General features: G+C 38.2%; 11 protein-coding genes, 4 long non-coding RNA genes and 1 pseudogene across 29 annotated transcripts in view; 9 read left to right on the top strand and 7 right to left on the bottom strand.

The window, feature by feature from the left end:
• LOC103437256 (ethylene-responsive transcription factor WIN1) overlaps positions 1 to 460 on the top strand; it is a 1622-nt gene extending 1162 nt beyond the window's left edge. The window contains exon 2 of the mRNA XM_008375730.3: positions 1 to 460. This exon is cut by the window's left edge and continues 437 nt beyond it. Coding sequence (XP_008373952.1) covers positions 1 to 95 — 95 coding nt within the window. The 3' untranslated portion in view covers positions 96 to 460.
• A 6848-nt stretch (positions 461 to 7308) lies between these two features.
• LOC103437257 (uncharacterized) lies at positions 7309 to 10141 on the top strand. The gene is made up of 5 exons (XM_070817125.1): positions 7309 to 7785; positions 8373 to 8486; positions 8828 to 8907; positions 9514 to 9638; positions 9875 to 10141. The coding sequence occupies exons 1-5, from the start codon at positions 7733 to 7735 to the stop codon at positions 9944 to 9946; spliced, it is 444 nt and encodes a 147-aa protein (XP_070673226.1). The 5' UTR covers positions 7309 to 7732; the 3' UTR covers positions 9947 to 10141.
• Positions 10142 to 14634: 4493 nt separating this feature from the next.
• LOC103437306 (uncharacterized) lies at positions 14635 to 15690 on the top strand. Its single transcript, XR_011578016.1, has 3 exons — positions 14635 to 14765; positions 14959 to 15063; positions 15331 to 15690. It is a non-coding gene; the product is annotated as an uncharacterized lncRNA (long non-coding RNA).
• A 3209-nt stretch (positions 15691 to 18899) lies between these two features.
• On the top strand, positions 18900 to 20089 carry LOC103437258 (embryo-specific protein ATS3B-like). The gene is made up of 3 exons (XM_008375732.4): positions 18900 to 19264; positions 19359 to 19466; positions 19625 to 20089. Exons 1-3 carry the CDS (start codon positions 19130 to 19132, stop codon positions 19895 to 19897), a joined length of 516 nt encoding a protein of 171 aa, XP_008373954.1. The 5' UTR covers positions 18900 to 19129; the 3' UTR covers positions 19898 to 20089.
• Positions 20090 to 21781: 1692 nt separating this feature from the next.
• LOC103437259 (DEAD-box ATP-dependent RNA helicase 15-like) lies at positions 21782 to 28333 on the top strand. Of its 2 annotated transcripts, none has more exons than XM_029098142.2 (12): positions 21782 to 22070; positions 22185 to 22301; positions 23027 to 23127; positions 24013 to 24185; positions 24367 to 24598; positions 24707 to 24825; positions 25172 to 25228; positions 25319 to 25503; positions 27318 to 27462; positions 27580 to 27663; positions 27789 to 27852; positions 28088 to 28333. In XM_029098142.2, the coding sequence occupies exons 2-12, from the start codon at positions 22186 to 22188 to the stop codon at positions 28096 to 28098; spliced, it is 1287 nt and encodes a 428-aa protein (XP_028953975.1). In that variant the 5' UTR covers positions 21782 to 22070; position 22185; the 3' UTR covers positions 28099 to 28333. The 2 variants fall into 2 exon arrangements, with proteins under 2 accessions (XP_028953975.1, XP_028953976.1); XM_029098143.2 differs by having other exon boundaries at positions 21798 to 22070; positions 23883 to 24185.
• Positions 28334 to 28724: 391 nt separating this feature from the next.
• LOC114822949 (probable polygalacturonase At1g80170) lies at positions 28725 to 45921 on the top strand. Of its 5 annotated transcripts, none has more exons than XM_029098147.2 (10): positions 28725 to 30037; positions 32511 to 32651; positions 32750 to 32887; positions 33279 to 33443; positions 41323 to 41346; positions 41474 to 41681; positions 41883 to 41964; positions 44961 to 45009; positions 45119 to 45238; positions 45559 to 45921. In XM_029098147.2, the coding sequence occupies exons 2-10, from the start codon at positions 32622 to 32624 to the stop codon at positions 45784 to 45786; spliced, it is 1044 nt and encodes a 347-aa protein (XP_028953980.2). In that variant the 5' UTR covers positions 28725 to 30037; positions 32511 to 32621; the 3' UTR covers positions 45787 to 45921. The 5 variants fall into 5 exon arrangements, with proteins under 5 accessions (XP_028953980.2, XP_028953979.2, XP_070673225.1 ...); XM_029098146.2 differs by having other exon boundaries at positions 28725 to 30170; XM_070817124.1 differs by having other exon boundaries at positions 28725 to 32398.
• Positions 45922 to 56367: 10446 nt separating this feature from the next.
• On the top strand, positions 56368 to 58777 carry LOC103409582 (RHOMBOID-like protein 5). Its single transcript, XM_008348397.4, has 5 exons — positions 56368 to 56863; positions 57459 to 57619; positions 57720 to 57901; positions 58014 to 58270; positions 58403 to 58777. Exons 1-5 carry the CDS (start codon positions 56595 to 56597, stop codon positions 58479 to 58481), a joined length of 948 nt encoding a protein of 315 aa, XP_008346619.1. The 5' UTR covers positions 56368 to 56594; the 3' UTR covers positions 58482 to 58777.
• A 5392-nt stretch (positions 58778 to 64169) lies between these two features.
• Positions 64170 to 80746, bottom strand: LOC103437254 (DCC family protein At1g52590, chloroplastic). 2 transcript variants are annotated; one of them, XM_070817122.1, is made up of 6 exons: positions 80350 to 80687; positions 79719 to 79776; positions 79404 to 79511; positions 79104 to 79196; positions 78867 to 78978; positions 64170 to 64338 (listed from the first exon to the last, which is right to left on the bottom strand). In XM_070817122.1, the coding sequence occupies exons 1-5, from the start codon at positions 80549 to 80551 to the stop codon at positions 78897 to 78899; spliced, it is 543 nt and encodes a 180-aa protein (XP_070673223.1). In that variant the 5' UTR covers positions 80552 to 80687; the 3' UTR covers positions 64170 to 64338; positions 78867 to 78896. The 2 variants fall into 2 exon arrangements, with proteins under 2 accessions (XP_070673223.1, XP_008373949.1); XM_008375727.4 differs by lacking the exon at positions 64170 to 64338 and having other exon boundaries at positions 78778 to 78978; positions 80350 to 80746.
• LOC103437255 (RHOMBOID-like protein 5) lies at positions 75884 to 78777 on the top strand. 5 transcript variants are annotated; one of them, XR_003771094.2, is made up of 6 exons: positions 75884 to 76298; positions 76915 to 77078; positions 77165 to 77340; positions 77459 to 77715; positions 77826 to 77940; positions 78487 to 78777. XR_003771094.2 is itself a non-coding variant. In XM_008375728.4 (5 exons), exons 1-5 carry the CDS (start codon positions 76015 to 76017, stop codon positions 77881 to 77883), a joined length of 939 nt encoding a protein of 312 aa, XP_008373950.1. In that variant the 5' UTR covers positions 75884 to 76014; the 3' UTR covers positions 77884 to 78206. The 5 variants fall into 5 exon arrangements, 1 of the variants encoding a protein (XP_008373950.1); XR_003771096.2 differs by having other exon boundaries at positions 78516 to 78718; XR_003771095.2 differs by having other exon boundaries at positions 78507 to 78718.
• Positions 80747 to 83946: 3200 nt separating the features above from the next.
• On the top strand, positions 83947 to 88004 carry LOC103437304 (B3 domain-containing protein LOC_Os12g40080-like). The gene is made up of 9 exons (XM_029098134.2): positions 83947 to 84141; positions 84664 to 85105; positions 85297 to 85493; positions 85573 to 85855; positions 85950 to 86314; positions 86463 to 86736; positions 86830 to 87194; positions 87323 to 87596; positions 87705 to 88004. The coding sequence occupies exons 1-9, from the start codon at positions 84034 to 84036 to the stop codon at positions 87746 to 87748; spliced, it is 2352 nt and encodes a 783-aa protein (XP_028953967.1). The 5' UTR covers positions 83947 to 84033; the 3' UTR covers positions 87749 to 88004.
• On the bottom strand, positions 85115 to 85982 carry LOC114822945 (uncharacterized). Its single transcript, XR_003771093.2, has 2 exons — positions 85842 to 85982; positions 85115 to 85663 (listed from the first exon to the last, which is right to left on the bottom strand). It is a non-coding gene; the product is annotated as an uncharacterized lncRNA (long non-coding RNA).
• A 283-nt stretch (positions 88005 to 88287) lies between the features above and the next one.
• Positions 88288 to 91835, bottom strand: LOC103437253 (uncharacterized). The gene is made up of 5 exons (XR_003771092.2): positions 91662 to 91835; positions 91339 to 91464; positions 91142 to 91211; positions 90946 to 91017; positions 88288 to 88448 (listed from the first exon to the last, which is right to left on the bottom strand). It is a non-coding gene; the product is annotated as an uncharacterized lncRNA (long non-coding RNA).
• Positions 91836 to 109879: 18044 nt separating this feature from the next.
• LOC103437303 (topless-related protein 1-like) lies at positions 109880 to 112539 on the bottom strand (annotated as a pseudogene).
• An 83-nt stretch (positions 112540 to 112622) lies between these two features.
• On the bottom strand, positions 112623 to 112986 carry LOC139193661 (uncharacterized). The gene is made up of 2 exons (XR_011578015.1): positions 112851 to 112986; positions 112623 to 112690 (listed from the first exon to the last, which is right to left on the bottom strand). It is a non-coding gene; the product is annotated as an uncharacterized lncRNA (long non-coding RNA).
• Positions 112987 to 114019: 1033 nt separating this feature from the next.
• On the bottom strand, positions 114020 to 132033 carry LOC103420254 (disease resistance protein RPV1-like). 5 transcript variants are annotated; one of them, XM_070817110.1, is made up of 11 exons: positions 131442 to 132033; positions 130188 to 131280; positions 129739 to 130026; positions 125506 to 129647; positions 125263 to 125362; positions 125016 to 125115; positions 116057 to 116136; positions 115806 to 115961; positions 115037 to 115624; positions 114748 to 114927; positions 114020 to 114462 (listed from the first exon to the last, which is right to left on the bottom strand). In XM_070817110.1, exons 1-4 carry the CDS (start codon positions 131927 to 131929, stop codon positions 127305 to 127307), a joined length of 4212 nt encoding a protein of 1403 aa, XP_070673211.1. In that variant the 5' UTR covers positions 131930 to 132033; the 3' UTR covers positions 114020 to 114462; positions 114748 to 114927; positions 115037 to 115624; positions 115806 to 115961; positions 116057 to 116136; positions 125016 to 125115; positions 125263 to 125362; positions 125506 to 127304. The 5 variants fall into 5 exon arrangements, with proteins under 5 accessions (XP_070673211.1, XP_070673212.1, XP_070673213.1 ...); XM_070817111.1 differs by having other exon boundaries at positions 115806 to 115927; XM_070817112.1 differs by having other exon boundaries at positions 116057 to 116093.
• On the bottom strand, positions 126223 to 127236 carry LOC139193429 (disease resistance protein RPV1-like). The gene has a single exon (XM_070816447.1). It carries the CDS (start codon positions 127234 to 127236, stop codon positions 126223 to 126225), a length of 1014 nt encoding a protein of 337 aa, XP_070672548.1.
• Positions 132034 to 141712: the final 9679 nt, after the last annotated feature.

Raw genomic sequence — 141712 nt, 5'->3', positions numbered from 1 at the left:
GTGGGCAGGAAGGTGGGGATGTTGATAATAGGATGATGGATGAGGAGGAAAGGGTTGCATTGCAGATGATAGAGGAACTTCTGAATAGAAATTGACTAAATTTGCTACTTAAGTTGGTATAATCCCTATCAATCATCACATGGAGGTTGATCAACTCACCAAAGTGTGCGAGGGATGACCATGTGCTTAGTCTTGTCAATGGGATTGTCTCTTCGTGTGACTGTGAGTCTGTGACCTCATAAGGAGGAGAAAATATATTACGTATACGTCTCCATCTATCTCCATATATTTGTAATCCCCTATAAAATGTGTCACTCTAGAAACTCTTTGGTTGGTATACGAAATAAGGAACACACGTGAGAGGAAATACTAGTCACAATATATTTGTTAAAATTAGGGCTTGCGATGAGATATGTGTAATAACCAAAATTGATTGATTGATTGTGGTTTTCACTTTTAAGTTCTCCCTCTCGCTGTTCAGCAAAAAATTGAATAATTAACTTGTTCTTGTATAATCCTAAAAATATATAAGTGGCACTGATGAACGGGATTGGCAGCAAGATAAGTGGCACTGAGATTGTCACAATGAAGTAAAACTGGAAAAGATAAGCTAACATCAAGCTCTCGAAGAAGAAAACAAAGCCATGTAGTTTCAGCACAAGCATGAGTAAGAGATCCGTATTCAGATTCGGCACTGGAGTAGGCGACTGTTGACTGCTTTTTGGAGTACCAGGAGATGAGATTAGTGCAAGATTAACAAGGTAGCCAATGGTAGAGCGGCGAGTCTCCAGACAACCCGCCCAATCAGAATCATAGTAAGCAGACAATGTAACGAAGAAAACTGAGGTGCCAGAGTTAAGCCGACATCCAAAGTACCTTTGACATATCGGAGAATGTGATTGGCATCAATACGTGGGTGGTGCAAGGAGCGCTCATAAATTGAGCAACAGTGTTGATAACAAAGGAAATATCCAAACGAGTGAGAGTGAGATACTGTAAGGAGCCAACCAACTCACAATATGTAGTGGGATATGCTAGTAATGAGCCATCAGAAGCAGTAAGACACCTTTCAAGCAAAGAAGAGTAGAGGCAGGCTTGCAAGAGAGCATGCCAAATTTCTGTAAGCGATTATGTGCATACTTGAGCTGATGGATGTGCTTACCATGTAGAAATATGACTCCCATGTATTGATGTGTGTAAATATTACATTCTCTATAGAGGGTTATACAAATTCCTATTTAGGTAGGAATCCTACGCTAATTACATTGGAAAATTACATTCCTATAATACATGCAATAATTACGGAGCAGCCTCTCCATAATGAGCGGTAAGGCTAGCCGACATTCACCTCTCCCAGACCCTGCGTAAAGCGGGAGCTTTGTGCACTGGGTACGACCTTTTTTTTTAACATAATGTTTTGCTATAGAGGGCTAATGTAGTTCATCGTATTGTTTTGGACAATCAGATTATTGATGTGAATGTGGTTGCTAATCGGATAGCGATATATGGAGTAAGATTTTCTCCCCTCTAAATTTCGCTCCTCTCCCCTCCCTATTTGAATGGTCACGATTAAGTTACGTCAACATTTTATAATATTGACTTCTTTATAAAAAGAGAAATACAGAAGAAAGTGAAAGGGGATGGAAGGGGAGAGGAGGGGAAGAGAGAAGATGGAATTTGAAGGAAAGAAAATCCTACACCGCAATATATAGCCTCAAGGTTCTAAAAAACGCTAGTTGCTTGTCGGGCAGTGAGCTGGCGCCTAGCGCTTAGGCAGCTAGGTGAGATCTAGGCGGACATCTAGGCAGCCTAAACAAATTTAGGTAATTTTTTTGTATATCTTGTAAATAAGTGCATATTGACACATAAAAAATTATACTTGTATGAAATTCATGAATAAGATAATAAAAGAATAGTGATATTGGTTATATATATATATATATATGTATATATAAAGTGAGAAAGTGAAAAATGTGAAGTTTCAAAAGATCAAGAAATTCTTCTCCCTGTTTTAGGGTTTTAAAATAGAATAATAAAGATAAAATAGTAATTTAAGACATTTTAAAAGAAGAGATATAGTATTTGATTTTTTTTAAACATTTTTTAAAATGGGAAGAGATAAAATCCCACCTTATGTCTGACCCTACATCTCCAACCCCTCCTTCACATCACCAGAGAAGTCTCAATCCAACATAATGATGTAATAGTAGAGAAAAGATTAAAGAAATCAATTATATTATTTAATGATTAATGGTAAGGCATAGTGGTGAACGAACTGTAAATACAGTAAAGTGGGTCTCTTTCTCGCACATCTCCGTCCTCTCTCGCGCATCTTCTTCTTCTTCAATCTGGGTTGTTTTCCATTTTCTCTTCCTCATCACTCACATATACTTCTTATATTTTTCTCTGTAAGTTCCCTTCTTCGTCGAGTCTAGTATCCAAAGAGTTGATTTGCATATCCGAGTCTGCCTAAGACGAGAGGGCATGGAACAGAAGACCAGAGATGCAAAGGCGCTGGCGATGGAAGAAGACCAGTATCAATCCGTCTAGACATGCCGCCTAGCACCGCAAACTGCCTAGAGCACCTAGCGAGCGCCTAGTCGGCCGCCTAGCTCCTCACCGATTTTGTGAACAATTTGCTCTAAATCGTATTGGACAACCATCGCTCAACACCTATACTGTTTTTTAGAACACTGTATAGCAGCCAGGGATTCGAATCTTTCTTTTTGGATGGATGTTGGACTTCCATGGTTGATGGACTCTGTCCATAATGAGTCTGTACCCTTTTTAGAACACTGTATAGCCCAATGCCAGGGATTCGAATCTTTCTTTTTGGATGGATGTTGGACTTCCATGGTTGATGGACTCTGTCCATAATGAGCCTGTAATCAATGAGTAATGAGTCCTAAGGAATTGCACTTGCTACTCTTAGCCCAAAAAACAAAAAAAAAGATTACAAATATAGAAAAAGTATTGACAAAAAAGATAGAAAAGGTCACTTGGCACGTGCGTGGATCCATAATGAACGGCTAGTAATATACAAAATTACTCCCACTTTTTAGTTTATTATCGCGCACTCTCCAATCATTTACAAATGAGTGCATGATAAAAAATCAAGTGTGGATAATATTTCTCTTTCATCAAGTGGTTGCTTGAATTTTCTGTTGCCCCACCCAATTATTAAGAGATGCAATGACCTAATTCATAAGAACCCGTCCGGCCATGTCTCGCCGCCTTTATTTTCTTTAGTTTCAAGGCTTCGTCCACCTTATTTCAAAGTTCCAAGTCCATATGTGTATTTCTATTCATTTATATGTGGAATACTAATATGATTTTAACATGGTATCAGGACATATAATTTTACTTCGACATATTACATTGATTAATCCTCCCAAAACTGATGCTTTTGTCATATTTCTAAAGGCTCCTGTAAGTCTTGCACGTAGATTCTCGTAAAAAATTCAAGTAATTAATGAAGACTTAATCGTGTTGGCACTCAATGAGGATATATATCTTGGGAGCTTTCAGCATTTCAGTGGAATTTTCTGGTTTTTGGAGCATCAAATCCCATGTGCTGGTGATCTACTAGGCTCTATAGGCATAGCCATTTGCATGTTTAACAGGAACATAAAATCATGAACCAATTAAGCTAGGAACAGCTAATCCCTGGCCAGCTGGGTTGTTTTGTGCGTCGATCTTTCATCTGTACAGTGACACACAATTAAATATAGCTTTAGGATTACAGTGTGGAAGGCGTTTGAGTTTGTTAAAAGTTTAGGTATTTTGTTTCTGTAATAAGAAGTTGGCCTTTGTTGTGTTTTAGTTTGCCCTTTAGCAAAGGGTAAGTCTATTAAAAAGAGTTCCTTACGATATGTAAAATTGGATCATTCCATTTTTCAAAGTTCTAGCCACAAAATTTAAATGAACTGCAAGCTATAAATGGCGAAAGGCCTAACCATATAGCTCCATATATATCCACATCCACAAAGTTCTTGCTTAGAGATAAGACCAGGCCTCCATTTGGATGGACAAATTTGAAAGAAAAAAAGGTCTTGATGACAAAGTTAAATTTTGTATATACAGCAGCCACTTAATACTATGGTCTAGTAGTATTCTTCTTTACTGGTAAGTGAGAGGTCTTAGATTCGATTATCGCCAAAGGCGAATTTGAATCATATTATTGCTAACTCATTGTGAGGCTTAGTTCACTTCCCCAAACCAGTGTAAATAATATCGTTTGCTTAAAAAAAAATTGTATGTACAGTAAACCCTCCCTACGTATAGTAATAACGTTGGGACTAAACGAATTTTACTTAATAGAGGTGCAGTTACAATTTTATTTATTTTTGACTTATTTATTATTCTTAATTAAAGGTCTATAGATACAAGGTACTACATTAATAGTGAATATGAATATGTCAATTACCAAGACACTAGGAAAAACGAAACACCTAGTCTCAAATATTAGTGCATGTATGTAGTGATTAGAACAGTGTTCTAAAAATCAGCCTAGATGGCCTCTAGGCTCTAGGCAGTGGAGGACCGATGTAATTTAGGCCGAAATATGGAGAAACATCAGGCAAGGGCTAGCTAGGCGGCCGCCTAGGCAAGTTAGGTGGGCTAGGTGGTGGCTAGGCGGGCTAGGCGGGCTAGGCGGAGGCTAGGCAGTTCCATTATTTTTAATTTTTTATTATTAAGTGAAGGGGTTATTTTGACTAACCTATTTAATTAGTGAATTTTCAATTTTGGTTTTTGATTTTTCTTATTTTTTGCTGCATTTGTTAGTGAGGATGGCAATATGACTTAAGTTTTAAATTTTAATTTTCCTAAATTCTCAATACAAGTATACTTTTATTTTTAGAGTGTAAGTAGGCACTTATTATGTGTTATATAATAAATTTAATTAAATCTGCCTAGTCCGCCTAGCCGCTTAGGCGCTAGGCCCCAGCTCGCTGCCCAACTAGCACCTAATTTTTTTAGAACCTTGGATTAGAAAGATATGTAAAAGAGTTTTGTTAAAGGTCATATTGACAATTATTATCAGGCAAGTTTTTTATGATGCAACTAAAAAAAAATAACTTATTACAATGTAAAGTACATTCTTATATATAATTGGCCCAAGTTGGGATCAAAACTTTTTATGAATGCATGGAGGTTATTCTTATATAAAGTATCACTATAGAGAGGTTTTACTACATCAATACCTAGTGTTCTAAAAATCTCCACCAAGGCCCCTTTGAGGCACTAGGCATTTCCACCGCCACGATTAATCTCTAAGTGTTTAAAAAAATAAGAAAGGTCGCCTAAACTTGCCTAGGCGCCTGCCTAAGTGCTCTTTTAGCCTGCCTAGGTTGCGACTCTCACATAGACAAAAAATCCCCGCATAGGCACTAAGTGGTGGCCATTGCCATGATTAATCTCTAGGCGTATAAAAAATTAGAAGTGACGCCTAGACCTACCTAGGTGCTCGCCTAACCTGCTAAGGTCGCAACTCTCACATAAACAGAAAATAGATAACTTTCATTTTGCATTTTATTTTTTCAATCAATTGGATACTTGGATAAACACTCATTATATGTTTGTTTCTAATGTTTTCATATGTTTTAGTTCTTTATAATTTATATGTCATTCTATTTTGTAATTATGTATCTTAATACAATATAAGTAGATATTTATTTATCTGTTATATAATAAATTTAATTAAATTTTTAAAAAAAAAAAAACCACCTAGGCCTCGCCTAGATGCACCTGCGCGCCGCTCGACTAGAGCATAGCATCTTTTGGAACCTTCTGAACACTAGATACATTGGATTGAACGTATATATGAAATGGCTATTGATTGATCCCTTTTTTCATCATTTTCTTATTATTCAAATCTTGTGATTATATATTAGTATATCTATTAGATTCTAAATGGAGAATCCCTTGATTCGAATGACCCTATAATGAAGGACGTTAATTAATATATGAGGAGTAGTCTAACTCTTTACAAGCATATACAAATTTTATTATCTTCCTGATGTGAGATTCATATTCTCAATATCTAGATGTCGATTAGTACATGATTATACTCTCCAACTGCTCATCAAACTTTGACAACACAAAATCCCAAAGACCTATGAAAAACTTTGTTGCACTCTAAACAAAGAGTAGAGGTTAAATGCATGAGAAATGTGAAGTGTAGTATATATTATATATGGATCGAAATACATATTTTCGTAATACGGGGAATATGATGATGATACCATATTGTAGATTAATCAATATTGAAATTACCCATTTTGACTACGTAGCGTTGGTATAACTTATGAGCTCCAACACGTCGATCTGAAACTCGACATGGATCAACTAGAACCCTACCAGTTGGCCTCGAACTCAGCCCTAATAGAAGCTCAAATTACAAAGTTACATAATATCGAATATAAGACCTTTTTCGAAACCATTTTTAGGTGCAGTTGCAGCATGAATTATTTGCGCAGGATCCTTCACTGTTGCACATGTAGTTATATTTAATCAAATTTCCCATTATTGTTGTGCGGCCTATCATGACGGTTGTGCAGGCTTCGTATTGTACAATAATCTCACGTTTAATTAAAACAATAATGTTGGTGTTCTTGCGCAACAACAGTGGAAATTTAACCAATTGATGGAGTGTACTGCTAGGGCTAGGGATGGATACAAAACGAATAATTACCAAGGAAAATAATACACCTTCCATATAGAGATTAGAGCTAGAAGATGGTGAAACCATCAATCTTCTACGACAAATCTTCTCTAACAAAACCTTTACTGCTCAAATCAACAATAGGCCTTTGATTCTATTTTTTGTAAGATCAAATGCCTACTATACATACACGTTCAATCTGTTAACCTTGTAGATGAAGTTCTATAACATTCCTGATAGTAAAGGATTCGAGAGCTTTGACAGAGAACGAAGAGAGAGAAGTAAAAATTGTATCAAATGTATTTCTTCTTATTTTCTTAATGTGTAAGCAACTGTACTTGAGTATTTATACAACAAACACAACAGACTAAACTAACAACTACTCTTAATCCTTTGACACTTGTCATCATCTAACCCATTTACTTAATATCTCTAACACAATCCACTCGTCTCTTTTGTTATAATCCAAGTCGAACACTGACAAGGAATCCTTGTCCAACAATAAAGTACAAAATTAGGATAAAAACTGTGTTTCAATCCTATATCTTCGTTGCACTAATTTGACTCAAAATAGTTGATTATTACATTCATTTTCATGCTCATATTCTAACATATGAATAATGCTTGCACCCCCGTGCATCTGTACTTTGACCCGTGTGAATACTCTCTCTCTCACTCTCTCTCTCTCTCTCTCTCTCTACAACAACCAAATGTAAGCCAACAAAATCAGAGAAACAATCCCATCTAGGCCCACAACATCATAATCAACCCATAAAATCATAGAAATCTGTAGAAATAGACCCATGTAAGCCCACAAAATCATACAAATCAACCCATAAAATCACAGAAATCTGCTCTGACCCAAATGGAGTCAGCCCAGATAATCAAACAAAAAGCCCAAAAGCAACCGTACCAACTCCCACCGCAGCCTGAGGAGACCACAAGCAGTGAAAATTCCAATTTCGTATAGAAAAATTGACATTTTATGTAACCAAGTTCATCGCATCAGTAATTGTTGGTGTTCCTCCCCGATCCTACATTTTTACAACTCAACTCAGCGAGCGAGCTATGATACTGGCAGTGTTGTTCGCCAACTCGGAAGGCAACATCCTAGTTGAACGGTAAGCGCAGATCTCCACCGTCCATTCATAGATCCCCATGATTTTGAATTGCTTTGCGTTTTTGGCTTAGAATTGTTGATTATGTTATACCATTTTGTGGGTTTGGTTAATCTAGCTTGGAAATATTATGGATTTGATCTGAATTGTGGTTTTGGGTTTTTCATTTCTGTGTAATATGTTGTTTTCTTTGTATGTATGCTGGGTTAAACCGGGTGGACTTTGATTTGCTAGGATGGTTGCTTATTTGTATTATATGGGTTTACGGGGAAACGCCGAATTTTAAATGGTACCCTTCTAGTTTCTATCTTACAAGATCTTGTCAGATCAAGATGTGAACAGGGTAGGCAACAATATACAACAAATCATGTTTTGTGTGTAGACATGGTATAGAGACCATGTAGCATTTACTATTGAAACCTCATCATTGTGCGTCGCTGTATAGTGTGTATGCAATTGCAATCTATATGGCATATATCGAAAAGGACTGATGGTAGAGCAGTTTTGAGTTGATTGCTTTGATGTCTTTTTGTACTTTGGTTTGCTGTCTTCGTGAAGCATTGACTCATTGGTTTTACGTCTTATTGAAGTTTCAATGGAGTTCCTGCTGAGGAAAGGCTGCATTGGCGATCTTTCCTGGTCAAACTTGGGGCAGATAATCTTAGGGGCGTGAAGAATGAAGAGCTCCTTGTTGCTTGCCACAAGTATGTATAATAGTTTCTATTGTTGTTGTGCGGATATAATGCATAATCTCTATGTTTAGATTGCCTTAGTATTAGATGACTAGTGTAATGGCATATTGTGTAATCAGAACTGAGCTGGAACCTGATTTTTGCCCCAGTGAGAATATAATGCTGGAATGTGATGAAAGTTGTAAAATTTATAAGCTAGAGATTGAAATTTGGTTTGTGAAGGGATTCCCTTTTTGGCATTAAGTCTTCTGCAAAGAACTCCATTGTCATCAGTATTTATATTAATAATAGAAACGTGACTCAGAATCTGGTACCATTTGACATGATATGACATGTGTTGATGTGTTTATCAGGTCAGTTTACATTGTTTACACTGTGCTTGGGGATGTCAGCATCTATGTCGTGGGCAAAGATGAGTATGATGAACTAGCCTGTAAGTATTCGGTGCTCCATTCAATAATATGATGCTGGTTTGTAAAAATGACAGGATGAAATTAATCAATCAAAAATCCAAAGTTGTACTTCACTGTTGTTGAGATTAAAGTTCTGGACCAGTTGTTTTTCACACCCCTTTAATACCTTTTCATCGGTAGTTTAGTTAGTTGCAAATATGGGCTTTTCCATTTTAGATGAGTAACTTTTACATGCTTTCCAAAGTAGTTTCATGTCATCAACCATGCACAAGGCTCTCACCTGTTACAGTGGGCCAGTTCACTATTAGGGAGGGTTGATGACTTTGCTTAGAAGAAACAAGCAAAAAAAGAGTGCTATATATTTCCCCAAAGATGTTTTAGTAGGACCGAATCTGATGTACAGCTTGGTGCAATTGGCGAAAGGTAGCAATTGTTTTATTTGTTTTTCGGTGGAAATTTGATGCCATCACCTTTTGTCAAAAAACGCAAAATGATAACTTTTTTAGACTGATGTGGTGCTTGCTGTAGTTTCACCATATTGTATCAATTGCTTTTAAATGGGAGATATGATGTACTTGATTTTATTACTGGTATTGCTTTGTTAACCCTGGATGGTTTCTTGCTAGTGTCGGAGGTGATCTTTGTTATAACATCAGCTGTGAAGGATGTATGCGGAAAGCCGCCAACTGAGCGCCTTTTCCTGGATAAGTACGGAAGAATTTGCTTGTGTCTGGATGAAATTGTTTGGAAGGTGAGCTGCTGGACATCCTTTAAAATAATTAGAGCGACAGATTCTCATTATAATAACATCAGAATCAAACCTTACATTTCCTTTTATTATTCGGGTTGATAGGAAGACTTGCTTTCATCCCTCGTTTCATCTCACATTTACTGGACTCCATATTGCACAACAGTTCTATGTTGCTGCCCAACCTTTTACTTCATAAACTTTATCTTCTTTGACATATGTTTTCCTGTACTTTGAAGGGATTGCTGGAAAATACAGAAAAGGATAGAATCAAGAGATTGATAAGGTTAAAGCCTCCAACTGATTTCTGAATCAAGCTTCCTACTGAATGTTGAACCGAAGGCAACGTTGAATTCATCCCCGGTGTATTTTCAGGCTTTGTGATAGACATTATGTTTTCAAACCTCGCTTGGATAAGATAATATGAGAATAGGTAATATTTTTCTACTCCATGAGAATATATTTTCTATACTCTATAAGATTATTCTTGAAAATACCTTGTAATATTTATACTGTCTTCCCAAAACAATGTGTAGTGAGTGTGTCGCCGTGGTAAATTTTTTGCCGGAGAAGACACGGTGGTTCATTAGGACGATTTGCGATATAAGTATGTCCTCCACTGAACTCCATGTAGCCCCGAGCTATGAATGGATTAGGGATCATTAGATAGCTAGAATAAAAAATAACAGAGAAAACTACTGCGTTAAGAGGTCACTGGTCTCCAATGTTTAAAATCAGATTGGTGCCAAGCATAAAATTCAAATTTTACTATACAAATGTTAATAATAAGAGTTTTTACTATCTACAATTTTATAATCGCAAAGGTTAAAATAAATAATAAAAAAAAGAACTCCCGGACATGAGTGTTGTCAAGTTGACTAGGGCATTGGGTTCTCTCTTTGCAATTAAATTTAAATCCGTTTATGTATAGTTTAAGCGAACGAGGAGTTGGTAAAGATTGTTCAAGGCTTAGGTTTGAGTCTCGATGCCGATAATCTCTCTTGGTGGTAGATTTGTAAAAAAAAAAAAAAAAAAAAAAAAAAAAAAAAAAAAAAAAAAGGGTTAAGACCCTTTCTATAATTCCTCAAAAAGACTTGTGATGTAGGCTCTGACCTTAGAATGAGGTAGCTTTCCCTCCTTCAATACTTTTTTTTTTTACCAAAACAATAAAAAAAAAAGAAATTTAAGTCCCTGAGAAAGTCATACATTGATCACAAAGGAGGCAAATTGTATAGAACAAAAGTGCTTACTAATCGAAAATCATTAAACTCATTATTTAAATGACGTCACTTAAAATTTTTGGAAAGCCTTTAAATCTTCATACTCCCACAGTTACTATGTTCTGAAAGAAATGCAACTTCGCAGAATTATCTTGCAAAATTGGAGTATTTTGGCCCTGTAGAGAATTTTGAAATTTTGATACAATGATTCTAGCCTCTTAGGTCCCATTGGGGGTTTTTTTTTCCACCAAAAAGTACTACTTCAAAGTTAAGCAATAAAAAAATGTTTGGTAAAAACAAAACATCCCGCTTAGTTTTAAAACAACGACCTCCAGACAGCAGCTTTTAAAAGCAACAATCAAAAAAGACAAATTTGAGTTTGTACATGCACCAGCTTGCTAGTATTAGAAGACAACAAGAATCTTATAGAGTTGCTATATGCAAGTGGAAAAACTAGTTATATACAGTGAGTTAGTAGGTGCATAATTGTTTGACCATGACAACTTGAGGAACCAAGAGGACGGCAATGAAAGGAGAAGGCTTGTGGAGCAAGTGTAGGTGCGGAGAGGCATGATGCCAATCAGAGTCTCTTCAGAGCCAGTGTCCAAGAACACGATGGTGTTCTTAATTGCTGCTTCCATTGCTTCTAGCTGGTAACTGCAAACAATGATAAAATATAACAGCTTGACAAACCCAACCCTTCATATTGAATTCAAAATTGTTTATATTTTAGCAACCAAATAATCAAGAAGATAACTGGGGAGTGAAAGCAGCAACCACAATCTGCTTATGAAGTGAATGAAATTGTAATTTGTAATTTTTGGTTTTGTCAGCAACCAGACAATGAAATTATGTGAAAGGAGGAATGGCTCTATCTAACCAAATAACATACATTTAAATTTGCCAAAAAAAAAAAAAAAAAAAAAAAAACATACATTTAAAAAGAGTAAAAGAAGGAAAAACAAGACAAGACCTTCTGGCAAATGGGAGAGGATCAAAGTCATCAGCTTCTCCACTATTGGCATCACCACCATACTCTTACAATTATTGATTCCATACCATCACCATCACCGGCTCCACAATTACCACCACTACTATTACCACCAGCATCAGCATTGTCACCACTATCGTCGCCATTGCCTATGATTGCAACCACCAACATTATCCCACTACCACTATCACAACCACTGTCTTTGCCATCGCCAACAACAAAGCAATTGCCACCATCACCGTTGTGACCACTGTTACCTCTACACCCCAACCACGACACCCTATTATTGGTACCACCACAACACCCTTCCCCCCCTGTTGGCACTGCCATCACTGCCACTACCCTGCCACCGCTGTTGTTGTCACCACGCCCACTACTATGTTTATTTTTGTCATACAATCACTTTTACATTGAAAATTTTCAAACGCTTTTAGGCTTTTTATACTCACAACACTTTTGAAAATACAGTTTATCAAACGCTCAACTCTTTTATTTTACAACTAGTTATTCTTAAAGCGCAACATAAGCGGGTTTAGAAGAAAAAAACATCAATCCCAAAAACTGACCCTTAGTTCTATTCTCTAATTTGCTTTGCGTCAAAAAGCCTCCAAAAAAATACATCTTAATCATTTATCGTACATTATGTAGTCATAATTCATTTGAATTTTATTATTTAAAATTAAACACAAATGGTAATTAAAGAAAACTAACCACATGATGTACAATAAATAGTTAGAATGTGAGGATCCCTAAGATCACCACAAAGATGATCCCTAGGATCCCCACAAAGAGGATCTGGAGAGGATCCTCATCCTCCAAGGGGGTACTAAAGGTTAAAGTAAAAGCGTACAAATACGAATACAAAACATACCTTTTAAGCGTGATGGGTTACTAAAATGTATTCTGAAATTGACTGAATTTGTGGTGGTTTTCATACTTAGTAATTGTTGACAACATGAAAAAAAGAGATAATGGTACACCTAATCTCATAATAAAATACCACAATTATAGAGACCGATATATTTTTCTTTGCCTGATCTCTTCCTAATTAAGAAAAAGTAATTTTCACATATCACGTATTTCCTCCTACGCACATTTATTTATTTTTCGCTTTCATATTAAAGCAGTTAAAAGAAAAGTAATGAAAAGGATGTGAGAAAATCATTTTCCCAAATTAATTTATGTTCGTCATGGTATGCAATGCATCTCTATACATATAACATCCCACATATTTGTCTTCAGTTGTCCCTTTTTCTCCTACTCAAAAACTATAGTCTATTGAAAGGTTGTTATGGCAATAGCAATGAAGGCTCGGGTGACTTTAGCATTCCTCCATTTGGCTTTCGTCCAAGCAACTTGAACCAGTCCACAGCTACAACACCAACCCCATCCCCAACCTCTCACTTCCTTGAAGTTTCAACAACACCCAGGTCCGTCTGTTAAGAGTGTTCACCTGTGTACGTTCAAAGTTCGATTTTCTCCCTCCTCCATATCACTTGTGTCAAAAATAAGCTTGCATTGCATTCATTATTTGTTGATCGTAAAGTTCTATGTTTGTTAAATTGCAATTGTACATATGAAAATACTAGACAGATAAAAATTGCTTTGGTTTATACATAATTGTATGCTATATCTTACGCAAGAACATTGATAAGTATGGCTCTTGTAGAATGTAAATTTGTACGTTATGTAAATAAAGACTGTACTTCACCTCCATATGTACTCGAGATCAGATCGGAATTAAAAATTTGGTGATGCTAACGGCCATAATTAAGGTACTTATAATTACTTCCCTTCAAATAGTAGTCGTGTTAAAGACTATGAATCTGAATTACTCATTAAATAAAAGTATTTTTGTTTACTATTTTGGATATGTTGCCTAGATTGATACTTGGACGTATTACAAAAAAAAGGGTGCTTTGGCAATGTAACATACTAAATTGTATGAGCGTATATTATCTTAGAGTTTATTTATCACTTGTGCGCAATATTTACTCATAACTCTTGATAATCATCAAGTGTTTGCTAGACTAGACGATCCATGGTTGCCTGTGAGATTCAGGCGTTGCTCTAAAGATAGATTTCCGATTATCGGGCCATGCACGTCCGGGACATGCATGGTATGTGCATCTTTATAGGGTTGGACAATGGGGGGAAAGAACAGGGCGTGGCAAGATAGTATTAAAGATTAAAGTGAAAGATGCAAATATGTGCATGACAACATTGGTTAGACTGAATGTGCTCTTCTATGCATTCGAGTTGGAATCCCCCTTTCGTAATTAAAAAAAAAAACAATCATAATACCATGGTTTAAGAAAATAAAAAATAGATTATTGTTATTTTTTACAAATGCTAGATATAATCTTTTCTAAACCCAACTAAATATAAGAAGAAAGATAGTTTGAACTTGGAACACGATGAGTTAAAAGAGGAAGGTCCTATCTCATCAAGACAATCCATCACTTTCCAAAACAATAGATAAAAACAAAGAATATAAAAATATAGACCTCTTAAAAATGGACGGTTTCTAAAATAAATTCTAGAAATGACTGTTTGCAGGGCTTTTTTCATACCTAGTAATAGAATTTCTTGACAACATGACAAAGAGATAATGGTGTACACACTTAACCTAATGTCATAATCAAATATCACAACCATAGAGATAAAGTTTCTGACTGTAATCCACCCTTAGTTAAGCAAGTGATAAAGACTTGCACACGAACGACCGACTATAGCATTCTTATACCCTATATAATGATATCTCCCCTCTCTCTTATTCAGACTATTTTTTTTACTGAAATTAAGTTGAAGGTTATGTCAATAACAATGAAGGCAGCAGTGACTTTAGTGCTTATCTTCACCTTCATGCAAGCCACTTCAACCATTAATGCACAACCCCAACTCCTCCCATCCACTCGGGTATGAGAAAATTCCTCGGTAAATAGTTAATCAACAAAGTTCTGTAAATTACTAATGAATATATGAAAATAAATAGAGAAAATATTACTTATTTAAATTAATACATATGTTCTTTTTCTAAAAATTGTGTGTAATAATTTTTTACTATATATCCTAATGTATTAATAAAATTAATAGATATGGGTTTTTCCAGAATGTAGGTAACTGTTCTTACGTGGTGAAGATAAAGACTAGCTGTACTTCGGCCCATTACACACTAAATCAGATCAATATCACGTTTGGTGATACTTTGAATAAGGTACTTCTCTCCCAAATTACATTATACAGATACAAACTCATATACAATACAGATAGTCTAGCTCTATGTCGGAAATAATATATTGCGTGACAGGCTTATACATGTTTGTAAATTTACATAGCGCGAACCTAAAAATGTCATCTAGATTGATGTCTGCCAACATAATCATCTGCAGTGTCACATAAGTGCAATATTTACAACTTACATAATTGTATTTTCATCAGCAACTGATGATATTTGTTAACATTATTTCCTAATGATGATCAGGTGTATTCGGGTAGAATTGATGATCCACAAAAAGGCAGATTCCGACGGTGTCGTATGGATACATTTGGTCATATTTTCGGGCCATGCACGTACCCTTGTTGTATGTTAGTCTACAGGACGGGATACGATGGGTGGAAAGTAGATACAGCGACAATTTTCGTTGATGCTAAATCTGTCACATTTTTTTTCAACTCGATGTATATCCCACAAGGTGTTTGGTATGGGCTTAATAATTGTATTGGTGCTCATGCGGCATCATCCCCTGAAAACACACAGAAAAGGATATAGGAGCTTGTCTTCTTGTTCTGACCACAACTCTCTGGTTTCTAATAAATAAAAGTGGTACTAGTGCTTTAGTATTCCATTTTTCGTCGATTCTGCACGTTATGTTGATGGTATATATACAGAATAAATCAATAAAAATGGGTTTTGTTTACTTCGAAAGTTGGTTCCAGTTAAGCAGTAATTTCTCTCATTCTAAAGCCCTTATAACTATTTGCATGAGTTTATTTAGATTCTTAGGTATGGTGGTTAGAAAGCTTTAGATAAAGTTTAGTTCCAAAGAGTCTTTAAGAAAAACAGCATGTTGTTTTCCCCAGTCGTGGCATAGTTCTAGCTAGCAACGGCGACAGAGCTTATACGGCGGCGCCATAAGCAACGGAGGTGGGAGCGGCAGCTAGCTGAAGATAAGGTGCAGAAGGAAATGTCGACGAAAGTGAATACTGATGTAATACAACAAAGTCAGTAGTTCATGCCTCTATCTATAGCAAATGAACATGATTTTGTCAATGAAGGAGAGGTGTTTTGAGCTATAAGTCTCCAAAAACACTTAATATATAGTAGAGCTGCGAAGATATCTGTGAGAAATGAGAATTGGGATTAGTCTATGATAAAATTCCACACCGGACATATTGGTCCTTTTATTCTCCACCCAACCACTATATAAGGAGGGTTTTGGAGAAGGAAGATATACATAGAAAATTGAGAAAAAAAAATCTATAGAGAGGATAGAAAGGATAATACTTAGTTACTCACTCATATACTCATTTTTTTATCAGGTTCAATAAAAAGATATCACGTGTCACTTGTTTTTAAAGTCCAAGAAAAATTAAATAGCATGTCTATTATTTTTTAAAGGCTTAAATGTTAAAAAGGTCCTTGTCTTTTAACCTTTTAGTCAATTAATCCCTGTATTTTGATTTTAGCCGATTTAGCCTTTGTGTTTTACACCGTTAGCCAATGCAATCCATTCCGTCAAAAATAAGATTTTTGTCAAAAATAAATAAAAGTTCAAATATGAAACAATCCAAAAATCATCACACCCATGAGGGTACGGGGGAAGGGAGATCAGGGAAGTGGTGCAGATTGATGCTATGAAGATGGCACGGATGGGGGAGGGTGATCGACATCGTCTTGGGAGTTGTTGGGTGAAGAACTACGAGAGGGAGTGTGGGTGGTTTCTATGATAAGTAACGGTGATTGGGGTGTTGCCTTGGGTGTGTTCGACGGTGGTGGTACTGGGGGTTTCAAATTCTCCTTTTACTTTTGAATTCTTTTTATTTTCTTATCTTTTATTCTTATTTGTTAATCAATCCGAAACATATTTATAAAAAATTCAACAATAACTAGATGGAAAGTACTAAATTAAATAAGTGAGTGAAACACGAAGACTAAATCGGTTAAATTGAAAATACATGGACCAAGTCAACTGAAGAGGTATAACATGGGAACAATTTTGACATTTAAGGTACTTACTAGATGCATATAAGGTACATATAAGATACTTACTAGTGAGTGCCTAAGTATTATCTGTTAAAGGAGCTCTACACTTTGGAGTCAAATGAGTTTTTGTTAGGTGCCATGTGTCAAATTCTTATACGTGGGTAATTTTATGGTACTAATTTTTGGTACGGAAGATTTGAAAGTTGGCTAGATAACCATTTCAATTTAAGTAATGCTAGAGACACCAACTTTGTCCAACAAATGATATAGCACATTCTATGTTGTACAAATTTTTATTACAATTATTAATCAAATTTCAATTTGATTAAAGCACAAATTTAATTGGTGCTACATCATTTTCCGATTTTCTGTATTTTTTTTTCTTTTTATTTTGGGTAGCCCATGTTTTAGTTAAAGTAACAATGATACAGAAAGGGTCCGAAGAATATTCTACATTAAGGAATACGGAATGAAGAATTCGAACTTCGGATTAGACAAGAAACACACTCTAATCAACTTGGATTACACCTTGATTTGCAAAGACAAAAAAAAGAACTTACTATTAGCTATGACCTTGTACTCTTCACCAAATCTCACTTTAGTCCTACATTCTATATTGACTTAGTTTATCACATGCATTATTTCTCTATGTCCTACTTTTCCTCTACACTTTATATTATCTCATTTTTACACATGCACTCCCCCTCAATGTCTCACTTTACTTTAATTCTTCAAATAGGTAAAAGAGTCGTTAATTGCTAATGTGGCATTATCGATTTAGTCTTTTCAATTATGTTAGCTAAACTCAAACCAGTGTTTGATTTCTCTAGAGTAAAAAAAAATATAAAGAAGAGGAGAGCGATAAAGGTAGAGATTCTCATGACAGAACTCTAAGATCTTTGCAAAAAAGTTTCCGAATGCATTGAAATTGATTTGCGAATCTTGAAATTCAATCTTTTCTTTTGATATTTTTCCCTTAATATGAAGAAATCAAACCTTGATTTAAGTTTAACCTACCTCACATTATCCATGAGTTCCACTAACATGCCATTTCACATGCACACAACTAACGTAATTGATAAGACTAAATCTTTCATGCCACATCAACACAATTAACGGTTTCTTAACTAATTGACGGAATATTATAAGGTGGAATACTAAAAAAGATTGTAGATGTTAAAGTAAAACAATATTAAGTATAGAGATAAAATGGAATTTGTTAATCCCCAAAAAAAAAAGGGCATTTGTTAAATAGTACAGGTGTGATAGCTAAGAAAAAAGAAAAAAATCAACTGTACCAGTGTACTGTGAAGTATATTCCTGCCCGATGCTTATTGCTTAAGGTCATGCCACGCTATATTGGCTGTGAGAGAGATACAAGTGGAGAAAGGACCCAAAAGGAGGACAAGAAGCGCGGATAGACACATGGTAGCAGGTAGCCTGGGATTCAGAGGGGACATTAATTGTCGTTTCTTTCTTTGGATCTGTACTCATTAATTCGAGGATGGGGGAAGGCCTTCCTTCTAATCATCAAATTAAAGAATCTGTGTCGTTGAAATTTGATCAAACGGTTAAAGTTATTATAATTTTTAAAGTGAGTCCATATTTGTAGCCGTTAAATTAAATTTTAACCGCACGAATTCCTGATTTGGTGGATTAAGAGGAAAGGATCCGGAGAGGATCTCTTTCCCACTAAATTTACTTCGATTTAAAAAAAAAATTAACAATTAGTTTTACTACAACAGTTCACTTTTTCGGATGTCAAAAAGAATTACAATGGTATTTTAGCTTTTCTATGCCACCAAGAATTACATTGGTATTTTAACTTCATCGTGTAATTTATCAACATTATGAATAAAACTAAAAATTTGTTCGAAAATTACAAACCTAAAATTCGTTCCAATCATCATGTCACCCAGGTGAATTTACTGCGATTTTCATCTAGGGCAAGTGCAACTAATGATTTGTTGGCAACATGACAAGGAGATTAATGCTCAAGGGTGAAAGAGAGAGGGAACTCTAGTATATAGATCTTATTGCCTGATGAGACAGACAGAATTGAAAAGTAAAAACAAGAATGATGAAGGCTGTGAGTGTTCTTGTTCATTTGGGCTTCCTTTTCCTCTTCCTCTTCACCTTCGCACAAGGCAGCAGCAGATCAATCATTCCACAGCCCCAACCTCTCACATCTTTCAATATCAACAAAACCCAGGTAATTAACATCAATTCTTCTCGATTAATACACAGATTATATTATTTACTTCATAATCTTAAACTACAAATTAATTTATATGTCACTCTTGCAGAACGCAGGGAGCTGTTCTTACACTGTATCAATACAGACCAGCTGTTCTTCGCCCCGCTATACACGAGATCAGATCAGTATTGCCTTTGGTGATGCTTATGGCAATCAGGTAATACTAGTCTTAATCTATACCACTTTTTGGATTTACCGTCCGGATTAACAGTCTGACAACGTACAGATGACTTTGACGAGAAAAGTACTGCAATTACAACTAATAAAACTAATAAGTAAATATTATATTCGATTTTTTGTTTCTTGGATGATCAGGTGTACGCTCCTAGAATCGACGATCCGTATTCGAGGACATTCGAGAGCTGCTCGACGGATACGTTTAAGATTTCGGGGCCATGTACATACCAGATCTGTTATGTGTATCTGTACCGGAGCGGATACGATGGGTGGAAAACAGAGGCAGTGACAATCTATGGCCATTACACCAAGGCTGTTACGTTTTACTACAACTCTTTTATTCCAAACGGTGTTTGGTATGGATTTAATCAGTGTAACGGTGCTGCAGCATCCTCCACTTGGAGCATGTAGCTGGGAATGTAGAGGAGATTAGCAGTGCAGGATTCCTGGTTAATTTCAGGTCATTTAGGGCTCTGCTATGTAATGTGTATTGATGCTTTAGCATTATGTGTTTGTTGGTTTTTTGGTTGTGGTGAGGGTTGTTGATTGATGGTATGAAGAACATGGAATTTTAGAAATAAAAGTTGATTTTAGTAGAGCAAAGACACTTTTTACGGAATAGGATCCTCTCCGAATCCTCTTTGTGGGGGGATCTGGAGGATTAATTAATCGTGTCCATTCATTGTACATCGTATGGTTATAAATTATTTTAAAATTGAAATAAATAGTCTGTAATGAAAATTGACCGCATGATGTACGATGAACGGACATGATTGATTGATTCTGCAGATTTCTACAAAGAGGATCCTTGTCCACTTTTTACTTTTGTTTTTAATTTGAGCAGAACAATTGTGGTTTGCTACACACTTATTAGAGGTGGGTGTATCTTGTTAATCTGAGGGCTCAGGGCGTGTGCTTTAATGTGACCTCAGCATTGAGATGGTGATGAATCTCTTGCCTCCTCTACTTAGTTCTCTATACAATTAATTACTTTAATGCATTGCTAAGTTACAATCCTATGCTGGACTCGTCGACACTTTTGATTAAAGTGAATTTACTATTTCTTTGGTTCATTTTAATTACCAACACAAATTAACTTTGGCTGTGTTTGGATAAGGAACTTCCACCAATAGAATTAGGATAAATTGGTTAGAAACCAAATAAATACATTACAACAAGGCAAGAGAATAAAAAATGGACTCATTTTAAGTAGTCATTTTAAACTCCTTCACGAAATCATTGTTGCACAATTCTAAGTAGTTTATTTTAAATGCTTTAGTACTCGCAAATCCAACATCCAAGAACAGTACATAGGAAGAAATAGAAATGCACGACAAGATCATTATAAATGTACCAATGTAAAAGAGATTTGTAAATAATTTATTCTAACTAGTCGTTTGCAAATTGTCAAAGCTGACTTCTCATCAAAATATTGTCCGCTTTAGCCAGTTTTGTTTCTTGGGCTTCCATACCCAAAACGTGTCTTGCTAAGAGAGATGGATGTGCACATATAAAGCGCAACACCTTTCCTCACCTAAGCGATGCACATTACAGAATCTCTCTCATGCCCCTTTATAATGCTCGTGTGATTCATTCTAATTTTTGTAGTTGGAATCAAATTTGTGCACAACAGCAGACGGATGTGATATCTCGTTGAAATCACCAAATGAGCACCGACCATGGGGGGAATGGGGTTGATTGGAGGGTAGCAAATATGTTTTAAACTGCCTACGTAACTTTGGAGAGTAGAATCAAATTACATGTAATTCTTCGAAAAAAGTGGTGTGATGAGAGTTACATCATGAGGCATCCTTAACGAATAAGTATATGTCGGGGCGTGGGAGAGATGAGCCTCCATGGATATGTCTTCGCATAAACGACGACGTGTAAAAGAGGGAGATGAGACTAGATGGTGTTGGTAATTTCAATGCTTAGTTTATGTGGAAGAGGGTACTAATGCAAAAAACTTTACTTAACAGGTTAAAACAAATAACCCATGTTAGCACTCTCTTCTACATAACGATTGTCAATGTTTATGTGAGACTAAGTAAGGTTTGTTTAGTAGTTGAAACTCACCAGATTAACATTTTTTTAAAAACAAATTGAAACAGGTTCTTGTGGGTAGATTTGTTAAGAACTCGATATTAACCTATTGATTTGATAATGACTCAATTAGTTAATGTATTAATTGGAAATTGTTATTTTTTATGTTATGATTGGATAATAACTCGATTAGTTAATGCATTAATCGGAAATTATTATTTTTTGTATTATTTCGTATCGTATTAACGAGTTTCAAAAAATCTGCAGGTCTAGGTGAGTCCAACGCAACCGGGAGGGTGATTTCGTCCACTCACCATCCCCCACACTCCTATATCTTCTGCACTCCATTCGAAACCCTAAGTCCTCTCTTCCCTCTCTCCGAACCCAAACCCTAGATCTAGAGTACCCCTTCCCTCCATTCATCTCCCCCAAACTTTTTTTCAATTTTTGTACTTTTTTTTTTCAAATTTTCACAGAGGTCTCGGCACCTGCAGATTATCACTCCGTATCTCTCTCTCTCTTGCTCAGTGGAAGCTCAAAGGTATGCAATTTAGAAAACCTTATCTGAGCTGTTGAATGAGTTCTTGAAGTTTCTGATTCGCAATTCCTGGTGAAATTGTATTGGCTGAAAGTCTAATTTTGGGTGGGTGTATAGAATGGGTGAAGTCAGAGACAACGATGGGTACGAAGAGGAGCTCGTCGACTACGAAGAGGAGGACCAAAACGCCCCCAACTCCGTCTCTGCCAAGCCTTCTGGCGATACCGTCAAAAAGTTAGTGTCTTCAGTTTATTTTATTTATTGTAAATCTGTATTTATTAATTTTTGATATAAAATTCACCTGAAATTACTATCACTAATCAATTGGGTCCTTGCTTATGTATGTATATAGATAAACGTTGTATTTTTTTAAATTTTGATTTTAGTAACACTTGTTTTTTTTTTTTCCGGTCGGTTTGTTCTTAGATTATTGGTATTGTTTGCACATTTGATTGGTGAAACTGAGGAAAAAAAGTATATAAAGTATGGGTTCCTTCGGTTCATTAAATTCTTCACAAAAAAATTTGATAGCATTTTTACTTGGGGTCTTGTGCTGGTTTGCCTCATGCGTTTTCTATGATTTAATCAACTGAATAAGGTTGACATTGTGAATGAGGTTGAGATTTAGCAGCCCAAGTATAGTTATCTAATAATTGCGTGTCCGAATAAAAGAAATTAGACCGGAAAGTTAACCTTCCTCTAGGCATTACTGTGGTTAGTGTGGGAAAAACATGATACTGTAGTGATTTATGGAAATTGCAGTTTCTTAATTTCTCAGTGGAGGGTAATGCTTCTATGCGTCTATCTCTTTGTTATGGCTTGATAAATGACAACAAAAGTTTGTTAAGATGTGCTGTATGTCTAGCTAATCTGTAATTCATATTTGTGATGATTTAATGTTATTTTGGTTTTAGTCCCCAAAATCTATTCGTTCTAACCTATTATATAATATGGTTCAGGGGATATGTTGGCATCCATAGTTCGGGATTCAGAGACTTCCTGTTGAAGCCGGAGCTTCTTCGAGCAATTGTGGATTCTGGATTCGAACATCCTTCGGAAGGCAAAGTTCTACTCTTTGTTTTCATTTTATGTCATTGGTTATTCTTGAAATAAATTTCAAGAGGCATTAGGCTTTTGATCTTTTGGTTGCGAAAAGATTGTTACATAATTATATATGGTTACGTCTCATTTTGTATTCCTGGTTACAAAGTAAATGACTGAGTTCATGGCATACAACTTGAGTGTGCACTATAGACTCCGAATTACTTTTAACTTCTTGTTAGTTTAGCTGGTCTGGGAATCGCTTTTAACTTCTTGGGAGTTTAGTTGGTCTGGTATGAGATGGCGTCAATATATCAGTTCTTTGGATGAGTTTCTGTTAAGTTTGAAATTTCAATAAAGCTGTTGATGTCAAGTATCTAATTGTTAACCATCTTAAATATTCGAATGCCTTATGTTTTTTCCTCCATTGTTTTTATATGTTAGATTAGATGTGCCATAGGAATTGCTAATTTAAAACATGCAACAATGCGTAGGGCTATCCACAAATCCATTTTTACTTCTTACATACCCCTCTCGATTTTCAGCCGTTGGATTGAATGAATTGAAGATTAATGGCCAAAAATTAACAAGGGTGTGTGAGAGGTAAAAATGATTGTGTGAATATCAATATCCTTTGCAATTAGAGATGTGAACACTCCCTCATCACCTTATTTTTGTTACATGGAATGTGAGAATGGAAAGATTGTTGTACTTGTTTAAGCATCTTCCATGTTTAACTGTTTCTGAATTTTTTGTTTTCTTTTTTCTGTCCAGGTAATCACTAATTCCATATTCATGATTTCGGCAAGAAAACTGGTTTGGTAAACCTTTCCATTAAATGGATCTGGAAGGTCATTTATACTTACTGAGGTTTCGTCCGGTACGATTTTGTTTGCTTCATCAGTTCAACATGAGTGCATCCCTCAAGCTATTTTAGGAATGGATGTTATTTGTCAAGCAAAATCTGGGATGGGAAAAACTGCCGTCTTTGTTCTGTCAACCCTTCAGCAAATAGATCCAGTAGCTGGTCAGGTTGCTGCTCTTATTCTTTGCCACACGAGAGAATTGGCTTACCAGGTATGTTCTGTGAATTTAAGTATAGAGAAATCTATTTTTGAACTATTACAATGCTGATCTCTGTGTCAGTGTGTGATGCATATATATATGTGTGTTGGATATGAAGCAAGAAATGTTTCCGTCGTACATTTCTATGTTCAGTTTCTGTTTCATGAACTAACCTCTGTGTTTCTCGGTACAGATTTGTCATGAATTTGAGAGGTTTAGTACTTATTTGCCGGACCTGAAGGTTGCAGTTTTCTATGGAGGTGTTAGTATCAAGGTTCACAAAGATTTGCTAAAAAATGAATGTCCTCACATTGTCGTTGGTACACCTGGGAGAGTATTAGCTTTGGCAAGAGACAAAGAGCTTGGACTGAAGAATGTCAGACACTTTATTCTTGATGAATGCGATAAGATGCTTGAGTCACTTGGTAAGTGTTTTGCGGCTAATTGTTAATGGACATTTCCTACAATTTCACTGTGGAAAAACTTGTTTTTGTTTTGTTTGATTTATTTCTCCATTTGTTCTATCTTTTCAGACATGAGGAGAGATGTGCAGGAGATATTTAAGTTGACTCCTCATGACAAGCAAGTGATGATGTTTTCAGCAACACTAAGCAAGGAAATACGCCCTGTTTGCAAGAAGTTTATGCAAGATGTAATGTTCACTTTAATCCTTGACATGAATTTAGAAATAATCACCTTATTGTGAGTGTATATTGTTGGTATAATATTAATTACTGGTCTTACTCCTAATTTATTAGAATTTTGCTCAACCGGTCTGCCTTGGACAGTGAATCTGATCCCAAGGTTTTGGAGCAATCATATAACAGTCTACCTGTGTCAGGCAGCATACGGAGATTTTTTCTTCGTCTTAGAGTATAATTATAATAATAGAATGTTATGGATACTGCTTCTTGGTCTTATTGTTCACATTTGCTTATTATGGACATTGGAGGCCATTGTGTTTGAATTCAACTTGTGATCATATTTGTTTGTTGCAGCCCATGGAAATTTATGTGGATGATGAGGCCAAATTGACTCTTCATGGTCTCGTACAGGTAAGTCTAACATGTGAATCTGATTGATGATTTCTTGTGTTGTTGGTTAAGTGTTTCTTGCTTGCTCACCCTTTTGCTCTCTTGCTGCAGCACTACATCAAATTGAGTGAGCCTGAGAAAAACCGCAAGTTGACTGACCTCCTTGATGCATTGGATTTCAACCAAGTTGTTATTTTTGTAAAGAGTGTAAGCAGGGCAGCTGAGCTGAACAAGTTACTTGCTGACTGTAACTTCCCCTCCATCTGCATTCACTCTGGAATGCCTCAGGAAGAAAGGTATGCCTTCCATCCCTTTTGGATGACATCGAATGTGTGAGTGTCAAGCCTTCGTCCATATATTATTTTCTCACACCCCATTTTACCTCTCACACACCCTTTTAATTGTTCAATGGTTTTTGAGGGTGTGAGAGGTAACATGGGGTGTGTGAAAATCACCACCCTATATATAATTACATAAAAAACTATTAAGCAAATAATAGGGTGTGCGTGAAATAAACTTGGGGGTGTGAAAATCACCACTTTTATTGAAAACATATGCTAACAGTTGCTACCATTCATAGTAAGGGTTTAGTAATGTACTTGGTTGTGTTATTCTACTATCCAAATGTTGCACAATTTTTTTACGCTAAAAGAGTGAAATTCTTTTTTTTGTTTTTTTTTGTTTAAAGTTAAATTAGTATACTTTTGGCTTATTAGAGTATTGTGAAATTGGTGCGTTGATTTGATTTCTTATGTACTACATTGTAAACTGTCAGACTTCTGTCCTAATAGATGCAATTTTTTGGTTCTTTAATTCTTGATTGAGAAAGGGTAGTGCTATTCACACACCTCTTTTTACCTCCCACAGACCCTTGTCAATTGATGTCCACTGATCTTCTTCAATTCATTCGATCAGAAGGTCGGAAATTGAGAGGGGTGTGTGAGAAGTAAAAATGAGTGGATAGCACCACCCTTGAGAAATTGTAGGTCCCTGTAGTTCACTATAGCCTCAAGCAGGCTTATGCGAGTCCGTGCCCCAGCTTATAATTTCGTATGCCTGTGCTCTTTTTTGGGATATATTGTTGGTTTACCGTGTGAATGCATTATGATCTGCAAGTACAGATGTGTTAATTACTTTTTAATCATTTTTATTATAACTATTCACTGTTGCTCCAGCTGGCTATAAAGCTTAGATACGGTGGAAGTAATTTTTTGAGAGTAACGTCATAATTAACATGTTTGTAAATTATGTTTCATATCCTTTAAGTTAAAAAGAAGTCAAGTTTTCCCTCCATCTGAAGTTTATAGTTAAAAAGAAGTCACTTATGCTTCTCTTTTTCTGCTGGTTACCTACAACTACCCATGAATGGATCACTCAAGATGTCCCTCAAGTAGAATCAATTCTATAGATATTACAATGATCATAGTCCTTCCAAATAATACCCTCATCTGACCTAATTCAGTGACTAATCTACCTACTTCCTTAGTTGGGACTCTCCTGTCGATTAGCATCCATTAACTATGGTTCCTGTTCCTGTGATTATCCACTAGATCTCTCCTTGCTACGTTTGGCTCTAGAGGATGATGTGTAAATCATAAAGCGAAGCATTTAGAGGAAGTAATTGCATTGTTTTAGCATAATTATATTCGGGATTTCTGATTTCCTATTCATCATTTCTTATTTCTCCAGTATTTGTTGCATATGGCATGATTAGCACGCCCAATAATGTCACTGATTCTGGTCTGGTTTTAGAAATTGAAAATGAACAAAAAAGGGCCTTTGTTTCTTTTTTCTTTTCCTTATGAATAATAGGGGACCATTTACATGGTTTAAAAAATGTTTATGAATCTTATGTCAGTAATTGTATGGTTTGGTTGGTTTGACTTTACTATCATTTCCACGTGATTGGAGGATGTTTTGTTGTTGCTTAGTTGGTTCTGAATTGTTTTTTTTTTTGTTTTTGCTTGTTGTCTTTTGTTTATCTTGTTTGTGCATTAGACATTTAGATGAAGTTGTAAATTCAGTTTGGAGTGCAGATGGCTAAAAAGGAGTGCCAAAATTGTTGTGTGGGATTTAGCCTCATCTAATTTGCATGGTTTTCCGATTGCAGGCTAAAACGTTACAAGAATTTCAAGGAGGGGCTTTCAAGAATTCTTGTGGCAACAGATTTAGTAGGAAGGGGAATTGACATTGAGCGTGTTAACATTGTTATCAATTATGACATGCCTGATTCTGCTGATACCTACTTGCACAGGGTATTGTTTCATTTGCATATCCGTGTTAACAGTTTTGTTGTTTGCCTATGTTTGTCGGGGGCGTACACACTGTCCCTAAACTCTGGCTGTGGCTGATGGGTTTTCCTTCCTTCACAGGTTGGCAGAGCTGGTAGGTTTGGTACCAAGGGGCTAGCAATTACATTTGTATCTTCTGCATCTGATTCAGAAGTTCTTAATCAGGTAAGTTGTGTGCTTACGTATGTACTATATGTATATAATACATAACCATATAAACATAATTCAATACTGGCCGAATTTCTTATGCTTCTGCTATTCCTTCTCTTAATCGAAATCGATCGGTTCAGGTCCAGTCAAGGTTTGAGGTGGACATAAAGGAGCTTCCCGAGCAAATTGATACTTCTACTTACAGTAAGATATCCTTTTTTCATAAATTGTACATGATCTAGTATAAGCATTAACACAGTAACGATGAATGAAGTACCGTCAATAGTGAATGTGACACGCATGAATCGAGATACTTGTTTTTTTTTTTCTGTTCAGGAAAAGATAAAAGAAAAATCTGGAATCATGATGAAATCTTGTGGCACTCTTGCCTTGTAATTTCTGATACAGATATACTCACAAATTGTTCTGGTTTATGCAGTGCAAGTGTAATCATTTTCCGAAGGGAACCCTGCAAAATTCAGGCGACGGTGGACTCTGGATCTGGTTGCCTTGTTCCGGTTCAGTTAGTAGCACATTTGTTTTGAATGTAGACTATTTTGTTATAAGGGAAGCGGATTTAGGATGCTTTTGTTATAGGAAGCAGAGGATCTGTACGGTTGAGATTTAGCTGAATTGTTTATGATAATGTGATGGTAGTTTTAACTTAAGATTTCTTTTCACTAAAGTTTATGCTCATTTAATTTCCTGTATTTATTTACTTGATGGATGAAATGATTTTGGTATCTTTTCCTCGCATCTTTTTGACATCAACAATGCTTATTTATCAAAACATTCATGGTTTTATAGCCCATCTTCTCGGGTTTTTAATAGTTTATGGCCAAAATTTCATCCTTAATTTAGACAAAAAGCCAAAACTTATAGACTATAATACCCTCAATTTAGACGGCAATTACTCATAAAGCCAAAAGGGTTTTAGATAGGCCGTGAGGGAGGAGAATGGCTAACAATCGAGTTGTAGGCGCAATAGAACCGTCGGGCCAAATTCTCGTATACTTTGGAAATTGGACTCAGATGACAAAATTGTTAAAACAAAAATACATATTTAAGCATAATATAAACCAATAGATTAATGGAAAACCGATTGCTTTCCAATTTCCGCGCCATTCATGGTGTATTGAGAACATTGTGATAAACCACGGCAAGTATTTAAGTGAAAATGTGGTAGAATTTCAAGTCAAGTTTGATTCTTATTTTTGGGTTCGAGGCACGAAGTTGACAAAAATACGGATCATTCTCCGGTTAAAAGCTTTGAGAGGATGTTTTCCATTTGACTACGGCCAGGAGTGTTAGATACCTCAGGTTTTGGCAAAAAAGAGAACATTGTAGAACTGTATGCCGAAAGAGCATCATTCAACTTCAAAGTCAAGAGTCTCAAGACTAGGAATATATGGGAGTGTCACATAATTTTTATGAACTTTTGTTCATAAGTAGTAAAATTCACTATTCATAATTGAGTTAAGTAAATATTCCTGGCATCAGTATTATGTTGTTCATAGTTACAATTGCTTTGTCAATAGTTATGACTTCATAGTTACAATTGCTTTGTCAATAGTTATGACTTACACTTATCTTAATGAACATTGATATGTATTACCATATGTTGTTCATAGTTAGAAAACTTGAGAAGAACTATTTGAGTTGTGCGATGCTTTGTCCGATTTTTTGAGCTTAGAAAAATCTGAGAGTTAATTAGTAATGTTCACGTTTAATTTAGTTTTTAATATTATTTGTTTAGTTTGTCTTGATTAGCAGCCCTTCCACTCCCTGGAATAAAATGATCCTTGCTTGCTTTTACTATTATCACATTAATTGCAGGGATTAATTTGAGTGTTAGTTTCTACCACATCAAATTTTGGCGACATTGCCACGGATTAGTAAATTTGCTAATCCCTATGTGTTTCCTTTTGTTTTTCTTTTGATATTTGATTTCGTTTTAACTTTCTTTGATTTCAGGTACTAGAGAAGCAAGACATTGTAGTTGCCAATCTATCAAAACTTGAAGCTAAAATGGCTTCTCTTAAGTCGCATATTTTTGAAGGGCGAAAGATGCAAAGGGTGGTTACATTTGGCGTGTGCTCTATGCAAGGATATCAAACTAATCAACATTCTCGCTTAATTGAGAATGGATGGTGGGGAAGTGTCAATGTCATGGGTTATCAAGAACGCAAGAAGAATGATTCCAAAAAAAGAAGTCGTAAGAGATTGTTTAGAATTCATCAATAAGGATGTTCTTGAGATAACTATCGCCGTAGAATTGGAGTTGAATACACGGGGCAAGCTACAACTCTCAAACCAAATCTAGGCGAGAGCAAAAACTCTGCAAGTTTTGAAATCTTGGTTGCCCTTAAGTTTTTGCCGAAGCACACAGGTAACCCCAGCTCCCCCAATTTCAATTCCCTTTTCTACTAACAAGTTGTTACTTTCAGTGATTTAGACATCAACTTTTGAGCTTAAGCCATTACTGAATCTCTTAAAGTATCACATTCCATTCGGTGATTCAGGTATAAAGGGGCAGAGAAGAGAGTATATAGTTGTATTTTCTTTCAATTTTCTTCGCATAAAAAATGGAGAGATCATATCTTCGTAAATGATTGATTTGTGATATGGAATAAAGTTTGTGCTCTTGGTTGAATTAGTGTCGCCGCATTAGTATGCGATTGTGTAATGATTCAAAAACTGTTATAGACTATATGCTGCCAGATGCTATCGAAATAAAACTGCTATGAAAAGCTAGCATTCGAAAAATGCTACGGACAGTTTATTATAGTATTATAGAATTGCTATAGTAAAGTTTCCATACTTCAGGGAGTCCTAATTTAGTTAGGAGTGTGATTGTGTAAATCCTATTGGGATTCTAAAGTTTCTTTTAGACAGTGTCTTATTTCAGTTGTATTACTTAAAACAGTTGTATTACTTAAAAGGTAAGGTTTCTCACTTAACAAATAAAGACACAATAGAGTGAAATAATTGTCACATCCCGGCCCGGGTTCACCGCATTCCGGGCCCGTTCCATCACCGTAGTACGATATTGTCCGCTTTGGGCTTACCATTCCCTCACGGTTTTGTTTTTGGGAACTCACGAGCAACTTCCCAGTGGGTCACCCATCCTGGGAGTGCTCTGGCCACCTTCTCGCTTAACTTCGGAGTTCCGACGAAACCCGAAGCTAGTGAGCTCCCAAAAGACCTCGTGCTAGGTAGAGATGAGAATATACATTTAAGGATCATTTCCCTGGACGATGTGGGATGTTACAATCCACCTCCTTTAGGGGCCCGACGTCCTCGTCGGCACACCACGGCCAGGGTTAGGCTCTGATATGTTACAATAATACACACATCAAAATTTACCAATTCCTCTCTTCTCTCTTTGCTTCCGCACCTCTCTCTCCCTCTATATAATTCTTTAATTAAATAGGCTTGCAACAATGAAAAGTTTATTATAGCATTTTAAAATTACTATAGTAATTTTCATAGCATTTTTGAAATGCTATCAAGGGTGGTTATAGCATTTGTAAAATGTTATAGATGATATTTTATAGCATTGAATAAATGCTATAAAAAACATTTCATAGCAATTGAAAAATTCTATAGAATTGTAGCATGACCTAACATAGCATTGGATATGCTATAGAACACTTACTATAGCATTTTTGGTTTGCTACAGAAAGTGGTTTGTGGTGTAGTGTATGCTCATATGCGTTCATCGTGTACTTGTTAGAGTTAACCTTGTCACTTGGAGAAGTAAGAAATAAAAAGTGGTAGCTAGATCGAGTGTGGATACCAAACCTCGTATTGTATCACATATTGTTTGTGAATTGCTTTAGTTGAAGAACTTGAGAAATCTTGGGTTCAGACCCAAGAAAGCTATCAGTTTGCATTGTGACAAAAATTAATGCAAGAACTGAGATCGCTCAAAATTTGATACAAAATATGTTGAGATTGATCGGCTCTTTATTAAAGAGAAGTTAGATAACGGAGTGAAGATCTGTTAGTTCATTTTTTTACTCTAGAGTAGTGTGTTCAAACTTGTTTGACAAGTTGAATATGCGAGACCTCTGTACACCAACATGAGAGAGAGTGTTATAAGACAACTTGGTATTTTAGGAAAATATCATTAGATTTCCTCTTGTATCTTCGTTTACAAGTATAGCACACTTGTCCAGTCACCAATATAATTATCCGTGTTGGAGAAGAATAATAGGTCAGAAAATTTCAAAATATTTTGATGAACTCATGCACACGGACATAATTTCACAGAAAAGGGGTGCCGTTGACATATATAATTTAAGAAGAAAACAAGGATATAATAAACTCACTGGAGAACTATTGCCATCCATTTTTTTGCTAACAGTTTCACTCGGGGGCTTCTGTCTGTTTGCAAAGAAATCGTATATACTTAACAATTTCCAATTCATTTCAAATTTAGTGCCAAATCTAAATTCTTTCTTTTAAATAGTGCAATCATGGGCCTCATTTTTGTCTCTAGTCGATAATTTATCACAAAGTGATGATAATTATCCAATCATTGGTATCATATATATAAATCTGGTAACCTAAGACATATAGAAGATAATTATATGTCGTTTAATTTCCATATGAAACCTACGAAATATCATGTTCAATATAAGCCGTGTTCTTGCACTATATATTGCTCAAATTTGTGTTTCACATTACAAGGTCCCATTCCATTCCTTTCATTAGTTGCTTCTTTTGCATTTTCCAGCATACAATGGTAAGAAGTTTCAATGCTTCGTGATAAATTTTACACTTACTTTAATTTCTTCGTGGAACAACTGGAAAATAACTTAACGTATTCTGTGATATGTAACCAACCCTGCATGCAGGATAATTATGCAGCTGCTTTTTGTATTATCACTACCGTTGTTTCGATAACTATCAATTGCATCGGTGCTGATGTGATTCCTGGCGTATATGACGTTCTAAATTATGGGGCTATGGGAGATGGGACTACAGACGATACACTGGTGATGTTTTTATTTATATTGTTTTTTTATGTTTTCTATATTTGGTTCTTCAAATCTCTTGAAATTTGATTTAATTCTCTCTCTCAAACATAGCGCAGGCGTTTATCAAGGCATGGATTGACACATGCAACTCAACCGCAACCGTTCCTACAATGTTGATTCCAGCGGGAAAGATATATTTCGTTTATCCCATGAACTTTACAGGCCCTTGCAGGTCTATTGCCACCTATGCCACGGTAAGAACTAAGAAGACACAAATTAAGAAAAGCTTTTTGGTCCAAATATGAACAGTATTAAGACGATGGCCTGTATCCAGGTCCGAAGTTCAAGCTGGCTTACTTGTTGAAATGATTCTTATGTCTAAAAGTACCCAATCGGTTTATTTTTATTAACAACGGTTGTCTATAAAATTTGAATTCAGGACCTCCTCAAACTTTCAGTATTGTGTTTTCAATAATACATACATTAACACAACAATAAAGGACCCTTTTTTATTCTAAACTATCTGAACGGAGAGAGTGGAAAATGGCTACTACTATTTTTTAGTGTATATTGTTCTACTATTGTAATATGTCTTTTGTTTTTAATAAATGACTTTGTTGTTCCACTTTCTTTCCATATATATAGCTATCTGTGGTGATTGTAGCACCAAATACTCCCGATGGATGGAAAGGAGCTGACCTGCTGGCGTTTAGGGGTGTAAATGGCCTTACTTTGAATGGCTCGGGACTCATTGATGGACGTGGTAAAAGCTGGTGGGATGTCTCATGCAGACATCATCCAGAATTTAAGGTAATCGATTATGACACTAATTATTTGTATTAAAATGTGTGGTTGATAAGATATATTGTAGAGGGTAAAACAGAAACTAGAAACTAGTCCTCCAACCTACTCAACCTGTATCTCGCTATTTATGGGTAACAATTTCCATACTCTGTTTATCCTTTTTCATTGCAGTTTTATACCTTCTTTGTATCTGCCATGGAGTGGTTATTCAAAGCTAGTTTATGCATATGCTTACTTGATGCAGCATGAAGCAATGAAAGGGTTACCAGCGTAATCCCTTGTAGAACAAAGTTACTGGAGTCCACCAGTTGATAGAAATCCCAAAGGATAATTTGATTAATTGATTGAAAGATGTCTAAATGATTACAAAGCCATGGCTTAAATAAGCCTTTTACAACCTTTTGGGAAACTCAAAAGACTTAGGGAATTAAAATGAAAATAACTGACATATAATAAAACCCTTGAAACCCCAAAAGACTCAATTTATTAGTAGGCTGCTGTTTTGATGACTTTCTGCAAAAGATGGCTCGAGCCACTTTTGTGGGAGAATTGAACACCTCTTCTACGACCGCACCAGAAATGAAAGTAGCGTTCATTCAACAAAAAAAGTTCAAAACATCAACTTTCGAGATATGACCGTAGCAAATAATCTATTAACACGTGAATTACCAATTCTCCAATCACTTTTCTTTATTGCTCGCCGCTTCTTTCTTTTAGTTTTATTGCACGTGAAATAATCGGATTTCTGTCCTACATCATTACTTCGATCAAATATATTGTATTCGGCTTTAAGTATGTATATTTCTTTGAGTTGGATGTTTTAATTATAAAATATGAAAGGGCTATGGATAATACCCTAGTTTAACAATCCAATTCCATTTCCTTTTCCAAACTACTTATTACTTTTTTTTTTTTTTTTTTTTTTTTTTGGAGAACCTCGGCGGTACGAGGGAAATTTATTGATAAGAAAAAAGAAGATACACCTAGACAGGGGGGGACATAAACCTAACCCCTCATAGAACAAGAGAAAAGAAATACAAAAAAGGGGGGGACATGCACCTTACCCCTTTTGAGAAAGGAAATACAAAAGAGGGGGGGGATATAGACCGTACCCCTCTTGGAAAAGAAAATACAAGGAAAAGACTGGGCGGACATAAGCCCAAACCCCTCTATAAACCTAAAAGGTAATAACCTGCAAGACAAGCTGCAAAACAAAAGGGAATCCAAAAAGGTTAGGAAAAGAAAGGAGAACACACATCAAGAAGAGGAGACAAACCTGTAGGTTGGCATGCCCAAGAAATCTGAGTGCATAGGAGGAAGGATCTCTATAGGGGGAGTGGAATGCCAAACAAGAGAAGATGATAGAAGCCCTAAATTGGCTAATTTGTCAGCAACAACATTCCCTACTCGAAAAATATAAGAGCAACGAAAAACCATGTTCTGCAAATGGAGAGTACAATTGTTCCAGCATGTCTGGAGAGACCAAGGGGGAGAGAAAGATCCAGAAGCAAAACATGATATTACACTAGAAGAGTCACTTTCAAGCCATAAATTTTGCCAGCCCCGCGCGTGGGCCAATTCGATAGCAAGGATGACAGCATGGAGCTCCGCATAGAAAGAAGTACGATGGCCCAAGCTTAGGGAGAAACCACCAAGAAAATAACCTGCAGAGTCACGAAAAACCCCGCCACATGCCGCAGGACCCGGATTACCTTTAGCAAGGCCATCAGTATTCACTTTAACCCAAGAAAAAGGAGGGGGGAGCCAAAGAACAGGGACAATAGAAGGAGCTTTATAGGAGTTAGGCGATATTCCAAGAGAAACTAAAAGTTGCCTATCCAAAATGCCTCGTACATGGCCAGGGGTGAGAACTCCAACCTGCCTAATCCAGGCCGAGGTGGAGCGGCAGAGACGAGAGAGGGAGGGAGGTTTGCCTTCAAACTTCACTTTATTACGCATCTTCCAAATAGCCATTAGTAAGAAAAACCCTGAAGCTATCCAGACATTGCGAAGATGTGGAGAAAACCGCTTTGACAGAAAAACAAGCCATAGATCAGAGATGGAGCCCGTAGGTGGTATAATAGTGCCAAATTGGGTAGCTAGCCAACGCCAAGCACATTGTGCAAATTCACAGCTAGAAAATAAGTGGTCAATAGATTCAGAATTCTTGTGACATAGTTGGCATATTGGAGCCAGCGGGATGCCTCGGCGCTGAAGTTGATCCTCCGTTGGGAGCTTGTTGAATAGAATCTTCCAAACTAAAATAGAGTAACGAGGTGGGATGAAAGGACGCCAGATAATGGAAGCCCAACTCTTAACAGGAAACCGATGACGAACAATTTCATAGCCATCGGAGAACGAAAAAACACCAGAAGTAGAGACTTCCCAAATTAAAACGTCCTTATCCTCATCAATTGGAAGAGGCATTTCTAAAATCTCTTTAGTTAGGTCTGGGAAAGTAGAAGAAAAAATAGAAGGAATAACCCATTTTCCCATACGAATAATATTTGAGACCTTAGTACGAGATAAAGAAGGAGCAATCTCTGTTGCACCAACGACGTCCACAATAGGATTATCCAGCCATTTATCAACCCAAAGGGAAGTAGTAGAACCATTTCCAATCACCCAACGACAATTCTGAAACAAGATATGAAGAATGGATTTAATACCAGGCCATATAGAGGATCGCTTATAACTACAAGAATATAGGCGACCATGTAGCTTGAAACGTTCCCGAAGATAAATACTCCAAGGGGAATCAGTAGTAATAATAAGCCATCCAAGCTTTAAGAGAGCAGTAGTGTTAAGAGAGCCAAGATCACGCAACCCCAAACCACTTTCATTCTTTGGAGCACATATCTGACGCCAAGAAACGGTAACAGACTTCTTGGAGGTTACGTCACCAGACCATATAAAATTGCGAGCACATCTTGAAAAAGGCCTTAGCAAGGAAGAAGGCCACTTATAAACAGAGAAGCTATGCAAGAGCATACTTTGAAAAACTGATTGAGTGAGTTGAACTCTTCCTGCCATAGATAAAAGCTTCCCCTTCCAACCAGTTAACTTAGCTTTAGCTTTATCTGCCAAGGCTTGAAGATAACTCCTTTTAGGCTTGCCACAGAAGATTGGAACTCCTAAGTAGACAAAAGGTGCTTTGCCTTCTTTGAAACCCAAGTAACTCTCAACCACAGCTTTGCGATGCCTTGAGGTAGAGCCCAAGTAGAAAGTACTTTTTGCCTTATTGATAAATTGACCAGAGGCTCTACTATATCTATCGAAGAAACCTTGCAAATTACGCAGAGTGACACCATCACTTCTACAGAAAATGAATAAGTCATCTGCATAGAGAACGTGAGAAGGAGAGATACAACCTCTTGGAGCAAAAGTTGGCTTAGTAAGCCCATCAAGTTGAAGACAACTCAGGCCCCTTGATAACGCCTCCTCAGCTAGACAGAAAAGTAACGGAGAGAAAGGATCCCCTTGGCGCACTCCTCGGGAACAAGAGAAAAAACCATGCGGGGAACCATTGATTAGGATGGACAATTTAGCAGATCTTAAGATGGTAGAAACCCAGTCTATAAAACAAGTGGAGAACCCAAAGTTAGTAAGCACCCGCAAAAGAAATGACCAATCTAAAGTATCAAAAGCCTTAGCTATATCAACTTTGACTCCCATATTGCCACCACGAGTTTTTTTGTCAAGCACATTGAAACATTCTGAAACAAGGCCAATACAATCTGTGATACGACGGCCAGGTATAAAAGCAGCTTGATGCGGAGAAATAATGCGTTGAACAACATGAGAAAGACGAATTGCCAAAATTTTGGGAATAATCTTAAAGAGAAAGTTTGCCAAAGCAATAGGTCTAAAATGAGTCATGGAAATAGCGTCTTCCACCTTCGGAATCAAAACTAAGAAATTACTATTGGCATTGGGGTATAACCAATTTGATTGAAAGAATTGCTTCACAAATTGAATAACGTCAAAGCTGACAATATCCCAACAATGGTGATAGAAAAAACCTGGAAAACCATCTGGCCCTGGCGCACTGGAAGCACTTAAGGAGAAAGCTGCCTCCTTAATTTCCTCATCAGTAGGTAAGGCAGATAAGAGATCATTTTCAGAGTCTGTGACCATCGGCTGGATGACTTCACAAACCTCATCAATACCTGAAGGGGTGAAAGAAGAGCCGAACAAAGTCTGATAGAAATTAACAATATGGTTTTCAATTGCCAGCGGGTCAGTAAGAAGATTGTTTCCATCAAGAATACAACTGATATGAGAGCTGGATGATTTAATACGAGCATAGGCATGAAAGAAAGAAGAATTTCTATCCCCTTTAGTTAACCACTTAACACGAGCTCTATCTTTCCAAAATGCCTCCTGCATTTGGAGAGACTCCATTACTGTAGTCTTGGCGACAATCTCCTCCTCGAAAAGATCATTATTTATACCCTCAGTTGAAATTCTTTGTTGAATCATAGAAAGATTATGCCGAGCATTAGCCACTCTATTATGGACGTCACCAAAGACCGAAAAATTCCATTGGCGCAAGCAGGTTTTTAGAGCTTTCAATTTTTGCAGAATGATAAACATAGGACAACCATAGACAACGGTATTTCTCCAGCAATGAGTTACAGTTTCTCGAAAAGATGGATGTTGAACCCACATTGATTGAAAACGGAAAGGACGATGACTATTGCTCAAAACTCTAGAACCAGAGAAGATAAGGGGGTTGTGATCTGAGACTACCTTGGCAATGCTATGCAGTTAGAGTGGGGCCAAGAATCAAACCAGCTAATATCACACAAAGAGCGATCTAACCTTCTTTCAGTGCGACCACGTGACCTCCAGCCATTAGACCATGTAAAGGCTGCCCCAGATGTGTTCAAGTGGGTAAAGTTACAAGTGTCAGACATATTACTAAACTGAGCGCATGAAGCTTGGGACGGTCTGCCTCCTCCCATCTGCTCGTGGGCGCCCAGGATAGCATTGAAATCACCAATAGCCATCCATGGAACTTGTGTTTGTGGGCGCAGAGAGATAAAATCAGCCCACAAGTCTCTTCTTTTGATAGGTGAAGTGCTTGCATAAACAAATGTGAACTGGCTTGGGATATGGTCAAAAGTACAGCGAACCGTAACCTGTTGATCCGAGATAGAGATAACTAAAGGGTCTGCACAAGCTGAAGATGTTAGTAACCAAAGGTTGGGAGCAAGAGTTCCTCTAGAATTAAAAGTAAGAGCAGATAGATTTAAAGAATCCCAATAAGCAGCTGAAATAGAATTAAAAGTCACCATAGGCTCTGCAATGCAAACCAAATCCGGGTGATGCAACCGACAGATGTTAGAGAGCTCCGTCCGAGAGTCATCGTTACCAATGCCACGGATATTCCAGAAGAGAACCTTCATTTATAACGAGCTGGTATTCCTCGGACCCTACTTGGATATGGTTTATCAGAGGGTTGATTAAGATTGGCAAGCTGCTTTTGTTTTTTCCGTTGACTATTAGATAACACAGGAGTAAAACCATCCATATCACAGCCTTCTATGTGATTGACAATATCGATGACATCCTTAGCTAATGTCGCAACATGTTCAAAACCAGGGGGAATGCTATGGTTGTCATGAGGATCCTGCATGCCAAAATTATTTGGGACATCTGTGTTGCCCAGCTGCTGACTATTATGAGCTACCGTCTCGACCTGCTCAAAGCCAGGAGGAGTGCTAGAGTCGTCACAGAGATCATGTGGGCCAAGATTGTTTGGGACAATGGTGTTGCCCAAATGCTGACCATAAGAAAGACCATTCAGAGGATGTGATCCATCTGGAGACAGCGATCCGGTCATAGAATTGCTAATATGCGAAATCCCAGGGGATTGAATACTAATATGCGTATCAGCGGTGTCAGTTTCTGGTATGACATTACCAGAAACAGCTGGCGTTATTCCAAGAGGAGACTGAAGAATGGGCTCAGCATTACCATCATCCGCTGCCTTAATACCTGGAGGCAACAATTGATCAACCTGTTGAAGAGGTTCAGGTTCAGAAGCATGTGACCCACAAAAGACATTAACCGGTATTGTTGTATCTTTTATGGGACGATATTCCATGTGCAGTTGGCTGCGAGAGTGATCTCCGGTTTTGTTGTCCCCCATGTTACCACCCTTTCGCGTCCGGCTACGAGAACGACCTCTCGACATCTGTTTAAGTTGTCTGCAGCTATTAGCCAAGTGCCCTATCAAACCACAGTGACTACATTTGGGCGGTAAATTTTCATAAACCACCTCAACCGGGAAGCCATGACTTTCTCTTTCAACCATAAGAGATGTAGGTAAATCATCTGCAAGATTGACATCAACTAATATGTGTGCATAATAACCATATTGCCTTTCCCTTGTAGCTGAATCTAGTTGCAAGGGAGTGCCGACCCCTCTCGCAATTTCCATCAAGTGTCTAGGATGCCAATATTCCTGACTCAAACCAAAAATTTTGATCCATACCTGAGCATGAGTTTGAGGGAGAACATCACCTGGTTTAAAATCTGGCGTCCATTTTGATAACCTGAATAAACCAGTAGCAAGAGTACACGTACCGCCACCCTATGCCCGTCGCATATCATCTTCCTTATTGAAATGGATATCAAAATAACCTTTACCTATAGGAACCAGGTTCCATGGTGCAGTAGGGCGCCATGCATCTTCTAAGCAAGATTTTAGAGCACCGGTCTTCATTGGCGTAGAACCCTTTTTTAGGAGCAAACGCCCAAGGAGGTTATTTTGAAACAACTTCAACTGTTCTTGGTATAGATCCTCGCTAATTTTGACATATGTTTTGTCCCCACGCACAACCGGAGTTGGAAGTTGGCTGAGATGGACGTCTTCAATTGGGATGGAAACGACAAAAGCAAAAGTCCTTGCCTTCAGAATTGGTTGAACGGGGGGCATATTAGTTGTCGGCATAACCGTCTCTGCAAGAAAACCCCATGGACAGACGATATTTGTGCCCATGATAATTCAGTTTAGAGTTGTCAACACCATAAAGTAAGGTTGAACGCCGAATAACCTTGGGCGGTTGAACGCAGAATAACCTTGGGCACCCTGAAAAAAAAAAAAAAAAAAAAAAAAAAAAAAAAAAAAAAAAAAACGCAGATTCTCTGGAGCAATTCGTCGAGCAGGTACAAGGCACCACAGCCAAGCAACCAGAGGCAGATCAAGCTTCCGGCAGGAGGAGGTGCTAGTACCGAAGAGAGCTTTCAGATTGACTGGGGCAATTCGTCGAACAGGTACAAGGCATCCATTAGCAGAGAAACAATCTTGGAAGTTTGGAACAAGGGATGGTTGCTGTCGATGGTTCAAGTGTTGGTCATCGTCGGTTGCGGGTGCAGGTTCAGAATTGCAACGATGATGATGCGGATTCAGGGATTCCTTTTGTTGACGGAATTCCAGGAAATGATGCGGTTAGGCAATTTATGCACAGCGGCCAGAGCAGAAAATGTTGATCTTGTAGCAATCACTCAAAGTTCTCGGCCGAATCTCACATATGACCAAGTCTTGTTGGTTGTTCAGTCTTTTGATTATTGGTGATGGTTGATCATTTAGATAGATTGCAACGGCCGACACCTTGCTGTATCGGCGGGCTTCTTTTCCAAACTACTTATGTATTATGTATTATGCTAATTTAATTGAGAATAGATAAAGTTTATATCACACTACTTCAGTAAACTTGCTACATTTATGTCTGTATTATTTACGCATTTGTTTCTTTCAAATAAGTTAGATGTATTTGGAATAAATTTCTTATATAGAAAGTTAACTTAGGGTTCGTTCAAATTTTTGAGTTTCTATCCTTATCTTTGCAACTGACCCGGTTTCCTTTTTCAACAGGGATGTATAGGCCGCGCACCTACAGTAAGTGCTCCTTTGTAATTTCATTTCAAAGTTTGTAATTATATACGTATCATTGAAGAAAAATTAGAAACGTATACATGCGTGTTATGCTTATGAAGTTCCATTCCATATATGCGCTGCATTGCAGGCACTTATGTTTCAAGGCTGTAAAGAAGTTTATATGGACCACTTCAACGTTGTAAATACTCCACAAACTCATATACTAGTATGGGGATCTGAGGGAGTTTATTTCTCATTCATCAAAACAGATTCACCTGGAACCAGCCCCAACACTGATGGCATTCACATTCAAGACTCCCAACATGTGGAAATCCATGGTGCAGAACTAAAATCCGGTAGACTTTTCATATCTAGAATTTTCGAGTATTTTGGCACTGTTGTTTATTTCGGACTGATCTAAATCAAAAGAGAATTAAGAGGTAAAACATAAATAAGGCTGTGTAGAAATAAAAAAAGAACGTGGGGAAATAATATACCTTTTCTATGTTAACGAAACTCAATTAATTTACCTATGCTATGTTAATGTTGATCAATAGGCGACGATTGTGTATCCATTGGAGACTACTGTTCACACATTTATATAACTGACGAATCATGCGGACCTGGCCATGGCATAAGGTTGGTCATTTATTTCCTTAACTTATTTTTTTTCATATCCGTGGAGCCAAAAATAATCACAAGGCGACACGTGGATTTTTAGATAAAAAATGACAAAAATATCCTTGAGGTACAACGGGATTCTTACGCGCGAGTAGCGGGCAATCATCCTTCAACTAAATAAAAAGTGCCCAAAATAGGTAACAATTCAAAACCTATCTCATCAAATCCCTTCTACAAGGTAACTCCCAAAACCAATTTCATTCCATATATCTTTTACCTCATTTTCCCTTTTTTAGCTAATCAATTAGCTATTTATTTTATTCATTCCATAACCTCCCAAAAATATTCATTTTATTATGTTAATTAGCCAATTAATATATTTATTCCTAATTAATATATTAATTGTTAATTAAATCACCAAATAACACCCAAAAAACATCCCAAAGGCCGGCCACCTTTTCTCCAAAGGGGACCGGCCATACTCTATATAAGCTACCCCATTTTCTCCAAAAAGGGACGTCCACACTCTTGCAAAACTCCAAAAACTCTCTAAATACTTTTTCTCTCTAAATTCTAACTTTGGCATCGGAGGTTCTTCGGCCAATGTCCCCCATTCATCGTGGGCATGTGAGATTCTTGGCCTTGACCTTAAGGTTTTAATTGTTCTGTAGGTGTAATTTTGTCCAAGAAGAAGAAGGCGGAAATTTGCATCCACAATATCATTACGATACTTTTCTAAATCCAAATGTAGAAAGAAAAATTATGTTCGAAACAAACTAGTAAGGTAGAATAGTATTAAACAAAACTTAGTAAACTAATCTGTTGAAGCCGAAAATGTTAATGTGTTATCTCGGTGGTGTTTCATTGGCAATATATAGCATTGTGAGATTAGGCCATCTCCAACCGAAGGCTAGCCAGATGGCTCGTTTTAGCCCTCTGGCCTTCCAAGATATTAATATTTTAATGAACAGTACATGATCATATTTCTTACCATCTCCAATTGAGGGCCAAAGGGCCATAGGGCTCGTTTTAGCCCTGTCACAACAAACCGTCTCCAACCGAGGTTCAAAGGGTCATAGGGCCAAACATAATTTATTATTTAAATTTAAAAACTACAACAACTTATATTTAAAAACTAAAACTTAAATTTAAAAACTACAAATTAAATTTAAAAACTACAAATTAAATTTAATATCCATAATCAACATCATATTCATCATCCACCATTGTAGGAGTATAGTCAGAGGTAAACAACTGCCGCCGGGTCATAATATCTTTTTTTTTCCTATCAAAATAGGCCTTACTCATTGGAGTGTAATTCGAAGTGCTCATTTTCATATTCTTATCATCCATCTCTTCTTGTATTTGTTTGGCCCGTTCTTCATGCCTACGGTTCCTTTCTTCCGCGGCAATGGCATTTTGTTCCGCTTGCAATGAGGCCGCCACTTCCTGTTGAGCGGCGTAATCATCATTTGCCTTGCCTTTTTCCTTCAACCTTCGGGCCTTATTTCATCCCATAGCCCTAGGTACGGAACCTTCACCCGAAGACAAATTTTCTACACTTCTTTGTTGAATGGTAGGAGATCCATCTTCATCCATATCTACAGCTAAGGATGCAGTTCCGAACACCGGCGTAGGAGCTCTATGTTGAGGTGGATCTTCAAATAACACCCACCCTTTACAAATTTCCCAACAACCATGAAACTGAAAGAGTTTCAAGCTGCCCTCCATATACAATTCCTCCACTTGGCGTACCTAGAAAATATAATTACAAAAATTAAAGGAAATTAATTTATGAAATTAAATGTAATATAATTAAATATATTTACAAAAATTAAAGGAAAGTAATTCATGAAATTAAATGTAATATAATTAAATGTTTAAAATAAATTGTGAAAACACTTACTTCGTCGTAGTAACTAGCTCCGCTTTCATGTCTACTTGCGGCTGCTAAAAGTGCTTAATGCCATTTGTTCAAACTTGGCTGAAGATGTTTCTTCCATCTTGAAGAACAACTCTCGTGGTTTCGGGTATTCGGTGGAATGGTGCCTTCGTAGAACTCTAAGTATTTTTTGGACACACGAGTCCAAACACCATCACTTGTGTTTAAGAACTCACCCTCACACTATCTTTCGACACCCATCTATAAGCCCTGCAAAGAGCTTCATCTTCTTTTCGGGTCCAAGCCCTACCTTTCATTGCAGATGAGGCCATTTGAAAGTTATTTAAAAAATTGAAGGAAATATTTTTGGAAGAGTTAAGAAAATATGAGAATTGAAATGGTGTAGGAATGGTGAAAAATTTGTGAGGAATAGTGAATGAATGGTTTAGGTATTTATAGAAAAAAATTTGGCCCAAAAAACAAAATAAAAAATAAAAAACCAACGATAATTGACGTCAGCTAGCCGTTGGGGATTCAAAATTCCAACCCACCCCGGGGCTGGCTGGCTGGCTCGTTTGGGCCGGCTAGTTGGCCTTTTGGCCATCTCCAACCGAAGGTTGGCTAGAGGACTCGTTTTAGTCTTGTCACAAAAAACCGTCTCCAACCGAATGCCAAATGGCTATAATATGGAATGTGAATAATTGAAATAAAATGAGGTAAAATAATATGGAATGGTGAAAAAATATGTGAGAAATGATGTAGGAAAAAATTAGAAATTAAAAAAAAAAGTAAAAAAAAGGCTGCTGGGCATAAAAACAAAAAGTGGGTTGGTACAAAAAAAAAACAAAACCTAAGCCATAAACCCTAAAGTGGGCTGGGCATATGGAAAGGAACAGAAAAAAAAAAGAAATTGGGCTAGCCAGCGGGCTGGCTGAAAATGACCAACCGGTTGGCCCTTTGGTCATTTTTTGTCCAATGAGGCCCACAAGCCCTTTGGCCTGGCCCTCAGTTGGAGATGGTTTTCGAACTATTTTCGGCCATCTGACCCTCTGGCCCTCTGGACCCTTCGGTTGAAGATGACCTTAGAAAACAACGGAAATGAGGCACGGGTTGAGAACATCTCTGTGCACAGGGCTCGGTTCTATGGGACAGAGAATGGGGCGCGCATCAAGACTTGGGAGGTAATTTCGTCCGCAATACAAAAACACTTTGACTTTTTACTTCAGAAATAATACATTCGGGGACAAATTTTGTTATTATATTACTTTTTGCTATTCATATATATAACAGACTGCCAAAGGATTGGTCCGCGGAGTTTCATTCGTCAATTTAACTTTCAAGGAAGTCGGGAATCCAATTACCATCGACCAACATTATTTCTGTCACAAGCGAGAGGGTTGCCATGAACTGGTAAGAATAAAATTTTGACAAATTTAGAGTCGTTTGATTATCATTTCATTTTTAGTTTTCAATTTTAGTGTTAGAGATAAGAAGACAGTATAGGATACAAGAAAAATGAAGGCTGTTAAAGGGTGGTGGGAGGGAGGGGAAGAATAAAAAAGATTGAATGAAAACAAAATCTTTATATACCACTGATTTCTACGATGTCAATCTTCTCTGTCCTTAATACAAAAATGACTATAAACTATAAACGAAATGGCAATCAAACGGAACTTTAATCTAACATAGTAATTGTTGTGTAATTAATACTGTATATTGTCTGGTTGCAGAGCACTGCGGTTCAAATAAGCGACGTGAGCTACAGTGGGGCAGTTGCGACATCCATTTCGGAAGTAGCTATTAATTTGAATTGTAGCACACCAGTCCCATGTACTGGAATCACCTTAGAAAACATTCAGTTGGCCTCGGCAGATCCAGACATGAAAATAACATCAAGCTGCCACAGTGTGCATGGAGTAATTAAGGGAATTGTAGAACCACCAGTTTCATGTCTCTAGCTAGCTTGGGGTTAACTTCTACAAATTAAACCATGCTTAAGTAGTCATTTTGTAATCTCTCTTCTTTTTCTATGGATAAGTTCTGTTTCAAGCTTTTGCATCAAGTGTCGAAATCTATATCACTTCCATTTTGCATCTCTGTGTGTTAATTTTAGACTCTGGTTTAATTGGAACATACATGGTCTATGAAATTGACAACCCTCCTTAAATTACGATGTTTTTCACTAAGCATTTAACTTAAAAATAGTTAACAGTTTGACCAAAAAAAAAAAATCTGACCAGATGAGCGTAGTTTAACAACGTTGTTATTGTCTATTTTTAAAACATCGCGCGGAACCAAATTGTTATATCACCTAAACATTAGGGCTCAAGTGTAATTGACTTATGAAGAAGAAATATGAGAAAAAAGAGAGAGGTTTTCTGTAGTTCAACTATGTAATTCACTCTTACAAATGATACCTCAATAGGAAAGTGATTTTTATGTCTTTTTTTTAGTCTCTTACACATCCCTATTTGTTTTTAGCTATCAAATTGGATAAATCAAACAGAATTAAGGGATATGATTAAACAAGAGTGTGAGAGAAGTCAAAAACAGAGCAATGACTTAGAGACTAAGGTTTGGTTTGGTATTGCTGTGCTTTGAAAAAAAATCGCTCTGCTGTGTTATGAGAATAAACAACTATGAAATAAAGCAGCAGAATGTTTGGTAAACTTTTATGTAAAAGTACTTTTGAAAAAAAAAACAGTATTATAGTGTTTAGTAAACTTTTATGTAAAACAGATGTGAAAAAAAACCGGTTTTTCAAAGCTGGGTTTTGCAACTTTATGTTTTTGGCTTTTTTTTTCTCTCAAAACTGTGAAAAAAAAACTGAAGTTGAATGTTTTACCAAACACAAAAAAAGCTCCCAACCCACTTTTTTCAGAATCACATCAGTACCAAACCAGGTCTAAGTCATGCACTTAACTACCAACAGACTATTACGTCAGATAGTGATACGTATCACTTGGTAATATATTCTAAACTATTTTATTTGTTACATGTAATTATCTTTATGTTAACACTTGAAGTTAAACTGCTCACTTCCCAACAAATAGTTCTGACAAATATACGATGAGCTCACACCCGTTTTCCACCCCTTATGGTGTTAAAAATATACACACCACACAATCTAATTAATTTTAGTAAAAATTTGACTTTAGTCCCTAAACTTAATTTTTTCCACATAAAATTTGACAAAAGATTTTTATTTGAATAATGACACATAAGACCCTGATGTTCAGTTCACACAAAAATCTAGCGTTTTAACCATTACCGAATGGGTGATGAAGTTATGATATGCATGAAATCATAACTAAAATTATCAACTACTAAAATCTATAAAAAAAAAAAATTGACAAAACTTTCCCTAAAATAGGGATAAGCTCGAATCAAAACACTTGCAGGTAATCACATTTATTTCAACACATCTCTGAATGACCACACTTAATGGGTCTCTGACCCTTTATTACATGCATGAGAATGAGTTCAAAGCATAATTACCCAAATGCAAGTTCCATGAATATGTTAAGTAAATACCATACTCAGTGGAACATGTCAGAGTTGCTCAGAGTATCTCGACGTCCGATGTTATCATTGATATGGCTATTAAAATCCTGGGAGGGAGTTTTTTTTTGGGAACTTTAACGAAAAGCACCCGGTACTGTTCACTTTAACGAAAAACCACATTTTTACACTAAAAAGTCAATCCTGGTACTATTCACTTTACCCTTTATTTTGTCCTTATCATTAAAACTCAAAGTTTTCAAGCCCTTTTCATTAGTTTTCTTTTTTTTGGGGGGGGGGGTGAGGATGGGGGAACATAAACATATGAGTGGATGAAAAATAAAGTTTTCTAAAATAATTTTATTTTATGAATATATTACTGACTCTCTATTTTGAAATCACATATAATACAACATATGATATCTGAAAAAACTAAGCATGCCATCAAGAATAATCCAATCATCAATAATCACATCATTTTGTTTGTAAAATTTAGTTAAAAAATTTGGTCTTCCCAGCAATAACCTCTACATATAAATATAATTATAGGGTAGGGTTAAAACCAATGCTACTTCTGCAATTTGCATTTTTTAATTGGTGCATTCTTGAATAATTTCGGATTTTCTAAGTAAGTGAACTGTCAACAATATGAACTTCATACTACTATATGTTGCAGTCGACATCGGCAGTTAAAGTAATTAAGTGACGTTTACTTCAGTTCAGTTCATGGCACAACAAGCACATATGAGGCAATCCAATTAAAAAGCAGCCAAATCTTTGCTTGCATCAACATTGTGCTTACTGATATAAATATAGTTTCGGCATCTCTTAATAACTCTCATCCTGGCGCTAACTGTTTCAATGCACATGGAAGCTCTGGTCCAACAGTTCCCCTTATCAATTATTTTTTACCGAACTGATCTGATAATGGCGGTTTTAATAGAACCAATCGGATCTATAGACGCGGGTTAACCGATACCGGCTTCTTGTTGGTTCTGTTAACCATATCAGATGGAAGCCATTAACATAGAACACAAGAAGAAAGAAAGCTTAAGAGAGAAGAAAAGAGACGAGAGAAGACTTTAGAGAAAGAAAGAGATATTATTTTCTTTATTACTTTTTCTCCTTACAATCTTCTTACAGAATAATAGCTATATACTATCATGATCTTGTTATAGCTAGAATATCCCAATCGTATCCTTCAATCTAGCCACTGTATTAATGACAGATGGCACAATCTAAATGATTCAGTTATATACTCTTACATCCCCCCTCAAGCTCAGGTTGGGATGACCCAAGCATGAGGTTGGAGCAATGAGTAGTAAACAATGGTGAACTAAGACCTTTAGTGAGTATATCAGCAAACTGTTCTGAGGAGGAAACAAACTGCACAAGGAGTTTCTTGTTGGCCACTCTTTCGCGGACAAAATGAACATCCACTTCAATGTGTTTTGTCCGTTGATGTTGCACAGGATTAAAGGATAGTGCAATGGCAGACATATTATCACAAAACAAAACAGGAGTATACTCGAGTTTGATTTTCAAAAAAGTAAGAAGTTGCTGCACCCAATCTAACTCGGCAGCAGTGGATGACAACGCCCTGTACTCTGCCTCAGTTGACGACCTAGACACAGTCTGTTGCTTCTTAGAAGACCAAGAAATAGGATTATTTCCAAGAAATACCACTAAGCCAGTAGTTGACCGTCGATCATTAGGGTCTCCTGCCCAGTCAGCATCACTAAAAGCCTTTAGGATCAACTCTCCACTACTGTAACTAATGCCATGATTTAGAGAACCTTTAAGATATCGTAATATTCTTTTAACAGCAGTGAAGTGAGAGATCATTGGAACCTGCATAAACTGACTAACTTGATGAACCGAAAAGGCAATGTCAGGCCTGGTAAATACAAGATACTGCAAGGCCCCAACGATACTCCTGTATAGTGCTGGATTGTTAAAAGGTTGTCCATCATCCTTAAGAAGCCTATTGTAAGGCAAACAAGGAGTGGCTGCAGGTTTGGAATCCAACATTTCTGTTTTCTTCAACAAGTCCTGAATGTACTTCTCTTGAGATAAAAATAAACCAGAGGCAGTTCTAGTGATCTGAATACCCAAGAAAAAGTGTAAAGGACCAAGATCCTTAAGCTCAAATTCTGTAGTTAACTGGGCAATAACTTGTTGAATTGTTGCAGCTGCACTTCCAGTGATGATTATATCATCAACATACAACAAAAGTATCACAATTTCAGCACCAACACACTTGACAAACAGTGAAGAGTCAGAATAAGTATTGTTGAAACCCAATTGAGGTAAAAACTGAGTAAATCTATCATTCCAAGCCCGTGGAGCTTGTTTTAAACCATAAAGAGACTTGTGTAATTTGCACACTAAGTAAGGATATCTGGAATCTTCAAACCCGGGAGGTTGTGACATGTATACCTCTTCATTTAAAATGCCATGAAGAAATGCATTTTTAACATCAAGTTGTCTTAATGACCAATTAAATTGTGCAGCAAGAGCAAGAACCAATCGTACAGTAGTAGGCTTTACCACAGGACTAAAAGTTTCCCCATAATCCAATCCTTGTTCCTGGCTAAACCCCTTCGCTACCAATCGAGCCTTATGTCTGGCAATACTCCCATCAGCATTCCTTTTTATTTTAAACACCCATTTACACCCAACTAAATTCTTATTAGGTGGCAGATCAACCAAACTCCATGTATTCTGTGAATACAAAGCTTCAATCTCCTCTTGCATTGCACTATACCAAACTGGAACTTTTAAAGCTGACTTATAAGTGGCTGGTTCAATTGTTGTTAAATCAACCTCAACTGCACTGTGAACAGATGCTAAGAAAACTCTCTTCTTTATGATCCCATTTTTAGACCGTGTTTGCATAGGGTGTAAATTCATTGGGGGAATATCATGAACCACTTGCAAGGTCTCTGAGCTATATTCAGGTACCACAGAAGAATCTTGAGCAACAATGGATTGAGAAGCAGGTGAGTTTGTGGATTGTGGTATTGGGTGAGGTGAAGATTGTATAGTAGGCTGAGAAGGGTGAGTATTAGATGATTGGGTTGATGGACAGGTTGTTGATGGGGTAACCAGGATATTTTCAAGATTAGGAAGCACAGAAGAATAGCTAACAGTAGTTTGAGATGGTTGTGGCACAGAAATCTTAGGTTTGAAAACCATTGTGGCATATGGAAAATCTATTTCGTTAAAAATAACATGCCTGGATATATAGATTTTCGCATGACTAGGATCATAACATATGTACCCCTTATAGGTCAAGGCATATCCCAAAAATATACACTTAGTAGACTTAGGTTGGAACTTGTTGCTGTTATAAGGTTTTAACAATGGGAAACAAGAACAACCAAAGACTCGAAGATGATGAATATATGGGATTACAGAATATAATTGTTCAAATGGAGAGTTATTATGAATAACGGAAGATGGCATTCTGTTAATTAAGTAAACTGCTGTTTGACAAGCAAAAGTCCAGAATGTAGAAGGCAAATTTGCATTTTGTAACATAGTGAGAGCGGTTTGAACAATATGTTTATGCTTTCTCTTAGCCAACCCGTTTTGTTCAGGGGTATAGGGACAAGATTTATGATGAAGAATGCCGTGTTGAGCAAGAAATGATTGAACAGATTTACTAATATATTCTCCCCCCCATCACTTTGCAAGATCTTAATTTTGGCTGAAAATTGAGTAAAAACATACTGATAGAAGGAAATGAAAATGGAGACAAAATCTGATTTATTTATCAAAGTAAACAGCCAACAAAATCTAGTACATTCGTCAACAAATATGACATAGTACTTGAATCCATCCACAGAGACACAAGGTGCAGGCCCCCATAGGTCACTATGTACAACTTCAAAAGGTATTACAGATTTGGAAGTAGCTGGATAGAAAGGAAGTTTACTAAATTTGCCTTCTAGACAACTTTGACAAACTATAGAAGACACATCCTTATTAACAGCAACATTAGATTTCCTAAGTGTAAGAGAAACAATAGGATTTGAGGGATGACCTAGTCTGCAGTGCCACAAGTTTGAGGTGACAGTATGTCCAAGACAGGCAACAGCTTGATTTGCTTGTTTTTGAGGTATATGAGGTCTGGTAGTAAAGGAAGAAATGGGATACAATCCATTGTTGCAGAGTCCCTTAAACAAGATTCTCCCTGTGGCTTTGTCCTGAATCCAAAAACAGTAAGCATAAAAAATTAGCCAACAGTTGTTGTCAAGACAAATGCGATGAACAGACAACAAATTATGAGATAGCTTTGGAACATAAAGAACTGAATTCAGTTTTATAGGCTGTAGAGAAGTCCTTAAAAGAGAATCTCCAATATGAGAAACTTGCAAACCTTCACCAGCTGCTGTTTGAACTGTATCATTTTGAGAATATGGTGAAGCAATGGACAAATTACTCAATTCATTCGTCATGTGATTGGTTGCACCAGAATCAGTTAGCCAGACTTGAGAAGGGACTTGATTAGGCATTGCAGTAGACATAGTGGGCATAGCATAGGAAGAAGATGCATTCATGGAAGGAACCATGTTCACTGAGTTCATAGTGGACATGGGAGGCATATGAGAAGAACCCATATTCAACATGGGAGGCATAGCACTCATATACTGAGGTTGCATTGAACCAGGAAAAACAGTATTCATAGCAGTCATTTGTGATGGAGAATTCCTTCCTTTGTTTCTGTAAAAACATGTCTTGGCCGTGTGATTACTTCTGTCACAAATTTGACAATTCTCCGAAGAATCATCACTTCTATACACACACGTGGCAGCAGAATGGCCGTGTAGAGAACATATTTGACAGATGACATTTGAAAAGGAAGTACCATTGTTAACATGAGAAGGACTACCAAGTATACCAGGAGCAAAATCATGAACTATAGGTTTAGAATGATAGAACTTTTGTCCCTGATTCGAACCAAATTTATGGCCTTGATTATATGTAGCCTTGCCTTTACCCTTAAATTTTGACTTGTTGCCACCATTATAAAACGAAGATTGGCCAGAGTTCCCATGAAAACCATTAGAATTGTGAAACCCATTGGAGAAAGATCCTTGATATGAAGATGATGAAGCACCAGAATGAGAAGCTTGATTCTTTACCATCATTGCAGTAGGAAAGGAAACACATGAATTGTTTTCAATAGTAGCTTCTTCCGCAAGTAACTGGGCACGAAATTCCTTCAACGAAATCACATTTTCTTGGCCACGAATAACACATCTAAAAGTATTGTATTCTGCAGGTAGACCATTTAATGCCAATATGACAATATCTTCATCGACAAATATAACACCAGCAGCAGCAAGGTAGTCTCTTGTTTCTTTGATGCGTTGAAGATATTGGGAGACAGAATCAGCCCCTTTCTTGATTGTTTGAAGATCAGACTTTAACTGGAAAATAGAGGTCTTGCTTACTGTAGAAAACTGTTCTTGAAGACGAACCCATAGATCTCTAGCACTACTACTCCCAATTGCACAAGAAATGGCCATAGGAGACAAGGTAGCAATGATAAGTTGCATGAGAGCCCTATCATGCATCTTCCAAACCTTATACAAATCTGATTCAATTCTTGCACCAGACCCAGAAGCAGTAACTTCTGAATCAATAGAAAATTGAGATGGACACGGATTTGTTCCATCAACAAAATCCATAATTCCATAGCCTTCAAGCATTAACTTCATTTGGAAATGCCATTGAAGGTAGTTGGAGTCATCCAATTTAACCGAAACTGAAGTTGAAACAGAGGACATCAACCCAGTAATTGGAGACTGCAAGATTTGCAGTTGAGTTGCAGTAACCATAGTGATAATTCTCTCAGAAGAATAAAACCAAACAGTTGGTGGGCAAAGATTTTCAGAGTAAAAATCAAAGAAAAGGGCAAGAACTAGAACCCAGAAATCAGAGAAGTGATTCACAAAGATGAAAAGAATGGAGCGGAAGCATAAGAAACCAGAATCGAAGAAGCTTACGATCGAAGCTTAGAGGGCGAGTGATACCATGTTAACCATATCAGATGGAAGCCATTAACATAGAACACAAGAAGAAAGAAAGCTTAAGAGAGAAGAAAAGAGACGAGAGAAGACTTTAGAGAAAGAAAGAGATATTATTTTCTTTATTACTTTTTCTCCTTACAATCTTCTTACAGAATAATAGCTATATACTATCTTGATCTTGTTATAGCTAGAATATCCCAATCGTATCCTTCAATCTAGCCACTGTATTAATGACAGATGGCACAATCTAAATGATTCAGTTATATACTCTTACAGGTTCTTCTTTAATCTTACCGTGATCCATCTTACTTGCAGATATCCGATATTTCTTTAATTATTGTATATATAGTTTTTTATCAGTCTTTACTTTCAATTTTTGTTTGTAGTTTTCTTAGTTTCATGTCATGTTACAAGTATCACATTCACATTTATTAGAGCGAAGTTCATGGCGCAATAATATGACAATTAAATTTTTTGGGCTAAAAATTCTAAGTTTTAACCCAGAAATAGTTTTTCTGCTCCAACCATTTTGAGCTAAATTTTTACCCCCCATATTATTAAAGAATGAATTTAGGCAATTTTTTTTAAATAACATTTAAAAAAAATTAAGTGGACTATCATAAATTAATTTTATGAACATTTTAACCTAAAAATATTTAAATTCCGATAAAAATTGAAAAATCATTAAACCAACACATGAAACTTATGAAACACTATGGAAAAATATGAAATACATGATAGAGATGTATAAACACAAGACACATGAGCAAACACATGGTTTAGAAAGAAAAATTGGAAGAAATGTAGGAGAAAGGTGAGTTTTGTGTGGATGTATATATATAGGTATTTATAGAGTTTTTGGGTGAATTTTGAGTTAAATAATTTTTTTATAATTATTTTAATTGTTGAATTTAAATTTGGGCTATTAGATCTTTTTTTTACCGTTAGATTTGATCATATTGGATCTCAATCGTTGGATCCAATAAATTTATAAATATAAAACAAAAATATTAAGTAGATTAAATGTGGACCATTGGATAACCAACAACCCGTTTGAATGTGAGCTGTTGATCAACCAAAAGAGCCAATGGACTCAATTTTATTGGCAAACAAGTGGGAGACACACCCATGTGGGTGGGGCCGCAAAGGGCTGCACTTAGCAACTTTGAAGTTGGCTAAAGAGCGTGTCTCAAGTGGTGTGGTTGAATTTGGGCGCTTGTTGTCCAATTTCATCTATTCTACTCTCACATGTGGGCTCCACCACTAATCTTGCCTAAATCTTGGCTGGAATCTGGCTTTTTTTTTTTTTTTTTTTTTTAAAGTTTTAAGACTTAATCTCGTTTTCGAACAAGTGTTGGAATGAAATTGGGGAGAGGGGGGGGAATAGAAGGGAAAATTTAGAACTTACTCCAATGGTTGAAGTTGGTCTTATGAAGCTCACTCTGTATTTCTTTTTATTTTAATGAATTTCATTTTATCTTATATAATACTACACAATTACTTATTTCAACGATCCAAAGAGTCTATATTTTAATTCATTATGTATAAATCATCTTAGCAAATAATCAGGCAAATCCAAAATCATTAAGATGTCCAATTTAAGTGAAGAAAATAAAAGAATACAATGTTTTAAAAAAACACTTAAATGACCAACATTTAATCCAACGATTATGTAGCTTCTTATTTGGGTATTTTTCTGTAGTTATCTAATGTGGAATGATCATATACGGTGTCCCTCAAATAAGGGGATATGATCCTTCAAGTAAAGCTCACTCACTATATGTAGTCTCCGTATCTCCAGGAAACACCATAAACTCTTAACTGTTTCAATGCCTACGGAAACGCGTGCAGGGTTCAGCAGTTCCCCTGTGGATTGTATGTTTCCAAAATTGGCTAGAATTTTCAACACAGTTGATTTCTATAATTAACAGTACTGCATTGACTCTTATCCTTTTCTTTATAGCTTGAAATCCAATTACAACAAATTATCGGTGTCAATTGCTACCTTTAGATTCGCAGCTAATACCTAATTAAGGCACTGACTGCCCTTCAAAGGATTATTTGTCATTGAACAAAATATTTGAAACTTTTATTGGGGATAAAAAATACGGGACTGACTACAATATTTATATATATTTAACACAATCATTATTTGACGGTTTTATATAATTTATGTGTATAATACCGTCATTATTTCACCTTCGAGATGGTAATTGTATTAAATATATGTAAGTATATTGTAGCCAAATCCCATAAGTATTCATGGGATTTCACCTTTTCTTTTCAACAATTTTGAGACTTAAAAGTCAAACTTTGTTCAAATAAGTAGAGAGTAAGTATCATTAAACATAAATTTGATAAACGTATGTTTTTTTCATAAGAATATAGGGCTTGTTTGGATGTGCTTTTAAAATGACTGAAAGCGCTTTTAGTGAAAATATTTTTGGAACAAATCCTTATCCTGGAAAAGCACTTAAAGTTCTTCCTAGAAAAAGCACATAACTGGTGCTTCTTGCAGAAAACACTTTAAGTGCTTTTGGAATAAATTTTTTTTCTCTAAAAGTGTTTTCAGTCATTTTAAAAGAATATTCAAATGAACCCATAATTATTTGAACAATTCATTGTCGTAATCATTATATTTTTGCAAACACTTAGTCAAATTGGAGATTTTTGTTAGTGATTAATATGTGTTAAGTGGACAATTTATGATGAAGATGTTAATTATTGTTATCAAAACCAATAATTTATAATTGAAAATACGGTAATCAAACCCAAATGGACAAGGATGTGTACTCATATCATACGGTGGATGAAAGTATTGTCCTGACATAATCCCTTCACCCTATGAAAGTATTATCCTGACATATATCCCTTAACCCTAGAAAAGTTTATTTATTTAATTTTAATTTTTTTTCTACTTGTGTTCTCATGAATGAAAAAAGGACCATTAAGCATTATCCACACATCTATTAGCGGGAAAGCACACCTAATTTAACTACCAACACGCCTAATAACTACCAACACGCCTAAGACTCGTTCCTTACCACCCAAAAACCTAGCTATATCTCTCTCTTCTCCCTCAACCCCCACAACCGTGGTGCACATTTGCATCTGACACCCAAGCCAACACTGCCGGTGCAGTGTGTACCTTTTCCGCCCCGGCACGGTAGCACACATATACAGAATTTCATAGCACATCTTTGAAAACAAAAAAAGAAACAAAAATGTATCCACCTCCGCCGCCATACTATGGCGCTCCACCTCCAGCAGCCTTCTACGCGCCACCACCAATGATGGCACCACCAAGGCGGTACTCTCCATGGCTGGTGCCGCTTATATTCTTGGTGAATCTCGGGATTTTCATATGGATAATGTATGAGAACAACTGCCCCTCTAGAATGTCAAAAGATCAGTGTATGGGAGGGCATTTTTTGGATAGATTCTCATTCCAACCTTGGCGCGATAACCGCATGATTGGTCCTACCCCTGAAACGTAAGCTCTCTCGATCATATATATTTGTCTTTTATTTTTTTTATTTATCTGTCTCTAATTACGGGATTACAAAAATTGTTTGATCAATGCTTTTCTCAATTGAGATTTCTGAGGCTTGTCAATCCAATTTATTTAAGTTTAATGATCCAGGAATTGAAGTTTTTATAGCTAAAAGTGACATGGAAGGAAAAGTACAGCATAATGTAGGGTTAATTTTACCTTGTATTATCGTAAATAAAGATTAGGTGGTAGTGAGAGGTTTAATTTTGATCAATCTCTGCTTAGGTCAGATTAATCTGTTGTATTCTGTACTTTTAGAATTCGAAACAAAAGAAAAATTTCGACATTGTAGATTGAACTTTTGGCATTCTGTTTAGCAGTTGCTCCTTGGAACCAACTTCAGCATAACTTTCTGGGGTAACAAAGAATGGAAAAGTAATACCGGCTAATAAGCTTCCTCCAATTACTTCGAAGGGAAATGATTTATGCACACCCTTTTTTTAGCCATTGGATTGAACAGAGTATAAGGGAATAAAGGGTGTGCACAGAACAATTCCCTACATCTAAAACCTAATCTAATTGCTAATATTTGCAGTCTCCAAAGACTAGGAGGCCTTGATAATAAACTAGTGCTGAATGGTGAAGCATGGCGCCTGTTCTCCGCAATGTGGCTACATGCTGGGCTGATTCATCTGTTCGTCAACATGCTCAGTCTTGATTTCGTAGGGCTCCGGCTTGAGCAGGATTTTGGATTTCGTAAGAACTTTGGGTTAAAGATTTACGTTGAGCACTTTAGTTTTTACATGATCAATATTGAATGGCAGCTAACTGTTGTTTAACCGTTCGGATTTGGCAGACAGATTCGGATTCGTGTATGTGCTAGCTGGGTTAGGGGGAAGTTTAGGGTCTTGCCTTAATATTATCAAACAACAAAGGACAAGCAAGACTATATCAGTTGGCGCATCTGGGGCAATTTTTGGATTGTTGGGAGCCTCACTTTCTGAGCTGATCACAAACTGGACAGTCTATGACGATAAGGTAAATCTTATTTTCTCTTCTCCTTGTATCCAAGACTACGTCGTTTAGGTTTAACGCTGCGTTAAATAATCCATGAGGGGTACATCTAACATCTAACTATCCTCCTATTCAGTGCTCGACAATCATGATACTCATCCTCAATGCTGCCCTGAACTTGCTCATTGGATTTCTACTTCATATGGACAATTCAGCTCATGTAGGAGGACTCGTCGCTGGATTTTTTCTTGGTTTTGTGTTTTTTGTTAAGCCTCAGTTGGGATATGTAAGCAGCAAATACATGCCAACACACACTCAAGTCAAGCGTACAGCAAGGCACAACTTCTGTCAATATTTTCTGGGGGTCGTTGGTTTGGTCGTGTCCATTATTCTGTAAGTGGTTAATTTCTTTTTTTCTTTCGACAATTGATTCAAGGATGCAAAAAAAAAAAAAAAAAAAAAAAAAAAAAAAAAAAAAAAAAATCGATTATCTAACAAATTTATGTTTATTTTCTAAATTTGCAGATTTGCAACTGCCTTCGGTAAGCTATTTAACATAAAGGAGATTAAACAGCATCTGCCTGATAGTGTAAACAAATATTGAGCCTGTGTAAGCTTTGCGTAATTAATGGACAAACAATACTTTCATGACGGTTCAACCGCATGTTCTTCAAGAAATGAAAGTATAAAACCATAAACTGTACTTGCGTACATACGCAAAACGTATGTATTAAACACATGCATACGTATCATTGATGTGTATATATACCTGCCAATGTTCAGATGTAAGTGTGTATGACGGAGATGATTGTCGGGATTTAAGAGTGATGAGTATTTTGTGTACTGTGATCAGATAAGTATTTCAGGTTTATTAGTAATCGAAACAATTTTTTGTCCTTAGTCTCTCACTTTCAGAAAATTTTCTGCATCTTTCGGAATAAACAACTTCGGGAAGTTTCATTACTCTGATGTCAATCTCAAAGGCTACAAAATCAAAATTCATCATGCACTTACAAATAAGCGTACCCTTAAGTAGGAGAAGATTGACGCACACTCTTTGGCGAATCTCAGGGTGTTCATATTTATCGAGTATGTACAACCAAGAAATCTGTAACAGTTATAACATGGCCTTTTATGTAATCTCGGACAAACCTGCAACCATTCTGATGAAGAAGATCACAAAACAGTATGCCTCGTTCATATATTTAAAAAAAATATGGGCAAGTCTGGTCGTTTGATAACTATTTTATTTTTAGTTTTAGTTTTCATTTTTTTGCAATTTGAAATCTTGTTTGGTATCGCTTTCAGTTTTTATTTTGCATGTTTCCAAAAAATGAAAACTCAACCAATAACTGAAAGCTACGTTCTTGAGTTTTCAAAATTTGGGCATTGAGTTTTCACTTTTTAGTTTTCAAAAGTAGCTACGAAACAAGATTTTGGTTTTCAATAAAATGGTAAAAACTGAAAACCAAAAAATAAATACAGAAAATTAGAAATGAAATAGTTATCAAACGGTCTCTGTAATTAATGATTGGCGAAGGGACTTACAAAGGTACAAACTGCAGATAAATTGCTAGGTGTGGGGTTATGTCTTCCGAACTTCCAAAAAAATATAGTAATTGTTTATACCATATTTAGGGCCTCCGTATTTAGATCTCGTACAAATACTCGGGAGACTTAAATGTAATTATGTGATAAAGGATAGGGCAAATATGTAATAAGTGAGGATCCCTTATTCTATAAAAAGACTCCTCACCCTCACAATTAGAGGAGGCCAATTCCTAGGCCTGAGATCCTCACACTCTCTCCCTCACAATCCTTTCATAAATACAATAATCAGTGTGGACGTACCCCAAACATTGGGGTGAACCACGATACATCTTATGTTACTTACATTTCTTTCAGATTCACGGTCAGATTTACGTTGTTCCAAGACCCTCCGGTTTTGTGCATCAACATTTGGCGCCGTCTGTGGGAACCGATACGAAAAATCATGTCGGTTCTCTTTCATTTTTTCATTTTTTCATCTCATCACCGTGAATCTGCAAAAACTCAGCAACCCTGTCCTCCAAATCAATCTGCAACACTCTTTCAACTCCCCCACCCAATAACAACAACAGAAAAAGTTGAAAATCGAAAAGATTGTGATTTCTCTTTCTTTATTTCTTTTTCTCTCTCTCTCTCTCTCTCTCTCTAACATTTTGTAGGAATCAAAAGCAGATTCTGATTAAGCTCTGAGCTGTACAACAGCCATAGCCACGCGCCCTTCAAAGATCTGTTACCTTCCATTGATACACACCAAGCGCGGTAGTGGGTAGATCTCGGTGACGACGTCGTTTGGATAGAGTCCAGCAAAAGTATAACAGTCTCTTCTCCTTCATCCATAGCGAGTTGAAGGAGTGTGAGAATGGCAAGTCGAAAGGAAGACGAGAAAAATGAACGAATTATTCGTGGCCTTCTTAAACTCCTTAAGAATCACAAATGCATCAACTGCAACAATCTGAGAGAGGGAGTGAGGGGAAATCCTAGATGCTGGAATGTTGAGATTGAAGAAGGTTCAACAAATAGCTCCACAGCTCCAGTAGCGCTTCTCTCAGACGATCTTTTGGGCCGCGGAATCTTCAACGTCGACGGTGATGCGTGGCGGTTCCAGCGTAAGATGGCGAGTTTGGAGCTAAGCAGCATCTCCGTCAGCTAAACCCGACTCCACCTTCCTATGCGTCAACTGCGACTCCAAGATCCAAGCATTTGGCTCTGCGAGATCTGTGAGCAAGCTCCAGCTCACGTCACCTGCAAGGCCGATGACGCCAAACAGCTACAGAACAGAACAGCTGCAAGGCTCACGTCACGTCAGAAGCAGAACAGCTGCAACACTGGTTCCAGGAAATAGATCCGTATCTGGATCTGGACTACGGGCATGTGGATCCGAGACTTGAAGAAGCTCAGAAGCAGAATAGCTGCGGCGCTCAAATGGAACCGACACAACTTTCTTCTTCTACTTCCATGACTGGTTCAGCTTTTGGAATAATGGTTTTTTTTTTCTAAGTGCTTTTGTGGGTCTTGCAGTGCTGGGTTTGGTCAGCTCAGCAAAATTTAATGAGCTTTTCCAGCCAACCTGGGCTTTCGATCATTTCACCTACGAGAGAGAATCAATGCACATCTCTCTACACTTAGCGGTCTGGTGCCCTCATGTGCACCATATGTTTTGGAGAGCCAACCACCTTGCCGGAGAGTGTTGCTTGTAGAAGGAGTCTGGCAAGAGGTGGTCCACTGCTCAGTTTCTAACCCACTTGTTCGTCTGTAAAGATACCGTGAGGATGTGAAGACTATGTGATTGCAATCTGCAATCTACAAAGTAAAAGCAAAAGTAAAACAGAAAAGGAAAAGAGAAAAGAAGACAAGGGGCAAAATTGTAAGGTTCTTATTATTACGATTCCTTTTGTCTATCAGGTGAAGAGACAGAGAGAGTGCGACGGAAAGCAGAAAGCAAAAGCAAGGAATAAACATCCCACCAAAATGGTGTGATTTACTTTTCTTGTTTTTGTATGATGTGATTTATTTTTTGTATCTTTCGGAGATATCTGTACAAACCCCATCAGAGGGTAATAAAAAAAAAACGGCAAAGCCCAAAATAAATGGGTTGGAATGTTGTGTGGAGGGCGAAGGCCCATAGGCCTAAAATAGCACCAACCAGGTGATCAAAAGTACGCCCAGTACTTCAAAATTATTTGGTAACTTGCCACTATTACTACCAACTAGGTGATCAAAAGTACGCCCATTACTCCAAAATTATTTGGCAACCTACCGCTATTATCACCAACCAGGTGATCAAAAGTACGCCTAGTACTCCACAATTATTCGGCAAGCTGCCGCTATTATCACCAACCAGGTGATCAAAAGTACGCCCAATACTCCAAAATTATTCGGCAACCTGCCGCTATTACCACCAACCAGGTGATCAAAAGTACGTCCACTACTCCCAAATTATACATGAGCATTACTCAATCATACATAAACATTTATGAGCATCACTCATGTCAACATCCATGAGCATCACTCATATCAATCAACATAAACATTCATGAGCATCATTCATGTCAATCAGCTTCAAAAGCTTCATTTACAAAAGCTTTAGCTTCAAAAGCTTCATTTACAAAGCTCTAGCTTCAAAAGCTTCATTTACAGAGCTCCAGCTTCAAAGCTTCACTTGCAAAGCTTTACCTACAAAGCTTCAGTGCAAGGTATACAAATACTGCCTCCGAACAACCGCCACTTCGGCCCATACATGAATTCAATTTGAAGTCTCCAGCCAACAAATTTTATTAACCGAAGACTTGGGGGACTACATTATGTACCATATATTGGGCCTTAACTGGGCCTCATGAAAAATACTTGGGGGACTCTAGCCCATCACTTATGTATTGAGGAGCGAGCCTTTATTCTATAAAAGGGACTCCCTCACCATCATTAGAGAGCATCAACTCTAGCCCATTATTCATGTATTGAGGTGCGAGCCCTTATTCTATAAAAGAGACTCCCTCACCATCATTAGAGAGCATCAACTCTAGCCCATCATTCATGTATTGAGGAGTGAGCCCTTATTCTATAAAAGGGACTCCCTTACCTTCAACGCCACAAGCCGAGCCAACCAAGGCAACATAAGCCACGAGCCGAGCAGCCTCGCAGCATGTGCTACTTCTAGTTTAGCATCATTTCAGATTGAGCACCGCCTCATATTGAACATCAGTTCAAGACAACATCTAGTTACTTCGGCCCACACATGGACTGAATTTCAAGTCTCCAGCCAAAAGACTTTCTTGACTGAAGACTTGGGGGACTACTGTTTATACCATATTTAGGGCCTCCGTATTTAGATCTCGTACAAATACTCAGGGGACTTAAACGTAATTATGTGATAAAGGAAGGGGCAAATATGTAATAAGTGAGGAGCCCTTATTCTATAAAAGGACTTCTCACCCTCACAATTAGAGGAGGCCAATTCCTAGGCCTGAGATCCTCACACTCTCTCCCTCACAATCCTCTCAGAAATACAATAATCAGTGTGGACGTAGTCCAAACATTGGGGTGAACCACAATACATCTTATGTTATTTACATTTCTTGCAGATTCACGGTTGGATTTACGTTGTTCCAAGACCCTCTGGTTTTGTGCTTCAACAATAATTATAAGCTCAATGAATTCCCTTAAACCCTTTATAATACGCATTCTCCAAATTCCATCATTCTTTTCTAACTAAAAGCAAGGGAGACAAAGGGAGGTTATTGCTTGGCCTTGCTAATCCAACTTCTAAACAACCCGTTGACACGCTTCTTAGCTCAGTATACTGAAACTGGGAAAAATCACAAAATGATCGACCATGACGTCTATTTTGTCATATTCCGGCCCGGGCCCCTACCACACCCGAACTCGATTCCACCGTAGCACGATATTGTCTGCTTTGGGCCCCGACCACGCCCTCACAGTTTTGTTTTTGGGAACTCACACGAGAACTTCCCAGTGGGTTACCCATCATGGGATTGCTCTTGTGCGAACTCGCTTAACTTCGGAGTTTCGATGGAACCCAAAGCCAATGAGCTCCCAAAAAGCCTCGTGCTAGGTAGAGGTGAGAATATACATATAAGGCTTACATGATCCACTCTCCTAGGTGATGTGGGATGTAACAATCCACCCCCTTAGGGGCCCGAAGTCCTCGTCGACACACATCTGGCCGAGTGAGCTCCCAAAAGGTCTCGTGCTAGGTAGAGATGAAAATATACATATAAGGCTTACAAGAATCACTCCCCTGGGCGATGTGGGATGTAACATATTTTGAGATAAAACTTTACGTGTTAGGTGAAATATTATGTGAGTGAGACAGTGACACTACTACAAAAAGCACTTTTCGTGGCGAAATAAGTTTGTTGTGCAAAGTACAATTCGTCACACAAAATCTTTTGCGACGAAATTTTGGTCGTGCATGATTCGTAGCAGAAAGCTCGTGAAGATAGGGTTTGTGCGATGAAATATTTCGTCGCACAAAGATTTTTGTTTTTTAATTTTTTAATTAAAATTAAATTAATTTAATATTTTGCGTGATAAAATATTTTCTCGCGCAAGGTGTTTGACTTTTTGTTTTATTATTTCTCTTATATTAATTGTTCGTGTGATGAAATATTTGATAGCGCAAGATTTTTCGAATTTTTACTTTTTGAATTTAATTTAATTGTATGATTTTATTTTTTAATTATTTTAATTTAAATTGACATATTCAAAATAAAATTACATATGAAAATAGTGATCAAATTATCCAATATATATATAATATATTCAAAATGTACACATAAATTAACAAAGTACAATAATAAAATCATAATACAAGTCTATTGTGGTAGTAGTGGCGGGGGATATGGCTCGATAGCGTCATAATCCTCAACTTTAGCCATCAAAGTCTCCATGATTCCCTACAAGAAAAACAAACATGGTCAAATAACAAAAAAATAACATAAAATAATACCAAAAAATTGGCATAATCTCCCCGAATATTGGTATACCCCAAATCCGACCCTAAACTCCATCCCTTACCCTATACTTGACCCCAAACCCGCACCAAACTCAAAATTAACTCCAAAAATAAATATTAATGAAAAAAAAATTAAAATTTGGGGAGAATATACCTTTTGGCAAGATTGAGAGTGAGTGAGAGGATGAGAGGGAGGAGTGAGTGTGAGAGAATTAGAGGAAATAATGAGAGAGAGAGAGAGAGAGAGAGAGAGAGAGAGAGAGAAATGAGAGAGTGAGAGATAGTGAAGAGAGAAAGAAGAGAGATTAAGTGAGAGGAGTGAGTGTGAGAGAGAAGGTCGGATTTGGGGAGAGGGAAAAAGAGGGGAGAGGTAAGAGAATAGAGAAAAACATTGAGAAAATTGTGGAGGAGTTATTTTGGTTTTAAAAACTGTATCACTTTGCACGACGAAATATTGGAGTCTTAAAAAATTTAGGGTAAAAGACTGTTTACTACCCTCATGTTTTGTGGTTTTCAACATTTAGTCCATCAAGTTTTTTTCGTCTCAGATTCATACCAAAAGTGTAAATTTTGGGACAGTCTCATACATCTGTTAGTCAAACTGTTAAATCTGCCGTTAATTATGACGTGGCGCCATGACTGGGCGCCACGTGTCATCCACGTTTTTTTTTTGTTTTCTTCTTTCTTCTTTCTTTTTCTTCCTTCTTCTGCAACTTTTTTTTTCTTCCTCTTTCTCCTTCTTCCTTCCTTCTTCTTCCTTCTCCTTCTTCTCCTTCTTCCTTCTTTTTCCTTCTCCTTCTCCTTCTTCTTCCTCCGAATCTGGGGAAGTTTTTTTTTTTTCCTTCTTTCTTCTTCTTCCTCATTCTTCCTTTTTCTTCTTCTTCTTCTTCCTCCTCCGACTGCAACTTTTTTTTTTCTTCTTCCTTTCCCTTCTTCTCCTTCTTCTTCTTCTTCTTCTTCTTCTTCATCCAAATCTAAGGAAGATGAAGGTTTTTTTTTTCTTCCTCCTTCTTCTCCTTCTTCCTTCCTCCTTCTTCCTTCCCATTCTTCTTCTTCTTCCTTCTTCTTCCTCCGAATATGGGGAAGATGAAAGTTTTTTTGTTTTTTTTTTCTTTTTCTTTCTTCTTTCTTCTTCTTCCTCCTCCTTCCTCATTCTTCTTCTTCCTTCTTCTTCTTCTTCTTCCTCTGACTGCAACTTTTTTTTTTCTTCCTTCTTCTTCCTCCTTCTTCTTCTCCTTCTTCCTTCCTCCTTCTTCCTTCCCCTTCTTCTCCTTCTTCCTTCATCTTCATCTTCATCTTCATCTTCCTCAAAAAAAAAAAAAAAACCTTCATCTTCCCCAGATTCGAGGAAGAAGAAGAAGAAGAAGGAAGAAGGAGAAGAAGGGGAAGGAAGAAGGAAAATGAGGAAGAAAAAAAAAGTTGCAGTCGGAGGAAGAAGAAGAAGAAGAAGAAAGAAGAAGGAGGAAAAAGGAGGAAGAAGAAGAAAGAAGAAAAAAAAAACAAAACTTCCCCGGATTCGGAGGAAGAAGAAAAAGGAAGAAGGAGAAAAAGGGGAAGGAAGAAGGAGGAAGGAAGAAGGAGGAGGAAGAAAAAAAAATTGCAGAAGAAGGAAGAAGAAGAAAGAAGAAAAGAAAAGAAAAAAAAAACGTGGATGACACGTGGCGCCCAGTCATGGCGCCACGTCACAATTACCGGCAGATTTAATAGTTTGAGTAATAGATGTATGAGACTGTCCTAAAATTTACACTTTAGGTATGTATCTGAGACAATAAAAACTTGATGTACTAAATGTTGAAAACCACAAAACATGAGGGTAGTAAATAGTCTTTTACCCAAAAATTTAAATAAAAATTTCCCCGCATCCCATTTTTGGCGCCCGCCCAAATTTTTAGAGTTTTGCGCAACAAAGTTTTGTGCAACGAAGGATTGGTTGTGCAAAGTCTTAAAAAAAATTCCCGCATCCCATTTTTGACTCCCGCCCAAATTTAAAGGTTTTGTGCGACGAACCACTACTTCGTCGAGCAAAATTTATAAAAATAATTTTTATAAATAATAAAAAAAGAAAATAATTTTATTTTACAATTTAAAATATGAATAAGGTTTAGGTGACCAAATGGGTATTCGTCGCACAAACAGAATAATAAAAATAAAGAAATAATTTAGTTTAACAATATAAAATATAAAAATAAGTACATAAGGTTTAGGCGACAAAATATTGATATTCGTCGCACAAAGTTTTTAAAAAATAATAAAAACTTATGAAAATAACTATACTTTAAAATTTATAGTATAAAAGTAAATAAAAAACGAAAAGAAATTGGTTTAGGTGATGAAATAAAAAACGAAAAGAAATTGGTTTAGGTGATGAAATATTTGGATTACGTCGTGCAAAGATTTTAAAAAATAATTTTTTTTTTTTTTTGTAAAGACTTATGTGTTTTGTCACGCAAGACTTTGCGCAGCGAAGTTTAAAATTTCGTCGTGCAATGAGTGTTTCATCGCGCAAGGGACTTTTTTCACTAGTGTGAATAGCTAAGCAAAATTGACGAAAATGCATTGACTAACAATTAAGGCACAAAGCCAGTAATAACTATGTAACTCTAAGCTCATATGTTGAGAAAAAACCAACATTGATGAGATAAGGGACCTTACATGTGCTTATAAGTAGTTGAACTACTCTCATTCCGCCAATTGGTTTTATTGCGGAACTCCAACTTTCTTCATAGTATCAAACTTAACGGAACCTACAACCACATCTGTTTCCATGTCTGCTTGTAGTAGAGCATGCCTATTTGCTTAACTGATCCGCATCTACTTGTTGGCAAACTTATGTTGCGTACTGCCATGAGTTTGACAATGGTGCTAGAAAACATTAATATTTAGGTTTATTTTCCTGTTTATTAGGGATTAGGTTAGTGTATTAAAATGTTTATTATAAAGTAGGATCAGGGATTAGGTTAGTATATTATAAAGTAGGATGCTTTGTTATTTAACAGAGAACAACTTAGTCACAATGTAATCCTCAGTTTATAGCCATCTTGACTCATGTTTATTTGATTTCAATTAATAAAATAGTACTGTAGTTTTGTATTCGTTTGTTCATTGTGCATTCTGATATTGAACTTGGTATCATAGCAGGTTATCTCAGATGTGAAGCCCAACGGCCACACATACTCTACGTCACCCGAGTTGTGTTGTCTACATGTTAGACTTGAAAATTTGTTACACGTGTGGAGACGTATTGAGAATGAATCCCACATTAATGAGAGGAAAGACATTGCATGTGCTTATAAGTAGTTGGGCTACTCCTTAATTAATTTTATGATAGAATATCTACATTCTTCGTCATAGAAGCTAACCAAATCCAAACACATTTTCGATCCCTATCATTTACTAACAACTCGAGCTTTGCGGTTTGGGAACATGAAAGTTTGTGGCAGAACCTTACATAGAAGCAACAACAACAACAACAACAACAACAACAAAGCCTTTTCCCACTAAGTGAGGTCGGCTATATGAATCCTAGAACGCCATTGCGCTCGGTTTTGTGTCATGTCCTCCGTTAGATCCAAGTACTCTAAGTCTTTTCTTAGGGTATTTTCCAAAGTTTTCCTAAGTCTTCCTCTACCCCTTCGGCCCTGAACCTCTATCCCGTAGTCACATCTTCGAACCGGAGCGTTAGTAGGCCTTCTTTGCACATGTCCAAACTCATTTTGTGTACGTGTTGATGCTTCACCGCCCAACATTCTGTGCCATACAGTATCACCGACCTTATTGCCCCTACGACAGTCACACAACACGCCAGATGCACTCTTCCACTTCATCCATCCAGCTTGTATTCTATGGTTGAGATCTCCATTTAATTCTCCGTTCTTTTGCAAGATAGATCCTAGGTAGCAAAAACGGTCGCTCTTTGGTATTTCCTGATCTCCGATCCTCACCCCTAACTCATTTTGGCCTCAATTTGCACTGAACTTGCACTCCATATATTTTGTCTTTGATCGGCTTAGGCGAAGACCTTTAGATTCCAACACTTCTCTCCAAAGGTTAAGCTTCGCATTTACCCCTCTTGAGTTTCATCGATCAACACTATATCGTTTGCGAAAAGCATACACCAAGGAATATTATCTTGAATATGTCCTGTTAACTCATCCATTACCAACGCAAAAAGGTAAGGACTTAAGGATTGTTGATGCACAAAATCAATGAGGACTTTGGTACAATAGAAAATATTAAGTTTGTGATCTTCGCTAGATTGCTCTGGTCATTAGTGTGGATAAGTATGTAAATGGATAGAGACAGGAAAGCAAACACAAGATGTACGTGGTTCACCCAGATTGGCTACGTCCACCGAGTAGAGGAGTTCTCATTAATTGTGAAGGGTTTACACAAGTACATAGGTTCAAGCTCTTCTTTAGTGAGTACAAGTGAATGATTTAGTACAAATGACATAGGTTCAAGCTCTCGTCTTCACTTGCCTTATCTGTCTCATAGGTAGATGTGGCATCTTCTTTGGAAGTACTCTTCCTCTATCCAGGGGTGGTATCTTTAACTGGTGGAGATGCACAAGGTAATGTATCAATTTCACTTGAAGCTTACTTGTAGTTTCAGGCTTGGTCAAGCGCGATACAAACCATGTAGTAGGAGTCCCCCAAGTCGCCGAGCTAGGGGATCTGCTGAAAGAGGCGACAGACAAGGTAAGCAATCAGAGCTCCCAGCAATCAGTCCCAGATCAGAAGTTTGATTTCGAGTTCCGGCTGATTGTTCTCATTCTCCCTATCTTGCAGGCAGCATGAAGGATAAAGAGAAGAAAATGAGAGTAGATGATATGAGATACTTTTGCTTTTGAAGAAGTAACTTTCCACAGGCTTATTCTTGAACTGGGCTGGAGGATTTTCTGGTTCCCTCCAGAGTATAAGGCTGACTGAAGAATTTGAGGGTTAAAACAAGTCCATCAAATCTAGAATACGTTCGACCCTGCTGATATGTGATACTTTTGCTGTTGACAAAGTAGTGGATGTATCGGCACGTGTTCTTTTACGCTTGTCTCTACATGCTTCCTTGTATCATTCTCACTTTCCCTATCTGTTCCTCAGGCAGATGTGGTATCTTCTCTAGAAGCATAAGATGTTGAAGATGAGTACTCGAGAGCAATGCCAGGTAAGTAATCAGGTAAGGGGTTACAGGCAGTCAGTTCCTGATTAGAAGCTTGATTGCAAGTGCTGACTGATTGCTCTCTTTCTCTTTGTCTTGCAGGTAAGAACAAGGCCAAAGGAAAAGACAGGGAAAAAGCATGATATGAGATACTCTTGCTTTTAACCCTGATGATATGAGATATTCTTGCTCTGGTGTAGCTTGTTTGCAGGTGGATTATCGGGGGGAAAGAAAGCTGAGTATTTCGAGAGGCTTCGTTGGGAGTGCCCTTTTAGATATGAGGAAGGGTTGAGCATTTTTGCAGGTCTGCCTGTCCATTGAGGATGGAGGTCGACATATATAGGAGTTTCCCTAACAACAACTAGTAATGCTATTCATTTACCCTGCTTGGTCATAGCACGGTAATGGGAGCTGCCAGCTTCACGTGTGTCAGATCACTTTGAAAAAGTGGTCTGTGGTATCTGGAAAGCTGATGTTGCGTGTGAAGATTACAGACAAGCTTTATCCAATGAGATCTGACTCTCGAAGTTGAGAAAGCGGTGCCTCTTCGGTTTTCGAACAAGCAATCCTATCGGGGATCTGGCTCTCAAGATTCGGAGAACGGTACCTCTTCGATTTTTTAGAGAGCAATCCTGCTGGGAGTCTGGCTCTCGAGATTCGGAGAGCAGTGTCTCTTCGATTTTTGAGAAAGTAATCATGTTGGGAGTCTGGCTCTCGAGATTCGGAGGACGGTGCCTCTTCGATTTTGGAGCAAGCAATCTTGTTGGAAGTGTTTTCTCGAATGTGAGTAAAGGTTGGGCATGTTTGCTAGTCTACCTTGCCATGGAGCACAAAGGTTGACACATAGGGACTTTCCAATTATCCAACAGTGGTGTTGTTCCTTTACTCTTGTGGGTAATAATATAGTAGCTAGACCTTCAAAATTTATGTGTCAAAACTTTGTTAGTGCTGTTTCTTTATTATTCTTTTGCCATTCTTTGTCATAACGATGTAGTGGGAGCTGCAAGTTTCACGTGTCTAAACTTTGTTAGAGATCTTTGGCAAAGTTATATGTGGTACCCATGAGCTGATGGTGCGTGTGGAAAGTGGATGATTAAACAGTAAGATTCATGTGCTTTCTACTTCACCAGAAATCTTCAACAGAATGCCCGTAATTTCAGCAAAGCTGAGTGTGCATATGACAGGTGCTGACAAGGCTGAGAAAAGCAAGTGCCTCTTCGATTTCTGATATCGGCCCTCGTGGTCTCTGAGCAACCTAGCTTTTGAGAAAGCAAGTGCCTCTTCGATTTCTGAGATCGGCCTTCGTGGTCTTTGAGCAGCCCAACTTTTGAGAAAGTAAACGCCTCTTCGATTTCTAAGATCGGCCCTCGTGGTCTCTGAGCAGCCCAGCTTTTGAGAAAGCAAATGCCTCTTCGATTTCTGGGCAGACGCCTCTTCGATTTCTTAAGCTCCGTCGAGTGCAAATTTTTATAGAGGCTGGCATTAAATTCCAAAGCACACTTGAATCTTCACCAGTAAAAGTTCCATTCTTGCACTTATAAGATCTTGATTTGTCCAACATTTTCTCTCTTCAACACCTCTGAAAATGTCTAGCCCCTCCGACTGTCGTTTTGACTTGAACCTTGTTGAAGAGGTAGCCACGCCTTTTCCAGACAACATATGGCGCCCATCTTTCTTATCCCCTACTGGTCCTCTTACCGTTAAGGATTCCGTGATGAAGAATGATATGACTGCTGCGGTGGTGGCGAGGAACCTTCTCACTCCCAAAGATAACAGACTACTTTCCAAACGGTCTGATGAGTTGGCTGTTAAGGATTATCTGGCTCTAAGTGTTCAATGTGCAGATTCTGTGTCTAATATGGCCCAACGCCTATTTGCTCGAACCCGCCAAGTTGAATCATTGGCGGCTGAAGTGATGAGTCTCAAACAGAAGATTAGAGGGCTCAAGCATGAGAATAAACAGTTGCACCGGCTCACACATGACTATGCTACAAACATGAGGAGGAAGCTTGACCAGATGAAGGAATCTGATGGTCAGGTTTTACTTGATCATCAGCGGTTTGTGGGTTTGTTCCAAAGGCATTTATTGTCTTCGTCTTCTGGGGCTGTACCGCGTAATGAAGCTCCAAATGATCAACCTCTGATGTCTCCTCCTTCTAGGGTTCTGTCCAGTACTGAGGCTCCAAATGATCCCCCTCCGGTGCCTTCTCTTTCTGGGGCTCTACCGACTGCTGAGACTTCTCCGAAGCAACCTTTGTGAAGGCTCCCTCTTGTTTGTTTATTTTGACTCATGTATATGTACATATTTGTAACTTATCAGAGATATCAATAAATAAGCTTTGCTTCATTTCAACGTATTGTGTTAAATACACCAAAGCCTTCTTCACTGAGTGAGGTCGGCTATATGAATCTTAGAACGCCATTGTGCTCGGTCCTGTGTCATGTCCTCCGTTAGATCCAAATACTCTTAAGTATTTTCTTAGAGTCTCTTCCAAAGTTTTCCTAGGTCTTCCTCTACCCCTTCGGCCCTGAACCTCTGTCCCGTAGTCGCATCTTCTAACCGGAGCGTCAGTAGGCTTTCTTTGCACATGTCCAAACCACCGTAATCGATTTTCTCTCAATTTTCCTACAATTTCGGCTACTCCTACTTTACCTCAGATATCCTCATTCCTAATCTTATCATTTCTCGTGTGCCCACACATCCAACGAAGCATCCTCATCTCCGCTACACCCATTTTGTGTATGTGTTGATGCTTCACCGTCCAACATTCTGTGCCATACAGCATCGCCGGCTTTATTGCCATCCTATAAAATTTTCCCTTAAGCTTCAGTGGCATACGGCGGTCACACAACACGCCGGATGCACTCTTCCACTTCATCCATCCAACTTGTATTCTATGGTTGAGATCTCCATCTAATTCTCCGTTCTTTTGCAAGATAGATCCTAAGTAGCGAAAACGATCGCTCTTTGGTATTTCCTGATCTCCGATCCTCACCCCTAACTCATTTTGGCCTCTATTTGCATTGAACTTGCACTCCATAAATTCTGTCTTTGATTGGCTTAGGCGAAGACCTTTAGATTCCAACACTTCTCTCCAAAGGTTAAGCTTTACATTTACCCCTTCCTGATTTTCATCTATCAACACTATATCGTCTGCGAAAAGCATACACCAAGGAATATCATCTTGAATATGTCCTGTTAACTCATCCATTACCAACGCAAAAAGGTAAGGACTTAAGGATGAGCCTTGATGTAATCCTACAGTTATGGGGAAGCTTTCGGTTTGTCCTTCATGAGTTCTTACGGCAGTCTTTGCTCCTTCATACATATCCTTTATAGCTTGGATATATGTTACTCGTACTCCTTTCTTCTCTAAAATCCTCCAAAGAATGTCTTTTGGGACCCTATCATACGCTTTTTCCAAATCTATAAAGGCCATGTGTAAATCCTTTTTCCCATCTCTATATCTTTCCATCAATCTTCGTAAGAGATAGATTGCCTCCATGGTTGAACGCCCTGGCATGAACCCGAATTGGTTGTCCGAAACCCGTGTCTCTTGCCTCAATCTATGCTCAATGACTCTCTCCTAGAGCTTCATTGTATGACTCATTAGCTTAATACCCCTATAGTTCATGCAATTTTGTACGTCACCCTTATTCTTGTAGATAGGCACCAAAGTGTTCTTTTGCCACTCATTTGGCATTTTCTTCGTTTTCAAAATCCTATTGAAAAGGTTAGTGAGCCATGCTATACCTGTCTCTCCCAAGATTTTCCACACTTCGATCGGTATATCGTCTGGGCCCACTGCTTTTCTATGCTTCATCTTCTTCAAAGCTACAGCCACTTCTTCCTTCCTGATTTGACGATAAAAGGAGTAGTTTCTACTCTTCTGAGTTACTCAACTCCCCTAAAGAAGTACTCCTTTCATGTCCTTCATTGAAAAGATTATGAAAATAACCTCTCCATTTGTCTTTGATTGTATTCTCTGTAGCAAAAACCTTTCCATCCTCATCCTTGATGCACCTCACTTGGTTTAGGTCACTTCTCTTCTTTTCCCTTACTCTAGCTAGTTTATAGATATCCAACTCTCCTTCTTTGGTATCTAGTCGCTTATACATGTCGTCATAAGCCGTTAACTTAGCTTATCTCACAGCTTTCTTCGCCTCTTGCTTCGCTCTTCTATACCTTTCACCATTTTCATCGGTCATGTCCTTGTATAAGGCTTTACAACATTCTTTCTTAGCCTTCACCTTTGTTTGTACCTCCTCATTCCACCACCAAGATTCCTTTTGGTGTGGAGCAGAGCCCTTGGACTCTCCTAATACCTCTTTTGCTACTTTTCGGATACAACTAGCCATGGAATCCCACCTTTGGCTAACTTCCCCCTCTCTATCCCACCCATACTAGGTGATTACTTTCTCTTTGAAAATGACTTGTTTTTCTCCTTTTAAATTCCACCATCTAGTCCTTGGGCACTTCCAAGTCTTGTTCTTTTTTCTCACTCTTTTGATATGTACATCAATCACCAACAAGCGATGTTGATTAGCCAAGCTCTCTCCATGTATAACTTTGCAATCCTTACAAGTTATACGATCCCCTTTCCTCATTAGAAGAAAATCTATTTGTGTTTTTGACGACCCACTCTTGTAGGTGATCACATGTTCTTCTCTCTTCTTAAAGAAGGTGTTGGCTAAGAAGAGATCATATGCCATTGCAAAATCCAAGATAGCTTCCCCATCCTCGTTTCTCTCCCCAAAACCATGGCCACCATGAAAACCTCCATAGTTGCCTGTCTCCCTACCCACGTGTCCATTTAAATCTCCTCTATAAATAACTTCTCCGTTTGGGCAATTCCTTGCACCAAGTCTCCAAGGTCTTCCCAAAATTTCTCCTTCGAACTTGTATCCAACCCTACTTGAGGTGCGTACGCACTAATCACATTGATGAGTTCTTGTCCTATTACAATCTTGATTGCCATGATTCTATCTCCTACCCTCTTGACATCTACAACATCTTGTGTCAAGGTCTTGTCCACAATGATGCCAACACAGTTTCTCATTCTATTTGTGCCCGAATACCAAAGTTTAAACCCTGAGTTTTCTAGATCCTTTGCCTTAAGACCAACCCACTTAGTTTCTTGTAGGCACATAATATTTATCCTTCTCCTCACCATAACTTCCACTACTTCCATAGATTTTCCCCGTTAAGGTTCCTATATTCCACATTCCTAAACGCATTCTACTCTCTTGAGCTCTACCCTTCTGTCCTAGCTTCTTCACCCTCCCCCGTCCAATAGGATCAAAGTACTTCTTTTGTGTGTCCTGTGTAAAGTTGATAGGAGCATATGCTCCCAAACAACTTTGAGTGGAGTCGTTCGAAAAGAAGTTTCTATGCCCCCCTTGCTCATTTAACACTGCATCCGGGTGTCGATGGAGATACAACGACCCTTGCTCACTTATCACTATGCTCGGGCCACACAGCGCGCCACTTACGGGTGAAGCCCTAGTTTTAGCGTGATTTCGTTCTAGATTCATTTTCATAAGGATTCGAAAAAAATAGAGAAAGATATGGAAATGGAGGTGAAGCCTAAACTTCACCTCATATCGGAGAAACTCTTTTAAGTTTAGGCTAAATCGACATATATCGTGGATATTTCTTACATATATGTTAAATATCGAAGAAACTCGTATATTTCGTCAAAACCAATGTTTGACAGTAGCTAAAGTTTCATTTTAATATTTCATCATTTCAATTAAAAGCAACCAATATCGATATTGATATTCGATTATGCATCAATATTTCCACAAATTTGCGTTCAACATTTCCACTAATACCGATATTTTAAACACTGTGTAGAAGCAATGGCTGATTAGCTGAGTCCTGTAACAAATACAAAACTACTACAGGCTGGTGTTTCTACCACAGTTTCTAAATGTAACAAGGGAATCTGCAATGGGATAACTTATTTCTGTTGAGCCCCCAAAGTACTCATAGCCCCTAATGTTATTGCCTAATTATATCCCTACGTGTCTTGATCGTTACTAATATGTCCTAATTCCAACTCGAACTATGTTTATTTTCTTAATTAGCAAACTAAACTAAAGCAACTTTCAACATTGAATTGGTTATTAAGTTGAACCTTTTATACAGTACCAATCTTATTTATTTTTGGCAAAAAATGAATTTTTATTTTTCTGTCTGTTTGTTTTTTTGTTAAAGAATAGAGGTCATAACATAGCAGGGCCATAAAGTAATTTCCAGATATCTATAATCAAGGAGAGTACCAAACTTAACTACCAACCTAGCCAAACTCGTTCCTTGCCACCCAGTGCCAATATCTCTCATTTTAGTCCTCCCTGTAACTTGGTGGTGCACATTAGCATCTGCCAAAAGCGCCGGTGCAGTGTGCGCCTCTACCTCTTCCTCTTCCTCTTCCTCTACCACCCCCCGTGGCCGGAAAAAATGGGGGAGAGACCGCCATCCTCCGAAGACATGGAGAAGGGGCGCGAAAAGAGACAAAAGTCTCGGCATTCCATGCCCCCGCCCCATTTGTGCCCCCCTCCTCCTAAGCCATGGGTGCCGTGGCTCATGCCAATCGTGTTTGTCGTCAATGTTGCCATGTTCGTGTACACGATGTACGTCAATGACTGTCCAACTACAGGGGAAAAGTGTCTTTTTCCTTTCTTTAAGAGGTTCTCTTTCCAACCCTTCAGAGAAAACCCTCTTCTTGGTCCTGCCGCACTTACGTAAGAATCTCCTCCTACCTCTCCCAATGATTTCTACTTTTTGTCTCTTATTTTTTATTTGTTTTCTTGCATAAAACTAATTCAACTCCTGCGTCTAATCTTCTGCAATTGAGATAGTTTTGGATTACAGAAACAAGAACTAATTACAGAATTCGATTAAGACTAAAACATGATTAATTTGAACAAAGAAGATACCTTCAATACTATGTTTTGTTCTGTATAGCATATACTTGCTCTTACCTCTTGCTTAAGCACCAATTGATATTCGGATTCTTATGTCTTGCTTAAGTACCCTAATCTATCGAGCGCCATAGCCAACATAAGATTCCAGGGTAGTCGCATTCTCCCGTCCTCTAGGTCTTAGCAACAATGTCCCTTCCTATGAATCTACGCTACCCCAAAATGCTCTAGGTCTTAGCAACAATGTCCCTTCCTATGAATCTATGCTACCCCAAAATGCAGGAGGCAGTGTCTTTCGGACCCCAAAGTCAAACAAGGAAATGTGTCCGATTGCTGTGCCAACTTGGAAATCATTCTTAACTGAACTAGGCATACGTTAAGCTATAACTTCTTGAACGGTCATGTTAAAACCTAATCTAATTGCTAATGTTTGCAGTCTAAAGAAACTAGGAGCCCTTGAACTGCAATTAGTGGTGGAAGGGGGCGAAGGATGGCGCCTCTTGTCTTGCATGTGGCTTCATGCTGGAGTCGTTCACTTGCTCTTCAATATGCTGAGCCTTCTATTCATAGGAATAAGGCTTGAGCAGGAATTCGGATTTAGTAAGAACTTAAGATTCAGGAGATGTCAACTCGGTTTTTACATGATTAATGCATGCTAACTATTCTTAACTGTTTTGATTTGGCAGTCAGAATAGGGTTCCTGTATCTGCTTGCTGGAATAGGAGGAAGTTTAGGATCGACTCTACATCGCATGAGAACCGCAAGCCCAACTATCTCAGTTGGTGCATCTGGAGCACTTTTTGGATTGCTGGGAGCCATGCTTTCCGAGCTTCTAATAAACTGGACAATCTACGTGAATAAGGTAACCTTTCTTTTCTTTTAAAGAACCCCAGCTATGCCGGCATCTAAAATACAACAGCTTTTAATGCTGAGGCTCAAATCGATGAGGGATACGTCTAAGATCTAACTTTGCTATTCAGTGCACAGCGCTCCTGATACTCATGGTTGTCATTGCCGTGAATATGGCTGTTGGGTTTATACCTAAAGTGGACAGTTCAGCTCATATAGGAGGATTCCTTGCAGGATTTTTCCTTGGCTTTGTTATTCTAGTTCGTCCACAGTATGGTTATATAAGCAGCAGGCACCTTCCATCAACCTACGAGGGAAGACGTAAATCTAGGCACAAGTTCTATCAGTATGTGCTAGGGATCACTGCTTTTGTTTTCTTAGTTCTTGGGTAAGTTAGTAATTTGATTCTTTCCTTTCAGAAATTTACTATTAAATACAAATCAAAATCAAGCAACCTCCAGTCCCTGATTAACATTTCACCTTTCTCATCCATTGCAGATACACATACGGCTTTGGTAAGCTATACGGTCCTCCGGCACTGAAAAATCTACCTTAAGTTCTAGAAATCAAACGAATAATCTAGAGAGCTCAACTGCCTACTCAAGAATTGCAGGTATAACACCACCTCCTCTACACGACGGAAAAACAAGGCACACCATAAACTATACTTCCGTATATCAGAAAAAAGAGAGACATGCATATCTAAAGTGCATCTAATTAACTTGCTGACATTCGGATGTATATTTGTGAATGTTCAGATGTAAATGTATGTATGTATATGTACGAAATGAATATATCTCACAAACCAGACTAGAAGCTACTACATTTCGAACATGGTTTGACATGTTATAAGAAAAACGCTAAATAATCGCTTTATAAGTTCATGAGGCTCAAACATTACAAATATATATATACACACACACACACATACATACTTTCTTATCAATAACAAATTATGACACTTTTGTTGGTAAGTCTTTGCTAGAAATTGTTTTTGTCTGTGAATGAGCATAGTGAGTTTTAAGCTAAATTTCAAGATGGTAACACAGGGCTGTCAGAATGACTTAATACGTATACGGTATCCCCACAAACATATATGATCATATACTCAAAACACACTTGCGGGTGTTCATGGTAGTGCACTTGACCTCAAAAACAGGATTAACAAAGTGATTTTAGCACATACAGAAGAGGAACGGAATATAAGCAAGGACAGCAGGGAGTCTTCTAGGATAAGGAGATGGAGATGAAGGCAATGCTATGTTATATTTTAATCGAGGTAGCAATGTAGATGAGTTCTGTAATTTCTGTTTCAGAATTTTTCTACATTTTGATTAATCAACCCAAGGACTGTTGAAGGAAGGCAGCTTAGCCTCCAATTCACATGCAAACTGTACTTCTAGACGTCGTGTTAATATGAAGCTATATAGTAAGAAACTTTTAAAACAAATTAGATAAATTTTCATTCTATTAAAATGGAAGTCAAACTTACATTACAAAATCAAAATTCATCATATCCGTACTTTACAATATACATACCTTCAGTAGGAAACTTAAGTATTCAAATGCCTATATCTCACACGTGTCTGAGCGACCAAAGATTGTGTAACGGTTGTTTGCTACATTGTCGTATAGAAAATCCCTTACAAAACTGCATTCATCCGGAAGAAGAAAAAAAAATTATCAATTATGGACATAGTGTATTACCATGGCATCGTCCATCAGTTTGAATCTTGACAGGCAAAAATTATAAAGAACAAAGAGGGGATGACTTACAGAGGTATAAACTGTGCAAAAAACGCTAGCTGGGGGAAGGGCAAGTCTATATATTCCATTATCTTCACAACAGCTTCTGACTTGATAAATGATCTGAAATTCTCAAATTCACCATGTCAGTTATCAATGTTACTCGTATAAATTATCGGTTAGTATTGTCAAACTGAGAGACCATAACACTAACGAGAACGTCATTAATATGAGAAAAGTTCATGTAAACGAGAAAAATGTTATCATTCATCAAAACCTTGATAATTGTTAAAAACCGCTCCAGATTAGCAATGAGGTCATTGTATATACCTATCCTTTTCAACAAGAACAACACTTGAAATATCATCAGGAGCTCTTCCGGACCTTCTGAGCAGTTTCTTCCCTGCTTCACTCTGGAGAGCTTCAAACCTTATGCTCCTGTCAGAAGTGGATTAAACAATAACAACACGAGTAGAAGATTGAAGATAAACCTCATAAGATACCAAATAATTTGCACTCTTCAAACTTAAGGATTATATATATGAAGAAAAGAGATCATTGTTTTCCCTACTAAATATAATCTTGTTGCCTTAACGATGATCATAATAGAGTCTACAAACAATCAAAGGAAGAGGAGAATCGAACCTATTTCGATCATTATCCCGCACGAACTTTACACCTCCATTACACAAGTTACAAACACCTGTAAAAAAATCAACGATCATGAGTTTTCATTGTATCTGTAACACAACTGCAGAATTCGCCTGGTGCTCACGTTCTGCACCAACGAATCCAACTAAACTCTAAAACATAGTAGTTTAGAACATAACCATATTAAGAATTACAGAAATACGTAACATATTATGATGTTCTAGCCTCATTCACTATCTTCCATGGAGTAAAACTACAAGATGGACAAAAATATATTTGTATTTTCCTTTGCAACTTATTCTAAACGTGACTTATTATACAGACGTGACGTAGGTTAGACCAGTTAGTCTGTGTAGTGTCCCCACTCTGTTGCACCCAAGTTTGAATTCCGCTCCCCGCAAATTAGAATGGCTTACAATAAATCTTTATCAAGAAAAGAAAAAAGTTGACCTATCACATATCAAATATGTAACCTAGAAAGCCAGTCTCAATTAGCTAATCCCATATTGCACAACACAAACAAGATGGATTCTTAAACAAATACACAAGCCATAAAGTACTGTTTCTACACCAAGCGCAAAGTAGCATGACGAGTACGGTAAGTGCTAAAATGAATCGTTATTACCGTCGAACAACATGATGGGCCTCGTGTCATTTTCAAAGAAGCCTGAAGTTGCTTCCACCCAGTCCACTCTGTCGCCTTTGGCTGGGGTCCTTGGGGACACTGTAGCAAAGGTAACAAAGCTCGGTCTAACGTGCGCCGGCCGCGACGAGTGGCCTACTCGTAGTCGTACGCACCAACCACCGCCGGGAAACAGAAGCGCCATGAATGACAAACTGTTAGTTTAGCCTTCGTATCCGGGTGACTATTTAGTGAAAGCTAAAATTACCTTGACCTTTAAGTTCATGGGAATTACACGAGATGCCCTTTCGGCTAGTCTGGGATGTGGGCTGGGGTGGGCTGGGGATGTGAGAATGGCTTCTTTGTGAATATGGGCAGGCAAAGTTTTCAGAGGGGCAAAGTTTACGTGGCTTCGCATGTCAGGTGCAACGTGGAAGTTCAAATGCCATTGAGCCTTTCGTCATTTTCCTCATTTTTTTAAAAATAGTAATTGTCCTTTTGGAAATCAATCCGTCTGTGAAAAGCAAAAAGGGCAAGGCAGTATTCAAAATTTTATTTTTTATTTTTTATTACTTTTTTTTATGCTTTGATGAATTTGTTTTATGAGACCATGTTGGGCTAAAAGTCAAATATTTTAATCCGAAAAATTTAGCTTTTAATCCAGAAACAGCTTTTTTGCTCCAACCTTTTTAGCCTAAAATTTTAGCCTAAGATTATTAAAAAATGAACTTAGACTATTTTTTTTGTTAAATTAAATTTTAAAAAAATAAATAAATATGTAGACTATCGTAAATTAATTTTATGAACATTTTAATCTAAAAAATTTTAAATTCCAATAAATATTGAAAATTTTAAATTCAAATTTCTGGGCTAAATTTCTGGAGGAATCTGGCATTGGTTTAGCATTTAACATTTAGCATTTAGCCCAAATTTTCCCCTTGGGTTGGAGTGGGTTTGAGGGGAAATTTTGGGGGGTAATTTGGCTTTTAGCCCACCATTGAAAATAAAATGATTGTTTGATTTCTATAATATATTTCAAATACAAGAAATGAAGATAATGGTTGGGTACTTATAGAAAAAAAAATTTGGGTATTTTTTTTTTGTTTTTTTGTTTTAGTTTTTGGGTTTATTTTTTGAATTTGCTTACCTTTAGAATAATCTTTAACCGTTCAAAATCAAAATTATTTATATTGGATGCCCCAAATTGCGCCACTTGGTAGCTGCATAAAGTTTTGCAACTTTTTTTTACTGTTGGAAATCTAACGGCACAAGTTGGAGGAAAAATAAGTCATTTGACTCTGGGTTGTGCACGCGGGTGGGCCCCACTCTATCGTCTCCTGTAGTTAAAAAAGCACAAGCCCTTGGTCCAAATGCCCTCCATTTTTTACACCAGTGGACCACCTTTTTGCAGCCAAAGGCAATTCAACCCAATTGCCTTGTCACTTGGGCAAACAGTGGACTTGCTCTTAAGAGGGCAAGGGCTAAGCAAGGGTAAGGGCATGTAAATTGCCTTTTGAAAAGTGATTACCTTTGTGTAAGTCCACCCGTTGAGCTAAAAGTAAGGACAAGGACGATTCATACTTACAAATGTATTTTTTTTTAATTTTAAAGCATAATTAAGTTATTTAATAACTAGCGAAAGCGTTAGATTTTTGATATGGTAGTGAAGAAGATGGTTGGGTGTCTTTAGAAAAATATATAATATTTTTGTATTTTTAAATATATTTATTTATGAATTTTCATTAATTTCTATAATTTTTTAAAACCTTTATTCAAAATTTTAAATTATTAAATAAAATTTTGAACAAGATTAATTTTAGTTATTGAATCTTGAGACCGTTTCAAATCCAACTGCTCATAAATGCCACGTGTATAGCTGTTGGGGAGCTGAGTTGCTTTGATAGCTTGGGGGCCATGACAGTAGCAACAATCAGCCCACTATCTCTCATCACGCGTCAAACACACAAAAAAAAAAATGTGGCTGACACCATGTTGACGTCAACCTTGACCACTAGCACAAGGCCGAGCTCAAGCTACTCGGGCTTTTGGACAGGCATGTGTTGGCCCACCAATTGCCCTTCACCAAACGGACTGTTGGAAGTGATTTTTTGGAGGACAAGGGCAAGGCAAGTGCAAGGGCACTAAGGGCTGGTTTGGTATTGCTGTGCTTTGAAAAAAAGCTGCTGTGAGAATAAGCGGCTGTGCTGTTAGAATAAGCGGCTGTGAAATAAAGCCAGTAAAGTGTTTGGTAAACTTTTTTGTGAAAGTGCTTTTGAAAAAAAAAGCAGGATGATAGTGTGTCTTTTCATTAAAGGAGCACTGTAGCTCCGTGTGCTTTGAAAAAAATGGCTTTTTTTCAAAGCAGCAAATAGCAGCTTCAGCTTTTCCTTTGATTTTCAGCTTATTCTCACAGCAGCTTCCAAAATAAGCCCCTTTTTTTTCAGTTTACCAAACACAAAAATGACCATCAGCTTTTTTTCACAGTGGCTTTTTTTAAAATCACCTCAATCCCAAACGGGGCCTAAAACTGCTTACAAATTTTGTAACTATAAGATCGTGAAAAAAATACAATAGGCAAGTGTGTATAGCCGCACTCTTTCTAAAAGGTTGCCACTATTGGCACTCTAGCCTATCATATTCTGCACTACTTTCTATTGATATATGCATTGCCTTTTATGGAGCCACGCCGTTTTCTCATTCATGTCTCCATGTTCTCTTGTTCATTTTGTAAAGCAACCAATTCCAGCCTTTCCAGTTATTCATCAAATTCAGAATTAACAATACTCCAAAAATGCTCATATGTTGAATTAGAAGATGAGTCTGAAAAAATTTGGGGCATGTTCACAAAATAACGAAGGATACCTATTGAAGAACGAATCACTGTATTTTACAAAGCAGCAATGTTGCTTATATTAAAACAAATTTGCTGATTAAAAAAAGAAGAAATAGGTAGTGTTTTAGATGAACTCTACCGTTCAACAATCAACTGCTTAAATTGAAACAAATTTGTTGATTAAAAAAGAAGAAATAGGTAGTGTTTTAAACCAACTCTACCGTTCAACAATCAAATAATAAATGACATTAAAATATTAATAAAAGACATTTAATAATTAGTAAAAAAAAATTGAAGTTTGACAGCAAGTCTCTTTGCTGCCATTTCATGTCATGCCACATAAGATTTGGCATTTTGATTGGAAACAATTAGTGGTTATCTTTTTTTACTGTTATAACTTAGAAAAAACTTAAGCTCGGTATGAAATTATTGAATTAGGACGCCCGGTAGTGGTAATCATGTTCCCAATTAATATTTCTCATTAATAATGGGGGATTTGGGTATGGTAAGACATTATTGTACTAGGACGCCTAAGTAATCCTGTTCCCAATTAATATTTCTCATTAATATGAGGGATTTGGATTTGGTAGTTAGAGTCAGAGTATACATGTACAGACACATTAATGCATTCATGTACCACTGCACTACAATGACTTCAAGAACAAGCATTAAGTTGTGAACTGAATTAATAACGATTGAGTTGGTGGACTGAGCATTTAATTCTTCAAGCACTTAATTAGTTTGCCAGTCTACCTTCTTCTTGCTAGTCCATAAACTGGAGCTCGGCTGAGTGATCTGCTGACAACTTTAAAGCTTTGAAGCAGATCTTCAAGCTTTTGACGAACTTCAAAAAAATGGCTTCTTTTCACCGGAAAATTCATGACTTCTCTTCAAAAACACATCTTAAAGCTCCCCATTTCCTAGTAGTTATTCCGAAGTCTATTTGTACACAGACCAAACTTGTGAGTACCTCTCTCCCTCCCTCCCTCTCTCTCTCTCTCTCTCTCTCTCTCTCTCTCTCTCTCTCTCTCTTTAATGTCCGTGCTTGATTTTGGAGATTAGTTTGAAACAAAAAACGAAATGATTATCAAACATTCCTTACTCTTTTTAGTTCTCAAAATTTAGCTTTTAAGTTGTTAGTTTTTGGTTTTCTGAAAGCTGAAAATGAAATGGTTATCAAACGGCACCAAAGTATTTAAGGAAAACTAACGAAAAATCTAAGAAAACTTCCCTTTTAAAGAAAAGTCATTTTTAAAGGTATAATGAATAGTACAGGAAATGTATAAATGTGGTTTTTCGTTAAAAATGAACAGTACCGGAAGTGTTTTGTTAAAACTCTCAATTATTTAACCCCTCTCACAATGAAGAGTCTGACTTAATAGGATTTGATGCAGTTAATGTACCCATATATTTCATAGCCACAAAAATCAGATAATTGTTTTCACTATACGAACAGTTTGGTGACAAGTTTCTGTGTTGTGCAGAGGATTCCAAACAAATTTTTTAGGAAATATGGAGATGATCTTTCGAATCCAGTATTTCTTAAGCTTCCAACTGGTTCAGAGTGGAAAATAGAACTCAGAATATGGGAGGGTGAGGTCTGGTTCGGCGAGGGTTGGCCAAAGTTCTCGAAGTTTTGCTCTCTAGACTGCTGTCATTCGTTAGTTTTCGGATATGAAGGGAATTCAACATTCCGCGTTAGTGTATTTGACAAGGATTTCACAGAGATCAACTATCCATTGACAATGCCCGAGATGGAAGAAACCGATGAAGATGATGATTCCGACAATAGTTCTTGGGATGATGATGACGACTCTGATTGTGTTGAAGTCTTGGACAACATCATGTCCCGCTCAAGAAAAACAAGGGACAAATATCCATTGTCATGTCCTCAGCCTCGTAAGAAGCACAGAACAAGTTCAACAGGTAAAACCAGAAACCAAAAAAATACTCTGATTACATTACGAAATGATGTTTAAGAAGTCAATAAAAATCAGAAATAAAAATTGAAACATTAATACGCAACATATGTTTAGCTTCCGATTTTTTACCTTATTGTGCTTTCTGCCATTCTGTTCTAACTTTTAATATCCTACTGTGTTCTTTGACATGCAAAGCTGAGTTTGCATCCAAAAGACACGGTGAAGGCACGTCCAGCACTCCAAAACGAGCTCAAACAGTTCTTGGGAGGATGCATGCGTCGAATGCAAGAGGAAAAGCTGCTGTAGCTCTTCGGAGAGCTACAGCTTTCAAATCTGACAACCCTTCTTTCATAGTTCCCATGAAGCGCACTTATATCAATGGATATTCTGTGGTAAGTTCTCTATAGACAACCATCATGGACCGTCAAATTTGTTTGCTTATCGTCTTTTCCTTCATTTGATTATTTTCAGTGGCTGCCTTCAAAATTGTGTATCCACATGAGACGTCTCGGTAAGCATCCTGGTGCCATTACCCTTCGGGTTTTGGATGGGGGAACTTGGTCTGTTGAAATGAAATGTGAAAAGGCAACCAGACCAAAACTCAGACTGCAGTATGGCTGGACTGAATTTGTAAGAGGCAATAATTTGGAAGTTGGTGATGTGTGTGTACTTGTGTTGATAGATGACACTAAACTTGAGTTTGAAGTTGTCATTTTTCGCGCCACAGAAACTGCACATACATTCTCACCACCAGGTACGTTGTCTTTTAATTTCTGAACTGATTAATTGATGGAAGTGCCATAGAGATTAACAATCCATCACGTTCATCTTTTGTGATGTGCTCGCAGATGTTGACGGGGAACAAACAATGTCCCAAATGGAAGAAACTGATGAAGATGATGATTCCATTGAAATCTTGGACGATTTTCCAACATGCCCGAAAACAAAGAAGAAATCACCAATAGCACCACAGCCTCACAAGAAAAACAGAACATGTTCAGTTAGCACAGCAGAAAACCGCATAAAGAAATTTGGTGGCTCGTCTTTGACTAAAAAAATAATGAACCGAAGAACTCTTCAAGTTCTTAGGAAGATGAACCCAGTTACGGCACATGGTACAAATAGAGCCCTTCAGAGAGCAAAGGCTTTCAAATCTGAATACCCTTCTTGCACAGTTGTTATGAGTCCCTCGTATATCCATGCACATTATGTGGTAAGCTTTTTATAGAGAGACATAATGTACAAGTTCTGCTAATTTTATGTCTACATATATGTGTGTGTTAGTTTTCAAACTGAAAATTAAGCTCAAACAAATTACAACGCAAATCCTCTCCAAATTACCTGATTCTCTTTCTTTTCAGTATTTGGGAGCCAAGTTTACCAAGGAACACTTTCTTAAGTGGAATTATCATCAAGTAATCCTTCGTGTTTCGGATGGAAGAACTTGGCCTGTCAAATTAAGCAAACGTCAGAAAAACATGGTCCGACTCCAGAATGGTTGGATTACATTTGTGCAAGACAATCATTTGGAAATTGGTGATGTGTGTGTATTTGCGTTGATTAACAACATCAAAGGTTTAATGGATGTTGTTATTTTCCGCACTACAGAAGCTGCACGTTGGAACCTGTCACAAGGTAAGTTGTCTATTAATTTCTGAACTGATTAGTTGATGGAATTGCCGTAGAGATTAACTACCTGTCACCTTAATCTTTTGCGGGTGCTTGCAGACGTTGATGGTGAAAAAACAATGTCCGAAACTGAAGAAACTGATGAAGATGATGGTTGTGTTGAAATCTTGGACGATTCTCCACCATGCCTGAAAACAAAGAAAAAATCACCAATTGCAACACAGCCTCACAAGAAAAACAGAGCAGGTTCCATTAGCACTTCAGAAAACCACATGAAGAAGTTTGGTGGCTCGTCTTGTACTAAAGAATTAGTAAAACGAAGACCTAATCAGGTTCCTAGGATGATGAATCCACTTACAGAAAGCGGAACAAATAGAGCTCTTCAGAGAGCAAGGGCTTTCAAATCTGAATACCCTTGTTGCATGGTTGTTATGCGTCCCTCGTATATCCAGGCAAATACTTTGGTAAGCTTTCTAGAGAGACAGATCATGTACAACTTCTGCTAGTATGAAATGAAAACTATTAAGCTAAAGAAAATTACGTTCTAAATACTCCAAAAATTTAGTCTTACCTGCTTCTCTTTCTATTTCAGAATTTGGAAGCTAAGTTTGCCCGGGAACATCTTCTAAACAGGACTCATGATAATGTGATTCTTCGTGTTTCGGGTGGAAGAACTTGGCCTGTCAAATTACACCAATATAGCAAAACTGTACTGAAATTCCAGAGTGGCTGGATGACATTTGTGCAAGACAATGGTCTGGAAATCGGTGATGTGTGTGTTTTCATGTTGATCAATAATACCGAACATTTAATTGATGTAGTCATTTTCCGCGGTAGAGAAACTGCTGATTGCACCTTTTCACCAGGTGAGCAAGTTTTCTGTTGGTTGTGAGTTTCTTTCTGCTCCATCAGGTCTGTCATCTGCATAACTTATACGCGTGTTATTCTTCTCTGTTTTTCTGTCTTTGTTTTAGGGAAAGCAATCAATTTCCAAGGATCAGTTCAAGTCGAAAAATAAGAAAGTAGCCGGATGGATGTAGTTGTTGAAGCTGAGTATTTCACCACGAATACTACCAAACATGAATCTGAATATTGAAGGCAGATGAAAAAAGGCCTGCAAATTTAATGATGCCCATGTCCTCCACTTGTTATTTTGATCACCCTCATAAAGGGCATCATCCTAAGAACCTCTTTTGTTGTTATGAATTTCAACTTCATCTTGAACCCTACATTTTGGATGTCATAGTTATGAGATATGTTGTCTTTGTGCTTAACCTTAACTTAGGTGGAACGGTTCATTGTCACCCTGGACTTGCGAGCCACTTATACAAGGCAATGTAACGAGTCTTGCACATGACCTTGAGTGACCACAGGCATCATGGTGGCAGTAAACTTGTTTCATGATAGTCTCTATCCAACAATCAATATTCCGTACACTAATTTTTATCTTGTCTTACTTGAGTGTGTACCATTCTGGTTAGTTATTACTTGTTCGTAGTAAGGAAATACTACATTCTTCTGCATAATGGATTACTCTTAGGTACCGTCCATGAAAAAGAAAGAACCTCTAACAGAATGACATAACAGGAGAGACTTGAAATGCTTTTTTTCCCCTCAAAGTGATCGAACTCAGTAGCATACATTGAAAAACATCTCAAGTTCAAATGATGGGTCGGTAAATGGGAAATATGCATCAACCCAGCGCATCTCCACATCACCTGAAAATATCAATACAATCAACTTAATAGCCACTGTGTCTATGATAGACAACTGTGTCTATGATAAACAACCAAAAAACAACTAAAAAACAACTGTGTCTATGATAAACAACCAAAAAACAACAACTAAGGGAACAATTGAAGGATGTTCGAAGCAAATAATACTCAACATACTTCATAGCTACTTTTTGGATACTGAAGCACTCAAATGGCAATACCCAAATCGCAGGTATGTCTGATACTGAGCACGACGGTTCAAGATAGTGGTCACAGTTATTTTATCAAACAAGTGGCGTGCTAGGAAGCCGTAGTGCGGACTTCAAGTGAGTGACTTTAATATATGTAATATGGTGATTACCCATGAAATCCTCATGTTAGTATATTTTGTGGATATGACATGAATTTATAAATGTGTTTTTCTACTAAATATTATTGCTTTCATAGTTTTCCATCGATCTATATTTTCATGAAATGTGATTTGACCTGCATATTTGAAATGTTTATGAACTTGAGGGTTAGTAGAGGACTGATAACCCCATTGACATGGGGAATCGTTGCATTGAAAGTGTCATGTCTTATTTCATTGAGCCGTTTGAAACTGTTTCCTTGGATTATGCTCGGTTCCGTTGAGTGGTCCAGAATCAGGTTTAGCTAGAGTTCCGTTGAGTGGTCTAGTTCCCTGCTCTGTATTGATTCTGCTGAGTGGTTTGAGATCCATCCATATGTTTTCGTTTGGATTCTGTTGAGTGGTTTAGAATCCCTTGTACTTCACGATTCTGCTGAGTGGTCCGGAATCGTATCCTGTTCGGATTCCGTTGAGTGATCAGTAATCCCTTCTACTTCACGATTCTGTTGAGTGGCTCGGAATTGTATCCGTTTGGTTCCGTTGATTGATCTAGAACCCAATGTACTTTGGATTTCGTTGAGTAGCCCAAAATCGCTTCTCTTGGCTTCGTTGGTTTTTGAAATGATTCTAGAACGTGAAAAATTAGGAGATGTAGTCTTCAGCAGAACTGTGTCGCTCTAGCAATAGTTTTCATTGTATTTATGAATCAGAAATTCGAGGACCTTTGATTTAGAAAGGCCAATGAATGTTTGCGTGACTTCTTCAGAATTTTCAGTGATTTGATTATGATTTATAAAGTATGCTTTTATGATTGATGTGTATAAGTTGTGGTCGATAAAAATATTTTATGATTACCAAATAAGTCGGATTATTGTCCCTCACACGAACTTCTCAACTTATTTGAGTTTTTACTTTACCCGGTGCACCATTCCCATGGTGTAGGGGCAATTGTGCAGGTGACAAAGCTTAGTTGATGCGAGGAGTTCTTGGGTTAGGAGTCAGAGTTCAAAGTTTGGAGTGCTCCCTATTTCTTATCTTGTATTTCCTTTGAACTTTCTTGTTGGAACCTGAGTTATTGCAAATGTTGTTAATTTTAGTCTCAGTATTTCAATTATTTTCCTTGCACCTCCTACAGTAGACCGTATGTCTAGATCGGTGCATGACAGCAAATGACTTGTAAGTCCTTAAGCCAATTTCACCATGCATTAATGTATGAAAGTCGATCGCACGAGAGCAACCATTCATAGCGGCACTCTTCTAGGTAACCTATACTAACTCAGTATATGGAGCAAGATCTACCCATTTGACCTTAGATTAAATGAACTATTAATAGAACAATGGTTAGTCGAACAAATTGAATACATTTGGTTAACATTCTGACTTTAAGCTAAGCACTATATTGCTAAAAAAATAGAAGTGCCTATATTGTTGTGAATGTAAGAAAAAACCGTTTGCACTATCCATTGCTTATTTTGCTAAATGAGATTCCTAGAATCTATTTATTTCAAGTAAGTAAAAATCAGAACTGGGAGATGGAGATATAAGATATTGAAAAGTGATTAAATTGTCATCTTAACAATCAATTTAACCTATATACATCTACATGTATCAAATTCGTTCTTAGATAAAAATGAAGTTGCTGATGAGATAATCAATTCCTTGTCAGTCATCACTTCTACTTTTTATGGCAAGTATTACTTAAACTTCTCATGCATACCAACTTTCAATAGACTCAACAACACATGGAGGTAAGGCCCGATCCAGTAATCTGGAGAGAAGAGGATCCCTGAATCCTTAAAACTCACATGCATCTTTTGGCAAGATAAGATGAGTCAAATTGCCAAAGCACAAAACAAAAAAAATAATGTATTGGGACGATCATGTCGATGAGCGTTGTACTGCTATAATGATGACAATTGTTTGTCAAATGCAAGTCAACTTTTTACCATTTTATCAGAAAATCTTGATATCAAAGAAAAGTAAGCTTCTATGGAATAACAATCGTTTAAAATCAATGATGATATTCAGTACAGAAAAACTTCAGTAAATAATTGAATGTAAAACAATAGACAAAATCATTTTAACATAATAGAGATGTAACCTGTAGACATGTTGCTGCCTAATAACACAATATTAGATTCGATTGAATACCATTTTCTCGGGATCTAGAGCTGGGTGATGATTCCCTCCTCGTTTTGCATCTTGTTGATTGAGATTGTAACCCTGGAAACCAAAATCAAAAAAACATAGAAAAATATATTAGAACTTACACGAATCGGTAAGGATTTTGAAGATTCGGAATGTAATGAAGAGAGGAAGACATGATGAAACAGATATGAGAATTTACCGCGCTGCCCCAATAGCTGTAGCTGCTCCATTTGTACCTGCTGTTGCTTCCCTGCCTTAATTTTCTGTGCCTTCTCATTCCAGGAAAACATGACGAAAACGTGTTCAGAAAAAAAAAATGCACAAACAACAAATTTCTTTTTTCCTGAAAAGATATTTCTAAAATAACAAAATCCAAATACAACACAATGAAGGAACCTCAATGTAAGCTGCAGCAGCCTCCGAAAGCTTCTCAGTTGCCCTTGCAATGAAAGTGTCTCAACGACAGACGATTTAAAGAGGAATTCTGCAACGACAGACCATTCAAATCTAAGGTTTACTTTCCTGAAAATTATTCAAAACATATACTGTAAAATATTCGCAACAAAATCTTTAAAAAAAAAAAAAAAAACACATAACATACTATCAAATCATGTCATCTCGGTGAACGAAATATATGAAATGAAAAAAATGTATATTCTCATATCACGAAAACAGTCTTTCATCATCAAACATTTTTTTTTCTAAAAAAAAAAACACACCTTATATATATTTAGATCTTTCTACAATCACATCAATTCCAGGTTTTGCAACCAAAGCTATTATGATTCTACAACCAAAGCTACAGAGCATCCGTTTAGGACTTCATAAATCCACACCCAGTCAATGTCATTCCATTATATTGCACAGCCTTTTAAAACTTCGCCTTTGTCCATGTTCGTATTCTCATTCACCGCATAGTTGTTATACATGTATACTTATAATCTATACATTACACACACACACACACAAAAAGATATTATTTATTACATCCTAAATTTTCTTTACTTTCATTTTTGTTATGTTCCTTTCGTTGTGTAAACTTATACTAATTCTTTATAATTTTTAGCAAGATTCTAAAAGACGCAAGGTGCTAGTCGGCCGGCAGGCTAGGGCCTAGCGCCTAGGCGGTTGAGCGGGACCTAGGTGGGGGCCTGAGTAGATTAGGTGGATTTTAAAAAAAAGGCTAAATAGCCAAAATGGTCCCTAAGATTTGCATAACTCATTACTGTGGTCCCTAACATTTCAAATCAACAAATGTGGTCCCTGAGATTGTCCACCATCCATCATTTTGGTCCTTCCTTTAAAAACTTCGTTAAATGTCCTGGAGCTCTTGGCCGGAAGTTTGGGCAATTTTCAAAGTTTCGTAACTCAATCGTTTCTTAACCAAATTCGACCCATAATAAATCAAAATGAAGATAGGAAAGTGTAGAATAAGATTATATCTATTTTCAAGCCCAATTGTTGCCAGACATGGCCGAAAAATAGCCTCAAAGTTGACTGGTCCTAGGGAAACCTGGAAAACTCGCTAGAAACTGGGTAAACTTTAAATCAAGTGATTCAAAAACTAAAATCATAATTCTCAATGACATGAAGAGAATGGTACCTTTTTAGATGGCTAAATCACCATGGTTTGTCCGGAAAACGGCTCGAAAGTGGCTGTCTTATAGACCAAGACATCCACTTTCGAGCCATTTTACGGCCAAACCATGGCGAGTTAGCAGTCAAAAAAGGTACCATTCTCTTCTTCTTGTCGAGAAGTATGATTTTAGTTTTTGAATCACTTGATTTTGTTGAGTATTGAAGAAGTTATGAACGTTTAAAATTTACCCAGTTTCCAACGAGTTTTCCAGTTTTCCCTAAAACCAGTCAACTTTGAGAATATTTTTCGGCCATCTCTGGCAACCATTGGGCTTCCAAATAGGTATAATCTTATTCTACACTTTCCTATCTTCATTTTGATATATTATGGGTCAAATTTAGTTAAGAAACGATTGAGTTACGAAGCTTTGAAAATTGCTCAAACTTCCAGTCAAGAGTTCCGGGACACTTAACGGAGTTTTTAAGAGAATGACCAAAATGATGGATGATGGGCAATCTCAAGGACCACTTTTATTGATTTGAAATGTTAGGGACCAAAGTGATGATTTATGCAAATCTCAGGGACCATTTTGGCTATTTAGCCAAAAAAAATAAAAAAATACCTAATTTTACTGGGAGACATAAATTGAAAAATAAAATGAACTATAAATTATATGGTATTAAAACATAGGGAGTTTTAACAAAACACTCTCGGTATTATTCACTTTTAATGAAAAACCACATTTTTACCTTTCTGTGGTACTATTCACTACACCTTTATTTGTTATTTTTCATTAAAACTAAAGTTTTTTTAGATTTTTCGTTAGTTTTCCTTAAAACATATTGAGAACATGGGAATAAATATATAATGAATGTTCGTTAGAGTTTTCAACAAGTCTATTACATTTTATTGAAAAAATAAAATGCAAAATGAAAGTTATCGATTTTTTGTATAAGTGAGAGTTGCAACCGAGGCAGGCTAGGTCGACGTTGGTTAGGCAGGACAGATGCCTAAACAGGTTTAAACGTCATTTCTTAATTTTCAAACGTCTAAAAATTGATTAGAGTAATGACCAGTCGTCTAGTGCCGCCGATTTTTAGAACAATGATTTTTAGTCACTTTCACTGCACAACAACAACAACAACAACAACAAAGCCTTTTCCCACTAAGTGGGGTCGGCTATATGAATCCTAGAACGCCATTGCGCTCGGTTTTGTGTCATGTCCTCCGTTAGATCCAAGTACTGTCTTTTCTTAGAGTCTCTTCCAAAGTTTTCCTAGGTCTTCCTCTACCCCTTCGGCCCTGAACCTCTGTCCCGTAGTCACATCTTCGAACCGGAGCGTCATTCGGCCTTCTTTGCACATGTCCAAATCACCGGAGCCGATTTTCTCTCATCTTTCCTACAATTTCGGCTACTCCTACTTTACCTCGGATATCCTCATTCCCAATCTTATCCTTTCTCGTGTGCCCACACATCCCACGAAGCATCCTCATCTCCGCTACACCCATTTTGTGTACGTGTTGATGCTTCACCGCCCAACATTCTGTGTCATACAACATCGCTGGCCTTATTGCCGTCCTATAAAATTTTCCCTTGAGCTTCAGTGGCCTACGAGGTTGAGATCTCCATCTAATTCTCCGTTCTCTTGCTAGATAGATCCTAGGTAGTGAAAACGGTCGCTTTTTGTGATCTTCGCTAGATTGCTCCGGTCATTAGCATGGATAAATATATAAATGGATAGAGACAGGAAAGCAAACACAAGATGTACGTGGTTCACCCAGATTGGCTACGTCCACGGAATAGAAGAGTTCTCATTAATTGTGAAGGGTTTACACAAGTACATAGGTTCAAGCTCTCCTTTAGTGAGTACAAGTGAATGATTTAGTACAAATGACATTAGGAAATATTGTGGGAGAATGATCTCGTAATCACGAAACTTCTAAGTATCGGAGTGTGGTGTCGTCTTGACTTGCCTTATCTGTCTCATAGGTAGATGTGGCATCTTCTCTGGAAGTACTCTTCCTCCATCCAGGGGTGGTATCTTTAACTGGTGGAGATGCACAAGGTAATGTATCAATTTCACTTGAAGCTTACTTGTAGTTTCAGGCTTGGTCAAGCGCGATACAAACCATGTAGTAGGAGTCCCCCAAGTCGCCGAGCTAGGGGGTCTGCTGAAAGAGGTGACAGACAAGGTAAGCAATCAGAGCTCTAACTGATTGTTCACCTTCTCCCCATCTTGCAGCAGCATGAAGGATAAAGAGAAGAAAAATGAGAAGAGATGATATGAGATACTTTTGCTTTTGAAGAAGTAACTTTCCACAGGCTTATTCTTGAACTGAGCTGGAGGGTTTTCTGGTTTCCTCCAGAGTATAAGGCCGACTGAAGAATTTGAGGGTCAAAACAAGTCCATCAAATCTAGAGTACGTTCCACCCTGCTGATATGGGATACTTTTGCTTTTGACAGCGTAATGGATGTATCGGCACGTGTGCTGGTACGCTTGTCTCCACATGCTTCCTTGTATCCTTCGCACTTGCCCTATCTGTTCCTCAAGCAGATGCGGAATCTTCCCTGGAAATATAAGATGTTGAAGATGAGTACTCGAGAGCAATGCCAGGTAAGTAATCAGGTAAGGGGTTCCAGGCAGTCAGTTCCTGGCTGGAAGCTTGATTCCAAGTGCTGACTGATTGCTCTCTTTCTCCTTGTCTTGCAGGTAAAAACAAGGCCAAAGGAAAAGACAGGGAAAAAGCATGATATGGGATACTCTTGCTTTTAACCCTGATGATATGAGATATTCTTGCTCTAGTATAGCTTGTTTGCAGAGGTATTATCGGGGGGAAGGAAAGCTGAATATTTCGAAAGGCTTCGTTGGGAGTGCCCTCTCAGATATGATGAAGGGTTGAGCATTTTTGCAGGTCTGCCTGTCTGTTGGGGATGGAGGTCGACATATATAGGAGTCTCCCTAAGAAGTAGTAATGTTATTCCTTTACCCTGCTTGGTCATAGCACGGTAGTGGGAGCTGCCAGTTTCACATGTTTTAACTCTGTCAGAGCACTTTGAAAAAGTGGTCTGTGGTATCTGGCTCTCGAGATTCGGAGAACGATGCCTCTTCGATTTTTGAGAAAGCAATCATGCTGGGGGTCTGGCTCTCGAGATTCGGAGAGCAGTGTCTCTTCGATTTTTGAGAAAGTAATCATGTTGGGAGTTTGGCTCTCGAGATTCGGAGGGCGGTGCCTCTTCGATTTTGGAGCAAGCAATCTGATGGGAGTGTTGTCTCGAATGTGAGTAAAGGTTGGGCATGTTTGCTAGTCTACCTTGCCACGAAGCACAAAGGTTGACACACAGGGACTTTCCAATTATCCAGCAATGGTACTGTTCCTTTACCCTCTCTTCGATTTTGAGAAAGTAGTCATGTTGGGAGTCTGGCTCTCGAGATTCGGAGGACGGTGTCTCTTCGATTTTGGAGCAAGCAATCTTGTTGGGAGTGTTTTCTCGAATGTGAGTAAAGGTTGGGCATGTTTGCTAGTCTACCTTGCCACGAAGCACATAGGTTGACAAACAGGGACTTTCCAATTATCCAGCAGTGGTACTGTTCCTTTACCCTTGTGGGTAATAATATGGTAGCTAGACCTTCAAAATTTATGTGTCTAAACTTTGTTAGTGCTGTTTCTTTGCTATTCTTTTACCTTTCTTGGTCAGAGCGATGTAGTGGGAGTTGCAAGCTTCACGTGCTCAACTTTGGCAGAGAACTTTGGCAAAATTATCTGTGGTACCCATGAGCTATTGTTGCGTGTGGGAAGTGGGTGATTGAACAGTAAGATTCATGTGCTTTCTACTTCACCAGAAGTCTTCGACAGAATGCCCATAATTTCTGCAAAGCTGAGTGTGCGTGTAACAGGTGCTGACAAGGCTAGAAAAGTAGGTGCCTCTTCGATTTCTGAGATCGGCCCTCGTGGTCTCTAAGCAGCCCAGCTTTTGAGAAAGCGAGCGCCTCTTCGATTGATTCGGAGAACGATGCCTCATCGATTTTTGAGAAAGCAATCATGCTGGGGGTCTGGCTCTCGAAGATTCGGGGAGCAGTGTCTCTTCGATTTTTGAGAAAGTAATCATGTTGGGAGTCTGGCTCTCGAGATTCGGAGGGCGGTGCCTCTTCGATTTTGGAGCAAGCAATCTTGTTAGGAGTATTTTCTCGAATGTGAGTAAAGGTTGGGCATGTTTGCTAGTCTACCTTGCCACGAAGCAACAGGGACTTTCCAATTATCCAGCAATGGTACTGTTCCTTTACCCTCTCTTCGATTTTTAAGAAAGTAGTCATGTTGGGAGTCTGGCTCTCGAGATTCGGAGGACGGTGCCTCTTCGATTTTGGAGCAAGCAATCTTATTGGGAGTGTTTTCTCGAATGTGAGTAAAGGTTGGGCATGTTTGCTAGTCTACCTTGCCACGAAGCACAGAGGTTGACACACAGGGACTTTCCAATTATCCAGCAGTGGTACTATTCCTTTACCCTTGTGGGTAATAATATGGTAGCTAGACCTTCAAAATTTATGGGTATAAACTTTGTTAGTGCTGTTTCTTTGCTATTCTTTTACCCTTCTTGGTCAGAGCGATGTAGTGGGAGCTGCAAGCTTCACGTGCTCAACTTTGGCAGAGAACTTTGGCAAAGTTATCTGTGGTACCCATGAGCTATTGTTGCGTGTGGGAAGTGGGTGATTGAACAGTAAGATTCATGTGTTTTCTACTTCCCCAGAAGTCTTCGACAGACTGCCCATAATTTCCGCAAAGCTGAGTGTGCGTGTGACAGGTGCTGACAAGGCTGGAAAAGTAGGTGCCTCTTCGATTTCTGAGATCGGCCCTCGTGGTCTCTGGGGAGCCCAGCTTTTGAGAAAGCGAGCGCCTCTTCGATTTCTGAGATCAGCCTTCGAGGTCTTTGAGCAGCCCAACTTTTGAGAAAGCAAACGCCTTTTCGATTTCTGAGATCAACCCTCGTGATCTCTAAGCAGCCCAGCTTTTGAGAAAGCAAACGCCTCTTCGATTTCTGAGCAGGCGCCTCTTCGATTTCTGAAGCTCCGTCGAGTGCAGATTTTTATAGGGGCTGGCATTAAGTTCCAAAGCACACTTGAATCTCCACCAGTAGAAGCTTCATTCTTGCACTTCTAAGATCTTGATTTGTCCGACCTCTTCTCTCTTCAACACCTTTGAAAATGTCTGGCCCCTCCGACCGTCGTTTTGACTTGAACCTTGTTGAAGAGGCAGCCCCGCCTTCTCCAGACAACATATGGCGCCCATCCTTCGTCTCCCTTACTGGTCCTCTTACCGTTGGGGATTCCGTGATGAAGAATGATATGACCGCTGCGGTGGTGGCCAGGAACCTTCTCACTCCCAAAGATAACAGACTACTTTCCAAACGGTCTGATGAGTTAGCTGTTAAGGATTCGCTGGCTCTCAGTGTTCAGTGTGCAGGTTCTGTGTCTAATATGGCCCAACGCCTATTTGCTCGAACCCGCCAAGTTGAATCATTGGCGGCTGAAGTGATGAGTCTCAAACAGGAGATTAGAGGGCTCAAGCATGAGAATAAACAGTTGCACCGGCTCGCACATGACTATGCTACAAACATGAAGAGGAAGCTTGACCAGATGAAGGAAACTGATGGTCAGGTTTTACTTGATCATCAGAGATTTGTGGGTTTGTTCCAAAGGCATTTATTGCCTTCGTCTTCTGGGGCTGTACCGCGTAATGAAGCTCCAAATGATCAACCTCTGATGCCTCCTCCTTCTAGGGTTCTGTCCAGTACTGAGGCTCCAAATGATCCCCCTCCGGTGCCTTCTCTTTCTGGGGCTCTACCGACTACTGAGACTTCTCCTAAGCAACCTTTGTGAAGGCTCCCTCTTGTGTGTTTATTTTGACTCATGTATATGTACATATTTGTAGCTTATCGGGGATATCAATAAATAAGCTTTCCTTCATTTCAACGTATTGTGTTAAATACACCAAAGCCTTCTTCGCTAAGTTCTTTGAATTTTCTTTTGTTGAAGCTTGTATGTTGAAGCTTTCTGAGTGGAGCATGTAGGTTGGGGTAGTGTTCCCTTAATTTCCCGAGTGAGGAAAACTTCTCGGTTGGAGACTTGGAAAATCCAAGTCACTGAGTGGGATCGGCTATATGAATCTTAGAACGCCATTGTGCTCGATCCTGTGTCATGTCCTTCGTTAGATCCAAGTACTCTAAGTCTTTTCTTAGAGTCTCTTCCAAAGTTTTCCTAGGTCTTCCTCTACCCCTTCGGCTCTGAACCTCTGTCCCATAGTCGCATCTTCTAATCGGAGCGTCAGTAGGCCTTCTTTGCACATGTCCAAACCACCGTAACCGATTTTCTCTCATCTTTCCTTCAATTTCGGCTACTCCTACTTTACCCCGGATATCCTCATTCCTAATCTTATCCTTTCTCGTGTGCCCACACATCCAACGAAGCATCCTCATCTCCACTACACCCATTTTGTGTACGTGTTGATGTTTCACCGCCCAACATTCTGTGCCATACAGCATCGCCGGCCTTATTGCCGTCCTATAAAATTTTCCCTTGAGCTTCAGTGGCATACGGCGGTCACATAACATGCCGGATGCACTCTTCCACTTCATCCATCCAGCTTGTATTCTATGGTTGAGATCTCCATCTAATTCTCCGTTTTTTTGCAAGATAGATCCTAGGTAACGAAAACGGTCGCTCTTTGGTATTTCTTGATCTCCGATCCTCACCCCTAACTCGTTTTGGCCTCCATTTGCACTGAACTTGCACTCCATATATTCTGTCTTTGATCGGCTTAGGCGAAGACCTTTAGATTCCAACACTTCTCTCCAAAGGTTAAGCTTTGCATTTACCCCTTCCTGAGTTTCATCTATCAACACTATATCGTCTGCGAATAGCATACACCAAGGAATATCATCTTGAATATGTCCTGTTAACTCATCCATTACCAACGCAAAAAGGTAAGGACTTAAGGATGAGCCTTGATGTAATCCTACAGTTATGGGAAAGCTTTCGGTTTGTCCTTCATGAGTTCTTACGGCAGTCTTTGCTCCTTCATACATATCCTTTATAGCTTGGATATATGCTACTCGTACTCTTTTCTTCTCTAAAATCCTCCAAAGAATGTCTCTTGGGACCCTATCATACGCTTTTTCCAAATCTATAAAGACCATGTGTAAATCCTTTTTCCCATCTCTATATCTTTCCATCAATCTTCGTAAGAGATAGATTGCCTCCATGGTTGAGCGCCCTGGCATGAACCCGAATTGGTTGTCCGAAACCCGTGTCTCTTGCCTCAATCTATGCTCAATGACTCTCTCCCAGAGCTTCATTGTATGACTCATTAGCTTAATACCCCTATAGTTCATGCAATTTTGTACGTCGCCCTTATTCTTGTAGATAGGCACCAAAGTGCTCGTTCGCCACTCATTTGGCATCTTCTTCGTTTTCAAAATCCTATTGAAAAGGTCAGTGAGCCATGTTATACCTGTCTCTCCCAAAAGTTTCCACACTTCGATTGGTATATCGTCTGGGCCTATTGCTTTTTTATGCTTCATCTTCTTCAAAGCTACAACCACTTCTTCCTTCCGGATTCGACGATAAAAAGAGTAGTTTCTACACTCTTCTGAGTTACTCAACTCCCCTAAAGAAGCACTCATTTCATGTCCTGCATTGAAGAGATTATGAAAATAACCTCTCCATCTGTCTTTAACCGCGTTCTCTGTAGCAAGAACCTTTCCATCCTCATCCTTGATGCACCTCACTTGGTTTAGGTCCCTTGTCTTCTTTTCCCTTGCTCTAGATAGTTTATAGATATCCAACTCTCCTTCTTTGGTATCTAGTCGTTTATATATATCGTTGTAAGCCGCTAACTTAGCTTCTCTGACAGCTTTCTTCGCCTCTTGCTTCGCTTTTCTATACCTTTCACCATTTTCATCGGTCCTCTCCTTGTATAAGGCTTTACAACATTCCTTCTTAGCCGTCACCTTTGTTTGTACCTCCTCATTCCACCACCAAGATTCCTTTTGGTGTGGGGCAAAGCCCTTGGACTCTCCTAATACCTCTTTTGCTACTTTTCGGATACAACTAGCCATGGAATCCCACATTTGGCTAGCTTCCCCCTCTCTATCCCACACACATTGGGTGATTACCTTCTCTTTGAAAATGGCTTGTTTTTCTTCTTTTAGATTCCACCATCTAGTCCTTGGGCACTTCCAAGTCTTGTTCTTTTGTCTTACTCTTTTGATATGTACATCCATCACCAACAAGCGATGTTGATTAGCCACGCTCTCTCCTGGTATAACTTTGCAATCCTTACAGGTTATACGATCCCCTTTCCTCATTAGAAGAAAATCTATTTGTGTTTTTGACGACCCACTCTTGTAGGTGATCACATGTTCTTCTCTCTTCTTAAAGAAGGTGTTGGCTAAGAAGAGATCATATGCCATTGCAAAATCCAAGATAGCTTCCCCATCCTCGTTTCTCTCCCCAAAACCATGGCCACCATGAAAACCTCCATAGTTGCCTGTCTCCCTGCCCACGTGTCCATTTAAATCTCCTCCTATAAATAACTTCTCCGTCTGAGCAATTCCTTGCACCAAGTCTCCAAGATCTTCCCAAAATTTCTCCTTCGAACTCGTATCCAACCCTACTTGAGGTGCGTACGCACTAATCACATTGATAAGTTCTTGTCCTATTACAATCTTGATTGCCATGATTCTATCTCCTACCCTCTTGACATCTACAACATCTTGTACCAAGGTCTTGTCCACGATGATGCCAACACCGTTTCTCGTTCTATGTGTGCCCGAATACCAAAGTTTAAACCCTGAGTTTTCTAGATCCTTTGCCTTACTACCAACCCACTTAGTTTCTTGTAGGCACATAATATTTATCCTTCTCCTCACCATAACTTCCACTACTTCCATAGATTTTCCCGTTAAGGTTCCTATATTCCACGTTCCTAAACGCATTTTGCTCTCTTGAACTCTACCCTTCTGTCCTAGCTTCTTCACCCTCCCCCGTCTAATAGGATCAAAGTACTTCTTTTGTGTGTCCCGGGTAAAGTTGATAGGAGCATATGCTCCCAAACAACTTTGAGTGGAGTCGTTCGAAAAGAAGTTTCTATGGCCCCCTTGCTCATTTAACACTGCATCCGGGTGCCGATGGAGATACAGCGACCCTTGCTCACTTATCACTGTGCTTGGGTCACACAGCGCGCCACTTACGGGTGACGCCCTAGCTTTAGCGCGATTTTGTTCTGGATTCATTTTCATAAGGATTCGACGTGATCATGGAGTGCCGGCTGTCGACTACCTGACGCCCTCCCCCTCCTCCTTTACCCGGGCTTGGGACCGGCCATGTAAGACATAGGCGGAGTTATAGAATCTAAACTTACTAACATAGGGTTATAGAATCTAAACTGAAATCCGGTTCTAACAAAATTCAAGCACTATGGAGAAAAAGAGAAGGCGTGATGGGAAGGAAAAGAAAAGATGGAAAGAGAGTTGAAAAGTATCAACCACGAAGAACACAGTGAACCCAGAGAATTTTAAGGTTACTGATAAGACGTGAAAAGGGGAGGAACAAAATAACTTACATTTGGACCACGTATACGAGCTGCAATGTTCAACACGCACAAAATTCAAATTTTCATTCTAAAAATGAAACGAAAGCACATTTGTTAGTTCGCAAGTAAAATAAAGAAATCGAAGAGAATTGCGATTTCTACGCTGATAAAGATTCCACCTGTCCCCCTTAACACGTGTGAGCACTCAGCCAAGAGGTGACTAAGGGCAATTTTATGAACATACTGTTCAACATTAGAAAAAGCATAGAAAAACAGAAAAAACGAAGGGCGTTTTCATGAAAACACTGTTAATGAACAGTGTTTTTTCACTTCAGCATTACTATATAGTAATTTGCATTTCATTTAGTCACAGAACATATTTGATTTTGGAAAACAATATTCTTTTTCCTAGGGATCCTAGAGATTCTGTGATCGTAATCGTTCATCATACATCGTGCGATTAGTTTTCGTTAGATACTATTTATATTTAATTTTAAAATGATTTCTAACTGCACGATGTACAATGAACGGTCATGATAATGAGATCCTCAGTTATTCTTAATGTTGTTCTTAAAACAGCAAGACTGGCCAATAATAAAAACATAAAAAACTTTGGTCAACCGAATTATTTTTTTGGGCCAATAACCCATATTTAAATATTATAATTATGGTCACAAAAATTTTGAAAATCTGTTGAATTTAGAAAAACTAATTATATTTGGACAAACAAAGAATAATATAGTAAAATGATTTTAATTATCTTAAGAAAAAAAGAAAAATCTGAATGGAAAAGTTTCTTTCAACATGATTTTTCTCTCTGTTAGGGTCTGCGAAGAAAAACCCTAGCGAAGACCCACTGCCACACCCACAAAACCCCTATCCTCTGTTTGATTTTTCGTATTTGTTTTTTTTGGACAACGGTATATTTTACACTAAGGGAAGAGAATGCTCGGTTAAGCCACATAAATAACAACCTAATGTGATATCAAATTTGTCATCTACGAAATTCAAACCTAATACCTTTCACTTGTAAGTAAAGGTCAATGACAAGTTCCTTGTGGTCACTAAGTCCAATCATTTCTTGGTTTTCAATACTAAAGACTCCATTTCCTTGTTCATCCCTTATTCCCACTCTCTAAAATTTTCTATTCTCTTAACTTTATTTCTACATCCACTTTCTCTAAATTTTTCTATTCTCTAACTTTATTTCTACATTGATTTGAAGGACTTCGTTGTCATCCACCCCTGTGCTTTTGGCCAACTTTGTTTGATGACGACTTTTAGTCGCTCATAAGTGACTCTTATTCGCTATTAGACGTAGTTGGATCATTGAAAATTGATTCTTCTCTAGATGCTGACGCACTTCAAATTCATTCTCATCACCCTTTGAACTGTAGAAAATTGTAATTCTGAGCAGTGACTGCTCCCCTTTTGTAATCTTCTTTCCCTCATCAATGAACCAGGATGCTCTCCTGAGCAGTTCCTTAGGGATCCCGTAATCTTGTCCGTTCATTTTATATCGTGCGGTCAGTTTCCGTTAGGTACTATTCATATTTAAATTTTAAAATTTAAATTTTAAAAAATTTCTGATCGCACGATATACGATGAACGGACATGATTGCGGGATCCCTAGAATCCTTAGGGAACTGCTCAGGAGAGGATCCTGGTTCCTCATCAATATATCTCTCTATATCCTTTGATTAAACAAAAATAAAATAAAATAACTGTAGAAAATCAGAAAACAGTAAATCCTCGTTCAGCAGCACTTGTGCCTGTAAACATTGATTTTACTTCATGGAGTTTATTGTAAACTTTATGTGGTTATATAATTAAAACACAAATAAGAGTTGACTGACCTGATCGTGAAGCAATAGCCATTGAATACCAAGCAGAGATGATGTAGAATGCGGCAACACCAAAGTCTTCTACAAAGCACCTAGCCGGATACAACTACTTTATGGGAAGCATTTGTTGTGTATCTAGGGTTTGCAGGGACCTTAGTATTTATACTGACTAAGGCATTACGGTTCCATCCATAAAGGAATCCAAAATCCCACTTTTTTAGCCTATCAGTTAGTTATCATAATCACATAAAAACAAGGACTCCATCAATCTTACTTGTATTACAAGACACCTAATATAAGATTGATATCTTTAGGAAATCAAATCACAATATCTACATTAATCTCCAATATTACATTCCTATTATATGTTGTAGACCATTTAAGGTTGATTTACATCGGAATAAATCCAACATTCTCCCACTGGTCTACACATATAATATGTATATTTATTCTTGAAATTGGAGATTAATGTCACTTTAATGGCCATGTAGTTGTGATAACATCCTATCCTTGATACAAGTTTCTCTCAAATAAGTCTTTTAACATGGAACTAACAAGGTTGTAAGGTTGACACAACCCAAAACCTTCATAATCACACATGCTAAAATCCTCATCCACATGAAACACAGTCAAATTATGATTGCAAAGATGAACTTTAATTACATGAATGTGTCTCAACTTTTATCATTTCAGGTCCTCTTTAATGCAAACTTCTACTGCAGTTGCAAGCAAAACTTCATAAAACATAATTAATTCAACACCTACGAGCAAGATGAATTAACATGTTTTTGACACTGGTTTATATACCATATCAATTACTTTCGTGAGAAAATTTTCAACACTTATGAGCAAGATGAAAAAACCCTCACAATTAATACAACATATAAATCATGTCATGCCATTTTAAGTCAAACCAAAAGAATTAATCCACACCTATGAGCAAGAAGATTAACCATTCTTTTATGACTTAAAATGCAATTTGCTTAACTGGATATCAGATATATCGTCATCTGATAATTGATCAACACATAAACATGTGACTACATGAATCCAACTGGAGATTAAACTGAATAAATGGATTCAATCAACCATACATACCTTTTAGGTCATCTGCAAATGTAAGGCATTAATTACATGAAACTCAAGCTCCCATTGATTTGCAACATCGTCACTTAATTTGCAACATCGTCACTTAATTTGCAAATCACTACTTAAATCATACTTTTGAAATATGCTTGTGGGAACACCCTTACTTAGTCAATGAATGCATATCACTACAAAATTGTCTTTAACCTTTCCTTAACACCTTAAATAGCATAATCTCAATGAAAGGTAAAACTAAGACATTCATCACTGTTTATACAAAACCATGCATCCCACAACCATCTTATTTGCATTAATAATTCCATATTTGTGCTAAGTCCCCATGAGCCTCAAAAATCTTTCTAAAGATTAACAAATAACCAATCAAGGCATCCAAATGATTGCAAGTAAAAATATACACATACACCAAGTACTCATTCTGCAACTTAAACATATTATTGTCATTCGAGTCATGACATAATTCTAATTTCATCAACCAAAACACATATTCATGGAAGATAGAATAACACTTTAATAGATTTATGCAAGTCCACTTAATGCTCAAAACTTTAGAACAACTCCCACTAAACTTTTAGAGTTTATACACTTATTGCAAATAAGTTAATGAGTGTGAAGCCCAATTTTCTTTCACTAATTCTCCCACTTGGGCAAACACTCATTCATATATTCTTTCAAGGATGTACCTAAACAAATTTGCTTCATATTTTAGACATCACAACCAACATAAAGTTATCAAATAGAATTTCAGCAATGAGTTACACTTACTTTAGAATTTATCATAATTAATTTACAAGCTTAATTGCTACCAAAATTTTATAGATCAAAATAGACATACTAATCTTCATAAAATAAAAATATAGAGCCGTTTAGGTCAAAATAGTTGTCTAAAGTGACGTCTCAAAAGATAAAAACAATCTACCAGCAAAACTGTCTATACGAGCATGGGTTACTAGTAAATTCACCAGAATTACAATACACGGAAAAAATTTACAAAACTTTTTAGACACATATTAGATATATATATATATATATGTTGAACATATCAAAAATTCAGGTCATTTGGTGACCATTAGACGTGTTATTCAACCGATTTAAATCAAGACACGCAATCTGCCAGAAACAATTATGTGCATCTATCACGAATTTATACATCCATAACAAATTCAATTTCATATCATTTCAATTTCGATGTCCAAAGGAAACTCTAGTAGTCAAATTTCATCATCTAAAATGACATCATACTTCAAATTGAAAAGATTTACAAGCATAAGACTTAAATAATGTGTACCGTAGCAATCCTTGATTAACCTTCATGGGTCCAATACTTTGTATCAACAAGTCTCATGAAGAGACACAAAATACGTCATGATGCAACTGATTTCCATGCCTTAAAACCACAACCTATTATGGGGCTCATAGTGGGATTTTGTAACTAATGGCATGGAACTTTATCTCCAATAAACTTCATGAAACTAGATTAATTTACACCTACGGGCAAGCAAATTAAATAGTTTCTAGTACTGAATTATATGTCACAAGAGTTACCTTCATAAAAAAACTTCAACACCTACGAGCAAGATGAAGTTTTCACAAACTCCTGGGAAAGAAAACCCATACTATGCCATCTTAATTAAAACAAGGGAAACAATCCACACCTATGGGCAAGAAGATTATCCCTTTTATTCTAATTAAGATGCAATGTTGATCGAAGTAACTTAAAACCACAGTCCCAGCATCAACTAAGCCACTACAGCTTGCTTAGTTGACAAGACATTGATCATCTCCAGCCTGAAACAATACAAACGTCACATGGATTAATTAGCTGTAAGTGACAAAATTATGATAACCTGATTCAAGCTTCAAGTCTTGCCAACAAATAGCTTTAATTTAATAATCTCCTTCATCACTCCATTCGATATTCAATTAATCTCAAGAAACCTGACAACATACTTGAAAGAGATTAATAACATATAGAACAAGTTGTATAAGAACTGTAATATCATTCTTCCACCACAAGGATGTCAATACGTATGAGAGAACGTGATGGAGCTAATAGATTCAAAATAGAAACACTTTAAACAATACCATCGCTTTAATTCAAAAGCCAAATTGTGATATCACCTAAATGCTTTCTTAAGTCAAACGGGTTCTTTTTTGTGCCTTTCTTTCCGTAGTACAAGACTCCATATATTAGCCTTGAATAATTTATTTTCTTATCCCCTTACGGCACAAAACGATTGACTGATCAAAACATTGTTTAAATTCTTTAGGCACAGGAAAAACTAACAAACTATATACAAGTTTGAAAACTTATGCTTATCAATTTAGTCATATGCTTTAAATGAAATACATGCCTTCATATGTTCACCACTTCTTTATAAACATATATATAATCACATGACCAACCACAATTCTCATATAAATAGATAAAATACAAATGAGAATGTCACATAATTACTGCAAACCTCATTCATTTGCATAATATTCTTGTTCTTGCCACCAAATGTTTTCTGTCACTCTCAGTCAATTCACAAGTTATGCATCAATTTCATAGTTAACTAGTCATGTACAATTAAATGACTATACTGAGATAAGAAAGCAAAATTGTAGACAAAACTAATTTTGGTTAGTCATGCAAATTCCTAATGGAGTTAATATGACTTTAAACATTACTTGAATTAATCCCCAGTCATAGCCAAGTACGAGTACATAGTGTATATATTCTGGACATAACAATAATTTTACTGCATTATTAGTGCTAATCTGCCAGATTTATCATATTGTTGTATCTTTGCATAGGATCATCTCAAGCAATATAGGACAATCCAATCCCCTTAAAAAGAAATATGCCATATGTCATTTTACTACATGTTTGCAAAACTTAAAATTTTAATCCATATTGATTATTTCCAACAACAATCAATGACATGGCTATTACATTCGGTCTATATATATTTCCTACACATTATCATGTAACACAACTGATTGAAAATATTTTCATGAATTTATATTACCCATGAAAAATAGACCAATAGACTTACTCATGTACTAGTGCCGAAACCCCCAGACTATTTTGACATAATATAGTCTAAAAAACAAGTAAAATAATTTATGCATATTTACATATGCTTCTCGGTAGGCTTTTCATATGCAAATAAGAATTTATCATGTTCAAAGCATATATTTTCTCTTTGTTATAATTATCAAGTTCAAAACTTAATAATCAAAACTAACCATATGTATGATCGACTGTTTCGTACTTTGACATATATAATGATCAACACCATTCGCTTTGATAGAGGACTTTATCGAGCTTGCTGAGTTGAGACGCTTCATCAATATTCCTTGGCAAGGTCAGAACAAAAGTATATATTTGCATATGCTTACAAAATTGACAACGACATTAGCCGAAAGGGGTTGTATCTGTCACTAAATTTATTCAACCAAAACCATTAGCATGTAAGTCGAAATAGAAAACTTAAAGCATGCCATATTAAAACTAATTCATACAGGATCTCATATGCCGATGCATATATGAACCTCCTCATTGGGCTCACTGATCATCTCAAAAAATTATCCAGCGCAAAGTTAGAACACATGACTATTTCAATTGAACCAAAACATTAACATGAACATTGAAATAGGAAGCCTAAAGCACCAAGTCTTCCAATTAAAACTAATTCAATAAAATAATGAACTAACTATTTCAATCTTTCTTTCTTATAGTTAATTCAATATCATCATTAAGCGCTTCAATTAAAATAAAGGCCCACGTTTGGGTTTGAAATTTTGAAGGGTGGTGGCGGTGGAAGCAAAACTTGAACTCAAGAGACACCACTCGTAGAAACAGATTATCCAATTATGTAATCGTTTTATTTAACTGATAATTTCGGTCTCTAAGACCAAATAGGAACTGATGCAAAATATGTGCTGTGCATATCATATTAATATGCCAAGTATATGCAACTATATGCGGAAACGTACTGATCCCGTTTTCAAGGAGGTCCGGCATGGTGCTGTTGCCAAGCATATGCAATCACAACTTGGATTAAACACACGCAGTTCATGAGAATATTATGTAATCCAATATTAAACCTAATAGGTTTTAATTATATAACCAGAGGCTCTGGTACCACATGTAAACTTTATGTGTTTATATAATTAAAACACAAACAAGAGTTGATTGACCTGATCGTGAAGCAATAGCCATTGAATACCAAGCGGAGATGATGTAGGATGCGGCAACACCAAAGTCTTCTACAAAGCACCTAGCCGGATACAACTACTTTATGGGAAGCGTTTGTTGTGTATCTAGGATTTGCAGGGACCTTAGTATTTATACTGGCTAAGGCATTAAGGTTCCATCCATAAAGGAATCCCGAATCCCACTTTTTTAGCCTATCAGTTAGTTATCATAATCACATAAAAACAAGAACTCCATCAATCTTACTTGTATTACAAGACACCTAATATAAGATTGATATCTTTAGGAAATCAAATCACAATATCTACATTAATCTCCAATATTACATTCCTATTATATGTTGTAGACCATTTAAAGTTGATTACATCAGAATAAATCCAACATTTATGGCATAACAGCTATGTGGTTGAATTCCTCAGTGATTTCAGGTTCTGATCTTCTTTCATTATATAGGCTAATAAAGCCTTAATGTAACAAGTTGACTTTGTATACAGAATATACATATAAGGAAGGTATTTTCACAGATGATTTCTGCAGGAAATCAGTCAAAGGGTTACAAACAATCAGGGATTACAGCAGGCAGTGATCACAGACAATCAGGAAGCAATCGATCAGAGTAATTATCGTCTATCAGACCCATCATAAGAAAGATGATTCTCAATCGTTCGCAACAACCGCACTCCATCTGATTTGCCAAAACTTTAATCCCATTCTCATTGGCAGAAGCAGCTAAGAGAGTGCCATCCTTGTTGAGGCGGATGCGAGGGCTTGCCTAGGAATTAGGAAGGGTAAAGAAGATGAGCAGCTGGTATTTAAGATTCTATTATTTCAATTTACTTAAAAGGAAACGAACCTACTGGGAGGCCTCCATCAGCATCAGCAGTTGTCAGAAGTTGAATATTGTCCATGTCCCAAAATTTAATAGAAAAATCATCACCAGCAGCCAAAAACCGGTGTGTAGTAGTATTGAATTGCACGACACCAAAAGAACGCTTGCGAAAGCCTTGATAGGTCCTCTCCACAGCCCCTTCACTTTCATTCCATTCAACAATATATGACTCACCGTCCTTACTTGTACCACATGAAAATAGCCTGCAACCCACCACCAAAGAAAAACGACGAAAAGAAATAAATAACTATATAGTTAGCCCATCCAGCAAAAGGAAGAAGGAAACTCTGAGCTCAGTATACTAACCTTGTACCATCATCAGCACTATAAGCCATGGTTGTGCACCAGCGACCAGGAGCATCATAATCAACTCGAGATCCCAAATTGTCAGACATCCAAGCCTTTATCTTTCCATCCAGTGCTGTTGACAAGATAAACTGAAGCATAGCAGCAAACAATGAGTACCAAAAGACAAGGACAGACAGGCACCAGAGAAAGAAACACCAGGTTGTAATTAGTAAGAATGAAAAAACAAAATAAAATACCACAACACCCGAATGTTTTCCTTATAATGTGGGCAGACAGAATAAACTGGAGCATCATGACCTTCAAAAGTATATTGTTTTGCACCGGTTGTAGCATCCCACACCTAAATTTATGAAGGAAATCAGCAAGGAACAGAAAACGCTCTTCCAATGGCAATGAGACAAGCAAACATGTTAGGCAACAAACAAACCTTGATGGTCTTGTCATCCCCACAGGTAATCACACAAAGCTGCTCATTGGGATGGGAGAATGCCAGATCATTTACTCAACCAACATGTGCATCAATCTACGACAGTAATTTCAGAGTCACCATTAATACAGAAAACTAAAAGACAACAAAAAAAAACGTGGAAATAATTGAAACAGCATCTTCTGTATATACCTCTAGGTGCTTTCGTACATCATCACCCCCATGATAAGAATATATTTGAACAATGTGCCTTGGGTAAGCAACACCTATAATTGTATTGTAAATGATACAATAATTAGGATCTAATTCAATCCTTAAAAATTTAAAAAGCCATATCACATTTGCCACAGTTACCTAAGCATGCACAAGCTTACCAAATAAAGCACCATCAGGGCTGCCAATCTCACGGTCAACAGCCACACCAGGATCCTTAACTAGAGCAGCCTGTTTCACAAATACAAATTTACTTTTCAGTCAACCAACTCATACAGCCACAAAGAATACAGTGCACACAACTTTTATGTCACATATGAACAAGTAAAGAAAGGTAAAGACCTGCAGGAGCATTAAGCATGAACTAAGATCCAATACTTTGAAGTTCCTTAAAACGAGTCGCTCCCTAGATCCAACTTCCCACAGGCCTACGTCCCCCATATCGGTACCAACTGAAGCATCACATAGAGAACAATCAACAGTCAATTCTGATAACCAAGAATCCAAGGGGAAAAAAACCCAATCAGCAAACATAGCTGTAGAGCCCGAAGGTACACAAATAAATATAAGAAGCTACTTGAAAACATAAAAAATACAAACCAAGAAGAAAAGTCTGCTGTGAAGCATGAAAATCCATGCTCATGAGAGATGAACCCTGATTCAAAATCCAAGTGACATTCTTAGGCAAGTCATCAGGTGCATTCAAAGCTTGACCATGACCGTGTCCTGAAAATGTTACTGGCAACATGTTACAGGGAGATTAACCTGCAGGAAAGAACAAACTGTCAAATACAAATAAAAGGTAAATGAGGATGAATATAGAGATCACCATTCAAAATTTGATCTTTGCAAGTATGTACATACTTCAGTAGACAGCCCCATCGGTGTTGTTCTTTTAGAAACATGATCAGAATCCCCAAGACGGGTACTCCACAGAAGGATTAGTTGGAGGAGTCCTTGGATGTTTCAAGGCATCTATACAAGGTAATGAAACACCACAATTAAAAACCATCTTATTGGGATCATGAAACACCATAATCAAGGACCATCTTATCGGGATCATGATAAATGAAAACTAAGAGCTTGAGTATTAACAAAAGAATTACCTGTTATTGATGGACCAGCAAGACCAATACCTCCACCTCCAGAAATGCTGGATAAGTAACAGATGCAAGGGGTATTGGAACTGGGGCTGGTGTAGGTTGAAAAGGCTGACAATGCAAAGCCAAGCACATCAACAAAAAGTTAACAACAACAAAGTGTCTGCTTAAGTAGCATATCAACAGTTAAGCTAGATTACTTACCTCATGTGCACCTAATGGGGGATACCCTCCAGCTTTTGGTAAGGATCCAAGCAGCAGGTTGTTTGCAGGTGATGCTGTCCGCGCACGGTTCAGTTGTCCACATAAAGTGTTTCTATAACTATATCTGGACTTCGGTTCTTACAAAGCTTATGCTGCCAATTTAAGCTTGAATTTACACAAGGAAAATTAGTTCTCTATCGGAAGAACCAGAAAGGTCATAATTTGCACAAATAATTCTTGCTGGTGTGTGGAAACTTCTGACACCGGTCACCCAACAAATAAAAGAATCCTGACACCAGCGCGGGAATCAAGCAGTAATGAACCATATACTAAATTAAGATTCAGGCACATGATTTAGACATTGCAACAATAGTAATGACTTCCTTTTGTTTCCACAGAATTCAAGCCATAATTTTATATAACTGAAGTCATGGTTTCAGAGTAATTACCCTTGGTTAATGAAATCCTTTAGCCTCGAACGCTTAATGTTTGGGAACTGCAATTTATCACTGAATAAGGGATTCGCTTCAATCAGTTTCTTAAGTTCAACCGACATGATTACCCTGGCAGACCTTTGTATCTCCGTATTTGGATAGTTGTTCACTCCCCCTTCATACAATGGCATTCTCATACCTAAAGTTCTCCAATGTCGAGAGCTGAGCGATTTCCTCCGAAAGTTCTTAATTGAATGTGGCAAAAAACTTTAAATCCTTTACTAGAATATCCACGGCTTGGGACCGATCATCTATAAAGTCCACAGAGTCACATTACATGTAATTCAACCATATAATTCCTCAATACCGATCATGCAATTCAACCCACCAAGGTTATTACTGAACTGAAATCAAAACATTGTAAGCTTACTTGTCCAGTGCCTCAAGATACTTCTGCTTCCTTATCTTGAAAAACATTTTCATGGAACAGCAGTTATCCTCCACTTTAGTGAACCCAGAGAGGTACTTCAACTTCATCCCAATTGCCATTATGCACCTCATCCTCAAAATATTTCATGTTGAAGAAAACCCCAGATTCCTGCTTTAGCCTTATTTAGCATTTACAGCACAAAAGCAATTAATGACGCAGTATATCAGTACATAATCAGCTATTGTGCCAACAAAAAGCATTAATTAAAAATACAGAAGTCAGTCCTACTTATGAATAGTCTCTTTGAAGTTTCCCTCATCGAGAAGCTGCAAGATCAGGAACACAAGCTCCATACTCAGAGACAACATCTTGACCGCCCCTTGTTTGATTCCAAGAAGCGGGTTGTTTGCAGGTGATGGTGCCCGCGCACAGTTTGGTTGTCCACATGGGTGATCCACATAAAGTGTTTTTACAACTGGATTTGGACTTGGGTTTTTACAAAGCCTGTGCTACCAATTTAAACTTGAATTTACAGAAGGAGAATTAGTTCTTTCTCAGCAGAACCAGAAAGGTCATAATTTGCACAAATAATAGTTCCTGGTGTGTGGAAACTTCTGACACTGGTCACGAACAAAAAAAAAAAAAAAGAATCCTGACACCAAACGCTGGAATCAAGCAGTGATGTACAACTGTCACCAGGCCCCTGTGCTATGTAGCAATGAACCATATACTAAATTAAGATTCAGGCACATGATTTAGGCATTGCAACAATATTAATGACTTCTTTTTGTTTCCACAGAATTCAAGCCATAACCACCTTTTTGATAGCCACATAGACAATGTACGTAAACAATAAACTCATTAGCTAGTGCTATCAACTTGATGAAATTGTCATTTGAGTGCAACGGAAGGCAAAAGCACTCATTCCATATGTGGAAACATTAAAGCAAGACCAGTATTTGCAACAACATCCATAAGTTACAATGAAGTGCACATCTAATCTTATATAACTGATGTGGTGGTTTCAGAGTAATTACCCTTGGTTAATGAGAGTCCGTAGCCTTGGAACGCTTTAGGTTTGGGAACTGCAATTTATCACTGAATAAGGGATTCGCTTCAATCAGTTTCTTAAGTTCAACCAACATGATTGCCCTGGCAGACTTTGAATCTCCACACTTGGATAGTTGTTCATTCTCCCTATAATGCAAGAGACAATTTTTTAGTACATTTGCTACAAATGGAATGCTCATACCTAAAGTTCACCAATGTCGAAAGCTGAGCAATTTCCTCCCAAAGTTCATTGAATGTGGCAAAAAACTTTAAATCCTTTACTAGAATATCAATGGCTTGGGACCGATCATGCCTATAAAGTCCACACAGTCACATTACATGTAATTCAACCATATAATTCCTCAAGACCGGCCATGCAATCCAACCCATGAAAGTTATCAATGAACTGAAATTGAAACACTGTAAGCTTACTTGTCCAATGCCTCGAGATACTTCTGCTTCCTTATCTCGAAAAAGATTTTCATGGAATAGCTGTCATCTTCCAATTTAGTGAACCTGGAGTGGTGCTTCTCAACTTCATCCCAATTGCCATTATGCACCTCATCCTCAAAATATTTCATATTGAAGAAAACCACAGATTCCTGCTCTAGCCTATTTAGTATTTACATCAAAAAAGCAATTAATGATGCAGTATATCAGTACTAATTAGCAATTGTGCCAACAAAAACGCATTAATTAAAAATACAGAAATCAGCCCTACCTGTGGTTGTGGAGATGGTCTCTTTGAATTTTTCCTCATCGAGAAACTGCAAGATCAGGAACACAAGCTCCTTACTCAGAGACGTCATCGTGACCGCCCCCTCTTTGATTCGAAGCAGCGGGTTGTTTGCACATGATGGTGCCCGCGCACGGTTCGGTTGTCCACATAAGTGATCCACATAAAGTGTTTCTATACTTGTATATGGTCTTGGGTTCTTACAAAGGCACATGATTTGGGCATTGCAACAATATTAATGACTTCTTTTTGTTTCCACAGAATTCAAGCCATAACCCCCTTTTTGAGAGCCATAAAGACAATGTATGTTAACGATATTGCTGTTACTTTTTACCCTTTGGTTAAGATGATTCTTTACCTCGGCAGCGGCAGAAGTTGCAGGAAGATGGAATATGATGACAGAATCCTTCTTCAAGTACTTTGATTGGAAGAACTTTTTCCAAGGCCTCCTCCTCTTCCTCATATTTGTCATCAGCTGCCAGTCTGTCCCTCACTGCACTCTCAATCTGCACTCCATATTGGGACCCTTTGATCTCCTTGGTCACTACAACCCTAATGAATTTCTCAGCAGGGCTACATGCAACACACAATATGATCAATGAACTAAATGGGTTAACTTAAAATTCGACCGATATTTTGATCTACTCTAATTTCTCAACAGGAGCTACATGGACACTACCCTGACCCACGTTTACCAAATTGGTGTTAGGCTATTAGCCAAATGAAATATGAAAGATAAAGACAGAAACTTTACCAGAAATCAGAGCATCAAAGAAGTCATCATCTTCCAAGTTCATTTTCCTTTTTGGTTTTCCATTGCTGAAGATGTGACACAATTTCAGGGTCCAAGTAAACCCCAATTGCTGTGAACTTGATCTGAACAAAACGAATATCAATGTCGGTAATTCCCCTGAAAACCCCAATTTACCCATCAGTAATTTTCCTACTTTGCTAATTAAACCCCAGATGTGTAATTAATTAGCATGTGAAAGATGATGGCTTTACCTTGACCCAGCAGAGATAATGGCTTGGTGGTTGTGATCTGAGGAGGAAAAGGGATTTCATCCACCATTAGAAAGTTTTGCCTACGCGTTGCAGTGGAATTAGAAATTGTATGAAGAATATGTTTGAAAGGTATAAAAGACTGTCTTACAGAAGACTAATGTTATTTGCATTGAAAACGTTTTGGTAGACTTTTACATACAAAATATCTGATTGATACAATCCTCATACAAAAGATCATGTACATGCAAAAAAATTAGGTGGACACATTCCACTCGGAGAGTTTTTGTCCTTTTTTTTATCAATAGCAGTACTTATGTACAAAAGATGACGAAATTTTGGGCATTTTACATGAAAAAAGTATTATGAAATATTGATTCATTTACAATGACATTGACAAAAGATGGCAAAAGTGTTTACTGGAAGATGTTTTTCACTGTGGGTGCAGGTTATTGGCTCATTGAAACTGTATCAAAAGATTAAGTTTATATTATATATGAGATCCATACATTAGATTTATATTCTAAAGAAATTTAAAGGACAAAGACACTCCAATCAGATCCACAGTGCTTCAATCTATCAAATCCATTCGTACAGATTGATTACCTGATTGGTATTGGAAAGGAAACAAAACCCCCCAAATTTTTGAAAGGGCGTCAGGTAGTCGACAGCCGGCACTCCATGATCACGTCGAATCCTTATGAAAATGAATCCAGAACAAAATCGCGCTAAAGCTAGGGCGTCACCCGTAAGTGGCGCGCTGTGTGGCCTGAGCACAGTGATAAGTGAGCAAGGGTCGCTGTATCTCCATCGGCACCCGGATGCAGTGTTAAATGAGCAAGGGGGCCATAGAAACTTCTTTTCGAACGACTCCACTCAAAGTTGTTTGGGAGCATATGCTCCTATCAACTTTACCCGGGACACACAAAAGAAGTACTTTGATCCTATTAGACGGGGGAGGGTGAAGAAGCTAGGACAGAAGGGTAGAGTTCAAGAGAGCAAAATGCGTTTAGGAACGTGGAATATAGGAACCTTAACGGGAAAATCTATGGAAGTAGTGGAAGTTATGGTGAGGAGAAGGATAAATATTATGTGCCTACAAGAAACTAAGTGGGTTGGTAGTAAGGCAAAGGATCTAGAAAACTCAGGGTTTAAACTTTGGTATTCGGGCACAAATAGAACGAGAAACGGTGTTGGCATCATCGTGGACAAGACCTTGGTACAAGATGTTGTAGATGTCAAGAGGGCAGGAGATAGAATCATGGCAATCAAGATTGTAATAGGACAAGAACTTATCAATGTGATTAGTGCGTACGCACCTCAAGTAGGGTTGGATACGAGTTCGAAGGAGAAATTTTGGGAAGATCTTGGAGACTTGGTGCAAGGAATTGCTCAGACGGAGAAGTTATTTATAGGAGGAGATTTAAATGGACACGTGGGCAGGGAGACAGGCAACTATGGAGGTTTTCATGGTGGCCATGGTTTTGGGGAGAGAAACGAGGATGGGGAAGCTATCTTGGATTTTGCAATGGCATATGATCTCTTCTTAGCCAACACCTTCTTTAAGAAGAGAGAAGAACATGTGATCACCTACAAGAGTGGGTCGTCAAAAACACAAATAGATTTTCTTCTAATGAGGAAAGGGGATCGTATAACTTGTAAGGATTGCAAAGTTATACCAGGAGAGAGCGTGGCTAATCAACATCGCTTGTTGGTGATGGATGTACATATCAAAAGAGTAAGACAAAAGAACAAGACTTGGAAGTGCCCAAGGACTAGATGGTGGAATCTAAAAGAAGAAAAACAAGCCATTTTCAAAGAGAAGGTAATCACCCAATGTGTGTGGGATAGAGAGGGGGAAGCTAGCCAAATGTGGGATTCCATGGCTAGTTGTATCCGAAAAGTAGCAAAAGAGGTATTAGGAGAGTCCAAGGGCTTTGCCCCACACCAAAAGGAATCTTGGTGGTGGAATGAGGAGGTACAAACAAAGGTGAAGGCTAAGAAAGAATGTTGTAAAGCCTTATACAAGGAGAGGACTGATGAAAATGGTGAAAGGTATAGAAAAGCGAAGCAAGAGGCGAAGAAAGCTGTCAGAGAAGCTAAGTTAGCGGCTTACGACGATATGTATAAACGACTAGATACCAAAGAAGGAGAGTTGGATATCTATAAACTATCTAGAGCAAGGGAAAAGAAGACAAGGGACCTAAACCAAGTGAGGTGCATCAAGGATGAGGATGGAAAGGTTCTTGCTACAGAGAACGCGGTTAAAGACAGATGGAGAGGTTATTTTCATAATCTTTTCAATGAAGGACATGAAATGAGTGCTTCTTTAGGGGAGTTGAGTAACTCAGAAGAGTGTAGAAACTACTCTTTTTATCGTCGAATCCGGAAGGAAGAAGTGGTTGTAGCTTTGAAGAAGATGAAGCATAAAAAAGCAATAGGCCCAGACGATATACCAATCGAAGTGTGGAAACTTTTGGGAGAGACAGGTATAACATGGCTCACTGACCTTTTCAATAGGATTTTGAAAACGAAGAAGATGCCAAATGAGTGGCGAATGAGCACTTTGGTGCCTATCTACAAGAATAAGGGCGACGTACAAAATTGCATGAACTATAGGGGTATTAAGCTAATGAGTCATACAATGAAGCTCTGGGAGAGAGTCATTGAGCATAGATTAAGGCAAGAGACACGGGTTTCGGACAACCAATTCGGGTTCATGCCAGGGCGCTCAACCATGGAGGCAATCTATCTCTTACGAAGATTGATGGAAAGATATAGAGATGGGAAAAAGGATTTACACATGGTCTTTATAGATTTGGAAAAAGCGTATGATAGGGTCCCAAGAGACATTCTTTGGAGGATTTTAGAGAAGAAAGGAGTACGAGTAGCATATATCCAAGCTATAAAGGATATGTATGAAGGAGCAAAGACTGTCGTAAGAACTCATGAAGGACAAACCGAAAGCTTTCCCATAACTGTAGGATTACATCAAGGCTCATCCTTAAGTCCTTACCTTTTTGCGTTGGTAATGGATGAGTTAACACGACATATTCAAGATGATATTCCTTGGTGTATGCTTTTCGCAGACGATATAGTGTTGATAGATGAAACTCAGGAAGGGGTAAATGCAAAGCTTAACCTTTGGAGAGAAGTGTTGGAATCTAAAGGTCTTCGCCTAAGCCGATCAAAGACAGAATATATGGAGTGCAAGTTCAGTGCAAATGGAGGCCAAAACGAGTTAGGGGTGAGGATCGGAGATCAAGAAATACCAAAGAGCGACCGTTTTCGTTACCTAGGATCTATCTTGCAAAAGAACGGATAATTAGATGGAGATCTCAACCATAGAATACAAGCTGGATGGATGAAGTGGAAGAGTGCATCCGGCGTGTTGTGTGACCGCCGTATGCCACTGAAGCTCAAGGGAAAATTTTATAGGACGGCAATAAGGCCCGCGATGCTGTATGGCACAGAATGTTGGGCGGTGAAACATCAACACGTACACAAAATGGGTGTAGCGGAGATGAGGATGCTTCGTTGGATGTGTGGGCACACGAGAAAGGATAAGATTAGGAATGAGGATATCCGGGGTAAAGTAGGAGTAGCCGAAATTGAAGGAAAGATGAGAGAAAATCGGTTACGGTGGTTTGGACATGTGCAAAGAAGGCCTACTGACGTTCCGATTAGAAGATGCGACTATGGGACAGAGGTGCAGGGCCGAAGGGGTAGAGGAAGACCTAGGAAAACTTTGGAAGAGACTCTAAGAAAAGACTTAGAGTACTTGGATCTAACGAAGGACATGACACAGGATCGAGCACAATGGCGTTCTAAGATTCATATAGCCGATCCCACTCAGTGACTTGGATTTTTCAAGTCTCCAACCGAGAAGTTTTCCTCATTCGGGAAATTAAGAGAACACTACCCCAACCTACATGCTCCACTCAGAAAGCTTCAACATACAAGCTTTAACAAAAGAAAATTCAAAGAACTTAGCGAAGAAGGCTTTGGTGTATTTAACACAATACGTTGAAATGAAGGAAAACTTATTTATTGATATCCCCGATAAGCTACAAATATGTACATATACATGAGTCAAAATAAGCACACAAGAGGGAGCCTTCACAAAGGTTGCTTAGGAGAAGTCTCAGCAGTCGGTAGAGCCCCAGAAAGAGAAGGCACCGGAGGGGGATCATTTGGAGCCTCAGTACTGGACAGAACCCTAGAAGGAGGAGGCATCAGAGGTTGATCATTTGGAGCTTCATTACGCGGTACAGCCCCAGAAGACGAAGGCAATAAATGCCTTTGGAACAAACCCACAAATCTCTGATGATCAAGTAAAACCTGACCATCAGTTTCCTTCATCTGGTCAAGCTTCCTCTTCATGTTTGTAGCATAGTCATGTGCGAGCCGGTGCAACTGTTTATTCTCATGCTTGAGCCCTCTAATCTCCTGTTTGAGACTCATCACTTCAGCCGCCAATGATTCAACTTGGCGGGTTCGAGCAAATAGGCGTTGGGCCATATTAGACACAGAACCTGCACACTGAACACTGAGAGCCAGCGAATCCTTAACAGCTAACTCATCAGACCGTTTGGAAAGTAGTCTGTTATCTTTGGGAGTGAGAAGGTTCCTGGCCACCACCGCAGCGGTCATATCATTCTTCATCACGGAATCCCCAACGGTAAGAGGACCAGTAGGGGAGACGAAGGATGGGCGCCATATGTTGTCTGGAGAAGGCGGGGCTGCCTCTTCAACAAGGTTCAAGTCAAAACGACGGTCGGAGGGGCCAGACATTTTCAAAGGTGTTGAAGAGAGAAGAGGTCGGACAAATCAAGATCTTAGAAGTGCAAGAATGAAGCTTCTACTGGTGGAGATTCAAGTGTGCTTTGGAACTTAATGCCAGCCCCTATAAAAATCTGCACTCGACGAAGCTTCAGAAATCGAAGAGGCGCCTGCTCAGAAATCGAAGAGGCGTTTGCTTTCTCAAAAGCTGGGCTGCTTAGAGATCACGAGGGTTGATCTCAGAAATCGAAGAGGCGTTTGCTTTCTCAAAAGTTGGGCTGCTCAAAGACCACGAAGGCCGATCTCAAAAATCGAAGAGGCGCTCGCTTTCTCAAAAGCTGGGCTCCCCAGAGACCACGAGGGCCGATATCAGAAATCGAAGAGGCACCTACTTTTCCAGCCTTTTCCAGCCTTGTCAGCACCTGTCACACGCACACTCAGTTTTGCGGAAATTATGGGCATTCTGTCAAAGACTTCTGGGGAAGTAGAAAACACATGAATCTTACTGTTCAATCACCCACTTCCCACACGCAACAATAGCTCATGGGTACCACAGATAACTTTGCCAAAGTTCTCTGCCAAAGTTGAGCACGTGAAGCTTGCAGCTCCCACTACATCGCTCTGACCAAGAAGGGTAAAAGAATAGCAAAGAAACAGCACTAACAAAGTTTAGACCCATAAATTTTGAAGGTCTAGCTACCATATTATTACCCACAAGGGTAAAGGAACAGTACCACTGCTGGATAATTGGAAAGTCCCTGTGTGTCAACCTCTGTGCTTCGTGGCAAGGTAGACTAGCAAACATGCCCAACCTTTACTCACATTCGAGAAAACACTCCCAATAAGATTGCTTGCTCCAAAATCGAAGAGGCACCGTCCTCCGAATCTCAAGAGCCAGACTCCCAACATGACTACTTTCTTAAAAATCGAAGAGAGGGTAAAGGAACAGTACCATTGCTGGATAATTGGAAAGTTCCTGTGTGTCAACCTCTGTGCTTCGTGGCAAGGTAGACTAGCAAACATGCCCAACCTTTACTCACATTCGAGAAAACACTCCCAACAAGATTGCTTGCTCCAAAATCGAAGAGGCACCGCCCTCCGAATCTCGAGAGCCAGACTCCCAACATGATTACTTTCTCAAAAATCGAAGAGACACTGCTCCCCGAATCTCGAGAGCCAGACCCCCATCATGATTGCTTTCTCAAAAATCGATGAGGCATCGTTCTCCGAATCAATCGAAGAGGCGCTCGCTTTCTCAAAAGCTGGGCTGCTCAGAGACCACGAGGGCCGATCTCAGAAATCGAAGAGGCACCTACTTTTCTAACCTTGTCAACACCTGTCACACGCACACTCAGCTTTGCAGAAATTATGGGCATTCTGTCGAAGACTTCTGGTGAAGTAGAAAGCACATGAATCTTACTGTTCAATCACCCACTTCCCACACGCAACAATAGCTCATGGGTACCACAAATAACTTTGCCAAAGTTCTCTGCCAAAGTTGAGCACGTGAAGCTTGCAGCTCCCACTACATCGCTCTGACCAAGAAAGGTAAAAGAATAGCAAAGAAACAGCACTAACAAAAGTTTAGACACATAAATTTTGAAGGTCTAGCTACCATATTATTACCCACAACTGTAAAGGAACAGTACCACTGCTGGATAATTGGAAAGTCCCTGTGTGTCAACCTCTGTGCTTCGTGGCAAGGTAGACTAGCAAACATGCCCAACCTTTACTCACATTCGAGAAAACACTCCCAATAAGATTGCTTGCTCCAAAATCGAAGAGGCACCGTCCTCCGAATCTCGAGAGCCAGACTCCCAACATGACTACTTTCTCAAAATCGAAGAGAGGGTAAAGGAACAGTACCATTGCTGGATAATTGGAAAGTCCCTGTGTGTCAACCTTTGTGCTTCGTGGCAAGGTAGACTAGCAAACATGCCCAACCTATACTCACATTCGAGACAACACTCCCAACAAGATTGCTTGCTCCAAAATCGAAGAAGCACCACCCTCCGAATCTCGAGAGCCAGACTCCCAACATGATTACTTCCTCAAAAATCGAAGAGACACTGCTCTCCGAATCTCGAGAGTCATACCCCCAGCATGATTGCTTTCTCAAAAATCGAAGAGGCATCGTTCTCCGAATCTCGAGAGCCAGATACCACAGACCACTTTTTCAAAGTGCTCTGACAGAGTTAAAACATGTGAAACTGGCAGCTCCCACTACCGTGCTATGACCAAGCAGGGTAAAGGAATAACATTACTACTTGTTGTTAGGGAGACTCCTATATATGTCGACCTCCATCTCCAACGGACAGGCAGACCTGCAAAAATGCTCAACCCTTCATCATATCTGAGAGGGCACTCCCAACGAAGCCTTTCGAAATATTCAGCTTTCTTTCCCCCCGATAATACCTCTGCAAACAAGCTATACTAGAGCAAGAATATCTCATATCATCAGGGTTAAAAGCAAGAGTATCCCATATCATGCTTTTTTCCTGTCTTTTCTTTTGGCCTTGTTTTTACCTGCAAGACAAGGAGAAAGAGAGCAATCAGTCAGCACTTGGAATCAAGCTTCCAGCCAGGAACTGACTGCCTGGAACCCCTTACCTGATTACTTACCTGGCATTGCTCTCGAGTACTCATCTTCAACATCTTATGTTTCCAGGGAAGATTCCGCATCTGCTTGAGGAACAGATAGGGCAAGTGCGAAGGATACAAGGAAGCATGTGGAGACAAGCGTAACAGCACACGTGCCGATACATTCATTACTCTGTCAAAAGCAAAAGTATCCCATATCAGCAGGGTGGAACGTACTCTAGATTTGATGGACCTGTTTTGACCCTCAAATTCTTCAGTCGGCCTTATACTCTGGAGGAAACCAGAAAACCCTCCAGCTCAGTTCAAGAATAAGCCTGTGGAAAGTTACTTCTTCAAAAGCAAAAGTATCTCATATCATCTCTTCTCATTTTTCTTCTCTTTATCCTTCATGCTGCTGCAAGATGGGGAGAAGGTGAACAATCAGTCGGAGCTCTGATTGCTTACCTTGTCTGTCACCTCTTTCAGCAGACCCCCTAGCTCGGCGACTTGGGGGACTCCTACTACATGGTTTGTATCGCGCTTGACCAAGCCTGAAACTACAAGTAAGCTTCAAGTGAAATTGATACATTACCTTGTGCATCTCCACCAGTTAAAGATACCACCCCTGGATGGAGGAAGAGTACTTCCAGATAAGATGCCACATCTACCTATGAGACAGATAAGGCAAGTCAAGACGACACCACACTCCGATACTTAGAAGTTTCGTGATTACGAGATCATTCTCCCACAATATTTCCTAATGTCATTTGTACTAAATCATTCACTTGTACTCACTAAATGAGAGCTTGAACCTATGTACTTGTGTAAACCCTTCACAATTAATGAGAACTCTTCTATTCCGTGGACGTAGCCAATCTGGGTGAACCACGTACATCTTGTGTTTGCTTTCCTATCTCTATCCATTTATATACTTATCCACACTAATGACCGGAGCAATCTAGCGAAGATCACAAAAAGCGATCGTTTTCGCTACCTAGGATCTATCTTGCAAGAGAACGGAGAATTAGATGGAGATCTCAACCATAGAATACGAGCTGGATGGAAAGAGTGCATCCGGCGTGTTGTGTGACCGTCGTAGGCCACTGAAGCTCAAGGGAAAATTTTATAGGACGGCAATAAGGCTAGCGATGTTGTATGGCACAGAATGTTGGGTGGTGAAGCATCAACACGTACACAAAATGGGTGTAGCGGAGATGAGGATGCTTCGTGGGATGTGTGGGCACACGAGAAAGGATAAGATTGGGAATGAGGATATCCGAGGTAAAGTAGGAGTAGCCGAAATTGTAGGAAAGATGAGAGAAAATCGGCTCCGGTGATTTTGAACATGTGCAAAGAAGGCCGACTGACGCTCCGGTTCGAAGATGTGACTACGGGACAGAGGTTCAGGGCCGAAGGGGTAGAGGAAGACCTAGGACAACTTTGGAAGAGACTCTAAGAAAAGACTTAGAGTACTTGGATCTAACGGAGGACATGACACAAAACCGAGCGCAATGGCGTTCTAGGATTCATATAGCCGACCCCACTTAGTGGGAAAAGGCTTTGTTGTTGTTGTTGTTGTAGAGTAGGATGACTTGCTTACCTTCAGTAAAGCGGAGGAACACTGGTGGTGCGGCAGGACTAGTGGTGCGACATGATTCCCCGGATTTGAGAGCGAGAGAAGGCTCTCCCCTGCATTTTCCCTGCATTCCATTATCAAATTGAAGTTCATTTCTATTGATTTCAGCTGAAAATAATAAAAATGAATAAACATTTCTAAAAATAAAAGTAGACTTCAAGTTGCAGACAGTTTGATTTGAAGGGCTTCAGCTGGAGCTAAGTAGGCTTACAGTGGGTGAATCAAAAGGATAAAGACACTGCAATTTTCAGCTTCATACCAAAGGATAGACAAAGCACGATAGCATGCTGTGAACAAATTGTTCAATTGAGCTGAAAGGAAAAGTTGCAGGACAAAGATATTCAACTACTAATTTAGATTAAATAACCATATATCTTCACATCATCACCAAAAGAGTTATTAAAGGAATGAACCATGAAAAGTCATAGGCATTCTATCAACAACATATATTTACCAAGTTCACAACTCTGATAGCTTGTTCATAACCTTGGAAATTTCTGGAAACTTCTCAAGCTTTGAGCATTCAGAAACATCAAGGTATTTAAGAGATTTCAAGTGAGAAATGCCGCTTGGAAGACTCTCAAGTTCTCTGCAATCATTCAGATTCAAAGTATCAAGACTGGTGAGATTTAAAATAGAAGCAGGCAGCTCCTTAATTGCAGTGCCACCCAAATAAAGCTTAGATAGCTCCTTCATAACCTCTGAAATTTCTGGAAACTTCTCAAGCTTTGAGCATCCAGAAACATCAAGGTATTTAAGAGATTTCATGTGAGAAATGATGCTTGGAAGACACTCAAGTTCTCTGCAATCATTCAGATTCAAAGTTACAAGACTAGTGAGATTTACAATAGAAGCAGGTAGCTCCTTAATTGCAGTGCCACCCAAACAAAGCTTAGATAGCTCCTTCATAACCTCCAAAATTTCTGGAAACTTCCCAAGCTTTGAGCATCCAGAAGCATCAAGGTATTTAAGAGATTTCATGTGAGAAATGATGCTTGGAAGACTCTCAAGTTCTCTGCAATCATTCAGATTCAAAGTAACAAGACTGGTGAGATTTAAAATAGAAGCAGGCAACTCCTTAATTGTAGTGCCACCCAAACAAAGCTCAAATAGCTTTTCCATAACCTCTAAAATTTCTGGAAACTTCTCAAGCTTTGAGCATCCAGAAACATCAAGGTATATAAGAGATTTCATGTGAGAAATGCTGCTTGGAAGACTCAAGTTCTCTGCAATCATTCATATTCAAAGTATCAAGACTGGTGAGATTTAAAATAGAAGCAGGCAGCTCCTTAATTGCAGTGCCACCCAAACAAAGCTCAGATAGCTTCTTCATAACCTCTGAAATTTTTGGAAACTTCTCAAGTTCTGAGCATCCAGAAACATCAAGGTGTTTAAGAGATTTCATGTGAGAAATGCTGCTTGGAAGTCTCTCAAGTTCTCTGCAATCATTCAACTTCAAAGTAACAAGACTGGTGAGATTTAAAATAGAAGCAGGCAGCTCCTTAATTGCAGTGCCATCCAAACAAAGCTCAGATAGCTTCTTCATAACCTCTGAAATTTCTGGAAACTTCTCAAGCTTTGAGCATCCAGAAACATGAAGGTATTCAAGAGATTTCATGTGAGAAATGTTGTTTGGAAGACTCTCAAGTTCTCTGCAATCATTCAACTTCAAAGTAACAAGACTGGTGAGATTTAAAATAGAAGCAGGCAGCTCCTTAATTGCAGTGCCACCCAAACAAAGCTTAGATAGCTCCTTCATAACCTCTAAAATTTCGGGAAACTTCTCAAGCTTTGAGCATCCAGAAACATCAAGGTATTCAAGAGATTTCATGTGAGAAATGCTGCTTGGAAGACTCTCAAGTTCTCTGCAATCATTCAACTTCAAAGTAACAAGACTGGAGATATTTAAAATAGAAGCAGGCAGCTCCTTAATTGCAGTGCCATCCAAACAAAGCTTAGATAGCTCCTTCATAACCTCTAAAATTTCTGGAAACTTCTCAAGCTTTGAGCATCCAGAAACATCAAGGTATGTAAGAGATTTCATGTGAGAAATGCTGCTTGGAAGACTCTCAAGTTCTCTGCAATCATTCAGATTCAAAGTAACAAGACTGGTGAGATTTAAAATAGAAGCAGGCAGCTCCTTAATTGCAGTGCCACCCAAACAAAGCTTAGATAGCTCCTTCATAACCTCTAAAATTTCTGGAAACTTCTCAAGCTTTGAGCATCCAGCAACATCAAGGTATATAAGAGATTTCATGTGAGAAATGCTGCTTGGAAGACTCTCAATTCTCTGCAATCATTCAGATTCAAAGTATCACGACTGGTGAGATTTAAAATAGAAGCAGACAGCTCCCTAATTGCATTGCCACCCAAACAAAGAATAGATAGCTCCTTCATAACCTCTGAAATTTCTGGAAACTTCTCAAGCTTTGAGCATCCAGAAACATAAAGGTATTTAATAGATTTCATGTGAAAAATGCTGCTTGGAAGACTCTCAAGTTCTCTGCAATCATTCAACATCAAAATAACAAGACTGGTGAGATTTAAAATAGAAGCAGGCAGCTCCTTAATTGCAGTGTCATCCAAACAAAGCTCAGATAGCTTCTTCATAACTTCTGAAATTTCTGGAAACTTCTCAAGCTTTGAGCATCCAGAAACATAAAGGTATTTAAGAGATTTCATGTGAGAAATGCTGCTTGGAAGACTCTCAAGTTCTCTGCAATCATTCAACTTCAAAGTAACAAGACTGGTGAGATTTAAAATAGAAGCAGGCAGCTCCTTAATTGCATTGCCACCCAAACAAAGCGTAGATAGCTCGTTCATAACCTCCAAAATTTCTGGAAACTTCTCAAGCTTTGAGCATCCAGAAACATCAAGGTATATAAGAGATTTCATGTGAGAAATGCTGCTTGGAAGACTCTCAAGTTCTCTGCATTCATTCAGCTTCAAAGTATAACGACTGGTGAGATTTAAAATAGAAGCAGGCAGCTCCTTAATTGCATTGCCACCCAAACAAAGAATAGATAGCTCCTTCATAACCTCTGAAATTTCTGGAAACTTCTCAAGCTTTGAGCATCCAGAAACATAAAGGTATTTAAGAGATTTCATGTGAGAAATGCTGCTTGGAAGACTCTCAAGTTCTCTGCAATCATTCAACTTCAAAGTAACAAGACTGGTGAGATTTAAAATAGAAGTAGGCAGCTCCTTAATTGCAGTCCCATCCAAATAAAGGCTAGACAGATTCATAACCTCTGAAATTTCTGGAAACTTCTCAAGCTTTGAGCATCCAGAAACATCAAGGTATTTAAGAGATTTCATGTGAGAAATGCTGCTTGGAAGACTCTCAAGTTCTCTGCAATCATTCAACTTCAAAGTAACAAGACTGGTGAGATTTAAAATAGAAGCAGGCAGCTCCTTAATTGCAGTGCCACCCAAACAAAGCTTAGATAGCTCCTTCATAACCTCCAAAATTTCTGGAAACTTCCCAAGCTTTGAGCATCCAGAAGCATCAAGGTATTTAAGAGATTTCATGTGAGAAATACTGCTTGGAAGACTCTCAAGTTCTCTGCAATCATTCAGATTCAAAGTATCAAGACTGGTGAGATTTATAATAGAAGCAGGCAGCTCCTTAATTGCAGTGCCATCCAAATAAAGGCTAGACAACTTCTTCATAACCTCTGAAATTTCTGGAAACTTCTCAAGCTTTGAGCATCCAGAAACATCAAGGTGTTTAAGAGATTTCATGTGAGAAATGCTGCTTGGAAGTCTCTCAAGTTCTCTGCAATCATTCAACTTCAAAGTAACAAGACTGGTGAGATTTAAAATAGAAGCAGGTAGCTCCTTAATTGCAGTGCCATCCAAACAAAGCTCAGATAGCTTCTTCATAACCTCTGAAATTTCTGGAAACTTCTCAAGCTTTGAGCATCCAGAAACATCAAGGTATTCAAGAGATTTCATGTGAGAAATGCTGCTTGGAAGACTCTCAAGTTCTCTGCAATCATTCAGATTCAAAGTATCAAGACTGGTGAGATTTAAAATAGAAGCAGGGAGCTCCTTAATTGCAGTGCCACCCAAACAAAGCACATATAGCTTCTTCATAACCTCTGAAATTTCTGGAAACTTCTCGAGCTTTGAGCATCCAGAAACATCAAGGTATTCAAGAGATTTGATGTGAGAAATGCTGCTTGGAAGACTCTCAAGTTTTCTGCAACCTCTTATATTCAAGGCAACAAGCCCCGTAAGATTACTAATTGACGAGGGCAGTTCTTTAATTTGAGTATAATCTAAATAAAGCTCTGATAGATCCTGCATAACATCTGAAACTTCGGGAAACTTAACAAGGTTTCTGCACCATGAAAGTTTAAGGGTTCTAAGAGATTTCATACCAATCTTGCTTGGAAAAATCTTAAGATTTCTGCAATCTTCCAAATCCAAAAGAACCAGGTTTTTGAGAGATGAAATGGAAGGGTGAACCTCAAATAAACTTGTACAACTTTGAAAAACTACTTTCTCAAGATTTTTCGCCTCCGTGAAGTCAGGAGTTTTCTTCAGGTGAGGAGAACTTGTTAAGTTGATCATTTTCAAATTTTCCAGAGGCTGGTATAACACATCAAGGAAAACAAGTTATATGGTAAGGCATCTAAGAATTAAACCATTTAAAAGAAACATATGCAAGTGAAGTTTTTACCTTGGCTCCTTCCCAAAGATGTTCAATGAGACTATTTTGCATGTCAAGCTCAACAAGATTCTTCGCAATAAAATTGGACGGTAAAGACTTTAGGGGGCAATGCTCCCATACGAGACTTCTTAACTCATGCAGAAGAAACTTTAAATTCTCACATGAATGTCCATTGTCGCCGTGGATTTTGAGCAATCTTAATTTCGTCATTTTAACAAAAGCTTCGGAACTGAAGTATACCACTTTTGGTTTTGAGAATGAAAGGTCAAGGATTATGCTTTCAACAGCTTCCGTAGCCTGGATAACAAATAGTTCAAATTATGTGACTGTAGATATCCTGAATCTTATTTAACATTATAAAGTTAATGCATGTTTCTATGAATTGTATTTTGATCAAAGTTAAAGTTGTTTACTCTAAAGATTTACATATGAAAAAGAAGGTCATGAACATATCGCACCGTATTTTGAGTTAGCACATGGTGAACATCTTCATAATTCCACAACCTACTGCGTTTCCCAGGCTCTTTAATAGATTCTTGACGAACGATTTCCCGACCCATTTCCTCTAGTAAATCATGCATCTTCAGTGTTTCCTGTGAGACAGTTATAAGAGCTCGATCAATTAGAACTCTTAGCCCAGTATGGGGATAAAAGCCACAACTGTCCAGAACCTTTGTTGCGTTGTCTTTTTCCGCTCCTTTAAAGAAACATGCAATATCCAGAAATATGTCCTTCTCAGAATCATCTAGTCCATCGAAGCTTGTTCTTAGCACATCATGAATTCCCCTTTGCGGGATTTTCTTTAATTTCTCTAGCACCTCTTCCCACTCCTGTATAGATTTGTTATAAAGAAAAGCCCCCAAGACTTTAAGTGCTAAAGGGAGACCTTGAGCATATCGTACAGCACGGCTTAAGAGATGGTCATAGTCTCTTTTGGGTTGCTTTGTTCTAAAGGCATACTGGCTAAAGAGTTCCAAAGCTCCATCACCACTTAGAACCTTGGGGCTGTAGATCGCATCAGCTCCACTTAGTACTAGCTTATCTCTAGTGGTGATAATGATTCTACTCCCACCACCAAATGAATGTTGCTTTCCAAGTAAGGTTTCAATTTGAAATAAGTCGTCAACATCATCAAGAACAATCAAAACCTTTTTCATCTGTAGCCTTTTCAAAATCATTCCGTAACCTCGATCCAAAGTGCCTAAACTCTGCACCTTTTCATTCAAGATCCTAGATAGAAGTTCTTCCTGCATATGTACAGCACCACAAGCGGAGAACTCTTTTTTGACATTGTCAAGAAAGCAACAAGCTTCAAATTGACAAGCAATTTTCTCATAAACAGCTCTAGCTATGGTTGTTTTGCCTATACCACCCATACCCCATATTCCAACAACACGAACGTCGTCCATTTGAGGAGCAGGATGTAATAACAAGTCCATTTCATGCATGCGGGAATCCATTTCAACCAAGTCATCGTCTTTATTTGATGAGGTGCGGATCCATTTCTGAAAAATATCTTTTACAATTTCCTCAATGAGCTTGGCATCATCCCTGTGGAATAAGAAAAACATTATTGTAAGAGTAAGATCAAGAGCAAGTGCAAACCGTATACATAGTCGTACATTTGCTAGGAAAACATGACAAAGAATTAAAACTAAACGTTAAAAGAAAAAAAAATCCCAAATTATGAATCTACTATAGCTAAAAATTACTCGTAATTTTTCGAATCCCAGCCGGATAAATTGGTGGCTCGAGTAAGAGCGGACCTCCAGCTCCGCACCTCTTCCATGTCGGCGTTAGAATGGCCTTCATGCTTGGCAAAAGCTTCCGCAAAGCTGCTCTCTGCTTTGCGGACATGAGAAGGATCCACATCGTAAAAAACGGGCACCACTATCTGGTCCTTTCGATCCATACAATCCAGTATTTGGACGAGCTCCTTCAAGCACCATGTGGAAGAAGCATAGTTTTGAGAAAAAACCACGATTGAAACGCGCGAATCTTGGATCGCCGTCAGTAGCTGCGAAAGGTCGTTGCCCTTTCGGAGCCCTTCGGCATCAATGAAGGTGTTGATTGCTTTCTGATTCAGGGCTTTGTAGAGGTGGCTGACGAAGCACCTGCGAGTGTCTTCCCCTCTGAAATTGAGGAACACGTCGTATTTCCAAGGAGAGCCAGAGGACGAAGAAGATGCAGCAGCAGCCATTAATCGATCGAGTATCTAAGAGTAATGTAAGAACTGAAACACTCAATTGATCTTCACACTGAACTACAAAGGAAGTAATGAGTCAATGACGACCACATCACGCGTTTCTAGCTTTTGAAGTCAATGAGTCAATGACAGACAACATCACGCGGTTCTGTTTTTTAGGTGCAGTTTCCATTTTCTAGGTGCATGTCTTTATCACCTTTTAGAAAAATAAAGAAACTAATGAAAAGCAAAAGCAGGGGACCATCAGGGACTAACGCAATAAATTTCACGGGCGTATATACTTGAGAGCTAACATCGTTATTTCTTGTCAATTAATATACTGATCATATTGTAAGAAGTTCAATACTTTTGTCGTTGTCATTAGGCAGCAACATGTCTACAGTTACATCTATTATGATATCTTAATAAAACTGTTATTAGCACTTCAAGAATCTTATTCTATACTCCTTACAAGTCTATTATTCTTTTTAATTATAAAAAGTTCGGAATGCAAAATAAGATTTTTTAAAAGTCAGTAACAATTCCCTATCTTAATACTGAGTGACCCTAATGAACCTATATTGGTGTTTTATATTCTTGGAAGCGTACAACAAATTCTTTGCATAAAATGGAAATATTATACTTCTCTTTTCTTATATTGAGATAAGTAGCATTGTCATATGGAAGACAATGAAACGAACGGATTTATTGTTCTATGCAAAATACGACATGTACATAGCATGCCACAGATAATGTATCTTCTACTTTCTTGTGTAAACCGAGCTGATATGATATTAAGTGTGAGAAAAAATTAAGTGAATTTAAATAAGTTTCGAATAGAAGAGAATGATGCTATAGAAAGCATTCATTTGTAGATTGTATTTTGTCATTAGTATTATACTCATAGTTTCAGATGATCAGCTTACTGCATGGGGAAAAACACAAAAAAAGGAAAACAGAAAAGTAGAAGACATAATATTTGAGCATGTGATAGGAATTGTAAGTTTTTGAAAAATTGTTAAACATCACATTGTGACCCAAGATAAAGATATAGTTTGTTTACAAATCAAAACGAAGCGGTATCAAAGGAAAATGTTTAAGATGTTGAAAATACAAAACTAGACTGGACAACCATATCTTTTTTCCGTAACTTAACGAATAATTTAGAACGATACAAACCCCGATCCTAGCTCACCTGGCTCCTCCCATCATCAACTCTGTATGTCAAAGGCTGAGTAGCCATGTTTGCAAAACTTGTGAAATGATCACCATCTGAAGATTGAGAATAACCCACATTCACATTGCTCAAAATTTTATAGAAAATAGGACAAATTAACATATTTAAAGGATGTATTAGGATGCAAACATTCTTAAGATAAATTAAGCAAAAAGGAAAGCGGGTAGGCCGCCAATGGCATTTCTAATCACCAAGACAAACTTCTGGGCGCCACGTGGTTGAACCCAAAATCGTTATGAGAACAATAATATAATACAAAAAGATATTCATCCAGCTGTTTCTTAATTTCTTGAATTTCCTAAGTAAGTAAAGACACTCCAATCAGGTCCACAGTGCTTCAATCTATCAAATCCATTCGTACAGATTGATTATCTAATTGGTATTGAAAAGGAACCAAAACCCTCCAAATTTTTGAAATTTCGAGTAGGATGAATCGCTTACCTTCAGTAAAGCGGGGGAACGCTGGTGGTGCGACGTGATTCGCCGGATTTGAGAGCGAGAGAAGGCTCTCCCCCACATTTTCCATGCATTCCATCATCAAATTGAAGTTCATTTCTATTGATTTCAGCTGAAAATAATAAAAATGAATAAACATTTCTAAAAATAAAAGTAAACTTCGAGCTGTAGATAGCTTGACTTGAAGGGCTTCAGCGGGAGCTAAGTAGGCTTACAGTGAGTGAATCAAAAGGATAAAGGCACTGCAACTTTCAGCTTCATACCAAAGGATAGACAAATCACGATAGCATGCTGCGAACGAATTGTTCAATCCAGCTAAAAGGAAAAGTTGCAGAACAAAGATATTCACCTATTAATTTCGATCAAATAACCATATATCTTCACATGAGTTATTAAAGGAATGATAACCATGAAAAGTCGTAGGCATTCTATCAACAACATAAATTTACCAAGTTCACAACTCTGATCAAATCCGTTAAGAAAATCTACCAAATCAAAAGTTCATACAACGAAATCTGACTTCAAGCCCAATTCTTCATTTTGAAAATTGAATGCGTATGAGTTTCCTAAGAAGCCCAAATTTTGGTTTTGTTTTAATCAGTAGATTCATGCCAAGCTTGCAAAATTACCTGTGCCACATATTCTTTAAAGAGTCAAGTAAAATTAGTTAGATGTGTGTTAAGTTTCTTATGTAAATAGATAGATTAGACAAGGATATAATTGTAATTAGAGCAGTGTACTGTCTATATATACACTGCTGCATACTGTAAGATTATTACATTGAATCAATATATGAGAGATATTTAGAAACTGTGAGTCTTGACTTTCTACATGGTACCATCGCCAAACCGCCTCACGGCCTCTCTTCGATCCTGCAATTTTCTTCTTCGATCTTCCGCTCCTCTCTGATCGTCTTCTCCGACGTGATTGTTTGCGTCTGATTCAGATTCTTGATTTCTTTTTCTTGCATCTTGATGGCGTCTCCCTCTGATTCTTCTTCTCCAATTGAGTCGGTGCCTCCTTCAAACCCTAATTCTTCTTCCCCAAATCTCAATACCTCTCAGATGTATCATTCTCTCACGATTCAGAACATTGGCAGTATGGTTCCGATCAAGCTCCGGCGATCCAATTATCTGCCGTGGCGGGCCTTGTTTGCTCCGATTCTTCGTCGCTACAAGCTTCTAGGGATTGTTGATGGCACTGAGCCCTGTCCCTCTCCCTTTCTTCCAGATCGCTCAATCAATCCACATTTTGAGCAATGGTATGAGAAAGATCAGAATCTGCTTATCTGGTTCAATTCGACGCTTTCTGAGGAAATCATTCCGTTCACCGTCGGTGTTTCCTCTGCTCGTGATCTCTGGCTCAAACTTGAGCAGCGTTTTGGTGGTGTCTCGGATGCACACATTCATCAATTGCGTTCGAAGCTTCAAAATATTCAGAAAGGCTCTCAATCCATGGCTGACTATCTTCAACAAATCAAGGAGATCTCAGATTCTCTCACTGCCGCTGGTGCCTCTGTCACCGATCGTGATCTCATTGCTGCGACTCTTGCCGGTCTCACTGATGATTTTGAATCTTTCACTGATTCTATCTTACTTCGTCTTTCTTCTACCTCGTTGGATGAATTACATGGCTTGTTGCTCACTAAGGAGTTATCCATGGAGCGTCGCAAGAAATCTTCTTCTTCTGAGCCTTTTCATGCTTTCTCTGTGCAAAGCCAAGCGCCTCTCCTTCCTACACCACCACCACACGCTCTGGTTGCTCCAAATCCTGGCGCATCACCACTTCAGAATTCTTTTCGGTATAATTCTACCAGAAGCTACACTCGTGGCTCTAACCGAGGATTTTCCCGTGGTTCTAATCGCAACTACAATCGTGGTTCCAATCGTGGTAATTTCAACTCTGGTTTCAATCGAGGATCTTATAATTCTGGATTCAATCGTCCTGCTTCTTCTTCCGGTCACAAAACTTCTTGTCAAATTTGTGGTTCTACCAGTCATGAAGCTCTTGATTGCTTCGACCGAATGAATCCAGAAATCTCAGGCAAGTTTTCTCCAGCTAAACTTGCTGCCATGTGTGCTCATTATACTGCAAAGTCCTCCAATTCTTGGCTCATCGACTCGGGTGCTACCTCTCACATTACGAATGATATATCCAATATCCAATCTCCTACTCCCTATCATGGTGAAGACAAGGTGTACATCGGAGATGGTAAAGGTCTGTCTATAGATCATATTGGCACATCTATTTTACATACTCCTGCTCACTCTTTTAAACTGCACAATGTTCTTCATGTGCCTCAAATGCAGCATAGTCTTCTCTCTGCTTATCAGTTTATTAAAGATAATAATTGTTCTTTGACTCTTGATATTAATGGATCCTCTGTCAAGGATCGTTTTACGGGGAGGACGCTTTTGCGGGGCCAAGTTAAAGATGGATTCTTTCCGCTTCATGGTTCACCTGCTCTCTCCACTGTCTCTCATTCTCCTACTGCCCTTGTAAGTACTGCTGCTAATGTTCGCATATGGCACAGCAGACTTGGTCATCCATCTTCTGCTATTTTTCGTAAAGTTTTGTCTACCAATAAAGTTGTTGTCCATGGCACATCCTCTCTGGCCTTCTTCTGCAAAGACTGTGCTTTAGCAAAGAATCACAAGCTTCCTTTTGGTTCTCCTCAATCTGTATCTACTGCAAGTCTAGAACTGTTGCACTGTGATGTCTGGGGCCCATCTCCTGTTGTATCAGTGAGTGGCTATAGATATTACTTGCTTATTGTTGATGATTACAGCAAGTATAGCTGGTATTTTCCTTTAAAGTCCAAGTCCTCTGTATTTTCAATCTTTGTGGACTTCAAGTCCTATGTAGAGAACGCTATTGGTAATAAAATAAAGGTTGTTCGCTCTGATTCAGGGGGTGAGTTTACTAGTCACCAATTTCAGCATTTTCTTAAACTTCATGGCATTTTCCAACAATTTAGTTGTCCTCATACTCCTCAGCAGAATGGATGTGTTGAACGGAAACATCGTCATTTGGTTGAAACTGCTCGTACACTCTTGGTGCAATCTCAAGTGCCTCATAGGTTTTGGGTTGAAGCCTTTTCCACTGCTACTTATCTGATTAATCGACTTCCCCTTGGTGGTGTACTGCAATCCCCTTGGGAACTTCTCTTCGGCACTTCTCCAGATTATTCTCGGCTCAGAATTTTTGGTTGTTGTTGTTATCCATGGCTCAGACCTTATACTACGTCCAAGTTGGCCAGCAGAAGTACATCCTGTGTTTTCCTTGGGTATAGTCTTCAACACAAGGGGTATCGTTGTCTTGATCCAGTCACACAACGTGTCTATATCTCTCGGCATGTCCTTTTTGATGAGACTACCTTTCCATTTCAGAGTTTATCTTCTGCCTTTCCTGGTGCATCTCCTGTTCTTACTGATCCTTCTCCAGTGAATTCCTCTGTCAATTTACAATTTACCATACCTGCTGCTCAATCTGGTTCCTCTACAGTCCCTCAAGTGCATCTTCCTGCACCTGGTGATGTTCCAGTACCTCAAGTAAATCTTCCAGTACCTGTTGATGTTTCGGTACCTCCAGAGGATCTTCCTGTTACTCATGAGCCTTCTTCCGTCCCTAATACCCATCCTATGATCACTAGGTCTAAAGCTGGTATCTCTAAACCCAAGGCCTACTCAGCCACCAAACACCCTTTACCTGATACGGTTGATATTATCCCCACTACTTATCTTCAGGCCTCTAAACATATCCATTGGCGGTCTGCTATGCAGGATGAAATCAATGCCCTGCAGTCCACTGGCACTTGGTCTCTCGCTCCTTTTACCTCCCAACAAAATATTGTTGGATGTAAGTGGGTGTTTCGGGTCAAGAAACATCCTGATGGCACTATAGATCGATACAAAGCTCGGCTTGTGGCCAAAGGATTTCATCAGCAAGCTGGTTTGGATTACAAGGAAACATTCAGTCCTGTTGCAAAACCAATCACCATTCGCATTCTTCTCTCTCTTGCAGTTCAACATGACTGGTTTCTCAATCAATTGGATATCAGTAATGCTTTTCTGCACGGTGACCTTCAAGAAGATGTCTACATGCAGCAACCTCCTGGATTCAGTGATCCCACTTATCCCCATCATGTCTGCAAGCTTCGCAAATCCTTGTATGGCTTGAAGCAAGCCCCTCGGGCCTGGTTTGAAAAATTATTTGCAGTCCTTAAGTCCTTGGGCTTCCATCAATCTCAATCTGATGCTTCTTTATTTGTGCTCCAAGACGGTGTTCCTGTTATTGTCTTGGTGTATGTTGATGACATACTTGTCACAGGTCCTAATACTGCAGCTTGTCAACGTTTCATTCAGAAACTCAGTACTGTTTTCCCTGTGAAGGATTTAGGCCCCTTGCATTATTTTTTGGGTCTTGAGGTTCAGCGATCTGCTGATGGTCTTTTCTTACATCAAAGCAAGTATATTTCTGACTTACTTCACAAGACCCGCATGGCTGGTGCTAAGCCATGTCTCACTCCTCTTGGCTCTCATAAACTTGATCACACCGGTCCATTGTTGCATGATCCCACAGAATACAGATCTATTGTCGGTGCATTGCAATACCTAACTTGGACACGACCTGATTTATCTTTTGCTGTCAATCAAGTCTGTCAATTTATGCATGCTCCCCGAGAACCCCATCTTCAAGCCGCCAAACGTATTCTCCGATTCCTTAAAGCCACTGTGAGTCATGGTTTGTGGTTCAAGAAAGGGACTGTTCATCTTACTGCCTATTCTGATGCTGATTGGGCTGGTTGCCCTTTTGATCGCCGATCTACTAGTGGCTATTGCATATTTCTGGGATCCAATCTTATTAGCTGGAGTGCTAAGAAGCAACCTACGGTTGCTCGTTCATCAACTGAAGCCGAATACAGATCGTTAGCGCACACCGCTGCTGAAATCACATGGATTTGTAAAGTGTTCAAAGATCTTGGCCTTCATCTTCCTCAAGTCCCTTCTCTCTGGTGTGACAATCTGTCTGCCATCTCTCTTGCGTCTAATCCAGTCTTTCATGCTCGAACCAAACATATTGAACTTGATTACCATTATATCCGAGAGTTGGTCCTTGCTAATCTTCTCAAAGTCCAGTATGTGTGTTCTCATGTTCAGTTAGCTGATATTCATACTAAATCTCTGTCTAAATCCAGATTTCTGTATTTGCAATCCAAGCTTGCTCTTGGACCTTTCGATGCCTCCAAGTTCAGCTTGAGGGGGTGTAAAGAGTCAAGTAAAATTAGTTAGATGTGTGTTAAGTTTCTTATGTAAATAGATAGATTAGACAAGGATATAATTGTAATTAGAGCAGTGTACTGTCTATATATACACTGCTGCATACTGTAAGATTATTACATTGAATCAATATATGAGAGATATTTAGAAACTGTGAGTCTTGACTTTCTACATTCTTGTTCTACACCGGTGCCCACAGCAGCTTCTTGCTCTGTGTAGCCTTCCATCTTGCAATTTTTTCTTCAGCAGAGCAATTGTGCATCATTACCCTTTCAACCTACACACATAATGTCATGAGTCTTCCGATTGTTTCAATTTAATTTAAAATAAATCAGTTTAATTTGTTAGCATAACATATCCATCCTACACGGTCAGCACCTTACTATGGTAAAACAAAAATAAAAGGTGGTAGAAATTGATATAATTATTGTGGCCAGCTAATTTTGCAAATTGACATAATTATTGCAAATTGGAAAAACAGGTTGGTGCCAGCAATTACTATAGTAAAACAAGAGATTGGGAGTATGTATTACAATTTACAATTTAAAAGAACAGAATATAATCCCTGTGCTCAACCATTTCTACTCCAGCGCCCGCAAGGATTCTAAATCCTCCAAGTTCACAGCCAACATAGAAAGGTTTGAGCACCCGCAGAGATTGAGATCTCTGAGGCTTTCCAAATTACAGATATTGTCTTGAAGATGAACAAGGTTTTTGCAGTTCTCAGATTTAATAACACCAGGCCCTGAAGATGTTCAATTGACAGGGAAAGTTCTTTGATAGATGTTCCATCCAAGTGAAGCTCTCTTAATCCTTCCATACTTTCTTCAATGCTTGGAAAGACCTCAAACTTTGTGCAACCAGAAAGACAAACATATCTAACCGGGACAATACGAGTACATGCATAAATGTAAGCAGGTACAGACTACGGTTAGAGAAAGAGAGGTACTCACAAGTTTGGTCTGTGTACAAATAGACTTCCGAATAACTACTAGAAAATGGGGAGCTTTAAGATGTGTTTTTGAAGAGAAGTCATGAATTTTCCGGTGAAAAGAAGCCATTTTTTGAAGTTCATCAAAAGCTTGAAGATCTGCTTCAAAGCTTTAAAGTTGTCAGCAAGCAGATCACTCAGCCCAGCTCCAGTTTATGGACTAGCATGAAGAAGGTAGACTGGCAAACTAATTAAGTGCTTGTAGAATTAAATGCTCAGTCCGCCAACTCAATCGTTATTAATTCAGTTCACAACTTATTGCTTGTTCTTGAAGTCATTGTAGTGCAGTGGTACATGAATGCATCAATGTGTCAGTAGTATACTCTGACTCTAACTACCAAATCCAAATCCCTCATATTAATGAGATATATTAATTGAGAACAGGTTTACCGAGGCGTCCTAGTACAATAATGTCTTACTATACCCAAATCCCCCATTATTAACGAGAAATATTAATGGGAACAGGATTATCGATATTGGGCGTCCTAGTTCAATAATATCATACCAAGTTTAAGTTTTTTTCAATGTGATATGATATTATTGGATTGAGACTTCAAGTGACGTTGAACTCATCCTGTGCAAGTTGTTCTCCATATTAACACATTTTGGTCTTGCAAGCTAGAGTGTGCAACATAAACTCTGCAAGAAAGACATCTTTGGTGAATATACTTATGAATGTTAATTCATCCTGTGCAAGTTGCTCGCCTATGGTATTTTTTCATGATCTTATAGTTATAAAATTTGTAAGCAACTTTAGTGCCCTTGCCCTTGCCTTGCTCTTGTCCTCCAAAAAACCACTTCCAGCAGTCCATTTGGTGGAGGGCAATTGGTGGGCCAACACATGCCTGTCCAAAAGCTCTAGTAGCTTGAGCTCGGCCTTGTGCTAGTGGGTAAGGCTGGCGTTAACATGGTGTCATCCACATTCTTTATTTTTTATTTTTTGTGTTTGACGCGTGATGGGAGATAGTGGGTTGACTGTTGCTGCTATCATAGGCCCCCAAGCTATCAAAGCAACTCAGCTCCCCAACAGCTATACACGTGGCATTTTATGGGCAGTTGGATTTGAAACGGTCTTAAGATTCAACAACAAAAATTAATCTTGTTCAATTTTTTTTTTAATAATTTAAAATTTCGAATAAAGGTTTTAAAAAATTAGAGAAATTAATGAAAATTCAAATATAAATATATTTAAAAATACAAAAATAATATATATTTTTCTATAGACACTCAACCATCTTCTTCACTACCATATCAAAAATCTAACGTGACCGCTAGTTATTAAATCACTTAATTATGCTTTAAAAAAAAAACACATTTGTAAATATGAATTGTCCTTGTCCTCGCCTTTAACTCAACAGGTGGACTTACACAAAGGTAATCACTTTCAATTTACGTGCCCTTGCCCTTGCCTTTGCCTTCTTAAGAGCAAGTCCACCGGTTGCCCAAGCGAAAAGGCAATTGGGTTGAATTGCCTTTGGCTGCAAAAAGGTGGTCCACTAGTGCAAAAAATGGAGGGCAATTGGACCAAGGGCTTGTGCTCTTTCAGCTGCCCCTGCAACTTTTGTCTGAGCTTACACATGCTGGCTACAGGAGACGACAAAGTGGGGCCCACCCACGTGCACAGCCCAAAGCCAAATGACTCATTTTTCCTCGAACTTGTGCCGTTGGATTTCCAATAATAAAAAAAGTTGCAAAATTTTATGCAGCTGCGAAGCAGCGCAATTTGGGGCATCTAATATAAATAATTTTGGATTTTGAACGGCCAAGATTATTCTAAAGGTAAAAAAATTCAAAAAATATACCCAAAAACTAAAAAAATACCAAAAAAATACCCA

The sequence above is a fragment of the Malus domestica genome, chromosome 17 (genome assembly GCF_042453785.1).
Source record: "Malus domestica chromosome 17, GDT2T_hap1".
Taxonomy (NCBI): domain Eukaryota; kingdom Viridiplantae; phylum Streptophyta; class Magnoliopsida; order Rosales; family Rosaceae; genus Malus; species Malus domestica.
This window is presented reverse-complemented; position numbering and strand designations above follow the sequence as displayed.

Bases quoted from the DNA above. Each gene is read 5' to 3' on its own strand.
- LOC103437258 (XM_008375732.4), top strand. From the start codon at position 19,130: ATGATGAAGGCTGTGAGTGTTCTTGTTCATTTGGGCTTCCTTTTCCTC. The intron at 19,265-19,358 runs GTAATTAACATC...TCACTCTTGCAG, and splicing joins TCAATATCAACAAAACCCAG to AACGCAGGGAGCTGTTCTTA. The intron at 19,467-19,624 runs GTAATACTAGTC...TTGGATGATCAG, and splicing joins GTGATGCTTATGGCAATCAG to GTGTACGCTCCTAGAATCGA.
- LOC103437254 (XM_008375727.4), bottom strand. From the start codon at position 80,551: ATGGCGCTTCTGTTTCCCGGCGGTGGTTGGTGCGTACGACTACGAGTA. The intron at 79,512-79,718 runs GTTCGATTCTCC...CACTTCTGACAG, and splicing joins CGGGATAATGATCGAAATAG to GAGCATAAGGTTTGAAGCTC. The intron at 79,197-79,403 runs GTATATACAATG...TGAGAATTTCAG, and splicing joins GTTCTTGTTGAAAAGGATAG to ATCATTTATCAAGTCAGAAG.
- LOC103409582 (XM_008348397.4), top strand. From the start codon at position 56,595: ATGTATCCACCTCCGCCGCCATACTATGGCGCTCCACCTCCAGCAGCC. The intron at 56,864-57,458 runs GTAAGCTCTCTC...TAATATTTGCAG, and splicing joins ATTGGTCCTACCCCTGAAAC to TCTCCAAAGACTAGGAGGCC. The intron at 57,620-57,719 runs GTAAGAACTTTG...CGGATTTGGCAG, and splicing joins TGAGCAGGATTTTGGATTTC to ACAGATTCGGATTCGTGTAT.
- LOC114822949 (XM_070817123.1), top strand. From the start codon at position 32,412: ATGCTTCGTGATAAATTTTACACTTACTTTAATTTCTTCGTGGAACAA. The intron at 32,888-33,278 runs GTAAGAACTAAG...CCATATATATAG, and splicing joins CTATTGCCACCTATGCCACG to CTATCTGTGGTGATTGTAGC. The intron at 45,239-45,558 runs GTAAGAATAAAA...GTCTGGTTGCAG, and splicing joins GAGAGGGTTGCCATGAACTG to AGCACTGCGGTTCAAATAAG.
- LOC103437259 (XM_029098142.2), top strand. From the start codon at position 22,186: ATGGGTGAAGTCAGAGACAACGATGGGTACGAAGAGGAGCTCGTCGAC. The intron at 22,302-23,026 runs GTTAGTGTCTTC...AATATGGTTCAG, and splicing joins TCTGGCGATACCGTCAAAAA to GGGATATGTTGGCATCCATA. The intron at 25,504-27,317 runs GTATGCCTTCCA...TTCCGATTGCAG, and splicing joins GGAATGCCTCAGGAAGAAAG to GCTAAAACGTTACAAGAATT.
- LOC103437257 (XM_070817125.1), top strand. From the start codon at position 7,733: ATGATACTGGCAGTGTTGTTCGCCAACTCGGAAGGCAACATCCTAGTT. The intron at 8,908-9,513 runs GTAAGTATTCGG...GTTTCTTGCTAG, and splicing joins TGAGTATGATGAACTAGCCT to TGTCGGAGGTGATCTTTGTT. The intron at 9,639-9,874 runs GTGAGCTGCTGG...TGTACTTTGAAG, and splicing joins TGGATGAAATTGTTTGGAAG to GGATTGCTGGAAAATACAGA.
- LOC103437304 (XM_029098134.2), top strand. From the start codon at position 84,034: ATGGCTTCTTTTCACCGGAAAATTCATGACTTCTCTTCAAAAACACAT. The intron at 84,142-84,663 runs GTGAGTACCTCT...TGTGTTGTGCAG, and splicing joins TTTGTACACAGACCAAACTT to AGGATTCCAAACAAATTTTT. The intron at 87,597-87,704 runs GTGAGCAAGTTT...TCTTTGTTTTAG, and splicing joins TGATTGCACCTTTTCACCAG to GGAAAGCAATCAATTTCCAA.
- LOC139193429 (XM_070816447.1), bottom strand. From the start codon at position 127,236: ATGAAGGAGCTATCTAAGCTTTGTTTGGGTGGCACTGCAATTAAGGAG.
- LOC103420254 (XM_070817110.1), bottom strand. From the start codon at position 131,929: ATGGCTGCTGCTGCATCTTCTTCGTCCTCTGGCTCTCCTTGGAAATAC. The intron at 131,281-131,441 runs GTAATTTTTAGC...CTTATTCCACAG, and splicing joins TGGGATTCGAAAAATTACGA to GGATGATGCCAAGCTCATTG. The intron at 129,648-129,738 runs GTAAAAACTTCA...GTGTTATACCAG, and splicing joins ATCTTTGGGAAGGAGCCAAG to CCTCTGGAAAATTTGAAAAT.
- LOC103437255 (XM_008375728.4), top strand. From the start codon at position 76,015: ATGGGGGAGAGACCGCCATCCTCCGAAGACATGGAGAAGGGGCGCGAA. The intron at 77,079-77,164 runs GTAAGAACTTAA...TTGATTTGGCAG, and splicing joins TGAGCAGGAATTCGGATTTA to TCAGAATAGGGTTCCTGTAT. The intron at 77,341-77,458 runs GTAACCTTTCTT...TTTGCTATTCAG, and splicing joins GGACAATCTACGTGAATAAG to TGCACAGCGCTCCTGATACT.